The sequence below is a fragment of the Nannobrachium achirus genome (genome assembly GCF_963921795.1).
Source record: "Nannobrachium achirus genome assembly, chromosome: 6".
Taxonomy (NCBI): Eukaryota; Metazoa; Chordata; class Actinopteri; order Myctophiformes; family Myctophidae; genus Nannobrachium; species Nannobrachium achirus.
The window spans coordinates 38,645,326-38,774,339 of NC_137815.1; the positions used below are offsets into that span (position 1 = coordinate 38,645,326).

At 41.4% G+C, this 129,014-nt stretch overlaps 10 protein-coding genes across 10 annotated transcripts; 1 reads left to right on the forward strand and 9 right to left on the reverse strand.

Annotated features, from left to right (window-relative positions):
* Positions 1 to 6,416: 6,416 nt before the first annotated feature.
* On the reverse strand, positions 6,417 to 7,910 carry LOC308287084 (hyaluronidase-1-like; the record flags this gene model as incomplete). Its single annotated transcript, XM_080728205.1, has 3 exons — positions 6,417 to 6,743; positions 6,858 to 6,947; positions 7,053 to 7,910. The coding sequence occupies 3 exons, from the start codon at positions 7,908 to 7,910 to the stop codon at positions 6,417 to 6,419; spliced, it is 1,275 nt and encodes a 424-aa protein (XP_080584331.1).
* A 3,007-nt stretch (positions 7,911 to 10,917) lies between these two features.
* Positions 10,918 to 13,521, reverse strand: LOC308286506 (hyaluronidase-1-like). Its single transcript, XM_080727547.1, has 4 exons — positions 13,383 to 13,521; positions 12,112 to 13,007; positions 11,907 to 11,996; positions 10,918 to 11,794 (listed from the first exon to the last, which is right to left on the reverse strand). Exons 1-4 carry the CDS (start codon positions 13,384 to 13,386, stop codon positions 11,468 to 11,470), a joined length of 1,317 nt encoding a protein of 438 aa, XP_080583673.1. The 5' UTR covers positions 13,387 to 13,521; the 3' UTR covers positions 10,918 to 11,467.
* A 1,882-nt stretch (positions 13,522 to 15,403) lies between these two features.
* hyal2a (hyaluronidase 2a) lies at positions 15,404 to 29,963 on the reverse strand. The gene is made up of 4 exons (XM_080727397.1): positions 29,761 to 29,963; positions 28,180 to 29,151; positions 27,265 to 27,354; positions 15,404 to 17,045 (listed from the first exon to the last, which is right to left on the reverse strand). Exons 2-4 carry the CDS (start codon positions 29,107 to 29,109, stop codon positions 16,647 to 16,649), a joined length of 1,419 nt encoding a protein of 472 aa, XP_080583523.1. The 5' UTR covers positions 29,110 to 29,151; positions 29,761 to 29,963; the 3' UTR covers positions 15,404 to 16,646.
* A 6,991-nt stretch (positions 29,964 to 36,954) lies between these two features.
* Positions 36,955 to 41,554, reverse strand: tusc2a (tumor suppressor 2, mitochondrial calcium regulator a). The gene is made up of 4 exons (XM_080727709.1): positions 41,417 to 41,554; positions 39,414 to 39,649; positions 38,837 to 38,957; positions 36,955 to 38,124 (listed from the first exon to the last, which is right to left on the reverse strand). Exons 2-4 carry the CDS (start codon positions 39,560 to 39,562, stop codon positions 38,059 to 38,061), a joined length of 336 nt encoding a protein of 111 aa, XP_080583835.1. The 5' UTR covers positions 39,563 to 39,649; positions 41,417 to 41,554; the 3' UTR covers positions 36,955 to 38,058.
* Positions 41,555 to 41,846: 292 nt separating this feature from the next.
* On the reverse strand, positions 41,847 to 60,055 carry LOC308286688 (ras association domain-containing protein 1-like). Its single transcript, XM_080727785.1, has 8 exons — positions 59,756 to 60,055; positions 58,990 to 59,144; positions 58,312 to 58,555; positions 54,253 to 54,377; positions 44,103 to 44,207; positions 43,694 to 43,985; positions 43,326 to 43,441; positions 41,847 to 43,168 (listed from the first exon to the last, which is right to left on the reverse strand). Exons 2-8 carry the CDS (start codon positions 59,068 to 59,070, stop codon positions 43,022 to 43,024), a joined length of 1,110 nt encoding a protein of 369 aa, XP_080583911.1. The 5' UTR covers positions 59,071 to 59,144; positions 59,756 to 60,055; the 3' UTR covers positions 41,847 to 43,021.
* A 1,958-nt stretch (positions 60,056 to 62,013) lies between these two features.
* LOC308287439 (zinc finger MYND domain-containing protein 10-like) lies at positions 62,014 to 74,741 on the reverse strand (the record flags this gene model as incomplete). Its single annotated transcript, XM_080728612.1, has 12 exons — positions 62,014 to 62,110; positions 62,697 to 62,822; positions 62,932 to 63,053; positions 63,508 to 63,633; positions 66,097 to 66,269; positions 66,398 to 66,492; positions 66,972 to 67,060; positions 68,073 to 68,225; positions 70,986 to 71,039; positions 71,233 to 71,349; positions 74,130 to 74,238; positions 74,653 to 74,741. 12 exons carry the CDS (start codon positions 74,739 to 74,741, stop codon positions 62,014 to 62,016), a joined length of 1,350 nt encoding a protein of 449 aa, XP_080584738.1.
* A 157-nt stretch (positions 74,742 to 74,898) lies between these two features.
* On the reverse strand, positions 74,899 to 85,801 carry nprl2 (NPR2 like, GATOR1 complex subunit). The gene is made up of 11 exons (XM_080727286.1): positions 85,307 to 85,801; positions 82,770 to 82,861; positions 81,322 to 81,490; positions 80,207 to 80,315; positions 79,909 to 80,045; positions 78,307 to 78,404; positions 78,141 to 78,177; positions 77,914 to 78,007; positions 76,831 to 76,948; positions 76,588 to 76,730; positions 74,899 to 76,185 (listed from the first exon to the last, which is right to left on the reverse strand). Exons 1-11 carry the CDS (start codon positions 85,382 to 85,384, stop codon positions 76,118 to 76,120), a joined length of 1,143 nt encoding a protein of 380 aa, XP_080583412.1. The 5' UTR covers positions 85,385 to 85,801; the 3' UTR covers positions 74,899 to 76,117.
* A 2,305-nt stretch (positions 85,802 to 88,106) lies between these two features.
* hemk1 (HemK methyltransferase family member 1) lies at positions 88,107 to 93,129 on the forward strand (the record flags this gene model as incomplete). The annotated part of the gene is made up of 10 exons (XM_080728206.1): positions 88,107 to 88,271; positions 88,876 to 88,967; positions 89,729 to 89,822; positions 90,861 to 90,998; positions 91,459 to 91,523; positions 91,610 to 91,659; positions 91,903 to 92,008; positions 92,292 to 92,387; positions 92,621 to 92,731; positions 93,096 to 93,129. 10 exons carry the CDS (start codon positions 88,107 to 88,109, stop codon positions 93,127 to 93,129), a joined length of 951 nt encoding a protein of 316 aa, XP_080584332.1.
* An 88-nt stretch (positions 93,130 to 93,217) lies between these two features.
* cisha (cytokine inducible SH2-containing protein a) lies at positions 93,218 to 96,311 on the reverse strand. Its single transcript, XM_080728550.1, has 3 exons — positions 95,991 to 96,311; positions 95,012 to 95,154; positions 93,218 to 94,639 (listed from the first exon to the last, which is right to left on the reverse strand). Exons 1-3 carry the CDS (start codon positions 96,008 to 96,010, stop codon positions 94,146 to 94,148), a joined length of 657 nt encoding a protein of 218 aa, XP_080584676.1. The 5' UTR covers positions 96,011 to 96,311; the 3' UTR covers positions 93,218 to 94,145.
* Positions 96,312 to 111,587: 15,276 nt separating this feature from the next.
* Positions 111,588 to 126,037, reverse strand: twf2 (twinfilin actin binding protein 2; the record flags this gene model as incomplete). The annotated part of the gene is made up of 8 exons (XM_080727861.1): positions 111,588 to 112,187; positions 112,853 to 112,974; positions 115,018 to 115,168; positions 115,356 to 115,481; positions 116,103 to 116,207; positions 117,555 to 117,650; positions 120,344 to 120,522; positions 125,941 to 126,037. 8 exons carry the CDS (start codon positions 126,035 to 126,037, stop codon positions 112,020 to 112,022), a joined length of 1,044 nt encoding a protein of 347 aa, XP_080583987.1. The 3' UTR covers positions 111,588 to 112,019.
* Between the last annotated feature and the right edge of the window lie 2,977 nt (positions 126,038 to 129,014).

The following is a 129,014-nucleotide window of genomic DNA, read 5'->3' on the forward strand; positions in this document are numbered from 1 at the left end:
ACGATTTTTTGCGGTGAACCGTGACATCTCTGTCCAAACAAAACAAAACATCCCGGTTTGGCCTACGCTGTGTCTACTAGGCTACCATTGGTGTGCACCAGAGCCCTAGAATGGAGAGTTAGGCCAACTACGTTCACTTCATGGGGCGAGTCCAATGGCGGCTCGGGAGGAGCTTCTATAGTGACAAATATCTAACCGGAAGTCTGCTAAATGAATGAGAGCAGCAGCTCAAAACATTATTTCCTAACGACTTTGCCCTTTATAAAAATAATCGATTCAGACAAATGAAAGAAAAAATATCACAGGTTATTTCCTGATATCTTATTCGAATTTTATTAACCATGTTATTTTACATCGTTTTTTGGCAATAGTACCAAGTAAATATTACAGAGACTTTAGTTGTCACTGTAAAATACTTTAAAACCGTTCTAATGTTGTATATTTACCTAAAAATGCCGATATTCACGACGCTGCATCACTTTAGAGCTGAAATGGGTGACGTAACGAGTTCATTTTCGGACCCCTCGGTGACACCACTCTCTGATTATACTGCTCTGGTGTGCACGTTGATTGAGTGAGTGACGTCATAGACAAGAAATTCAAAAAGAAAAGTGGCATCGTCTACTAGCCAATACGCAAAAAGGATATAGAAACTCAAAAAGAAAAAGAAAAAAAAATCTAACAATCATTTTAGGCTACACTTTTCAGCCCATACAGTTTCTTTTTAAATAGCAAAAAGGAGTTCAGTAACAAACATAGGCCTATCTCAAGGACCCCCAAATTGAAATTTGGCTGCAAACCCCCATTTGAAAATATTTGGTGCCAAGCACCCCCATATCAGATTTATATTTTATTTTTAATAGAGCGTCGCAGCGGAAGTGGATTCCTGGGGTCACTTAATATTCCCCATTCATTTTCGCCATAGACTTTTACAAATATATTTATAACAATTATGTTAAGCCTCGAACCAAGCCATCCAGGATGGAGGTGAATCATGACCATATAACCTTTGATCCTATGTGAAAACATATTTTAATATTACATTATTTGATATACTACATTTAATAACTACCCTTTGTTTAGCGATTTTCAAAATGTTCTTTTCATAGAAAAAAAGGTTATATGGTCATGATTCACCTCCATCCTGGAATCTGGATGGCTTGGTTCGAGGCTTAACATAATTGTTATAAATATTTTTGTAAAAGTCTATGGCGAAAATGAATGGGGAATATTAAGTGACCCCAGGAATCCACTTCCGCTGCGATGCTCTATTGACGATCTACAAGCTCAAGACACAAGCTTGAGCTTGTAGATCAGCTATTTTCAACAGCCACTGATAGGGTTGAAGTGGTTAAACAGATTTTGATATCTGATTTAGCTATATTAACCAACTAATTTAAAACAGAAAAAATAGGAGTGCAGTGACTAATTTCACTGATGTTTAAACAATGTTTAAATGACTTAGTCAAATAAGAAAGCACACACTGTAGGCTGTAGGCCTAGTCTAAAATGAAGGAAGAAACAATCAAAACGTCCAAAAGAGGGCCAAACCTGCACAAAGCTGGACAAAAGGATTGAGAGCCTACAGTATATTGTCTAATCCTTTTTGGATTTCTGAACAATATCCAATCCCTCACAGAAAATGAAATTTGTTCTTCAGCAATCAGCCTAGCCTACAACGAGTAAACTATGCACAAATGACTTGCAAGATGACTTTGCCAAGGGAATAGTCCATTTAAAATAATTCATTAAAAAGGAGCGAAAACTATTTGTTTTTTTGTTTTGTTTTTTTTACTCTCATTGATCAAAAACTAAATGAGATCCACCATGGAACAAACCAGAGAGAGTCATCTGATTTGCATGTCTTTAGAAAGTGACTTGTTATGGGAAATGGAATAGCAGACCTCTCAGCTCAAAAAGCAATAAAAAAGAGGTCCTGTGAGTATCCCAAGCTATAATAAAGCTGTCACCAACTGAATGTTGGTGAAGGCCTAATGCTGATGCAACATGCAATAAAGTGATACAGCCCTGAGCACACTAGGAGCACATTCCAACAACATAACTTCCAGGCAGTGATGGACTGACCATCAGAAGCATGGTGAAGATCTAGTTGTTTACTGACTGTGTATAGTGTTTGAAAGAGATGAGTCATAGTTATTAAGGCTGATTGCCAGAGAGTGAGTGTCTGTCTGTACTAGATATTATCGCCCGATTTATACCTAGTTGTGCGCTGATCCACAAGCTCATAATGCGTCACTTTGTGGGCTTGTAGGTAAGCTACTTTCGGTGCGAGACACGATTTGAAACCAAGTATAAATCAGGCTACAGGCCTGAGAGGGAGACAGAGGAAAAGTCGATTGAAATATGAAGTACATTGGTGATTGATTGTACTTAACTTGTCCATTTGTTTTTCTGGAAGGCAGTGGAGGCCAGGATCAGCATAGAGATCATCAACCACCAGGAGAAAATCTACAACAAGAAATTAAACTATACGCAAGTAGAATTGTGGACAATTTGATGATCATTCATGTAACGCTCTAGCACACTTGTTGTCAAAGTTGGGCTCCGGTGACCCCCAGGGTTCACTTCATGGAGTTCCACATTCAATTCCATTTCATTCTGATAACATAATAGAAAACATATTTATGTCTTTGTATTTATTTTATTTCATCGCTGTCGGGCAAAACATTGTATCCAAATCTGTTACTTTAAAAATAAATCAGTCACAAGCTCTTGTTAATGCTTTTCTTTGGTTAAATGTTTATAAAACCTGCACAGACACACTTTTGAGCGGTGGTCACACCGTCTCCATAGCGTGGCCGTGTGTGTAGGTATGTATGTTTGTTTGTTTGTTTGTTTGTTTGTATGTATGTATGTATGTGGGTGGGTCTGTATGTAGCCTCAAGCCTGTGTAGTTCCTTTTATGACCACACATGTTAAGGGAGGGGCGCTGTTCTCAGGCCAGGCCAGGCCAGGCACACACACGCGCGCGCGCACACACACACACACACACACACACACACAGGGGGGGGGGGGGTTGGTGGGTAAACCACCGCTCAGTTCACACGGGTGTGATTTTTTCATTTTAAGTGGCTATTTTTGATACTTTTGTGCGTTGCTGTTAGTATGACGGAGTACAGTAGGGCACTAATTGATGACAAAACATGAAAAGTTGAAATAATGGAGATATGAGGTTTCTGCCAGACAGCATTGATGATTTGTTTGTTTGTTTAACAATAGAATATGGAATAGTTTCATGGTTTCTACATGTGATCACTATACTGTATAGGCATTGGACTTTCAAGTGCCAACTGGCAAAATGATAAGAGAAATAATCCCACTAAACCATGTGAAATGCCCTTACTTGGTGGAGAGCAAATGTAAGCTCATGCAAGCACCGTTCAACTAACACTTTTTATTTGTTCTACTTGACAAAACCGCCATACCCTGACCAGGCCCTGTCATTTGTCCCAAAGTGTCACTGCAGTGGTCCCTTTGCTGAAGGACCCGAAGCATTTTATAAATGAACTGAATAAGACAAGTCTGGACAGAGGTCTTCTCCATTGCCAAAAGTCTCTCTAACTATCATCAGCTGGTTAGTGATGCATTTTCTTCTTCTGAATGAAGACTGATGTTCTGACATGAGCTCTAAGTGCACTGTCTTATTCTATCTTTCTCTTTCTCTTCTTTTCTTTTTCTCTCAAGAAGAAGGTGTGCAAATGAAGAAAAATTAAGAAGAGGCAAACCAACGAAGGTCAGAATAAATTAGTGGCCTACATCAATTTCCTTAAGACAGTGAATGAGAAGGACTGTGTAAAAGTAGCTCCCTATCAGAGGCCCTGTATCCATGTTTTTACTTTGTGAGATGAAATGGTGGACAAAACACATGAATGTTCTGTATGTCTGTGCTGGATATTATACGTTGTATGTATCTGTAGCCTATATGTTCTTGCTAGATCTTTGTTCAAGGAATTTAGTTGTTTTATCTATTTATTGTATACTACTACCCTATAAAATGAAGAAAATTGTCTATCCTATAACAGGGAAGAAAATAGGATGAGAGACATGTAAAGATTGTCATTTATTTATTAAAGAAGGCCTACCCTTATTGGGTCTTGCTTACATAGGAAAGACTACGAGAACTCTTAAGACCAGGATAGTGGAACACAGAAGCAACATATACAGTAGGTCTACACACTAAGGATCAAATCATGCAGCAGTGGTCTTACACTTTACCGAAGCATAGTGCCTCTTCTTTGAGGTACATAGGTAGTATATATGGATAAAGAAAATCTAAAAAGAATTCTACAAATTTCTAAACAGTTTCTAAAATTGCTTAATAGGTTGCTGTGGTTTGCAACACTTCCACACTACCACCTAGTGGCCACAGTCACACAAACACTGAGTGAGGTTTACTCAAACTGAAACAAATCGTTATTTGTTTTTATACATAAAACTTGACAACAGTAAGAATGTGTGTGTGTGTGTGTGTGTGTGTGTGTGTGTGTGTGTGTGTGTGTGTGTGTGTGTGTGTGTGTGTGTGTGTGTGTGTGTGTGTGTGTGTGTGTAATAAATATAGTTTATTATTTGCTGATGGACTAATATGCACACAGTCACAAATAATTGAATTTTCACATAGTGAATAATTTCACACGTTTATACAATGACAATGAATTGTACAACGTGAACAATGGAAATTTACAAATATCGATTATTTATTTTGATTATCGTCTTCCCGTTACAATTGTTATTTAGAAATCCTAAACGGCAAACAGAAACAGTAATTTGTATTTAAATGTTCCCATGTTCAATGCAAAAAATATATAATTGTATCACTAATCACAATTATTTGAATCAAAATTGTCATGACAGTAAGTCCATTCATCGTATGCATATTGATTGAGAACTTTAATTATCCTTCAGAAAACAATTGGCAACGGCAGTTTAACACTGAGGAAGGCATCGAGTTGAAATGCATCCTGCGATTGCCTTTTGCCTGTTTACTTTTCTTTTTTTAGAATAATAAAAGAAGTACCTGAGGGACACAACTGGAGTACTGCCATCATTCTCTTATAAACAACAGTACTCTCAAATTAACTCAAATGAATACATGCTCTGGGTCTTCTGCAGTGGTGGAAAAAGTAGTCAACCCCAGTACTTGAGTAAAAGTAGGGATACTCCTTTTCAAATATTACTCAACTAGAGTGAAAGTTACTCATTTTGCTCTAGATTTTTTTTTCTTTTTTTTTTTTTTAAATCAATACATTCATCATGTGTTTATGTCTGGAGACCTCTGTCCAAATACATTTATTGCTGCATTAAATCAATAATAGTGAAAATGGCAGATCTACAAGGTCACACTATTTTCACTATATTTGAAATAGGGCTTAAGATCACGATCACACGATCACTTTTCAATGGGAATGTTTATTTGCAAAGCAAAAGGGCAACAAACCGGTCTGTTCCCATTGGAAAAATGTTGACAGAATCCGCCCTCATAGAATTAAACTTGTGACCGTGCCTCAAGTGGTAAATTCATTCAAATGTGCGTTTTCCCTTCCTAGAAATGTTGTGGATTCAAAATAACAAGGGTTGTCTTTGAAATGTAGTGGAGTGAAAGTCATTATCTTAAAAAAAAGGAAAAAAAAATAGAATGCTCTAGTAAAGTACAGATATACTGTAGTGTACAAAGGCAACAAAGCTTCCTTTCTGAAGTTGTGGGCCCCACTCCGAGATTGTTTTCCCACCAAAATCCCTCTGATGCTTCTAAAAGGTCAGTGCCCTATGAGCTTGAACCTTCCCCTTGGATAATTTGAAGAAGACCTGAAAATGCGAATGTGACTTCTCACGTTGTTGTCATGAGCTACGTGTATATGGAGTGTGGTGGAATGTGTCTTATATATATTTTATTATTGTATTGAACTATACTGGTGGTGTTGATGAAAAATTAAATAATAATAATAATAATAAAACAAAGAATATATATATATATATATATATATATATAATTATTTTATTTATTTTTATCTTGTTTGTTTTGTACAGACATTTCAAAAATGTAAGGTACTCAAATAAATGTACTTTGTTAATGTCCACCACTGTCATTCTGAAAACACCACCATGCAGCATTCTCCCATACAAATAAGTGGAAAGCACTATAACTCAGTACTTTGGGTCCTCTGACAGGTTTCTTGTGGGATGTGGACACAGGAGACTACGGCAAGGATCATAAATCAAGCTAAACTCATTCATGCAGATAAATAGCGCTGGGGGCCAGTTGTCCCTGACGCAGTGTTCTCCACACTGAACAACATTTTAATAATGCATCTTTGACCAACACTGTGTTTGGATTGTTCTAAAAGATCTTTTTTTTTCTTTGAATAAAGCATTCACTAACGTCCCTCGAGAATAGCACGTCATCCCTGCATTGGTCTCGAGCAGCTCTTACCCACCCAGCCAGCGTAGCACTTGCACTGAAACTGGGACTTCATGTCCAGGAGCTGACGTGGGCTCATCTGTCCAAGCACCCTGTAATTATTCCCTCCTTCTGGTTTCTTCTCAGCTACCACTTCAAACGTTGTCGGGTCAAGGTGGAGGTAGGCCTGGGACTTAGGGTCAATCCTCTGGCATCTCCCCCTAGAAGAGCACATCGACTGGCTGCAAAATGTGGCTGCTGTGGTCACGTTTACCAAGTAATGGCCCAGGGTCTCATCGATGTAGTCTTTGACTGCAATGCAGGAAGCCTGCATGCAAGAGCAGACAATACACAATGAACAAACAATAATAAAAACAAACTATGTGTTTTTTATGAACATTACACACAAATGAGTTCAAGGAAACGGCTATCAACCCTTTACCTTAGATGCGGCATAGGTTTTGTCCCCCCAGAGTACTATACCAGCAGATCCTAAAGCAACACTCTCACCGATGGTATAGACCAAGTGCTCCTACAATAGACAGATAAAAGAGGTTGAGAGATAATTAACTCATAATTAACTCACTTTCAGGCAATATTCGTAGTTTGCACCTGAATACAAACAACGGCCACTTGCCTGAGGGAGGAAGTCTAATGAGTAGGTGTAGACGAAGCGAGAATACGGAAACACAGGGGTCACCAGTGAACCCACTCTCATGGCCTCCAGGATGCGGTGCTGAATAAAGAGGAGGACATCTCTGTCAAGACCACGCAGTTTCTGGCTGAGGTAGATGCTGGGGTACAGAGCAGTAGAGACGTTCCAAAGCCAGGACAGCTCATTGTTCCTCTCTATCTCTATAGGAGGACACTCGCCACTGTAGTCGACATTATCTTTTATGTAATTGTAGCAGCTGGGAAAGCCGTAGTAACCCCACAAGCCCTGGGGTCTGTTTGTCAGCCCCAGTCTCAGTGTCTCCACCATCCATTCCCTCGCAGCTTCCTCAAACTCCTTACGGGCAACCCCCTCTATTTGAGCAGGGGTCCAGTCTGGGTGACTGGACCTCACGAGTGCCTCGGATGCCTGTTGGTACACCCGCTTGCTGCCCCAGCTGTTTCTCTCCCATATTGGTCTCCAGCTTTCCCAGTCTATTACGCCCAGACCCTGAAAGTCTGGGTCGGGGATCTTGGTGAGCATTTCTTCATTCGCCACCCAGAGTTGCTCTTCTAGATTGGCATTCTGCGGCACGCCACCGTTAACAGCCGTACCTTGGGGGGAGTAGCTAGGATACATCCCAAAATTTCCAGAGTAAAATAGGGTTATGCTGTCACCCATGAAGCTTTGGTCCTGGTTCTGTACGATGCTGAACATCCCCAGGTCCAGGTCCACACCATAACGAGACTGGCAATGGGCTGAGGGGGCATTCCATATTGTTACGAATGGCTCTTCTGGGAAGGGTGACGATGGAGCATGCTGCAGTTCAACAACAACAGCCATCACGTTTAAACACAGCACTACCGCAAATGGACCTGCGTAAAGTGATAAATTCCATTTGAAATACACTTATGAGCAGACAACAATGGACAATACTTAGTTTGTAGACATGTACTCATGCAGGCTACTTTCTATTGGAATTCTGATCATGGAAATGTTCAATGTATTTATTTTGAAGTAATGATACATGGGAATTGAGTTTTAACTATAGAAAAGGTGCTCCTCAGAGCACTTTTGTGGGCCAGCAATGTTTGAAATTCACCATTCATGATGGAATATGGAAATATATATTTATGATCATGTGTCAGATTTGCATGAAATTTGGACAAAATCTGAAAGAGTAAATTTCTTTTTTTTAAGAAATGTTTTGCATATACTTTTAGTGCTCTGTGTGAATGGCCCTTAGACTGCTTGGACACAATCTGTAGTTGTACTGGGAAAGAATGCGTGTTATTACCAATAAATGTATGTTTTTAAATCGCAGCAGACAAAATTCAAGATTAAAGTTGCTGCATGAACTCAACTTACCCATTTTAACACTGTTGTGAAAGTGTCTCCCTGTGGCCTACAGTGGAGATGTAGGAATTGTGGATGCAATCAGCTGAAGGTACCAGCAGCATAAGCATATGGCGCACCGGAGAACAGCTTGATTAATGACGCAGTGGTCAGTTATCAGAATGTTAGTTCATTCAAGTTGAGCACCCATTTTTATACTCAAAGCCTATAAGCTTACATAATACAGGGGAGGAGAAAACAAGGGTAGTCAAGGTCATGGTGTGCGTACAGTACATGTAGTTCAGCATTTTGTTTTCTCTCAACTCTTTATCAAGAAATGGAAACAGAACAAGGTCACCTTCAGGTTACTCACTTGATTTCCTGTTATTCAGCAGACTTTGCTCATCATGTGTCCGAAATCATTCACTCCCTACTCGCTGTAGGCAGTTCAATGTCTGTACAGTATAGTGAACTCAGCAGCAAATTAAAAATACGGTAAAAAACATTTTGTACTCTACTCAGGAAGTTATTGCTCGCGTGCCAGATAAACATGGTAATTCTACTCTCAGCACAACACATGATGTACAGTAGTTTGCGCTAGTAGTCTGCGGACCCCTGTCTCTTAAAGGTATCATCGTTTGCCACACTTTCATCTTTTCCTTGCTTCTTATTCACTCCCTCCGATAATGAGGAAACGATGTGAGGACAGAGAAAACCAAGGAGTATATTGAGCAAGAATATATTGAGGTCACACAAAACATGGAGGCAAACTGGACTAGAATAATCACCAACTTTGAATTATTGGAATCTCTGTCAAATAATGGGTTCAGAAAATTAAAAGCCGGTATTTTACCGGTATATCTTTTTTTCCGTCTTGTTTCTTCTGCCCATTCTGCCCAGTAGGAAACAATTCCCTCAACTCAATACAATTAGTGTGCACATTGAAAAACAATAGATCAGAAAACAAAGCGTGATGTATCTTCTTTTATTTTCCTTAACCAATTATTTGACAGAGATCACATTCATACGCTTGTCCAGTTTGCCTTTTAGGCCTATAATGTCTACTCCATGCATCCTCAGAGGAATGGTCTAAGGAACAAATAAAAGACACAAGTGAGGGAAACAAGGATACTATAAGAGACAGGGGATCCATCAGTTGTACCCCTACTAATCATGATAGACTGTGGGATAAGATCGGATGAGTTCACTATATAGTGTGTAAATAATTATTATGCATTCACCACTACAAAATGGCATAATTCACCATATAGTGCACCACAGTAGCCTATACTGTATATTGAGTAGGGAGCACTCAAAAGGCACTCACCAGTGCCCAAGCACCTGCCCGACTGCCTTTATAGGAGAAAATGCCCTCTTTGTACATATTTTCTCTCTCTTTCACTTATCTCTTGCTGAACCACAGTTGCTCTCAGCCCTGCTCTCAATCAGCACAGAGGCTATACTAGGTTGTTTTGTATTTCGTTCCTGATAAGTATGCTTTTAGCAAGAAACAAGGGAACAGGTGGCATGCTCAACTCAAAAGTCTGAAGGCTGCTGCTGAGTGCTGACCCAAAAGGCACATACAGTAAATAGCAAATTAAGTCATCAGTACTTGCAGATAAGTATGTAACACCTTTCATAACTCAGAGCAGCAGAAGGAAACGGATGCCTTTCTGAGACATGTGGGTGCGACATCATGCATATCATGCCAATAAAGCTCCTTTGAATTGAATTGAATTTACTAGGTTCCCTTGACTGGCTTTTGAACAGGTTAACTTGTCAAAATTATTTGGGCTTATCTATTAATCATTATCATCCATACTTTTGCTTGATTGGGTTTAGTTTCTCTGATTTCCAAATTTGCAACTGCAACTCCAGTAATGACTAAAGGTTTTTATTCACTTCAGTTGAAATTATTACTTTCAAAGAATCAAAGTATTCTATTTAGCTTATTGTGTATCTCTGTGAGGGTGGGGTTTGTTTGATTACATTAGCACACCTCCCCTACCAACTCATCGCCCAATAGGAAGTGATTTTGGACACAGCCAATGTCTCACCTGACCTTCAGTGGTGTGAAAACCACACGGCTCACACATATCACGGCTCACACATATCAACAACAGGCCCCTCATATCTGGTGATATGCAGATATCAAATGCAAGGGTAAGCAAAGTTACATGCTCTAGCCGGCAAAAAACCTGAAGTGACCCGCTACACTTCACTAGTACACCAAGGTCACAAGATATTAGAATCAGAATTAGCTTTATTGTCACATCACAGGTTTACAGGTGTAAAGAAGTGAGTGAAATGATTTGATTCATGCTCGTGCCGTTGTAGTCTTCATGAGAAGAGAGAGGACATAGAGGATATTAATGTAGCACATTATAATATGATGATTAATACAACTCATCTGTAGATCAATCATAGAAAAATGATCAAATCTGCACACCAGGTCTGAGGAAGAGCCTCCCGGCTCGAAACTTTACCACGAATAAAAGTTCTGTAATGGGTGCATAATATAACTCATCTCTCACATCTACCAGAGATCCCTTTAATACAATCTGTGACAGTGTACTTAGTAAATGGACTTGAGTTGGCAGTTGACACTGTACTTGGTGCACTCTTTTTTCCCTCTACACCAAGTCTCTTGGAAAATAGCCAATCTACAATGTCACAAGATCTGTTATTTCTGGCGAATGTCCCCCCCAGAATAGGGATAAGTGGTTAAAGCAGATGACTGGGTGTGTTTGGGAAATGTCATCTGAACACAAGAGAAATCTCATGAACAGATTCACTTCGAAGGGGGAAGGAAGGCAGCAATGGAAGAGGACGTTCCTCAACCAACAAAAAGAGGACGAGGTCACGCCCTATAGGTCCTCTGAGGTAGTGTCTATGTCTTTAAAGTACATTTTAAAAGAGTACATTTATTTAAAAAAAAATCTTATCCCCCATAACCATAACAGGTTCTCATTGAACCTGATACCACATCACGTTCTAAAAAAACAAACATAATAATGTTTTTTTCTTAGTATAATTGTTCACTAGCCTCACTTGTGAAAAGCACGTCATCCCTGCTTTGGACTCGAGCAGCTCTCACCCATCCAGCCAGGGTAGCACTGGCATTTAAACTGGGAATTCATTCCCAGAACTTGACCTCTGCTCATCTGTCCAAGGACTCTGTAGTTGTTGCCTCCTTCCGGTTTCTTCTCAGCGATCACTTTCCAAGTAGTCGGGTCAAGATGGAGGTAAGCTCCAGACTTAGGGTCTCTCCTTTGACACCTCCCCTTAGACGAGCACATCGTCTGGCTGCAAAGAGTGGCTGCCGATGTCACATTTACCAGGTAATGGCCAAGGGTCTCATCAATGTAGGCCTTGACTGCATCGCAAGAAGCCTATGTAAAGAGTAGATAATACACAGTGGACAAGCCAAACAAAATGAATAATGTCCATTTCAATGCAAGTTATTAATATTTACAAGTGACCTCAAGAATAATCTCCCTTTACCTTAGATTTGGCATAGGTGTTGTCACCCCAGAGTACTATCCCTGCAGATCCTAAAGCAGCACTCTCACCGATGGTATATACCAAGTGCTCCTAAAATAAAAAGATAAAAGAGGTGGAGAGATTAATAATCTCTCTCACTCACTGTCATGGCAATCCAACATGACATAAATATGTTGCAAATGAAGTACAAACAACCACAACTTACCTGAGAGAGGAAGTCTAAAGAGTAGGTGTAGACGATACGAGAATACGGGAACACAGGCGAAGTTACGGGGGTCACCTGTGAAGCCACTCTCATGGCCTCCAGGATGCGGTGGTGCGTAAACAGGAGGACCTCTTTGCTGAACCCACGCAGGTCCAGGCTGAGGTAGATATCGGGGTACAGAGCAGAGGAGACGTTCCAAAGCCAGGACAGCTTGTTGTTCCTCTCTATCTCTATAGGAGGACACTCGCCAGTGTAGTTGACAGTTTTACTGTTGTAATTGTAGCAGCTGGGAAAGCCGTAGTAACCCCACAAGCCCTGGGGTCTGTTTGTCTGCCCCAGTCTCAGTGTCTCCACCATCCATTCCCTCACAGCTGCCTCAAACTCCTTACGGGCAACCGCCTCTATTTGAGCAGGACTCCAGTCTTTGTGCCTGGACCTCACCAGCGCCTTGGACGCATCCCAGTACACCTGCTTGCTGTCCCAATTTCTCTCCCATAATGGTCTCCAGCTTTCCCAGTCCACCACAGCCAGACCCTGAAAGTCCCGATCGGGGATATCGGCACGGATGTCATCAGTGGCCACGCGGAGGTGCCCATCTAGACTGGCGTTCTGTGGCACACCACCATTAACAGGCGTACCTTGGGAGTACCTGGGATACAGCCCCAATTTGTCGGAGTAAAAAATTGTTATGTTGTCACCCATGAAGCTTTGGTCCTGGTTCTGGACGATGCTGAACATCCCCAGGTCCAGATCCACGCCATAAAGAGAGTGGCAATGGGCCGTGGGGGCATTCCATACACTGAGGAAGGGCATCTGGGTGAAGAGTGATGATGGGGCATGCTGCAGCCCCATGACAAGTCCCATCACATTTAAACACACCACAACCTCAAATGGACCTGCACAAATGGACAACCAGCACAAACAGCATTTGAAGTGCAATCTATGAGCTGTGAAGAAAAAGGGAAGTATGCTATTTCCCTTTTTTATGTTATATTATGGGATTGATCACAAACAAACTAGGTAATTTCAAATAGTTTTTTTGTATTCATCCCTTAGTAGTCTATCCCTTAACAACTTTTTGTACCTTTAATTGGAAAATTGTCTGACATTTAAAATATGTATATTGAAGTAAGTAGCCTGATAATATAAGGGCATTCAGTTTTAAATCAGTGTGATGTTTTAGTTACGTGCTACTGCTACTTTCCCCTGAACGTCATTTCCCCCCCAGACTTCTCTAGGATTTACTTATTTCAGGATTGAGTTCAACTCACCCATAGCAGTAAGAGCAGATGACCTAGCTCAGCTCAGCTGTGACCGTGTAACTCTGTAACAACTGTACAGTGAACTGTCATCTGAACGTGAAGTACTTCATTGATAATATGCTGTGCGAGTCGAACCAGTCTCGTGATCACAACATTTTATTCGAAAGGGGAAGGGAGGAAGCAAAGGAAACCAATGCGGAGAGGAGTTCCCAAGACTAACCAAGAGGACGAGGCCGCCCTCTATAGGTACTTCCAGGTACTGCCTATTTTAAAGACGGGTCAGGCAGTTTATAAAAATGTTCAATACAGTGGTTCTCAAACTTTTTAATGTCAATAACCCCTAAATTAATGTGTATTTTGCCGCGGACCACCATCTGAAAAGATTTTGTGCCAAAGACCCCCATAGAAGATTTATGGTGTTAACATATAAAATATAAAGATATATAGGGCCCTGGGGGTCCCTGCACCCAACTCTGAGAAGTGAGAACACCTGTAATAGCCCCTTTTCGGCTGCAGCTTTAGCACCACACCACACCACACCACACTACACTGCACCACACCGCTCCACATACAAATATCTACATTTTCCATTAAACAAATTGACCCTTTTAACTGTGATTATGATACAATATAAAGCATGAATGTATTACTATGATAATTATAATACACTATAATAGATTATAATAGTGGTTATAACACAATATAATCTATTATCATGTATTACAACTATATCCTGGTGGTCTAAATGAAAAGTCAGTGAGTGATCAATCATTATTAAGTGTTTGGCACTGTTTGGCCTAGCTCAGACCTACTCTAGATTGGATATTTTTTACGACCACTTTCACACCACTCTACCCAGGTCCTTGTTGTGGAAAACCTGTCACAAGTGGGCGGTGTGGTGTGGTGTTGGGTCAGTGGAAAAGGGGCTTAGGCCACGGACCACCATAGAGTACAAATGGAACCAAATGGATCCTGTCAGGTCCATTTGTACTCTCTCAGAGTTACAGACCCATAAGGGTCCATTTGTTTCCTGAGTCCTGACTAACTAACATTTAGCTGAGGACCCCCTGGAACTCCCTCAAGGACCCCTGGGGGTCCCCAGACCCCACGTTGAGAACCAATGCAATACTGTATACCCCGTAACCAATATCTCATTGACTCTGAATACCACACCATGTTTTAACAGCAATGGTTTACTATGCATTGCATTATGAATGAACACAAGATAAATACCCATAATTATCAAGGAAAGAAAACTGTCCATAATTATTCCGCAAAGAAGTGTCCCTTAATATAGTATATGAATTGGGTACTCTAAACGTTTGTGAAGCAACCATAATGAGTTGTCCGGCCTGAAATTTGAATGTAAGTCGTGCTGCAAGTCTTAAAAGGAGTTGAAAATAACTCATGGCTTTAAGGCACCCTGCAATTACAAGGGGAGGGGGTTATGGGGCTGCAGCAGCGGGCAACATGTGTTTCTCCCCGAGGAGAAGCGAACTGCCTCCCCTTTGTGACAACATGTGTTTTCTTCTCAAAAGAAACAATCTGATTGTGGAGAAACTATTTCTGACCTACACATGCATGCAGCACAATAGCCTTCACTAAGTGATAAACTCAATTTGACTCATTCTTGGCTAAACCACCAAGAACCAACTGGCAACTTAACTTGTTATATCTTTAAAATAGTTTCAGCTCTGTGCTACAAAGACTTGTCCTGTGTGCACATCTATGCATCACAATAATAATCATGGGATGTGTGGGAGTCATGTGCTCACAATGTCATGGCCTCTTCTCCGGTTCTGGCACATCTTGCATGTCCCCTCTCTGACACACGCACGAGCACACATACACTCAAGCATACTCACACGCATGCATGTGTGCACAAACGCACACACTTTTCCTGTCACTTTCCACCGTGTTGCTGCTCAGTAAAACAAAAGTTGACACTTAGATGAACAAAAAAAATATGTTTATTTCAACAAGACGGCATATGCCATCTTGTCAAACAGTTTGATTAAAAAGGAGGAAAAAAACATAAAAAGAGATCATAGTAAGAGAAAAATCATAAAACACAAAGTGTCACCATTTTGTTCTTTACACAGTCAAGACTGAAACGCTTGAGCATTTCCAGTAAAAGTGCTGCCAAAATAAGGGGCGAGAGAGAGAGCAAGAGAGAGATCTTAGCATAAATGGAGCGGTTTGGTGTTGTGTATTTAAACTGTTCTGAGTGTAGTAGTCATGGTTCAGAAATACAAAAATGACAATCTTGTAGAAAAGAAGAACACTTTAAAAAAAAGTACATTCAAATAAATAGTATTTACCTCGATAATAAAACATCAGATGTCATTTGGAGGTCATGGAAGAAGAGGTAAGGCACTAAAGTTACCTTTGTGCTATTCCCAGAATTAAGTGCATCATTTCCATTTCAGCACAGTTATACTGACCTACATATTCTCGTTTGTCATTAATGTCACATCTCATCACAAGCCATGTCCCCTATGCAAATCATGGGAATATGACACCTTGAGAAACAGTGTCTGATAGCGGAAGAGAGGAGGAGACAGAGAGCAAAATGTAAACAAAGTTATTTCCAGCCAGCCCTCCATCATGTGAAAGAATTAACACACATAAACAACCCTAAGCCTTTCCACAGTGTTTCTCTGAAGAAAAAAAAATTAAAGGGAAACAAAAAAATCACTTCTTGCCATCCGTAGAAATGCCAATCTTTACACTACAGCAATCAAAAGGACAAAATAAAAAAGGGGAAGGAAGGGGCTAGTCTTTGACATACAAAATGATATGACTACTGCTATGTCTATGTATTAGTATGTTAAAACCACTTAAACCTTATCGTCACTGTCGGGCAGAAACCTCATATCTCCATATTTCAAATTTGTATGTTTTTTCGCAAAACAAAGCCCTGCTTCATCATACAAAAAGTAGTGAAAACAGCAGATCTACAAGCACACAATGCGAGGTGTTCTATGCTGTTTTCACTAGTTTAGATCAGTTTTTAAATGATAAATACAAAACAAACAGTTTTGGACATGCAAGGTTGCTACCCGACAACGACGTTACAGTATATTACTTCGTTGACCGGGGTCCCCCAGGGCTCTATCCTTCGGACACTCCTTTTTCCCTCTACACCAAAATCTCTTTGCCGAAAGTAGCTGATCTACAAGCTCACAACATGTCACAACGCGGCCGACTCACTGTGAGCGAGTGGACAGACAACTTTCGCCTCCAGGACAGGGACGGCTAGGCTTCGAGTGGTTAACACAAGAGGAAAGCGATAAGCACCCAGATCACACATTGCACTACGGAGGTGGAGGCCGCCGGTCGGGAAGCGAGCCCTCTCTGCTGCATTGGGTCAGTCAGATCGCAGTGCTCCCCTTGGTAGCCGCTGTAGCACTGACACTGGAACACACCATGGAAGCGCTTCTTGCCGTCCGCGCCCAGCTCCCCACTGACCGTCCACCTCCTGCCCTGGCTGACAATGCTGTGCGTGAGGGTGTCCAGGTGCAGATAGACATCAGTGTCTGGGTGTCTGCGCAGGCATCGGCCGTGGGAGCCGCACAGCGTCTGGCTGCACAGCTCCGCTGCCGTGGAGACGTTGAGTAGGTACTTTCCCAGTGTGCCTTCCAGATACTCGTTGAGGTTGGAGCAGCTGCTCTGGAAGGGGAGAAGAATGCCAAATAGACAGTCATTACCCACTTAGAGAGATAGGCCTTTATTGATCCCACGGGGGAGATACAGTCGTTATTATGGCAGTACACCCCCCCTAGCACTCTCCCTGTGACCCTTCTTGCCACAAGTGAAGTCACTCACTTGTTCTAATCTTTTTGTTTCTTAGGTTTATTGCGACCGTAGGTCGCATTTACTATCAAACCCTGCACAAAGTGTAAGTCCGTCAGTCCGTCAGTCCGTCAGTCTGTCTGTCACACCTCACACGTCACACTCTTGCCCTGCTCATATCTCCGCAACCGTTGCCCCGATCCATGCCAAATTTTGCACACACACTCCTTACCTGCCAAACTACAACCTCCAAGGACCCCCGGAGCTCCAGGGACTCCCAGGTCCCTGGGGGACCCCCAGATGTAAAAAATGACCAAATGTGCTAAACTGACCAAATGACCACCCCAACGGGGCTGCTCACGGGGAATTCCCGGGGACCACCGACTCCTGGTGCTCCAGAACGGATGCAAAAGTGGTGGCGCCCCCAGTGGAGGACCCCCTACACTGCAGCTCACATAAAATGCCGTAACTCCGGCTAGGAGCGACCGGGACAGCCGGGGCCGGTACCTATTCGTCCGCCTTGCCGGCGCGGAGACCCCACCCCTCCTTTCTCACATGGCCCTCTTCTAGCGCCACCATGAGGCCGATTCTTGCAAAACACATTTTTGGACACTGCTCCTACAATTTTTGCCCTAAAATCACGCAAATCGGTACACAGTATGTCTACACTCATCCCATCAACATGAATCTCTCCCATATAGCGCCACCTCCAGGCCGATTTTTAAAAACACATTTTTGGACACTGCTCCTACAGATTTTGCCCTAAAATCACGAAAATCACTACACAGTATGTCTACACTCATGTCATCAACATGGATCAGGAAGATTTTGGCAAAACACATTTTTGCCCTATTTGTGGAGATAAGTGACCTACGGTCGCTTATCTCCCGATTAGGGAGCCTTACTGGTATGCTCTTGATCACAAAGGTTAAGAATGTAATTTAGATAGCATGTTATTTAGACAGATGCCAGGTTCATTGTTTACCTGGTATCATATAGTATCAATGCAGAGATTCTTATTGCGACCGTCAGGTCGCAGTTTAGTATCAAAACCTCCACCGGCCGTCCGTCCGTCCGTCCGTCGGTCACACGTCACACGTCACACCTTTGCCCTGCTCATATCTCCGCATCAGTATGACATCACACTGCTTGGTGTGTGCCGTCAGGGTCATTTGTGTACGGTGTGATGTCATACTGATGTCAGCAGTGTGATGTCATACTGATGTCAGCAGCTATGTCTCTATATATGGAGTTATATGTTGTTCGTGTCCAAATATGGGGCTTGTGAGGTCAGACTTAGTGAGATTCGTCGGTTATCTCCATATATGGAGGGAGAACCAGCTTATGAGCCGATGAGTTGTGTCAGAGTCGAGATCCTGCTTGCATCTAATCTGTCGGTAGATAATGCCGGTCTTATATAAGGGTCATTTGTGTACGGTGTGATGTCATACTGATGTCAGCAGTGTGATGTCATACTGATGTCAGCAGCTATGTCTCTATATATGGAGTTATATGTTGTTCGTGTCCAAATATGGGGCTTGTGAGGTCAGACTTAGTGAGATTCGTCGGTTATCTCCATATATGGAGGGATGTGTTGGTTATCTCCATATCTGGAGATTCAACCTTCAACGATTTTGACATCTTGTTACTAATCTGTCGGTAGATAATGCCGGTCTTATATAAGGGTCATTTGTGTACGGTGTGATGTCATACTGATGTCAGCAGTGTGACAGGAGATAAGCGACCAACAGTCGCTTATCTCCCGATTAGGGAGTCTTACTGGTTTAGATGCATATTGTTTAGATATAATATTGGTTAATGGTCTACCTAGTAACCTAGTTTCTGCAATCTGTATTCTATCTATATACGGTATGTGATTATTTACATTGCTGTCGCCCTGGATAAGAAGAGTTTCTGCTAAAGACCTCTATTGAGAATTGTAATTGTAGTAGGCTACAGCATTTATGAAACAGAACAGATACAGAAAAAGAAGCAAAGCTAGGTTTAAGAAATAATATGAATAATTCTTAATATTATAAAAAGCATAAGGGTGCACAGTAGTGTTGTAGTACTCGAGTCATTGACTCGGTCTCGTCTCAGTCTCGCCCTTGATTTGACTTGGACTCGTCTCGGTCTCGGACCAATTGACTCGGGACTCGCTCCCCACCGAGTCCACTTGAATCAAGTCACTACAATACAATGGAATAAATGTATTATTGCGACCGTAGGTCGCATTTACTATCAAAACCTGCACAAAGTGTGAGTGAGTCCGTCAGTCTGTCTGTCACACCTCACACGTCACACTCTTGCCCTGCTCATATCTCCGCAACCGTTGCCCCCATCCATGCCACATTTTGCACACACGTTCCTTGCCTGCCAAACTACAACCTCCAAGGACCCCCGGAGCTCCAGGGACCCCCAGGTCCCTGGGGGACCCCCAGATGTAAAAAATGACCAAATGTGCTAAACTGACCAAATGACCACCCCAACGGGGCTGCTCACGGGGAATTCCCGGGGACCACCGACTCCTGGTGCTCCAGAACGGATGCAAAAGTGGTGGCGCCCCCAGTGGAGGACCCCCTACACTGCAGCTCACATAAAATGCCGTAACTCCGGCTAGGAGCGACCGGGACAGCCGGGGCCGGTACCTATTCGTCCGCCTTGCCGGCGCGGAGACCCCACCCCTCATTTCTCACATGGCCCTCTTCTAGCGCCACCATGAGGCCGATTCTTGCAAAACACATTTTTGGACACTGCTCCTACAATTTTTGCCCTAAAATCACGCAAATCGGTACACAGTATGTCTACACTCATCCCATCAACATGAATCTCTCCCATATAGCGCCACCTCCAGGCCGATTTTTAAAAACACATTTTTGGACACTGCTCCTACAGATTTTGCCCTAAAATCACGAAAATCACTACACAGTATGTCTACACTCATGTCATCAACATGGATCAGGAAGATTTTGGCAAAACACATTTTTGCCCTATTTGTGGAGATAAGTGACCTACGGTCGCTTATCTCCCGATTAGGGAGCCTTACTGGTATGCTCTTGATCACAAAGGTTAAGAATGTAATTTAGATAGCATGTTATTTAGACAGATGCCAGGTTCATTGTTTACCTGGTATCATATAGTATCAATGCAGAGATTCTTATTGCGACCGTCAGGTCGCAGTTTAGTATCAAAACCTCCACCGGCCGTCCGTCCGTCCGTCCGTCGGTCACACGTCACACGTCACACCTTTGCCCTGCTCATATCTCCGCATCAGTATGACATCACACTGCTTGGTGTGTGCCGTCAGGGTCATTTGTGTACGGTGTGATGTCATACTGATGTCAGCAGTGTGATGTCATACTGATGTCAGCAGCTATGTCTCTATATATGGAGTTATATGTTGTTCGTGTCCAAATATGGGGCTTGTGAGGTCAGACTTAGTGAGATTCGTCGGTTATCTCCATATATGGAGGGAGAACCAGCTTATGAGCCGATGAGTTGTGTCAGAGTCGAGATCCTGCTTGCATCTAATCTGTCGGTAGATAATGCCGGTCTTATATAAGGGTCATTTGTGTACGGTGTGATGTCATACTGATGTCAGCAGTGTGATGTCATACTGATGTCAGCAGCTATGTCTCTATATATGGAGTTATATGTTGTTCGTGTCCAAATATGGGGCTTGTGAGGTCAGACTTAGTGAGATTCGTCGGTTATCTCCATATATGGAGGGATGTGTTGGTTATCTCCATATCTGGAGATTCAACCTTCAACGATTTTGACATCTTGTTACTAATCTGTCGGTAGATAATGCCGGTCTTATATAAGGGTCATTTGTGTACGGTGTGATGTCATACTGATGTCAGCAGTGTGACAGGAGATAAGCGACCAACGGTCGCTTATCTCCCGATTAGGGAGTCTTACTGGTTTAGATGCATATTGTTTAGATATAATATTGGTTAATGGTCTACCTAGTAACCTAGTTTCTGCAATCTGTATTCTATCTATATACGGTATGTGATTATTTACATTGCTGTCGCCCTGGATAAGAAGAGTTTCTGCTAAAGACCTCTATTGAGAATTGTAATTGTAGTAGGCTACAGCATTTATGAAACAGAACAGATACAGAAAAAGAAGCAAAGCTAGGTTTAAGAAATAATATGAATAATTCTTAATATTATAAAAAGCATAAGGGTGCACAGTAGTGTTGTAGTACTCGAGTCATTGACTCGGTCTCGTCTCAGTCTCGCCCTTGATTTGACTTGGACTCGTCTCGGTCTCGGACCAATTGACTCGGGACTCGCTCCCCACCGAGTCCACTTGAATCAAGTCACTACAATACAATGGAATAAATGTATTATTGCGACCGTAGGTCGCATTTACTATCAAAACCTGCACAAAGTGTGAGTGAGTCCGTCAGTCTGTCTGTCACACCTCACACGTCACACTCTTGCCCTGCTCATATCTCCGCAACCGTTGCCCCCATCCATGCCACATTTTGCACACACGTTCCTTGCCTGCCAAACTACAACCTCCAAGGACCCCCGGAGCTCCAGGGACCCCCAGGTCCCTGGGGGACCCCCAGATGTAAAAAATGACCAAATGTGCTAAACTGACCAAATGACCACCCCAACGGGGCTGCTCACGGGGAATTCCCGGGGACCACCGACTCCTGGTGCTCCAGAACGGATGCAAAAGTGGTGGCGCCCCCAGTGGAGGACCCCCTACACTGCAGCTCACATAAAATGCCGTAACTCCGGCTAGGAGCGACCGGGACAGCCGGGGCCGGTACCTATTCGTCCGCCTTGCCGGCGCGGAGACCCCACCCCTCATTTCTCACATGGCCCTCTTCTAGCGCCACCATGAGGCCGATTCTTGCAAAACACATTTTTGGACACTGCTCCTACAATTTTTGCCCTAAAATCACGCAAATCGGTACACAGTATGTCTACACTCATCCCATCAACATGAATCTCTCCCATATAGCGCCACCTCCAGGCCGATTTTTAAAAACACATTTTTGGACACTGCTCCTACAGATTTTGCCCTAAAATCACGAAAATCACTACACAGTATGTCTACACTCATGTCATCAACATGGATCAGGAAGATTTTGGCAAAACACATTTTTGCCCTATTTGTGGAGATAAGTGACCTACGGTCGCTTATCTCCCGATTAGGGAGTCTTACTGGTATCCATATGAGAGCTGTAAGTATGGAGCGTATCTGATGCGCATCTGATACGCACACGCATACACATGATGTCTTGTTGTCTTCCCAGCTGCAGCCTATAACTCGTTAATTAACAAATGCACTGATGAACAGCTAGAGAGAAGGTGACAGTTTAACTCATACCATGCCAAAAAATCGACTTCCATAATAGAATCGACTTTTTAACTGCCTTCCCTGCCAATCGACTTTTATCGACTTTTTTTAAAAAAGAAAAGAAAAAAAGAAAAAATGTTTTGGACCTCCAACAATGTACCAGGCATGATCGCGATCGCGAAATTGCATGTTTAACCCCCATAGACGGGTTTCTGGTCCACGTCACACTGATGGGTCGGTACCAAAATTAGCCAATAAATAGAAACCATGCAGCGCTCCCCAAAACAACAGGTTTGGGGATTGGTGGGAATTTATTACATGATACATTCAGCTGTGCATTTAGTCTCAATGTTTGTAAACAAGAAACCGGTCTATACCAACCCCATCTTTCAGGCCGCGCTCACACATGTGCGTCACGCATCATCATCTTATCGTCTGAGAATGGCCACTGGGGGCGCCGTACTAATGCATTGTCAATGGAAGGTTGTTTGTTTTTTTGTCGTTGCCGTGTCTCTAGCTCAACCGCAGCCTGTACGCTCTTGAAGAGACACGGCAACGACAAAACACCAAACAACCTTGCATTGAGAATGCATTAGTACGGCGCCCCCAGTGGCCATTCTCATACGATAAGATGATGATGCGTGACGCAGATGTCTGTACGGCGCCTCCAACATGGCAGCCATGTTTGTTTACATTTGAAGAAAACATAAGGGCTGCTATCTCCTAAATGCCTGAACGGATTTCCAAGCGGATTTTTTGTTTGAAAGCTGTGAAAAGTGTGTACATGCATAGTGCATCATCTGTGCACGAATTCGTACACCGGCGTGCACACTATTTTTTTTAACCCTTTGGTGGCGAGACGGCAATATAAGAGGTCCCACTTTACATACGGCACCGAAGAAGTTAAGTCCCTATAGAGAGGTTAAAAGAACCAAAACAACTGAAGCCTGAAGCAGCGACATGGGGTATTTTTCTTTTTCGCATTTTGTATATAATTGAAAGGCATGAGACTATAATGACATAAGGTACATTTCTCACCTTGAACATTCAAATGCAGACAGGCATGTACTGCTATGTGTTTGAATGGGGAAACCGTATTTATTTATTTTAGATTTTAGTCAAAATAAAATGTTTCTTCATTAAGATAAGATTTTGTTTGATAAGATACGTTTTGCCATAATCATGCAGCTCTATTACAATGACACAGCTATAACAGCAATGTTTAAAAATGTTATAGACTACAGTAGGCCTAGTATAATATTCTTTTTTAATTAATATTCTTTTTGTAATCACTTGGCCTTTTGTGCATGGGCATCAATATTATATCCATATCATGATATTAGACTGGATAATTATCGTCTGTGATTTGGGATATACAGTATGGCATAAGTCTTATTTGTACTTATTTGTCTTACTTGTGTATATTGGCTCTTAGATAGAAAATCGTACAAAACAGTACCGGGAGTCTTATTTAAAAATATATATTTAAATAAATAATTTTGTAAAGATTATCCAAAGTAACTGAAAGTAACTAGTAGTTAATACTTTTAAGTAAGGAATACTTTTTAAAAGTAACCTTCCCAACCCTGGTGCTAATTTAGAGAGAGATTGAATGAAAAGGAATACATTGTTCACCTTATGTGATTGATGTCATGTAAAAACGAGCAGACATTTACAATTTCATTTTGGTTAACAACATCACATTCAGCAATAGCTACTACTACTACTGATTTATTTAGTGTAAAACTCCCTCAAACCTAAACCATAGCAACCAAAGGTAATTTGGGGAGACCTATTGTTTTAATTTGAAGACGAGCCATTCATTTGGCGTACCTACCAAAAAAAAAAAAAAAAGACTCGGTCTCGAACCCTATAGACGGGTTTCTTGTTTACAAACATTGAGACTAAATGCACAGCTGACTGTATCATGTAATCAATTCCGTCCAATCCCCAAACCTGTTGTTTTGGGGAGCACTGGTTTCATTGGCTAATTTTGGTACGGTCCCTGCGCATGCATCTAGTTTTATCAGTGTAACGTGGACCAGAAACCCGTCTATATGACTTGGACTTGACTTGGACTCGCTTTAGGTGGACTCGACTACAACACTAGTGCACAGTAAAGTCTTAGTGTTCATTTAACTCCTGAGAGTAAACAAACTGACCCTTTACGGGTTCAGAGGAAAGTCTGGAACCCCTGGAAACTTACCACAGTTTTTATTGCATCTTTTACCCACGTTTATTTCCTTGTATACCTTTTCATGTTTATCTTAATTAGTTTAAATTGATGTTAACTGATGTTTATTGTATCCTTTGAGTTTTACTGTGTATTTTATTTTGCTATTTTAAAGCTGTTTGTCACCCTGTTTGGAAATATAAAGCACATTATCATTTGGTTCCATCTGTACGCTCAAAATGAACCACTTAAACCCGATATACTTAAACTCAGCTTCTTTTTTCCCACTTCTGCAAATCTTTTCAACAAATGTTCGCCCCCAGAAAAGGGTTTGATGAAAAAATATGAAGAAAAAAAAAAGCATATGAAAGTGATGTTGTTTTTAAAGTTGTTGTTTTGTTTGTCAAAGCTCTACATTGCAATAGTGACCATATAGTAGTGTAAACATATTCATGGGTTCAATTTGTAGTCCTACAGCGGCCATAATGAGGACCAACACTGGTGTTCTGATTGGTGTAGAACATTAATTCTATGCCAATCAGACAAGTGAAACACCTGTGTTGGTCCTCATGGCCGCTGTAGGACTACAAATTGAACCCATGAATAGTAAACAGGGATCTACCCATCTCTCCGGCTCTTTAGTAAGCAAAAAAATAAATTGTTCAGTTGGGATACTAATTTTATCAAATCAGGAGAGAGAACCCCATAACCCCATACCAAACATGCCCCGTCATGCCACACCACTGCTGCAGATGGCGGGCGGATGTTAATTTACTACAGATTAAGTATTTCCTTATCTAGGCGTGCCTGGTAGTTCAGTCATGCCTGGTTGAGATCATTTATCAGCTTCACTTTTATAGTGTTCCAGTTCCATATTTGTCTGCTTTTTTTCCGCCATCACTTCCAATTTCACTTGTTTATCCTGTAACCGGTAGAAGTTCTCATTCCTCACAGGATAAAAATTGGTATCCTACCAAGGGGGTGCCTTTAACTCAAGAGTGTTCAAACAGAGCCGATTGAAAAATGTCATGTGAGGTGATAATGTTTGTGTTAATCTGCAAATTTGGGGTTTGAGTTTAAGCTAGAGATGGATGATTTAGACACAATAAAATACCTCAATAGAGATAGTGCCAAGGGGGTGGGTGCGTTCAGGAGATATATAGACTGGAAAATTGTGAGAAATTAGTTACGTGGATATGTTGACCAAACAGGTGGTGAGGCATTTGTTGTTTGTTGTGTGTTTTGTGATACAGAGGTGGAATTCTAAGGTGGCCCTTGCTGTAAACAAACAGCACCCAGTGGAAATAATTCTCAGAAACAGTGACACGTCCACTGAAATTATCATATTGGCAAGCAAACTTAAAGTGACAGTGTACTCAAAAATAACAAACTGTCAACTAGTTTCTCATAAGTACTGTATACTATAGGACAAGGCCAGTATAGTTTGAAAAGTTACTTTTCTGCTGCAGCTAATATTTGCTTCATAATTGTCCTACAATGAGGTTTTTTTCTGTATCATTCTACAGTATATGACCAATCAAGCAGAGAGAGTTCAGCCACTGGTACAGTAGCCTACTGTATGTGAACATCAATACCTCATTGGCTGTTTGTAATGGAACCTTTGCATGTATTTAAACTGGATTAAGCTTTGTTTGCCTTGTGTTACCTACAACACAAAGGACACTTTTGTTTGGCACTGTATTGACAGTTGTGCTTAAGTATTGCTATTTGTTTTTTTTAAGTATGGCTGTTTCACTAATTGACTGTTTTTGACACTTTATGCATCTATTCTTCGTTCCCTTTCTTTGGTGTACCTTGCTCTTTACTGTACACTGTTCAATTTTTTCTTTTCATACTTCTCTGTAACTTTGTAAATATCCTTAAACTGCTGTGCTGCAGCTTCCGGGCGACTGATTTTCCCCCTTGGGATAATAAAGGTATCTATCTATCCCTGTGTTTGTGATAATCATCATCGTCATTATACTCCAGGTTCAAACTATTGTATAGATGTGTTATGTTAACAGCCTTGGTTGGTACTGTTCTGAAGCATTGCTTGCATATTATGCGCTTGTTGGAATCCTTTGCCCTTCCGTGTTAATTCACCTCATATGCTACATATTTCCAAACAGGGGGGTGAGGTTTGGCCGTGAATAAATTGAAGCCAAATCACACTACGGAGAGATGGAAAGAGGAAGCTCAATCGGGCGGGGTTGCTACATTTGGGCAACCGTGTGTGTGTGTGACTGTGTCCCCGAGCACGGGTGCACTATGAGTGTAAAGCAAGAAAAATGCAGATTGTTTTCTTTACTTTTCCTCTAGATGAGACGAGAGGAGTCATAGTAGAATGCGTGGCAGATATTGATAGTGCAGCAGATTTCTAAATCAACATGTATATATTGAATTGCATATTTGTGTGACAAGGCTAGACAGATTTCTGTGTGCACTAGAAGTGAATAATACAATGACCACTGAAAAGGAAGTGGGTGTATAGGGCGTATACCTTCTTATACCCTCCACTGCACCGCCATTGACTGCATCAATATATCGCCGTTTGAGTTGTTTGATTATGGGATTTCAGGTATTAAGTGTGTGCCTACTTACTTTGCTGCTAGCAAAAGCTGCTTCTCCCCAAAGGATAATGCCAGCAGCGCCCAAAGACACACTCTCCCCAATGGTGGAGACCAGATCTGTCTGTAAAGAGATGAACAATTCAAATCAATAACAGCACAATGACAAAGAAAGTGCACAGCTGCACACATGCTTAAAGTCACGGTTAACATCAATGTCACAGATGATGGGGTCATAAAGTTAGTGCAACATAAACCTCTGTTAAGTTATCAGCTGTTATCCGTTCATTCCGCCATAAGGAAATACTCTATAGGGCAACCGCAGGGTCTGACTGTTAACTCAACCAACACCCATCCTGCCCCATACATACAAAGAGTATTGGGATGTGTGTCTGCTAAAAAGGACAGGAAAGGACTGTGGTTAAAGATAAGGAAAAGTAAGGAGCCAGCATAATGTTGAACAGAGAGAGAGAGAGAGAGAGAGAGAGAGAGAGAGAGAGAGAGAGAGAGAGAGAGAGAAGGGAGTGTTGAATATTTGAGCCACCTACACTGTGATTGCTCAGCTCAATAGAAGAGTGTTAAAGAAAAAAAAGGTCATATCCTGAGTTACCCCATAGGACTTTGAGCCTAGATTCTTTTTCTTCATATAATGCATACTTGTATATGTATAGTGTAATGCATCACTAGTACAACACATCTAAAAGAAAAGAAAATCTGCAGTAGAAGTCTCATCACCACTATTTGCACAATATCTAAAATAACCAATCTACAACTTAAGCTTACAACACATCGCAAAGTGATTAATTGAGCTTGTACAACAACTTTTTTTTTTTTATGTTTCGACAATAATTACTTGGCCAAACTTCTGACGCCAGTGTTAATGTAGGTTACTGTGTGACAGACATTTACAGTGCCATCATGCCACTGTAGACTCCGGAGGGTCCCTCACCTCCGTCAGCAGTTCCAGGGATTTGTCATAGGTTGGCCGGGTGTACACAAAGACAGGACGTGCCAGCCCATGTCCCGACGACGCCAGGCGCATCCCCTCCTTCACACGGTTCCGGACAAACTGGCGTCCGGAGGGCGAGTCCCGCAGCACGGTGCCCATGTAGATGGAGGGGAAGAGGGCTGTGCTCTCGGTCCAAAGCCATTTCAGCTGGCCATTGCGGACCACCTCCACGTCAGGACAGCGGCCTGTGTAGTTCTCCAGAATACGCAGGTAGTCGTGATTGTAACAGTCTGGGAACAGGTAGAAACCCCACAGTTGGTTGGGCCGGAGGTTCTTGGCGTATTTCAGGGTCTCGAGCATGAATTTCCGAGCCGACATCTCAAACTCCTGCTGGGCCAGTTTTGACACGTACTCTATGGGCAAAGTTCGGTTCTTTTGGCTCACCAGCTCGCGCGACTGGCTGCGGTATATGTCTTTGGTGTCCCAGTTGCGTATCCAGAGTGGGCGCCACTCTTCCCAGTCAATAACGGCCAGGCCTTTGGCCCCCTTTTCACGTATATACTTATTTACACCCTCTGGCATCTTCTCCAGGTGCTCAGTGAGACTGGCCACCTGTGGCAGGCCACCGTTCACCGGGACGCCGCCTTCCGTATAGTAGGGATACTTACCCAATCGGTCCTTGTAGAAGATGGTGAGGTTTTGCTTAACAAAGCCCTCGTTGGGTGAGGCAACAATCTGGAACAACTGGTCCAATTGAAAACGAATGCCATGACGCGGCCAGCAGTCCTCCGTCGGGGCATTCCAGGCCAGGATGAGGGGCTTTTGAGAATAGAGGGGCCATCTCGTTGGCTTCAGTTCCAAAGCACAGAGGCAGTCCCACAGCAGCACGAGCAGCAGCAGGACTGTACAGTCAGGCTGAGACCAGGACATGTCTTCTGGTGTTTACAGAAAGGACCTTCACTCTCTGCTCTCCTGGTACAATTCAAAGAGGGACACATTTTAATGCAGTTGGATGGCTGCCATATAAAAAGTACTCGTCACAATAGATAATTCAGTTAAAAGGGAATATATCTAAATAGAAATTATACAAATAATTAATCTACAGTGTATACGTGCTTATCACAATATAGATAGTGATTAATAATCCATTCACAAACAAATGATGTCTTGTCTTAATAGAAAATGAGAATAGCTATGATTAACCTACAATGAAAGTGTCTCAAAACAAATGGAGACTAAAGGTTTTGGGATTGCAGATACATTCTGTTCATACTATTTGTGGACACTTATGCAATGCATTGTACATTACCAGTCCCAGGCTCGTGTGTATAAATCACTATGGTGACCTCAGTGTGAATTGGAAGCGCCACGCTCTTCTCCACAATAAACTATTTACTTCATGGATCAAAAGTAGTTTCTATTTGAATAACCGTCGTCCATTAAGTAATAAGTGAATATGATCAAAACGAGCATATCCTGTATGTACCTGACATGCTTGATGCATCATTTTTTTTAGAAGGATTTTGTTTTGTTTTGCACAATAAGTAACTCAAGTTGTCTCAACAAGCGAACAAAACTTACCTTTATTGGTAGACTGAGGAAGCATTCCCAAAAGTAGTCTGAAAGTTCAAGCCACGTTTTGTGTTTTCTTCTAAACAATCTGGCAGTGTACAAAAAAATGGATGGAACTTTTTTTGCGTAATAATAACAACGGAGAAGATTGCAGCTAGTGTTGTAACTTGTCCCACTTGGCCGCTGTGTAACGGTACGTTACCCCCTGCGCTGTTGTCAGTTCCCCGACTGCCAAACCACTTCAGGATGTTCCATTCACTATGAGAGGGGGGAGTGGCGACATCTAAACTACTTCACACTGGAGGCGGGTCTAATTTCTTTTGACCGACTTGTGTTTTAAGCCCCACGTTTTCTGTAACTCCGTTTATCAAGTTGATTAATGGTGATTTTGTCACTTTATTTGTTCTCGTCTGACTTAAATGGTTTTCGCATGACCCTTCCAACAAGGAATGAGTCGGCCCGGTCCAAGACGTTTGCCCACTGCCATGAAACAGATACACTGTAGTGTAGGATACTGTAGCATTGCATTGCAATGTCAAGATTCATAGGTCATTGCCAGGCACGCCAGTGCCCTAAAAATAAGGCCACACAACCACCCCTATCATAGCCAGTGGTGGAAAAAGTACTCAAATTCTTTACTTAAAGTAGGGCTAAAAGTATCAATAGGCCTACTCCACTATAGAAATACTCTACGAGTGAAAATCCAGAATTAAAAATTTACTTGAGTAATAAGTAGGCCTACAAAAATATTGGCATCAAAATGTAAGTAAAGTAAAGTTTTTCCACCACTGATCATGGCTAACATTTCAGATTAATTACTAATAATATGTAAAAAAAGAAATAAAATGTGTTGAAGGAACCATTTCTCAGTGAAAACATGATCATTCCTGTGCCAAGCAACTTGGATTCTTCTTGGTTCAGTGTCAGACTGTAAAGAACAACTGTGAACTTGTGTAGCATTGTAACACAAAACCTACATTATGTTAATGAAGTGGATCAGAGGCAACAGCAGACTTAAAACACATCTCGGACAGGGCAAAGAAAGGCATCTGGCATGCAGATGTCACTGTCTGCACGTGATGACGGCCACTGGCTCATTGAAGGAAGGAACCACATGCAGTCATGGTGCCAAGCACAGCAGATAAAACACAGTGAGGAGTGGGCTTTAGACGTGAACGATGACAGTTGATAAGATAAGATAAACTTTCACTGATCCCCGTGGGGAAATTCAGGGGTTGCAGAGGCAACAGCAGGCCAAACCGCAAGATTGCAACTACAGTACTTGCAACTCCTTGCAACAAAACATTTTTAAGGCCATGTCACACCAATGCAACTCCTTGCAACTGCCATTGGGGATAATGGTTGCAAGTAGTTGCCTGCTGCGAGTAGCTGCATTGGTGCGCTTTGGCCTAGTGAAACACAGTATCGGTAAGAGTAGAGAAATAAGTAAGTAAGTAATAAAGAATAACAAGCCGACCTCACAAAAGTTATCATTGACAGGCATCATGGTTCTATAGTGTAGTCCAGTTGTCCTGGGAACCTCAGGGTTCCTTGAAGGGGCCCAAATGGACCCATGCAGGTCTGTAACTATGAGAGCATAGATGTATTTGTATATACTCAATAGATTTATGGAAATTAAATATGTTTGAGAACCAGAACTGCAGTCCATCTGTTCATGCGCAATGTGCCAGAGTCAAGAACAAAGAACAGAAAAGAACATATGGGGGGTCAGACTTGGCTGTGGAGCCTCAATGCTACTGGCACAAAGTCACTTCGTGTTGTTCCAGAGGGGAGATGAGTCTGTGGCTGAATGTCCAAACAGCACATCAAAGAGGTAATGAGAGTCATGACATGAGCGTGACATGAGTCAAGAAGGTAATCAGGTAATCGCCATGCACTAGGGAGTTTCTCACAACGCTGTAAGAAAGGCTCCTCATACATACTTTATAAATACACTCAAGTATGAGGACCAAACAAAAACCCATCTTTTGAATTATATTCCAAAATGATCTACAGATGTGTTGTAATAGTCTATCACAGGGCAAGGAAGCTTGGACTCACATTTTAATCTAGATCATGGATGGAGTGGAGTTTCGTACATTTTAAAAGGTTGACCGGTGTCACCCAATCTACACGTTACAAAATGTTCTCTGAATGTTTGCCCCAGAATAGAGACTCTACACAGGGTTCATATGGTTTAGCAGGTTATTCAAGAGCTTAGATGAACTTTTCCTTAGATGAACTTTTCCTTTTACAGTGAAATGAACAGGATGTCAAGAGTACGCTGGGTGGTCAAGTCGAGGTCTGGAAGTGGAACTGTCTTCCTGTGTCAGTGGCTGTTCCGCTGTTTGTTCAGCAAACTCTGCTGACTCACCTGCCTGTGTCATCGGTTTGCTGCCTCTGTGCGTTGCAGGAAAATATAATGTGTGCATATGCTTGTGTGAATGAGATGGCGGCGTGCAAACAAAGAAATGGACAGTTTCCTGTAGATCTTGCTTCCCTTTGACCTCCGATTCCAGAACATTACATCAGCAGCGGTCGGGCGGTGGACGCCACCAGGAAGCAAAAACAATGGGAAGATTATGGCACATTTTGGCTACCTGTATATCTCCACCCTGGGAGTTTTCTTATATATTCCCTACCCATATGGACATTGCAGTACTTAATTGTGTACTGTATATCCTATAGAAAATAGAGTTATTGGACCCTATACATCTTAAAAGTTAAAGAGAATGTAAGCACAACCCAAGTCTCAACAAGTACCAGGTGCATGGCTCAGAAGAGTTCATATACAGTAGGCAGCATATATGGACAGCCTTCCTCAACATAATCATCACGATTGCGCTGAGGAAGACTTACACCAATGTCTGTGTAGGCTACAGGTGTTGTTTATGGCTATTTAGGTTTTTAGTTTTTACACTTTATTACTTATGCTGTTTTACTTATTACTATAAGCCATGGGAACCATGTGGCCCATAGGTCAGAAGCCTATCTCCTGTTTCCATAGTGTGAGGCAGCTTGATGAACAAGTACACCCCCTGGACATGATGCTGGTATGTCACACGTCACAAGAACTTAACCTCAATCAAACCCTTCATGCTGAGTGCCCGGTAGGGAGACATTGAGTTAAATTTTTATAGTCTTTGGTATGACTTTGCCGGGGTTTGAACCCCAACCTCCCTGTCTCAGGGTGGACACTAATCTCTGATTAAATATTTGGATCTTGAATCATTAGGCTACAGGCTAACCATTGTACAAGGAAGAGAGCACAACACTCTGCTGTTCTGATAGCAATGACGTTAACACACTGCTACTGTACACAGTACAGTACGTAGAGTGATCTCAGTACTGAGTCAGTAGTGACTTCTCGTAATGTGATCACGTGATTATGTTCTCACTTATGATTGGTTGTATCATGCACACTGGACGTGTGAAGATTGTTACCTCAGGTGAAAGCTGGTCAGTTTGATGTTGGTGGTTTCCGTTTCCTCAGAGGCTGAGAGAAGATTTAGTTCCTGTCCCCTGAGGCCACTGAAAACAGGGGTAGACTCAACAATGCTACTGTCTGCCAGGCATACAATGTTGATCAGTTACCGTAATCTGCCAGGAATGTGTGGCCTTTAATGACTGTCGTATTATCTAATCTGATATTTGTGCAGAATGCAAAGATAATAAAATGTTGTTTGTTGTGATGTGTTAAAATGCACTGTGTGATTAGAATCTGATGTTTGCTTAGATATAAGTATAATTACAGTCATTTACTATCAAGTTGGTTCTCTCTTAGGCTGTAGAACAACAGCCTTGTGTTATATTATTAATTTAAAGGGGAAGACCACCCATTTTCAATAGAACTATGTCATTAATATACCTATAGAGGAGTTGTGTGGAAATAGAAAAAAAGTTCCCCCTCTTCTGTGTTGCCTAGAACAGGAGGATTGATTTTGGGGTTTGTATTGTAAAGTACAACTTGATGACATCACACATTGTACTTTGCAATACAAACCCCAAAATCAATCTTCCAGTTCTAGACAACACAGAAGAGGGGGAACTTTTTTTCTATTTCCACACAACTCCTCTAAGGTATATTAATGACGTAGTTCAATATTGAAAATGGGTGGTCTTCCCCTTTACGGTTTCTCAGTTTAATAAACTGTATGTCCCTTTTGTCTGTTTGGTTGTTGAACGTACATTGCCGTATATTATATATACATAATTTACCCCAGAATGTTTTACAACCCAAACAAGCATCCTCCCAAGAAAGATCCTTATGTTTACTATAGTTCACATGATGATAATTCATCAAATGCTCAAGGGACATTTTAATGGGCTTCTACTGTACATTGATAAACACAGATAATGTATCTCTCTCTAGTCTCAGGTATGTATCAGGTTCTATGATTAAGATGATGTATTTAGAGATTGATGCACACTGAATCTGATGAAAATATCACTTGCTGTGAACAGAATCAAGCAGATTTAGAAATCCAATCTGATCCCAGTTTTGAGCTGGCTTTTTCTATATGTATTCGTCTTTTTCCTTTCCATCAATATTGAGCCCTCACCATTATGGCCATGTTATCGATTAGGATCCAAGTGGTTCTGGTCTGGGTCAGACTATATGTTGTGTGAGAATCTAACATAAGTCGGAACCATAGAGTTGGATGGCTCCGACTACAGAGCCCCCTTCATAAGCGTGGTCAGCAATATCCACTGCATTCTGAGTGGATAGCAAAGTTCTAGGGACATGTAGTAGACTCTCATTCAATCCAATGAGTTTTGTAAATCTAACCATCAAAAAACTAAAGTTGGAATAGTTGCACAGGATCTGTTAATCTCCTGAACATGTTTAGGCCTTATAGCAAGACAGAAAAATGATTCTGAAGTGCACTCCTGCCTCCTCCTGGAACCACCTTGACTTCATGCACACATTGTGTAGTTATTTGAGTAAATATTACACACGGCTAAAGGTATGAAGTTCATACATTGTGTAACTGTAATGGCTCCCCATCTTTTTGAAAACAGACATGGTCCTGCACTTAACATCAAAGAGCAATGGGGAGTAAATACATCAAAGTGACTGACCTCTGGACCCCAAACCTAGCCAACCACATTCCACACCATACAGAGACCAGACAACGTCTGCAAAACGAAAACCCAACCCATTCCTTATGCTGACTGATGTCAGCAACACGTTGAAACACACCAATGTGGTCTAAACCAGGGGTCTTCAACAGGGGGTCCGGGACCCCTAGGGGGTCCTCAGAGTTACTACAGGGGTCCTCCAACTCTTTGTCTGATAGAAGCTTTTTTTTCCTCATTTTTTATATTAACCACTTGAACCCTAGCGTCCACATTCTGAGAACTTTAGCCAAACATAGCAGATCCACAAGCAAAAGAATGTTGATGGGACAATGAATTGCAAAAACTATGCCGTGATAGTGAAGAAAGGGAACTTGGAAAGACTCTTTCTGACAAGCCACAAATCATTTGACTACTAGAACAGGGTTTCACAAAGTTGGTGATGCCAGTCCAGGGGTGCCTACTGCCTACATCAATATCACTTCATACGCTTAGTAAAACAGACCTGATTTGCACTGTACTTGATGAATTCTTTTTCCATCTACGGCCAACTCTTTCACCAAAAATAGATGATCTACAAGCTCACAACGCATCACGTTGCGACGTGTTGTGAGCTTGTACATCAGCTATTTTTGGTGAACCTTCCCCCCAGAATAGGGATGCTGGGGTTCAAGTGATTAAATGTCAAGTATAAGGTTATTTTCAGACAATTCTGATGGAAACTGATATTTCACCGTGACATACTGTAAATGTATCTTAGGGAGAAAGATGTGCATATTTACATAGCGTAATATGATATAAGATTATAAAGAAATACGTAATTCAGGGGTGCTGTGGTTGAAAAGGTTATTTCCAGGGGTTATTTCCCCGAGACAAAAGAGTTTGAAAACCCCTGTACTAGAAGGAAGTGAAATCCCAGCCTTATGTATTTGTGTACCATGCATGGAACTGGATGAAGCTCTGTCAAGTATTCGTCTCATCAGCAAGATGGTGAAGAAAGAGAACTTGCGGACAAACCACACATCATTTGACGAGACATTTCCAGCAGTCAGAGTACTGAGAAAAATAAACTAAGGAACTGAAATTTCAACCATTTTGCCAAATATATATGTTCTTTTGTAAAATTATTGGACAGTTATTTTGTATGTCCGTGACAAAAATAAAATATTTATCAAAATGTCCATCACAAGCTGACATGGTGATGACCCCTGTACATTGGCATGTTGTGAGATCAGCTATTTGAAATATTCAAAAATGTTTTTCAAATTAGTAAAAAAAAAAAAAGCAAAAGAAAAAAAGTTTGTGATATTGAACTAAACTAAACTGATATATACATTTTTTTAAGACCCCATCTTTAAACCAATGCAGTAAGTTTAACCCTTAAATTCAATTCATTATTTCAATGAACTAAATCTTTTCATTTGATGGCCTTCCTGCCCTAGCATTTGGCCTTTGTGCCATCAAAAAATGGACAACACCAAAGGCCAAGTGGCCTTGCCCCTAAAAAGACAAAATTCTAGGCCTGATTGACACAACACAACAGGCTCAAAAACATGTATATAAGATGTCCAACCTTTAAGGGCTATTCATACCAAGCACTATAACTATATTGTTCACCATTGTCTTTGTAATATAGCCAAGGCCTAGTTGTGATGTGGACTGTGGACTCTACCATCCACTAAAACTATATTCCTTTGCTCCTGTACATTTATGTATGTATTGAACAGACCACTGCTGCCACCTAGAGGACAGGTGTTCAAACAAAAAAATTCTGAACAGTGGCAGATGTATTTCGGATTCACTCGAAATAAAGCCTGTTATCTATAAAAATATCCAAGAAAAATATGGGGAATTAATAAACCACTGGCTTTTATAAGTCATTTCATATCAATATTTGAGTACATAATGATAAACGATTTTTAAAACAATAGTTTGTCAAAGATCTTTACAATCTTCACATGATGTAAATTTTGTTTAATGTTGCTATCATGTAAACTAAAGAGAAGTCTCTAAGCATCGTTCTTCAACAATTTCTTTAGAATCGAAACAACGGAACAAGAAGCTTATAAATAAAAACAATGTGTGTGCTGGGATGGTGAAGCGGACACCTTTTTACTCAACAAATTTAGCACAGTAAAGCATTTATTCAAGTATTTCCAACTCAGAGATCTGAAATTATGTACAACATATGTTCACTAGTGCAGGTCTGAGCTCCAAGGACAGAGACAGACTTAGACACGATAATATATTACAAGAAGGACTGTATATACAAGGAATTTCACAACCCTTCCATTACTCTACCACTACATTCTCCATCTTTCTTTCACACCTTTCAAACTTACATGCACGCATGTATACACAGACACAATGCAAACACTCTTCTCAACATTTCACAGAAGGCAGAACTGTTAAAGCCTTTTCACATCAAGGATTTTTTCTTTTTATGCGAAAAACTCGCACAATGATGAAAAGAGAATTAGCTTGAAGTATGCTCTATAGACTTCCTGCGGGAAAAGAAATGAAAAGAAATATCTTTCTGAATCTCGGTTAAATTCTAATTGCAGACTTTAGTCATCGTATTTATATTGAAATATGTTCACATTTTAGCAAAATCACATTTCTTTAGCAGATTTTTTTTTAAACTCTTTAATCCAAAGTGTCTATCTGTGTCATTGGCATAAACTCCAGTCTTGAGCAAAATAAAAGGATTTTAACAAGTATTTCCGTTCCCACACATATTTTGATGGTCAATACGAGCCTACACAAGTCCTTCAAAGTCAGATCCAGTAGAACTCTCGCAAGAACATCTGACTGGTTTAAGCATTTTAGTCTTGGCTCCAATAGTGTGCACTACACACAATATAAAGATGGGGTTCAACGACTGAGAACTGCTGAAAGGATAAAAAAAACAAAAACATGTGATTCCTGTGATTCCCCACCCTTGCTAAATAGTATAGTGTCTGCACTACTAGGATCGGGAAAAAAGTTGTTAACTGCTATTTTTGAACATTTAGAAAATCTTGACATTTTGGGGTATTTTCACCTATAATGACATGTCCAGAATAGGGTCACTAGGGGTTAAAGTGAATAAATGTGTGATGCTACTTTGGTGCACGCACTACACTGAAGCATGTCTCCCTCTTCTCAGGTGTTCGGAGTGGAGCCCAGATGACTTGCCGTACAGACCTGTATCTGTATATTCATCGCCGTTGACCCAAGACCAATGTTTCACATCTCACAGAGGACAACAGGGAAATCTACGTTGATTGAAGGGTGGTCGAGCCTCACAATGCCCTGAAAAGCACAATTGTCACATCAATTGTTATTTTTCCTAAATAACCGCCACACTGATAGGTGTCAGAACTGTTAAGCTGAACCAAAACTCCATCAAGCGAGGGTGTCGCTTGCCAAAAAGTACAGTTCTACAAGCCAACAACAAGTTGGCTTGTAGATCTGTTATTTTTGGTAAGAGACACCATCACAATATATAGAGTACCAGTAAGACTCCCTAATCGAGAGATAAGCGACCGGCAGGTGGCATACACAAACTTTAGAAGGCAATCGTAGCCAATCAGGAGGGAATATGGGAAATGGGACAGATCCATGTCGATGACATGACTTTAGAGATACTGTGTAGCGCTTTGTGTGATTGTAGGCCCAAATCTGTAGGAGCAGTGTCCAAAAATGTGTTTTCCAAGAATCGGCCTCATGGTGGCGCTAGAAGAGGGCCATGTGAGAAATCAGGGCTGGAGGTTGTGAGTTGCCATCCAAGGAGTGTGTGTGTGCAAAGTTTGGCATCGATAGGGGCAACGGTTCCGGAGATAAGAGTAGGGCCAAAGGTGTGGTGTGACGTGACGGACAGACAGACAGACAGACAGACAGACAGATTGACGGAGGGACAGACAGCTGGTGGAGGTTTTCATAGTAACTTGCGACCTGACGGTCGCAATACATTTGGAGCCACCCTAATTATCTACCCGATTCATATTTTTCTAAATAAGCTTACCTGAGGAATTAAATTCTTCTGAATCCTCTTAAGCTTGGACTTTTTCTTTCCATTTTTGGTCACCATGGTCTCTTCGTAGAATTCATGGGCAAGATCACCATCCTCGTCATAGTACAAAGAGCTATGGAGAGAAAGAACCCAGGTTAGACATAGTCTTCTAGACTCTAGTATAGTGACTAGTCTCACAAGAGAGTCCGCTTACGTACAGTATATACGTCTGGTGACATCTACATTCAAGTAACAGCTAGAACAGCGGTGAGAGAAAGAAGCCCACTTACAAACCTACAGCCACTGATTTTAAAACAAATAATATTGTCCCAAAATGAAGAACCACTCTAAAGTCTTTGCATTGATTCTGCAATTCAGGTATTTTTTCAAATCTCTGAAATGTGTCCACACCGTTTTATTGAGATCCCCTACATTGAATGTAAGCATCACCAGTCGTATCAGTAGGCAGAGATCTCTGATCGCCTGGCTGTGCGAGACTAGGCATAGGCAGAAATTGTATCAAAATGGAGTTAACGCTAGACTGAAAGTGAAATTGGTCATTGATCATTCCATCATGTCCATTAGTCACCTTCTTCTAGTGAAAATGAAGGGTGTTGTATTTCGGCAGCCTTTGAGTCGAGCCAAAGACTGCTCATTCCCATCATCGGATGATTCGCCAGAAGCTCCAGAGCCTGAGAAAGGCCAGACACCTTTGGCTTTAGACCCACTTCCTCCCATCTTTATAGATGGGTCATAGTCACTGTTTACTCAAAGGTTTGGATGTGAAGTAGCCAGGCGGTCCTGCTGCTTCACAAATGCTTGGATCTGAGGGGGAAAAAATAATAATAATAATCATGAAGTTGTTGGTGGTTAGTCAGTCCACAATTAGATCACCACAAGGAGGTGGCCAATGCAAAGTAACTGATGTTTTAAATGACCACAGCCCAGCAGTCAATGCAAAGTAAGTAATGTTTGGATCTGTGGTTCTCAAAGTGGGGTCCGGGAAAACGTGGAAACCCCAGAGGTCCTTGGGGTTGTTCCAGGGGGTCCCCAGCAAAATGGGTTAATATACTGTTAGGTATTTTGTTGTGGTTTATATCATCTTTTTATCAATTCATATTGATGACCAACTGACCACCTGACCCTAAGGCACAGCTTGTGACTGTGCCATACCCACAAAGTCTCTGAAATGAGGCCTTATCTACTGCCATGGAGCCTGTACCTAAAACAATGAGAATTGTTTTGGTTTATAAGGCTCAGCCTGGTGTCATGCAGACACCAGGGAAGGACATCCCTTCAGGAACCTATGAACTCTTTGCCACGTATATGGAACCTACTTGTGGACAAGAAACATCCTATGAACTGTTGAAACGTCATCCATTGACTGACCAAGTGACCATACTTAAACTCATGTCAAAACGTCATTTGTCAGAGAGAGCACGAACCATTGAACCATTATTTCTGTACCTGTCTTGAATTCTCTCTCTCCATAGTAAACATACCATTCTCACTCTGAATCACTCTCCTGTCTTATTTCTTTGTGATGGATTATTGTATCTCATAGGGGAATAAGATGGCGTTGTTGTTTACAAAGAATATATTTATCATATACCATAAAAGTCAGTTTAACCACTTTAACCAAATAAAGCTCACAATCAATGCAATACATTGTGAGCTTGTAGAATCTACAAAATATAGATGTAGCCTACCTAAATGTACAATTATATAGAAAGAAATTAGACACAATTTGGATATTTTTTTTAACACATTTTAACAACACAAATCTTCTATGGGGGTCCATTTTTAGATGGGTTCTGCTGTCAAATGCATATTTTCAGTCCTACATGGAAAAGTTAGAACCACTGCTTTAGATCACCATAGCACAATGCAAAGTAACAGTAATGTTGCCGTTGCTAATGCAAATGTTTAGATCACCACAGGGAAGTAGCCACATTAGCAAAGCAAAGGCAACGTTGCATTCACCCTGGACCCCACAAAAAAAACAAATATATCATCCTCACACACATCTCTAGAAAGTAACACAGCAGGCATGTATTCTGTATTCAGTTCAGTTGCTGTCAAGTGTCAACAAACAGTGCATTTGACTCGACTGAATTGACTAAAACAATGAGCTAACCCAAAGGGTCACACATTCACAATTATGCGAGCTACTACTAATATTAGACGACTCATCAATACCTCAGAGAGATCAACACCGTTTGCTCACCATTATTGTTGATACGAACGAATGACACACAACACTTCACAATAAAAAGCTAGTTGATATGGTTGATGATAAAGCCTATAGGTACTGGGACATTGATTACATTAGCATAAGTTGCGCTATAGCTAACGGTTAAACAAGGCTGGACAGCAAACGTCTGCCGGGGGCTACAATAACGTAACTTTTGCTTTAATAAAAACATATTACATTTCCCATCTTTAAGTACTGTTTTTGTAATGTCGCACGTCACGACTAACGTCAGAGCACAAAATAGTATTATGGAGGCATGCGCTGACGTTTAGCTAACGTGGCTAAACATGCTAGAATGATCGAGACTGAGTCAAGTTGTCAACAAAACAGAAACATACATGATCATGTCGGTGCTCCATCTATGGAAACATGGCTGTTTAATGAAGACGTATGGCTTCTTATAATCTGTTGTTATAACGGTACAGCGCGTCCTTCATCATTAGCCTGACAGCGCAACATAACGCTACACAAATACGGTGAAGTACGACGGTGTCGCTTGCAAAAGAACAGACCTTCAAGCTCACAAGGCGTTGCATCGATCGAGACGCGTTGTGAGCTTATTTTTTCAGGCAGATAACGTCACCAACGGATATCGTGACTTAAAGACATAGTGACGAGTTATATCTAAATAAAATATATTATGCATAATATCGCATATGCTAAGTATGCTGTCATAACAATATCACACACACACACACACACACACAGTATAGATATACAAAAAAAAACATTCAATATTTCGTTTAGGCACTCTTTATTGCACAGTGCACAACATTGTTTTTCAGAAATAAATCAGAAAATCTTGCATCCACATTTTTAGACATTTATATCAAAGAAGAAAGGAAATGAGTCAGTGATAAATCTCACAAACAACAAAAAAACAAAGGAGACAAAAAAAACAAGACATAGAAAAGGAATGACCAACAGTTGGAACATGGTGTCATTCATAAAATATTCCTGTCAACCAAAGTGATCTTGACAATGCTCTCTCTCTGGCATTCATAACTCCATACAAATGTCCATACATCAGTCGTACTCACAAAGGGACAGTATAAGAAATTACTGGAGAACTTGGGCCTGGGTCAAATGAAAATCCTGGCAGCTAGAAATGGGTTTTAACTTTCTCAAAGGATATCAGTGTGCTGCTGTGTGAAGCATCCATGTAGAAGTTCAGAAGAAAATCGTTATTTTTAAGCTGGTCGTGGCTACCTCCTGCATTTAATGTTCTGCTAACATACAAACTACAACAGGACTGCAAGTGCTATAAAAAAAAAAGTATTTACAAATAATCTTTACACACCGGAATGGTAATTACATTAAAAGGCTGTGCTGTGCATTCAATGCAGTGTGGTCTAACTTTTTATTTGTGTGATAAGGATAAAAGGCATCAGCCTGAAGAGGTCTTATGACCAAAAGCTTGCAATATAAAGTAACTATTTTGCACAGCGTTGAGTGCGGAGCTTCCCCCCCCCCTCCAGCACCTCACATAAGTTTTATTAACGGATGACCGGTGGTTGTCTTCACATAAAGGAATGGTTAAAGCACTAACTGATATACTCTTTAAAGTTAAAGTGACCAAAGCTGGGGTATTCAAGGCAGTCAAATGGGACCCAATAATGAAAGACATTCATGGACAAAGCCAGTGTCTCTTCAGGCTCATAGTCTCACATGATTTCATCTCACATTCTCTCATCAGGCACATCAGGCTCTTCTAGGTGTAAGGCACTTCTCATCTCTCATTCTCTCACACGCACGTTCGCGCTAGCGCTCTCTCTTTCAGTCTTGCGCCTTTTCATTCTCTCGCTCACTCTCTTCCATATTATGGAGGGAGGTATTTGAATTGTGTTCTCTCTGGGATCTTTGAATGCAAGACGACCGGTCCTCTTCAGATGAGTCTCCAGTCAAGTGCTGCATGTCATGGTTCCCCGGGGCGGAAAGTCCTCTCAGCCAGGGGTGGAACCAGCAAGAGCATCCTGCATCCTGGTGCGGGCAAGAGCATAGCGCTGCACGATCTGCTTGACATGCTCCTCCTCTTCACGCTGCAGGATACGCATGAAGTTCTTCAACTCGGGCATGGAGAAGGCGTGCCACTGCATGGGGTAAAGAAGGACATGTTGTGTATTAGTAGTGCAAGTGTAGTGATAGTGAATAAAGGAAACGTATGATCCGAAGATGTGTTTTGGATATTATGCATATAAGTCAAAAAGAGATAGATGAACCACATTGGTGCTCGGAAGTCATACTCACATTGACTTCTCCAGTTTCATTCTCCTTCAGAACCAGGCTGAGGACCTTTTCATTTGGGCCAGCACAAAGACGTCGGTAGAGTGGACGGTCATCAGCAGATAGCTTACGGAGGTAAACTATGGTGTAAAAAAAAGGAAGGAAAAAAAAAGCTTGGTAAACAAATTAGGTATGGCTGGGCAATATATCTATATTGTGATACGACAAAATATCGCCTGGGATTTTGGAGATCATAATATTGTTATATGGCATGAAGTGAAGGAAAAAAATCTCATTGTGTAAATATTTTGTGAAAGCAACAATCATGATCTCCATGATATTGTGCCATTTGATTTTGAACAAGGCTTCATAAGTTAGAAAATGAGGCTTACCTTGGTCATGACGCTCGCTGCGCTCAAACAGAGCGAACTTGCCAGGATTGTCCACCACAGTAAACTTCTTCAGCAGTGCTTCAATGACCTCGCGGGCAGATGTCCGGGAGCTTATGTGTAGGTGTTTGGATGCGTCTTTGGGCAGGTAAAATGATGTGCGGCGTTTCACTAAACCGCCCTTCTTGCCTCCAGCATCATGTCCTGCAGCTCCTTTCTTTGGCGGCGGAACTGAGACAGGTCGTACCAGCTTGAACTGGACTTTTATGAACCCATTGTAGGAGCCATCTTTGTTCTGTTAAACAAAATAGGATCATTGTGGTAAGTGTATATGCATGGCATGCATTCTTATAATGTGATTATGTTCGGTTCAACTTTTCAAGGTAAGCAAGTATGGTTAGAGGGGACTCACCATGTTCATGAACAGATTGCTGTTGACTTGAGCATTGTACTCCTTCACCTTCTGCTGAATCTCTGCAGTTGTCAGCTCCTTCTTTACCAATTCAACATGTTCATCCTACAAAAATGAAAGGACAAAAAAGTCTCAACTTAGTTTAACATTAATTTGCTTTTTACCAGCAGGTGTCAGCATTGAGCCATCTTTGAACCATTTGCAGACCATACAGCCTACTTTATGGCTTCTTGTAGAGAACACTGTCATGCTAACTACATGTGGAACATAATTTACTAGCATATAGAGAGCCTGGTATTGATCCAATCACCAAAAATAGTGATAGAAATGTAGCTGAGATGTCTATTATGGAAAAGTGAGGTCAAGGTTACAGGGACAATTGGTGTGTGGTGGAGTTCACAGGGGACAACTTCCAAGAAATGAAGCTGTTTAATAGCATACTGCTGCTGCCAAATTAAAACCATAACATTTCTACGAGTTCACATAAATTCTGAGAGTAGATGTCGGCACCGTAATTGAAACAGCATGCTTTGAGATAGTCAAAACATACGTCCCAGCATTTGGTAGAAATAGATTATTTTAGAATGTCTGAAATTTAAAAGAAGTAACAAGGAGCTGAGAGGATTGTCCTGAAATTGCAATGGCAGATCAGAGCTTTTTTTGTATTACAGTATACAATCTTAACCTCTTGCTATTCTAACAGTTATATGTAACTTGTTTAGTGAAATAAATAAAAGGCTGCTATAATAGTAGTAGTTGCTTTGTATTTATATTTATATGCTCTATTCTTTCTGTCTCAAAGTTAAGCACCAGTTGCATCAGACTCCTGTCCTGACTTCCTGTCAACGTTGCAAAGAGGAACCGACACCATGATGTCAGCTCTCTGCCCACTGATTGGCTCCAATCCGGTCCCTCAACTAACTCCTCCTATCTCTTCATGGAGGGAGGTGGGGGGATCGGGTGGCCATGAGGAACTTGCAGGCACTGCAGGCAGCTGTTTGCCATGACTGTGTGCAGAGCCTCTGCTCTGCATTCCTAAACACTGTATTCATGTAAAAATAGCACCCCACCCCCAGGCTTGCTCCCACTCCTTGCCGGGTGGGACAAAGCCTTCCTCTGTTTAACACAGCATATCCTGTGGTCAGCTGCCTCATCATCGGCCATACACTCCTAGTCATCTTTTTCTCATCGTGCACATTTGCCCTCGAGCATCTGCATGCCGGTCAGACTTTAAGGCCTTTCGACACACACAAACCGCAGCTATGCTCTTCCTGTGTCTAATGGTGGGACTTCACTTCCTCTATGAAAATAAGGTTCTGTGCACTGCAGTATTGTGAAGAACACATTCTATGTGTTCTCCACAGCAGAGTCAGCCTTTCCTGATGAGTAAAACCCATGGATCAATATCTTGATTGATGCCGCCAACATCAGCACTACCACTCACTGATAGTCTCACTATCTCATTGTGGGAAATGATGCATAATTTGAAATAATTACATACAATTAATGCACTGTCCAGACCCATAACCACTTCAAAATTATGTGGTTTATAGAACATATGAGTCTCATTAGAAGCCCAACTGGCCACAGCTGTTGAGGGTCTTAATGGAGAAGTAACAGCAGGTCATTGATCATTGTCAACTGTCAAGCTATACAGGATCAATAACAGAAATCCTGAGGCAGATTGAAGGGAAGGCTGAGTTTATGTCCAGTAGGCAATCACATCACGGGCCAGCTGTCTCTACTATGGCAGTCAAGAACGCATGCATAATACATGCTGCATGTATGTTACATGATGCTACATGATGTTTGTCATTTAATGTCTCCATGAGGGGCGCCTGCTGGCCTAGTGGCCCAGGCGCATACCACATACTAGGCCATGATGCCTGCTAGCGTCGCCAGTTCGATTCCTGATCCGGACGACCTTTGGCACATATCATTCCCCATCTCTCTCTCCATTTCCTGTCAGTCTACTATCCTATCAAATAAATGCATAAAAAGCCCCAAAAACAAATCTCAAGTCTCCATGAATTGAGTACAAAAGCCTTAAGGACCCCAATGTAAACGAGCCATTGTGCTTTCTTGGGTTTCAATCTGAACTGTCATGTCCTTTTCCTATGCGAACTTCTAATAAAGTATTCAATCTATGTTATCTGCCTGCCTGTCCACAAAATAAGTTTGATGTCAATGTGAGAATGTTAAGGGTGTCTGGATTCTCTGAAAGCAAACGTTTCAGACTTTCAGTATGTGAAGTAACCTGTGTTGTGTGTTCTTTACAAAGTTTACAGGAAGTACCATCCCACATTGTGAAAACTGTACTGTCTGCTGTGGGCGGGGATTAAACAGAGATGAGTGCAAACATGATCCCCTATGGAAAGACCTAACCCAAAACATTCCGTGAGTCATTTTCAAACCTGAAATGTGGAAGAATAATATGCTTTGAAGACTACGTTTAGAGACATACGCAATACAAAATGAACCATGACTAGTGTTAAGAAACTTGAGTAGGTAGAGTACGTCACTAAAACAGTTGTGGGATTCTTCAGCATAGTTGTGTTCTGTGTGTGTGGGGCTGTGTGTGGGTGTGTGTGACAGTGTTACACTGTAATATAACAATAGAATGTGTGTTCAGTTTGTATATATTAATAAAGAATAAATAATGCAAACATGTTTTTCTTACACGTCAGCTTTCATTAAAGTTAAACCAGTACTATCTCCATGGCATGGGCGCTGATTTTACTGTAAGCTTTTCACAAAGCTGGGACAGAATCAGAAAGACATCCGGCGTCCATTAGTCAACCCCGGTAGTACATAAACAATCTGACCAGATTTAACATTGTCTTCATAGTAGGCTACTATAGCATAACTCTAAAGAACTTTTTCATTAAAACGGCCAAGTTACAAAAGTACCGTATGATCACAATCGGGCAAGCTAGACCTAAACAAGTTAACAACCATTAGATCATCGTGTGAGATCGTACATCAGGAAAACACCACAAAACAAAACAAAAAAACGTCTATCTCACCTGTTTTGGGATTGACTCTTTAACGGGTTTACGAATGAACGATGTTCTAGCAGTAAAGTACTGTTCGAACTCTGAATCCGAGTCGGATTCACTGCAGTAGCCGCTGCTAGTGGAGCTTCCCCACGTCATCTCAAAGGACGGGCTCTTATCTGAGCCGCTGTCCGCCTCTTTAATGCTCATGGTCAGGGTTTACTGTAACAAATGTTACACTACGGAGTAGAGTACTGATATATTAGCTTGTTTAGCCTGCAAAAACTCTAATGCTTCAGCCTAGTAGCCTACAAAACACGACCACGTTACGACGAGTGCGTTCTTCAAACTGTGTGACTGTACTGTAGTGTGTGTTAACTGTGTGAACAGGATGCGCTGGTGGTCCCCGCCCTAGACCGTTTCCCTCCACTGCGTGGCCCCCACCCACTGGTGGAAAGTAACTAAGTACAATTACTCAATTACTGTACAATGTTGAGGTCCTTTTACTTTACTGGAGTATTCCAATACCTTTACTTCTACTCCACTACATCTCAGAGGCAAATTTTGTACAATTATTTGAAACTTTTAGTTGCTAGTTACTTTGTAGATTTTGATTATCGTTACAAAACAGTCTTTATTGGAAAATAGCAGATCTACAAGCTCACAATGCATCGCGACGCTTAATAGAGCTGCTATTTTCAGAAGATTTGCATAGGCTACATTTGAAAACTTGAAACGGGACATTCTGCATAACGAGTAGGCCATTTTACTTTGGAACTTTAAGTACATTTTGATACCAATACTTTTGTACTTTTACTCAAGTAGGTCTACATTTTGAATTTCGGACTTTTACTTCTGTTGTAACAATAATTATATTGCAATATTGATACTTTTACTTGAGTATCAAATGTGAGTAATTGCTCCACCATGCACTGCCCCCCCACCCAGCGGGACCCAAACCAAAATGCCGTTGAGTTTGAGTTTAGAAAATACACAAACCGGCGCAACCGGCTTTGATTGGACGCCGATGGGGAAACACGGAAATACCAACCCTGCGATGACATCACCCCTCTTCTCTAACTTCCTGTAGGCCAACAATAAACTGCCAACGTGAGAGCCTTATCATCATGTGAGTCAGACATGTGAGCAGTTTCTTTATCTGCTTCTGTTTTATGTTCTTGTTTTTATGATTTGTTTGTGTATGAAGCCATTTGAGTTCTGTTTTATGTATGTATGAATGCTGTATAAATAAAGATACATTATTAACAGCTTTTTAGTTTGTTGGTTTAAAAAAAATCTTTTTTGTGCAAAATGTAAATCTGAAGTTGAATGGTACATTTTTTATTTTTTATTGTTCCACTTCAGAAAGTAATTTCTCCAATATGACTTCCAAGTTTGAAAGGCTTGGTATCTGCTTGTTAAGTTGGTATTCTGCCAGTATCTGTAGACCATGACCCCCTACTTCCCTTGCTCCTACCACACCCATCTTTGAAGTTTGCCTTTGTTATGATCTGAAATGCACACGATGTAACATTTAGTGGCTGCATCTTGGTTAGACATAAAGACATAACAGACTCTCAAGGTGAAAACGCCATGTTGTGCATGGCAGGCAGCAGTGGTGTGTTCTACCGTGTTACATTATACTGTAAGTAGTATGCCCGCCAAGAAAGCTTGAAACACTTCAAGTAGCCTTTTTCATGTGATAATGTGGCGTCTGAGGTGAAGGGTGGCCATTGTCTTGAGGTGATAATGACTGCTGGCCATTTTCGATGTAATTTACACATTAACTACTTAACAATAGAGTGGTTATTTCAGTCAGTGCGTGTGGGAGGGAATACATACTGTATAGCCTACCCTCAAAAAAAGAACACAAAACTGCAGGTAACAATGAGTAACAATGAGTAATATATCTTTTCCACAGCAGCCATTCAACATCTCAAAATCTGTTGGTGACACAATTCTTAACAGTTTTTAGTTTTTCTTAAAGTTATACCATGTAACTTTTTTTATAAAACAAATCTTAAAATGGTCCTAGCTGTTAAATCGCTAAAGTTTTAGAACCCCCACTCCGTTATTTTCAGCTTCTAAAGCCTTCTCTTTATATGTTTTCTATGATCCCTGCCCGGGACCGGTTTTCGCGGAAAAATTGCGTCATCACACTACCGGCCAATCACAGCGAGGGTTATACACTGCCGGCCAATCACAGCGCAGAACATACACTGCCGGGCTCTCTGGTGGGTTTAGGAAACACGCCTTCAGGAAGTACACTGCAGTGTTTACACTGGAGGAGTCTAGCATGTAACTCCCCAACCGCTGCTCGTAGAAGGACACGGGAGACCTCATTGAAAGCGTCTCGGCGAGGCGTGGCGGACGCAGTGGTCTGACGGCCCGGTCCGCGAGCGAAAAACGGACGAAAAAAGCAAACGCGACCGCGGTTTGCTATACTGCTACAGACCAGTTGAGCAACTTACACAGTATAGCTTTAACTTATTTATTTATATTAGTAATTATTAGTCAGGTAGCCAGCAAGCCAACTGGAGACACAATCATATGCGAAACTGTCCTCAGGCATTGACACCTGCCCCTGGCAGGTAAATGAAACTTTCGGGCAGGTGGAGTTTGCTTTCAGGTTACCCGACCGGGCTAGTGCTCGTTTGAGACCCATATAATTTTATAATGGACGATTTACTTTTCAGGCAAGTGGGCATGACCTTTGGGCAAGTAGAACATGACCTATACTTCCCCGTTGGGCAAGTGCCACCTTAGTGTCAACACCTGTGTCCCGATATGTAAATTGGCTGTTATATGATCAGGGAGAGAATGATGAGGCTGGCTCTGCACTGGGTCAAGCACCCAGAACAGATGGCAACCCAATGCACAGCTAGGAGGGGAAGAGGGCACACCACCCAAGTAGACACACTGCGGCGCGACAGCAGAGCTCCAGTCCCTGATACTGGATAGGAGGGAGTGGAGGGCGGCAATGCAGGCGTCCAGAGTTGGTATCAGCTAGTCCGCAACTCCACACCCTTCCGTTGCATCTCCTGTTATAATGAAGAAACTAGCCTGAACCAATCAAATGAACTACAGCAAAGGGATTTCAAAGTCCAGGGCAGGTGCCCTCCCTTGAGCCTTAAGCATTTTCATATGCATGCCTTACAGATGAATGTGCACCAGAGCACATGAATAAAGAAAGTTTCACTATTTGTAAGCTAGAATTAGGCAAACTAAATGAAAGTAAGAAGTGCTCCTCAGTCCTCATTCCACTGTTTGTATTCTGGACTAACACAGACAATGATAAATAATGTCACAAACTTTGCCGTTGCAGGGATCTTGGGGCACAACCACAGACAGGTCAGCTTAGGCCCTATGCTCCTCAGAGCCAGCACTTTTGTGTCATGGAATGCAAAAGGCTGCCCCCAGCATCTGAACATAGTGATGCTTGGGGCAGCCTTTTGCATACCATGACACCTACGGAATTCTGGATAACTTGAAATGCGGAATGTGGTCAAAGTTCACAGTTCATGTTTATCAGGTGCACGGTTCTGGCAGAAACAGTATCTTTGAAAAGATCCCCAGTACACACATGGTCCTTTTAGGATCTCTTATTTATTGGAAAACCCCAGCAGCAGAGAGAAGAGCAGATCAAAGTCAAACACAACGGACGTTTCGGCCCACATCCTTCCTCAGCGTGAAACATTCTTCACATTCACGCTGTAGAGGGCAGTGGGCCGAAACGTCCGTCTTGTTTGACTTTGATCTGCTTCTGGGCTTTACCAATAAAAACACTCACTTAGTCCTAATAGGACTTGCTGCCCTCCCCACTTGGTCTAGTGAGTGCTGGTGATCTTTTAAAACTAACAGAATTCTGATCAGACATCATCAGAGTCAACTTCATTGTCACCACGCGATTATAGGTGTAAAAGTGTGGTTGAAAGTTCTCAAATTGCACTGACAGTAATAGTTTGAATATTGAAAGGAATACCGAACATAGAACAAGTCAAATAAAAAAGGCACAGTGAAATCAAATATCCAAAGACCCAATACCTTTTTCGTACCATGCGTGATGCCGAAGGAATCCATCCCACGGACCATGTCGACTTAATAAACCGCTGTAGTTGACAACAAGGCAGGCACGGCACGCCAACAGAAGCGGCCTTGAGCACTATGAGGCGTGCCCGAGCAAGGCATTAGCAGAGTGAGTTAAGCTGTCACATCTGTCTGGCCTGAGTCAAACTAAGGGCACAGAGATAGGTGTGACTATAACCTGTTGTGCATGTGCATTGAGTTAATTGATGCACACAGCATAAATCAGTGATCCTCCTCACACACATTCAGGGAAAACCATTGACCATCTGCTCTCCCCTGCAACTCTTTAGGGTTCCATCCAGTACCACGGGCTAGTCCCAGTTGTCCTACGCCCAGTTGTCCTACGTCCCAGTTGTCCTACTGTAGCCTGGCTGTTTGGGCTAGTCCGCGAACAGACTGTAAAGCAAGCGATCTTCATCCCATTCATGCGTTTATCGTGCGCTTGCCCAGGCCTGGGCATAAATATAACGATTGCATTCACCACGGCTTCGTAACTTGCGCTCCGCCGGCCGCGCGGCCCTGACCCGCTCTTCGCGGGCACTCGTTCGCGCCGCTTGCAATGTCGTGGACAATAATTACAGCAGTAGGACGGCGAATTTTCGGCGAGAGCTGTACACTACTTGAGTAGCTGTACGAATGCAGCTACTGGCTACAGTAGGACAACTGGGACACAGTAGGACAACTGGGACGTAGGACAACTGGGCGTAGGACAACTGGGATTTTCCCAGTACCACAGCATGGCAAGCAGCGTATGTGACTCTGTATGGGACAGGTACTTGGAAATAAAGAGAACTTTGTGATCTGTTACATTGGCGCTGAATGTTTGTGAAGAGGACTGATTTATCTAGTATGTGCTGTGCACAATAGGCACCTTTGAGTGCAGTTAGTTTGACTCAGGCCAGGTAGGACTACTTTAACCATCCCCCATCACACAGTGCCTGCGCCGAACAGCGTGATGGTAGCACTGTTGACTCTGATACTATCAACTCTTGGAATCAGTCATCTATTTGGAAATTGCACATGGGTACGCACAGGTTGGCATTGGGATGTTGATGCCAAGGTTTCTGCTCAAGTGATGAAATAACGCCTAAAGCATGAGGTAATATAAGTCTGAGGAACGTTATCTCTATAGAGGGTTGAAGGAACATAGGGCAGATGTAATATAATTGATAAAAACACACACACGCGTGTGTACGCGCGCCTGTGTGTGTGTGTGTGTGTTTTCTCATTGATTTAATACAGGCTCAACTTACCCAAAACCCAGTTGCTCATTTTACCACAATATAGCCACAATCTAAACAAATACATGGCACACAGACAGTCCAAATAACATATCTGATCTATAAACATCAAGTGGTAACTAGCATAAACCCAGGGGTTTTCAAATGATTGTGAACTAAGGACCACAACCCTAATCCGAGTTCCCAGAAGTTCTCGCCAGCTCTCATACAAATGGGAGGGGCGAGAAAACCACCACTCTGACTAAAAGAATCAACCTGGGAACCGCTGTTGGGAGGGGATATGGGCTAGTAATTAGTTTTTATGGTGACGCTTGCTATGCATCCCACTGTAGCTCAACCAATGGTCCACAAGACTACTAGTTGTCCATGGCATGATTAGATGCAGGTGGAGCATGGGAAAATGTTTTAAAAAGTAAATACAAAAATACCTTTGCTAAATATATATGTTTAAATATTATTTTATAAGCCCATCAAATGTAAGAAAATATTTGAATTAATAGGCGTGGTGTGGGAGAAAAAGCTTGAAATTAAATAATGACTATTAAGGGCCTGATTTAATTTGTTGCACGATACTATGTGTAACAAATTATATCGAGGTCAGGTATTATTTAACTGAAATATGCTAGTGGTCCAGAGCATTAAAAAAAAGGTTGTGAACCACTGATCACACGGTTACCCTTATTGCATTCTCTTACTTTATCCAACCTTCCATTAAACTCATGTTAACTGATGTACTGATGTGAGTGAGCAGACACATGAGATAATATGGCCGGGCACATTTCCTAATGATTACTCAATCAGGAAATCCGGTACACTTCCCTTTCTTGAGATTCTAACTACCCTTTCTTTTCTTTTTCTTTTGTTTGGGGGGGGGAGCTTTTTCGGCCTTTATTGATAGTATACAGTATACAGACAGGAAATGGGGACAGAGATGCACAGTAAAGGTTGTCGGGATTGGGACTCGAATCCGCGACACGCTGTCAGGCTGCAATATAGATTGCAAAAGAACAAATAAAAGATTTCGTAGGATATATATATATATATATATATATTGTTTTTTGCTGCTTTGGCTTTTATAGGGACCAAACCAAACTATCAGAAAATGATGGGTGTATAAGGACACCCTAGGGGTCCCTGACCCCCCGTGGAAGACCCCTGGCATTTGCTACTACTCATTTTTGTTTTCAGAGCCCAGCTACAAAAACTTTTATGCTTCAATTATGATCTAATTTGACATTGTTCTGGAGCAGGAGCAGGGGTCTGTCTGGGGGTCCCAGGTGAGGAAAGACCCCAACCAAAAGTCAGAAAGCTTATTCTGTGTAATAAATGAACTCAGAATGTTTAAAACCTACAAAACAACTCTAATATTAAGACAATTGGACATTAACTGGCACACATACTGTTCTGGGAGGTCCCAAATTATATGACCCCCAGAAAGATTATATATAGTTTGAGAATAGTTAAATTTTAGCACAAAAATCCTACGGGAGCTATTTTTTGGACGCATCGTACCACACTATATAATTGGTATTTCTGCATACTGCATATTGTTTTGGATTCCTTGAAACATGGGGTGACTCAGCTTACCCAGTTCATCTATAGAGTGAGAAGAACTTAACTATTACTATGTACAGCTGAGGAAAGCTAACAGAAAGATATGATTTAGATTATGGGAACCTACTACTTCTGTATGCAAAGTGGCAATGTTTAACAAATGTCAACTAAAAGAGGAACAACCCCATCTGATTGTAGCCTATCCAAAGTTTGGAGCCATGGCAAACAGCCAAGTTAATTAAATACTTTCCTACTGAGTGAGGAGGTCCTTACCACATTTGTGTCCGTTTCTATGGTGTGCTCTACAACACATGTTTGGTCAGCTGTAGAGCCTCCATCCCAACAGCAGTCTAACTGGATGAGGGCACGGCATCTGTAGTGGCATGTGAATCTACAATCTGTAAGTTGACGAAAGTAATATTAAAAGAAGACAACATCATCTTTGCCAGTTATTTGTAACAGAACAAAGGTGAAACAGATACATACTTTTAAGTGTATACGTTTATGTGGTATTAAGACTTTTCCAAAACATGTATTAAGATATATAAGATTATATAAAACATCCCAAGCCTGAATTGTTTCAGGACTATTTGGAATTATAATGGATAATGTCGTCCTCCACTGGCCATTTAGTGTCATTACAGTTTGGTCACTTCCTTCACATGCACAAAAATGAAATAAAGAATGACAGTAAAACACAACACAAATTACACAACTAATGCTTCTTTAATGCAGCCATTAAATACATTTGTATTATGATATCTATATTAAATATGTATTAGTATGCTCTATAAGAAGTCTCCATAATATATAAAGATTTATTACAAATCTCCATCCACCATCCATTGCCTGTCATCCAAGCTTGGAATACTGACTTGGCCATACAACAATGTATCAATAAACTGCATCAAAGTTTGGGGAAACATTAATATATGATGGCATTCTGAAATCGAAATCATTAGCGGATCCTTTTTAATTTTCCTCACAGAACTAACGCCCTATAAATGCTATAAAGTATAAAAAGTCTTTATAATTATGATATGTTTTTCTCAGGGACAGTGCATCCTAATAAAGCTCACTGTAAAATAGTTTTCATCTATAGTCCCTGGCCAGGCGTGAAGCTGGCAGCCTAAAATCATTCTAAAATCAAGACACACAGTTTGCTCATCATATAAGGTGTGCCCATTACAGAAACGCTTAGCAAAGGCTAAACAGAACAGACATGGGCAGCAATAAAAGTATAGAGCAAGTTACAATTCAATATTAAAAAAAAGCGATTGGCAAAAAAAAATAACGCAACATCTTCAACATTAATCAAGTCAAGCAACAGGACAGTTTAGTCACATGAATCCCACCAGTGTCTTATTCTGTGGCAAACGTTTGGCAAAGATAGCTGATCAACAACCTCATAATGACTAACAAAGAGATTTTGTGAAGAGGGAGGAGCGGACCAGGTGTAGAGCCCTGGGGGCCCCAGTCAAATAAGTATATAGGATTTAAGTTGTTGACAACAAACACACACATTTACTCAAGTACTGTATTTGAGGTACAATTTTGAGGCATTTTTTACTTTACTGGGGTATTTCTAATTTTCAGTACTTTTACTAAGTTCTACTCCACTACGTCTCAGAGGCAAATATCATACTTTTACTCCACTACAATTATTTGAAAACTTTAGATTACAAAACATACATTAACCACTTCAACCCTACAGTATATACATTTCAGGCCATTTGAAAATAGCCGATCTACAAGCTCACAATGTGATGACTTGCGAGCTTGTAGGTCTGCTATTTTTTTTTTAATACATTTTATACATCTGAAAACTACATAATGAGTACTTTCTACTATTTCATTCTGGTCTTTTGCTTGTAACAGGGTATTTCTACATTGCTGTAAAAAATGTGAATATTTTTTCCACAGCTGCATGAAGACATGGATCTGTTAAATACAAGAACAAGGGTTTTGGGTTACTCATTCCCTGCTCCTCGCAGACCTTGAACCTTGAACTGCAAACCAGTGCAGATATATTTGGTGGCTTATAAACCATGTTTTTAACTGTCTAGTAAGTAGAGTAGTGGGTTCCTTGATGTGAGCTGGCACAGTATCCCATTCATGTGCTCCTTGGATGGGAAAGCAGACTGACGAAAGAAGATTTTCTTAAGGGAATGATATCCTTGTGACTCCTCTTCCTAATCTGATTTACACTTACTTGTGCCTAACAAGTAAGTAGGCCTTGCAGACCCATGACACCCCAAAAATGTTCCTGTCTACCAAAACACACGTACAAAATACAAAATGACAAGGAGAGAGCAATGTATTTTCTATAGGTTAACTAACACCACATTACTCCAGTGGCTGATAAGTGTAAGTGGTATAGAGGGAAATGATTAGTAAAACATTTTTTTATTGTTTTGTTATACTATGTCTTTAACTTTGTTCCTTATGAATCTTTAAAGGTAACTGATATTTTCATTCACATGCTGTGGCAATGTCCCAGGGTCAAATGATTTGGGGAACAGGTTACTAAATATATAGTATTGGCATTTGTTTATTTAAATGTTTCTGTTCATGAAGTTCAGTATAGTGGCAGCCAGCAGTTACATATTAATCTGTTTTGTTTGAAGATGACATTTGGGCTTATGCTCTAGTGAGTCTATAACTTAGAGCATAGCCTATATGCATGTGGAATGAATAAATTATCTTGATGTTCTGCACAGGGGAATATTTTTGGCTGCGGGATCAGTAGTGCAAAGAGACTGCGTTGGTGTCTCTTTTACATGATCAGTTGTGGTGTCTAGTTCAGGGAACTGTTACCAATTATTCCTATTCCTATGCACAAGCCTTATCTTAAAGCTAGCTAGGCTTAGGTACATGACTGTTCATGTGCTCAGAAAGGAACTGGAACTGAAAGCAAGAACAAATTAATATAGATGATTAGATAATCCAGAATTTGGACATGACCACCCAACATCTTAAAAAACACTTAAACCATTGTTGACCGGTGTATCCCCAGGCAGGGTCTATCCATGCTTATCTACAGTAAATTTCTTAGCTGAAAATAGCTTGTTTTTTGTGGGCTTGTAGATTTGTTATTTTCTCTGAACGTTCGCATATGATGACATGCCCAGAATAGTGACGCCAGGGTTCATGTGTTGACTGCATGCAGCTCAGCTGCTGACATGCTGCTGGGAATCATAATGTTCCCCTCATAGAAACTCTTCATTAAAGCCCATTGAACCACAGTGAGTGATGTTGTCTTCAAATACAGTAGAGCCACTCTCACAGACAGCCCTGTTTGCTTCTGATCAAACACAATATGACCTTAAGTTACTTGGCTTGGCCTAGACCGCTGAAACGAAACCATGAATGCAGAAGTCTGTGAGACCATGACCACCTTAATCGTTTCCTGTAGTTATATGATGTCAATCTGCTCTCATTCCAGTATATTCATGCAAGTACACATGCATATACCTAGGGCTGCAACTACTGAATATTTTCCTAACAATTATTCTATTGATTACTATAATCAAATAACAATCGACAAGTGTTTTTTAATAGACAATATTTTTTACGAATCAAGTAACCACATACGCGTTATTATATAACGTTGCTGCAAAATGTTGCCATGCAAAATTGATGCATTTTTGCCCTAAATATTAATAGATTATGAATTGATTATCTTATTAAATGATTGATTATTGATGTTTCTTTTTAAATAATCGATTACATTGATTAGTTTGATTAGCTGTTGAACCCCTGGCCTACACCATACATGGGCAACTGGCGGCCCGGGGGCCACATGCGGACCTCACCTTCACTTAATGCGGCCCGCTGGTTAATACCAGAATACTGATATATTATTGATTTCAGCTGTTACAATTCTAAACATGACCTGCTTTAATTCCATCAGTCTATATTAGTAGCTTAATGACTAGTATAGTAGTATTAAAATGTATTTTTTTAATGTCTAATGTAGGTATTTGTATTTAGGTTCATAGAGTCAACATGAATATATAACTAAATGCGTTAAATTAAATCAAAATGTTACATTCAGGATTCCAATTAAAAAATAACAAAAATAATTTACGATTCCAATTCAAAAGACGCAAAAATAGCCGATCTACAAGCTCAAAGAGCTTTGTAGAGCTTGTAGATCTGCTATTTTTGCTTCTTTTGTATGACATACCAGAATGACAAAGTAGGACGTAGCAATATGCAATGTGGCCCTCTGGAGTGAAGGTGGAAATATAGTGGCACTCACCATCATCAAAGTTGGCCACCCCTGCCCTACACATACGACATAAACACGATGCAAAACAATAAACTTACTGGCACAGCGCAGACTTTGCTTGTAGAGGCCCCATATGAAGTCTCCACACTGGTCACACCAGGTGGGCTGAGAGTGGCTACAGGGCTGGAAGTTGTGGCCCTCTCCTTTCTCCTCTAGGAGCCGTGGGTCCTTAACATCACTGAGCAGTCTGATGATGCCCACTCTGCTCAGCAGCTCTGGCACCTTGGCGGGGCTGATTCTCAGGGCATTGGTCCTCTGCAGGCAAGGAGGTGAGCGAGGTGCCTGCAGTGGTGGAAAGCAATTCACTCAAGTACTGTACTTAAGTACAATGTGTATGTACTTTTACGAGTGTCTGTTTTTTCAATACATTATACTTATGCTCTCACACTATCTCAGAGGCAAATATGGTACTTTTTTAAATCCCACTATAAATCATGTGAGAACTGTTTTTATATAGGGGCTGTGACACTAGTTACGTTGTAGAATATTGTATTTTACAAAACATACATAAAACTCTATTTTATACTTTCGTCTACTAAATAGCCGATATACAAGCTCACGACGAGATTGGCTCGAAAAAGGTTTAACATGTATTTTTTGGGAGGGAAAGTAAAGTACGTTTGTACTTTGGTGCTTCATGTTGTATTTTTAACAAGAAGTGTTAATAAATACACAGCTGTAGGCCCTATATAGGTCTATTCTTCCACCATTGGTACCTGCGGTGGGCTGGCGGTCAGCTCTATCTGGTCTCTGTCCAGTCTCAGGTCATGGAGCTCAATGAACTCCCCCCAAGACATGTTGTCATTCAGACCCTGCAGGGTTGAGCCATCATCGTCAGAGGAGGGTGGACATACTGGGACAGACAGGACACCTGCAACAACAAAGAAAGCCATTCTTTTTGTTTACTTTGGAAAGTCCAAGTTATTAGGCCCTACAGGCACATGTGACATTGCATAATAGTTTTTTTAGGAAAACTGTTTTTAGGACAACTAGGTTGGATCAGCGGATTAGATTGTTAGGCTATATAATCTACTGTTTTACTTGAGCTTATTCTATTAACTATCCTATTATTTTGTAATTGTTTTCTAATGTCCTTATATAATATACCTTGATCAGAAGTGTGTCAATGCTTTGTTTTGTGCAAATCAGTTACCTGTGGAAATATGCTATGAAAAATGTTTTGTGATTTTGCGAATAATTTCCCACTAGCTGTTTTCAAATTATGTATATTAATCAAATGTGTCAATGCTTTTAGACTTTTGTGTAAAGCACTGTTACCTGTGGAAATGTGCAATAAAAAAAATTTGATTTTTCCCACTATAGCGCTAGCAGGCTACTATAAATCTCACGTTCAAGTTCAACTTGGTGAAACTTTATTGTCGTTATGAAATCGTCTTCAGAGTTAAGACTTCGGAGATCTCAAGACATTTCTGCATGGTTTCCAACTTGCTATGTATATGAGAATGCACAATATTTACTTACCAAAAACAATGAAGCACCAACTCGGATCGTCTCAAGAAAGTCTATAGCCGACAAGAAAATCTTCCGGAGGAACCGCTAGGTTACAAAGTAACGGAGATGTAACTGCCTCTCTGATGTCTAGTAAGAAGCCAGTTAGGTTAGACATTATCTCTGGAAATAAAGCAGCATAACGGAACCCCTGCTTTTCTAAGTAGCAGCATGATGATCTTACACAGTAACAAATGCGGTCGTCCTCTTTTGTCACCTTCGTTTGTTACAGCAAGATAAAAAACAAAGGAAAGGAAAATAAAAAGTGAGATGCCCGAGATTGCAAGAAGGCTGAGTTGACATCCGGAATATTTTCACATAGGGGGTGCTTCTGAGCATAGATGCTTCTGAGTACAGACATGAACGTGGGCGTGTAAAGTCCCCCGCCCTCTGTTGAATGATCCGAAATATGAATGTGTTTTTAATTCAGCACACGTCACTCACTCACGAGTGAGTAGGCCTAAACATGAAACTGATAACCCCAATAGAAGTGACTTGCCACTATAGGCCTACAAATTAAAAAGAATGAACTCAATGAATCAGAAATTCAACATGTTCCGTTTTCACGAAATGGATATGGCAAACACTGCCAAGTTTCAGTGCCAACCAGTGACCACATATAGTAGCCTACCACAGATACAGTAGAACTGTTGCTCATTCTTGGACATTTTGATGTAGCCTAATATTGGTCTTCTGCACATCAGCAATATGACCACTGTTTGATCACATTTCAAGGATAGAAGGACTAAAAGGACGTTCCCCATCTCATGCATCTAAGAGGTTCTCAAACATTAATGTCATGGACCCCCATACATGATTTGTTGTTGAAATGTTTAACAACATTAAAGTCAATGTTTGAAACTGCAGATCTACAAGCTCACAATGCGTTGTGGTGTGGTGCACTGTGAGCTGAGCTTGTCTATTTTCATTTTTTATATATAATTTGTAATTTGGGTGAACTATCCCTTTAATTGCAATGATTTAGTAAGGTAAGATAAAACTAATTTAAGAAGATATTTGTGATTACCATAAAATTACACATTCTGTGATGGGTGTGATCAAGTCCATGGCTTTAATAGAATGCACTGTAATTTACATAATTTATAGCATATTAATTAATAGCCTAGTCAATGTAAGCCTATTTATTTTGCTCTTCAATAGAAAGTGCAACTTTACACTAATGTATTGAACTTAGTAAATTGATCAACTGCAATAGGCCTACTGCAATATAATTGTGTAAACTCAGTTGCTAGAGTAAGATGATGTTTCAGTTTTTTTGTCTATATTATTGCTTACCATGATTTTGATTATCCATTTGATAAGAACATGAACAGCAGGAGTTAGTTTGCGCTGGACCTGTTGAAACTGAGAGATGGCTCTGGTTTGCCTACTTCTCTATATTTATGGTAAAATGTCATAGCAGTGGGCGTGGTTTACTCGTGCCACTAAAAAGCTAGATAGAATCAAGCCATCCATGATCCTTGTGAATCATGAGCATAAAACCTTTGATTCTGTGAAAATAAATATATACATTTGAATATTTCATTATATGATATACTATATAAGTCACGATTCACCAGGATTCACTAGGGCGTGATTCTAGGCTTAAAATAAAATAATTGATATATTTTTTGTAAATCTTTATGGGAAAAATGAATGGCAGATTTCTTTGTGGCACCTGTAAACTATGCCCACTGCTATGCCCTATTCACCTGTATACACCAGATAGTTTGCCTACTTTCTAATGTTAGCATTGAAGCAATACTATGCTGCATTTGTGGGGGAAATATAGGCTATTATTTACCATTCATCTACAATAGGCAAACATGAAGTCTATATGATGATGGTGTGTACTTATTTTCAGTATGTGATAATGGGTGAACAATAATGCTCTATCGCTAATAATTCTGGTGGAGCAATTGGGTTGAATGCTATTGCTAAGGTGCCTAGTGCTCACAGTATAAAATGATTGATAAAAAACATGCAACATTTTTAATTGAAAGCAAAGGCATTCACATTAATGGGTTAAATGGTATAAACAAAATGCTTACATTCAGAAATGAAAGCATTTTAGAACTCCATAATATTCCAGATCCAAAATCTTCAGCCTCCAGTTAAAGCATTGTCAACTTGACAGGTTTACAACAAAAAACGTGCAGTCATGCAGCCAGTTCCCATTGTAACTGGTGCATATAGAGACACATGGTTGCTTGGTCTCTCATTTGCCAGTCTTAGGCCTTGATATTCAAATCCTTTATCTTCTCTGTAGCCTCAGTCATCAGCTGGCATGCGGTCTTGTGCTTGGGCCAGTGCTTCACCTGGCATTCTCTGAAAGACACAGTGGGACAAAGACTTTAGTCTCATCAACAGATAAATGATGTGGATTTTCGACCACATACTTTGTCACATGCTGTGACATCAGTCATCGGAGACTTCAGTTATCTATGACTTATCTATGATGACGCATCATCAAAAAGTATTAACCATGTGAAAACAATTAGGCGGTACTTCTGGGGCCTACTTTCAGTAAGCATGCAAGTGTGGCGCTGATGGGTTCAGCGTTTTGTGAGATGTGCTCCGGACAGTCAGACGTACGGACGGACGGACGGACACACACACTAGTGATGGGCAATCCCTTTAATTTCAGTGAATTAATCATTTCGTTCTTGTTCACGGTAATGATCCGTTCAAACGATTCGTTCACGTTCACCGTTCATAGCATGATCGTCTGAATCACTCATGAACGACACATCACTAACACATCACTAATATACACACACACACACACGCACACACACACACGCACACACGCGCACACACACGCAAACATAAACTGAACACAAAATGATGCCCAAACCCTATCTAAGATCTTTCATCTTTGTTTCAACAGGTATTATAAACACCGTACTCCTACCTGTTACAGTACCATTCTCCCTGGCAACGAGAGCATCTCTTTGTAGCCTCCTGACCACAGGATCCGCACTTGGGTTTGTCAGGTATTAAACTTTCCATCACATCCAGGTTATATGTCTGGGCCAACCTTGTTAATGGCAGTTAAAATAATAGTTAGCTCACAAACATATGCTTGAAATGAATATACATTCTGAAGCTCCTCCAGTAACCAGTTAAGAATGCATTTGGAGTATTACCTGTGAGCTTGTTGTCTCAGGTCCTCCTCAGAGGGGTTGAATGTTTCTTTGACTTGATATTTAGCGATGGCCTTCCACTTACCGCCGTTCTCATGCATAATGTGGCTCCACATTTCTGGAATCTACGAGAATAGGTATAGAAGAGGGTGTGTAAAGTGATAGTTTTGTTCAAATATGTGTTAAATGGGTCATTTCTGTTTGTTCAGTAACAGGGTTCTCCAACTCTTTAGTAAACTGAAAATACATTTACAGGTCAGGATACCAATTTTATGCAATCATGAGAGTGAACACATACAGGATACAGGATGAAGTGTAATTGGAAGTGATGAAACAAAGACAAGAGCAGAAAACAAATTGCCTTTGAGGGGATCCTTCTAAGTGGATTGGCATCTGAACTTAAAATGTATTTTCTGTTTTTTTTTTAAGCTGGAAAGATGCGGAGACCCATGTTACTATAACTATGAACAAACACTACGTATATAAAGCAATGATTATTATCAGAATATACATATCGCTTACACTCCATTTAGAGCAGATATAATGTAAGGATAGATTGGGTTCCTGGTGTGTGTTTACCTGTTCCAGAACGAGTTCCTTCTTTGGCGGGGCGGGGTCTGTCATAGCAAGTTCAGCCAGAAAGCGCTGTAGTGTTGCCAGGATCGGCAGCTGGTCGACTAAAACCTCTGTTAAGAACCCCCGGAGCTACAGAACATGGATATAAAGCATAGTTTTAGAGCAACATTATCACCATTGTCTCCTAAAATAGTTTAGTAATATTCTCATTATTAATGTATCTTTTATCTGAAACTCAGAGTGTGTTCAAAAGGAACCAAATGGACCCTCATGGGTCCATTTGGTTTCTTTTGAACACTGTGTCTCTGCCAGGCATTATGTCGAGGTGTCCATGAGTAGCAGGGTTGGATTTGCTTTGGAGGATGAGGGTGAATCCATGCCTCTGCATTTGATATCCCACTGCTGGCCCTTCATTTTCATGCCCTGATCTACAAGCTCGCAGCGTGGCACCGAGCTTGTAGATCTGCTATTTTTTGAAAAATTGTGAACATCTGTGCTGAATATTTCAAATACTTCTAAGGTTTTTTTTTTTTTTTTTTAAATGTCAGTGGTGCTTAAATCCTTTCATGTGAAGGACCCCCAAAATGATATGTATTTGGCCACGGACCCCCATCTCAAAATATTTAGTTCAAGGGACCCCCCAGAAGCAGAATTTGAGTTACAAATGTTCGCTTAAAAAGTACATATATTCAAAGATTTGCACACATTTTCACGACTTTTCAAAAATAGCAGATCTATATCAGCTATTTTTCAATATAATTAAGGCCCCTCCACCTTGGGCCCTAGTAACTCAGTCCCCCTCCCCCCTTGTGACACCCCTGATCATGACAGTACTACAGGGCTTAAGTAGTTCAGCTCAGCCTCTGTTGTTTTTACAAACAGAACCCTGTTTAGCAGGACACTTAACCCCTAACTACTCCTGACAAGCAGGCTGGACTGGAGTCTTGCATTTGTTTGCCATCGGCGTGTGTTAATGTTTGTGCGTGCGTGCGGTGGATGAATACGAGGGACACATTGTCAAGCATCTTGAGAGGTTGTTAGACCATCAAAGTGCTACAGTATTTGAACACAAGAAAGATCATTCATCATTTACGATGTAGCCTACATTACTGGGGCTTGTTAGGTAATTAATGTGCCAGGAAGTCTGAGACAAAAACTAATAATAGGAGGAAACACTCTCAGCCAAAACAGACCATGGAAACCTGACCTGTCCTCTAAGGAGTGAGGAGATCTTCATATGTTGTGTTTTTGGAAGACAATGGTTGTGCACGGACATACTTCCTGAACTACTGTGTTATTACAGTTAATCTACAGCCAGTGTATTAGATGATACTGACTGTGGTTCAGCAGCTGCTGGGATAGAGGAAGATCTGTTTGATTTAATATAACACGTACACTATAGTCATTGTCATCGTTGTCCGGCAGAAACCTGTGTCCCAAAGCGCGACTTTCCAGGAAAGGAGAAAAAAAAGAACCAGTGTTCCAATGGATCCAATGTAGTTATAAGCTCTTGTTAATACCTTTCATTGGTTCAATATTTATAAAAACCCATAGACAGAATTAAAACACTTTCACTTTACATAAAAATAGGGGATCTACAACCTCACAACGCACTGTGCGCTTGCTCAAGGCAAGACAACATTTGATAACGTTTCCTTGCAGATCATGCATATCGGTGTGGGACAGGACAGGTGGCAGCAATACTCCAGCTAAAAACCATACTGGCACAATCAATATAAAGCCTCACGTTTGGCTATTTTGCTGCTCCTGACTCATCAGACAAGACTGCCAATGTCAGTTGCTGAATGGGTGTATTTTTATTTGTTCTCTTATGAAAGCTCCATATTTCCCTTTCATCTAGCCTCCAATATCTGCTGACAGGTAATGTTAGGAAGAAATATGTGGCAAGCCCTGTCACCTGGGGTGACAGAGCTTTCTCAGTTGCAGCCCCCTCCCTTTGGAACTCACTCCCACCTCACATCAAAGCCGCCCCCACCCTTACCGTGTTCAAAGCTTCCCTCAAAACCCACCTTTTCTTTCTCCCCTCAGGGTGGGTGGGCAGATGTTAGGGTTTGTTTAGTTTTATTGTAACTTTCTGTATTGTATTGTTTTGTCTGTGCCTATATGTATGTCCTGTATTTTAAAATGGATAAAACCCAATAAAAAAAATATATGTACAACAAAACAAAAAACTTTTCAGACTCGCTTTCCCACCCTAAATAAAATCTGCCTTTCTGCCTTTTAGTCTTAGCTTAATACTTTTCTTTTCACTCAATTTTAACCTTTAAAATCTCTCCTTATAAAGTGGTTTATTTTGCGTTGTCTTTGTAAAGCGACTTTGGGTACTGAGAGAAGCACTATACAGTATAAATCTGATGTATTATTATTACATGTATTATTAGGAGAATTTGAGAATATCAATTTTGGTTAGAATTGATTGAAAATAACTTGTACTTGACGTTTAGACTCATATGATATTGGTAAATTCCAAATATTATCAAAGTATACGGTGGCACCCCTGGACTGGTCTCACTAGGCTAGTCTCACGGCACCCACTTTGAGAAACCCTGACCCGTGTTATTCCCTACATACCTTCAGAATCTGGTTCTTGTTGAAATTGTTGAAGTCGTATTTCCTTTGACATTCTTCCCTTAGCAGCAAGTTGAACAGGGCGATCCAGACCTGACCGTCCAGCGTTGTCATCCTCAGGTGGTCCTCTGATGGAATCTTCTGCCATCTGTTGTTCATGTACTTTTCTACCTCACCTATAGAGGACGGCAAACGGGGACAAATGTGGGAGACAAAAATATATACATTACAGTTTCAATTATTAACAGATGTGAAAATATTGACATATTTAATTTAGAAAAAGTCATGTCATGTGATACAGTACCTGCACTGTAACGACTCCAAGGGCAACAGTCCATCAGCTGAACCAATACACACGGTAAATTATGGGTGCACAGCATGCGATTGATCACACTGATACTGTTAAAAAAGGGGGGAAAAAAGAAACCGTTTTCATCAGCAGCATTTTTTTTATCCCTATACACATATACTTCTTTCTGATCTGATTCTGGAGGATAAATTCCATGTTCATTTTATCATATAAAATTGATCTTCAGGGGCGTCCGGTGGCCTACTGGTCAAGGCGCATACCACATAGGCACCGCCACATAGGCATGGTGGCCGCGGCGTCGCCGGTTCGATTCACAATCCGGACGACCTTTGTCGCATGTCACTCCCCATCATGAGCATGTAGATCATGTAGATATTGTGTATCATTATTTTATGTTTTAACTATTGAAAAATAGCAGATATACAAGCTCACAGCGCGGCACCGAGTGCCGCGCTGCAAGCTTGTAGATCTGCTATTTTTGAAAAATTGTGAAAATTAGAATTTTGACCCGATTCTATAAGTGTCTTTTGAATCCTTCTAAGACTTTTTGAAATCCCCATTGACAAACCTGTCAGCATGATCGGTGATATATCGCAGCACAGACAGGGCCTTGAGGGTGATATCAAACTCCAGTGCAGCACTCTGGACCTTCAACTCCTACACCGGGTTAGAAGAAAATATGAGTTCTTGGGGCTGTCACGATTATGACATTTTACTTGACGGAGTAATTGTCGTTCAAACAACTGCGATTAACGATTCAGTTGTGTTTCTAACGTTGAACATCGTGAATCAAAATTGCATTTCTGTTTGGCTTTTAGGCTTCGTAATCTACAAACTCAAAAACGTGTTGCGATGCGACACACTTTGAGCTTGTAGATCTGCTATTGCCACTATTTCTTTTAAATGTTTGAAAATATATGAAAACTGTAACTTTATCAGACAATAAAATAAAACAATGCTGTTTAAAGAGACTTTCCCACCTCCCCCAACAGGGAAATTATTATGACGAAAAAGAATTGCGATTATCTCAAATAATTTCCGATAATGTAATAATTGTGACAGGCCTAACTGTTCTACTGCAGTGTTTGTAAACCCTACTACATTGTTTGTGAATGTAATTCACAGTGCATTACATCTGATAAGTCAGTGGTTCTCAACCTGTGGGTCGGGACCCTCAGGGGGGTCCCCAAATTAGTTTTGGGGGGTCCCCAGATGATTAACTTAATGTGCAATGTTGTTTTCTCACTCAACAGTAAACAAACCAGCATAAAGTTGAAGTGTATAGATAGAGGGTATCTGCACATTTATAAAGTGACAATTTAAGGACTTTTTAATATCTCTAAAATGACAAATTAAACATTGGCCAAATTGTCAAATATTAGAGGCAGAGATTGTGAAAATAGCCGATCTGCATGCTCACAATGCCTCGCGTTGATCGGCTATTTCACTATATAACTGTAATATACAAAATGTAATGCCTCAACGCGAGGCGTTGTGAGCATGTAGATCGGCTATTTTCACAATAGAACTGTAATATACAAAATGTAATGCCTCAACTCTTAGTGCTCATCAGGGTGGGGGGGTCCCCAGTTAAAATATGATTAGTTTGGGGGTCGCGGCTTGAAAAGGTTGAGAACCACTGTGATATGTAACCATACTGTATAAACACCTGTAGTGTGGATGCATCAGCTTGCAGTGCTAGGTGATCTCTGTCCTGGGAAGGCGCTCCCTCCCTGGAGGTCTTGCTGGCCAGCAGGGTGAGCTTGCGGTGGCAGTAATCCACCAAGTCTAGCACGGCATCGTCAGCTGCTTCACATGAATCCTGCGCCACACCAATTGGTTTTTAAAACATTTTTCAAAACTAAAATAGCTGCTGATCTACAAGCTCACAAACCAACCCAGTGGCTTTGTGTTTATTTAGTTTCCGCCCTGAGTTTTGGGAGTGTTAAATACCTGATGGGTCATACCAAAAGACTATCAAATGCCTCCCTGCTTGGCAGTCAGCATCAAGGGTTGGCTTGGGAGATATGTCCCTTTGTCCTACTAGTGCAGAGGTGGTTCAGCATTTATTTACAGAGGGCCATACTGACTTCGATAAAGTGAGTGAAGGACCACACCAGGGCCGGTTCTAGATTTCTTTTGGTGGTCCCCCAAAACCAGGGGTGAAAGTGGCTTGAAATTCTTGCTGGAACTTCCTGAGATGAAAATCAGGGACACCTCTTGGCCGCGGCTGAATGAAAATCATGAAATATGAAAATTAATGATAGTGATCCACAGATAAGCCCTAATCATTTTGATAATCTGTTACAGGCTATCAAAAGAACCTACAGTAGCATGTTCACACTTCTGAGTGTTACTTGCATAAGCATATCTTATGTAAACCACACTTCACAACCAAATATGTCTGAGAAACTTTAACATTTCCTTCTTCTGCTGTGTGTTTTTAAAAGTGTTGCATAGTGAGTAGCCTACTGAAATCTTTATTTGATATTTTCGTGCCCTCTCGTTTTAACAAGAAACATGGAGGCTGCCATGATCAACTAAAACGTTGTCAGACAAACCTAACCTACAGACATTTTATTGAATGAGAGCAGGGTGGAGAGCAACTGTGGTTCAACAAGACCGTGATTGACTTTTTTTATTATGCATTGTAATTATGTATTTACATGTTTTTATAGGATATTTGTATGTATCTTATATGGACCCCATAGGATTATCTGTTGCTCCGACACCAGCTAATGGGGATCCATTAAATCCCCTACAATATGTGCACCTGATGGAGGCAATGCATGCTACACAGGTCACAGGTTAAACTGCATTCTACTAGGGAGTCAGTCGCTGCCAATGAAATTAGTGCTGAATTGTCAGATGTCATGAAAGCTGTGAAGAAGCTGTGAAGAACACACTAATCTACTTCACCATTCTGAGGCTTGATGGATTTTACATTGTCACGCGTTATGTATCTAGTCTACTCTAAGTCTTGTTTTTAAACTTGAAAATGTATAAATAAAATGAACTGCACAGAGCTGGCTGACAATTTCAATGACGATGTCTGGGTTGTGAGCTGCACAGAATGTTAAGGTTCTATGCAAGGCTACAATGCAAGCACCATTCACGTTTCTGTATGACAGAATGGAGAGAAATACGAATATACAGTATGGGGTCCCTGCTTCATCTCTGTATCAGCTAAGGGGTCCTTACGTTGAAGACCCCTGATCTTTCACAACAAGAATTTTCAGTAGCAAAATTAGCTTTTCTTTTTTTTTTGCTTTTTTTTTTACAGCTGTACTGTACTTTATCACTCTGTTGTACTCTGAGGTTGAATGAAAAGATGACTTGCATAAAACAATCCACGTCAATGCCGTATCAACTTTTAAATGACCATATACATTTATACAGTATCTTATCTTATCTGTTATGCACCACTCCAAAGGTCACTGATAAAAAACACGTTGCATTATGTTACAATGTGTTTTATTAATAAAAATGGACTAAAGGCAGATTCATCTGCAAGGAAACATTTGAGTACATAAAGATGGAGGAATGCAGGTAGTATGTACTCAAATGGTTAATATTAATTGCTATTAATTGGAGTCGAGTTACCGGTAAATTAATTTGTCTCAAAACCATTAACATATGGCAGCCTTTTAGAATGTAGTTGTTGTTGTTGTTGTTGTTGTTGTTGTTGTTGCCCATGAGTGTACTAGTGATATCATGTCCAGAAGGTGTACTTGTACACCATGGCTGGGGAATCTACTTTTACATAAAGCCACCACACGTTATAGAAACAGGAGATCCTCCTCCTGACCTGTAAGCCTACATGGGCTTGGGAACATTGGTTCCCAAGGCTACTTAATACAAGCTCACAATATGTCGCATTGTGATGCTTTGTGAGCTTGTAGATTGGCTAGTTTCACTATTTGCTATCTTTATAGAAGATATAAACATCCATGCAGGCACAATGTAGCCCACATTCCGGCTCTTACAAGTTATGCAAGAAGAACCAGCTGACCTCCCATAAGAAGGGGTCTGAGCTCCCATGGAGGCATGTCTGGGGGTCACTTAAACATTACCAACAACCATTATTTGCAGCATTTTTCAATATACATGTATTATGCATGTTAACAAGATAAATATGCTGAAAGAAACATGTTTTCCAAAACAACTAAACACACTAACGCTCTGTTTGTTGTGTGTTGTCAATTCAATGGGTTTGATTGATTGATTGAAGACTTTATTAGAAGTTTGCATAGGAAAAGGTACAGTTTCATGACGGGTTGGTTTACTTCAGGCTATTGACATTGCAGGCTTTCGGCTTGTTGTTGCAGTCTACTTGGGGAAGTGGGCTGGTGTGTGTGTGTGTGTGTGTGTGTGTGTGTGTGTGTGTGTGTGTGTGTGTGTGTGTGTGTGTGTGCGCGCGCAAGAGAGAAAATGCACCCTTAGGCACTTATTTATTTATCTCCATTCTCCGCCCCCTAAACCTATTTATTTTAGATCCCCCACAAAGCTCAATCCCTGTCTATATATGTACATAGCCCAGTACTGTGTAGCCATGTACAGTATTTATTGCATAAACACTCACCTTATGAAACATTATTGTTTCCAGCAGATTTATGATTGTGGCCTCATGATGAATCTAAGACAGAAAACCAGATGAGAAACTGCAACCCAGGAGTAATCTCACATCTGCATGCATACAGTCAGTAGTCCTATAGTCTCTCGATTACAGACCGCATTGCTGCAAAAGGGAAAAGAGCGACCGAACTTTTCCTTGACGATGGCTACCCAGATTATATATATTATATATAGTCCTCCTGACCTGTACTCACCACCATGTAAAGAGGAAACGTGGTCTTGGGATTGAAGTCTTGCAGTTGACAGAGAATAGGGAACACTCTCTGCTTCCACACTTCCACCAGAATCATGTTGTGGACTAGTGTAGGAATCTAGAGAGGAAAAGGAAAAATAAATAGACTGACCCATTACATTTCTTAAAATGACTTTTCTATGGATTACTCACCCATGGATATTTTCTGTCGTATTTCTAAGCCAATAATTTGAGGAGACTCTTTGTGTCTCCATAGGGAGCCACAGCTGGTCATCAAATTATTGGCTTAGGAATGCGACAAAAACAAAATAAATATCCATGAATTTAAGTCTCCATGGAGTCCATAGAAAAAAAGTCATTTTGGGGGTGAACTATCCATTTAAGTCAGTGGTAGTGTTGTAGTACTCGAGTCAATGACTCGTCTCGAGTCAGGACTCGAGTCCAATTTTTCATTGACTCGGTCTCGTCTCGGTCTCGCCCTCAATTTGACTTGGACTCGTCTCGGTCTCGGACCATTTGACTCGGGACTCGCCCCCCGCCGAGTCCACTCGAGTCAAGTCAAGTCAGTACAATGCAAAGGAAGAAATGTATATCCATATGTTGAGGAGCCCATTAACGTTAACATTAAGAGCGTTAAGTAATGCAGCATAGGCTATCTGACGCGCATCTGATAAGCACACGCACTACTGTAGCACGCACGCACACACACACACACACGCACACACACACACTGAGCCCCTGCAGCGGCAGCCAGCAGACAACACTGAACACAGTCCACTTTACTTTTCTTTTCTCCTACCTGCAGTATATCCTCGTGTTGTGTTCCAAATAAATAATTCCATAGTGTAGTAAACAGCTTCCAAACACGACGTTGTGTGTAGTTTAAATCATCCAAATCAAAACAACAGTGACATGGGGTATTTTTTTGCATTGTTTGACAGGCATCAGACTAAAATGACATAAGGTATTTATCACCTTAAATAATGAAATGCAAACAGGCATGTAATGTGTTTGAATGGGGAAACTAATAATTAATTTTTGGTCAAAATAAAATAGTTTTTCATTAAGATAACATTTTGTTTAATAAGTTTTGCCATAATCATGCAGATCTATTACAACGACAGAGCTAAAACAGCAATGTTTAAAATGTTATAGCCTAGACTACATTAGTATAATTATTTTGTAATTAATATTATTTTTTTAATATCATGACATTAGACTGGATAATCATCGCCTGTGATTTGGGATATTGTACTACAGTATAAGTCTTATTTGTACTATTATATTGGCACTCAAAAGTAGGCCTACTTGTTCTCTGCCTGGGGGAAACATTTTCATTGGAGCAACTCTAATGTCTGTTTGGGAAAAATGGTAGCGGCAGTAACTAGTTAATACCTTTAAGTAAGGAATACTTTTTAAAAGTAACCTTCCCAACCCTGGTACTAATTTAGAGAGAGACTGAACATAAATTAATCCATCATTCACCATATGTGATTGATGTCATTATGTAAAAACGAGCAGACATTTACAATTGCATTTGGCTCACAACATCACATTCAGCAATGGAGTAGCCTACTGTAAAATGCCCTCAAACCTAAGGTGCCGGCTACATGGAGCTGGATATTTTGGCTGTGAACCGGCATCAAACGCTTAGCCGGAATCGGGTCGCGGGGGTAACAGTTCCAACTGAGACCTCCAGATTTCCTTATCCCGAGCAACTTCCTCCACTCCCTCAGGGAGTATACCGAGGCGTTCCCAAGCCAGTTTGGAGATATAATCCCTCCATCTGGTCTTGCACAGCAACCAAAGGTAATTTGAGGAGACCTATTATTGTTTTAATAAAGAACAAAGAACCCTCATTCCCCCAAAACAACTAAACAAAAACAACAACAAAAAAAGGTTGTAGCCTACCTAAAAAAAAAAAAAAAAAAAAAACGGGTTTTGGGGACTCGATTCAGTCTCGCCTCCCGTCAGACTCGGACTCGACTCGGACTCGACTCCCGTCGGTCTCGGACTCGACTCGGACTCGGCCCCCTCCCAGGGGGTCATGACTCGGACTCGACTCGGACTCGAACCTCATATGACTTGGACTTGACTTGGACTCGCTTTAGGTGGACTCGACTACAACACTAGTCAGTGGTTCTCAAAGTGGGATACAGGGACCCCCAAGGGTCCTTGAAGGAGTTCCACCTCTTAAGCCCTATTTTATACTTTAAAAGATTATCAGAAATTGTGAAATATTGTACTGTAGATCTGCTACTTTTGCTAAATTGTTTGAAAATGATTCTCCTATAATGATGACCAAAATATGGACACAAGGTTGCTTAATTTCAGAATAATTTCACTGGCTAGAGATTTGCTCAACTGAGAATGACTATTCAGATCATATATGGTTTCACTCACCTCTGATCTCCCAGTCACCACCTTTAGTGCTGTATAATAGTATACTGTACTGCTGTTATACTACATTTAGGACATCATTCTAATTCTGTCTACTCATTGACAGATGTAGAATTCTGTACTAAGAAAACCCTTTTCAAATGGGGGTCAGTGGCCTAATGCATATCCATTTGGGGGTCCTTGAGAGAAACATGTTTGAAAACCATTGGTTTAAGTGATAAAACAAGTATGCTCCATTGCTCATCAACCCAGCAATAAGCCATAAGCATCACTGGTTTGCTTTAGCTGATCTAAAGGCCGTCGTCATCTACAGCAGTGGTTCTCAAAGTGGGGAATCATTTTTAGACATTTCTTAACACAAAGCTTCTCTTGCAGGGGCCCCTGACAGAGAAGGAGGTCCATTGCCAAACATATCAATTTGGGGTTGATAAGAAAATGTTTGAGAACTACTAGTCTACAGTATCCCAGGGCTGTATAAGGCAGGAATATAGCATTTACCTTTTTGTGTAACACAAGTATGTCCTTGACGAAGTCATCATGTGTGGCAGACACGTTCAGTATTGCCTGCATGTTTAGTTTCTCTACATATTCATGCTGCATGAACCACCTGGAAACACAGAGTGAACAAAATTACAAAAAGTTCTGACCTGGATTCAATACTGACAAAATAACACAATATAATAAAATAAATTATACACAAATAAGAGAAGTAGGTCTACACTTATCTGTATTGGCCATAGCAAAACCAGCCACTAATAATAATACTACCAAATAACTCATAAACCATGCAGCCACTTCCATATTTAACCACATTCAACAGATATAACACAGCACAGATGCTTGTTTTGTAGCATTGAATTTACATCTAACTTATTCCTGTATTTGGCTATTTTTCATTCACAGTGTTCTTGTATGGCTTGCATAATAGTAGGCTATAACATAGTATTTGAAGACTGTTACTGAAATCACAAACTTGTTTACTGCTAATATTTTGCTACCGGTTAGCTTCTTTATTCATCACCTTGCTGAGCCTATTTCCCTGAGGGAGAAAGTTTCCAGACCTCGCACATATCCCTCTGCTTCATCAGGATAAATGACTGACGTATCCATTCAGGAGATTCAGTAAGTTAGCTTATGTATTTAAAAACAAAACAAAAAAAGCGAAGGACACGAAAGAAGCACACAAGTCTAGTTGTTTTGACAATGCTTTAGCTGGTGTTGTGCTTTATTTATTTCACCGTGGTTGTCATGGTTACTGCAAACCAATATGAGCCACATTCGTACATGCTCTTTGCCGCCAGTGGGGGGCGGTAGAACCCCGCATGACGATCACTCACTGAAACACACAGGCCACTTGTCTTTAAGAACACTATCATAGTATTTCAGTCAATATTGTAATGTAAATATCACTTTAATCATTACTACTGTAAGAGCAAAAGCATTATTAAAAGATAAACCATAACTTTACACAAACAATCATACGCTTTCATAAGGGGTCATCACCGTGTTGGCTTGTGGTTAGCTCTGGTCCATAGCGTTAGAAGGACTATGGACCAGAGCTAGCTTGTGGTGGACATTTTTGTCAAAATATATATAGGCATATATATTTTTGCCATGGACATACAAAATGAGCAGACAATAATATTATCAGAAAAACAAAGAGATAGCCCCGAATGACCATAACAGGTCTGTAACTCTGAGAGTGTACAACATGGAACCAAATGAACCCTAGTTAGTGGTCCTTGCAAATAAAATGTTTGAGAACCACTCGTACTTGTGGACTCATAATGTGCCATAGTGTCAAAGTAAATCAGTGTCATACATATTCTGGAAGAAAAGAAAAACCCTTGATGTTCAGTAATTGGCTATTATGGTCAAAATACAAACATTATAATGGAAAACAGAAAATCTATAATTTGCCACAGACAAGGCCAAATCTTTGCCACGGACACATGTGTACGGACATACTGACGAGTCACGACCCCTGGCTTTCATTCACCTTTACACTAAGCAAACTTTATTCTAATTGAAGGCTTCAGGGTCAGGGGGATAGGCGTCTTTGGTTGAGGCAGCTTGATGTCTTATAAATAACAGGCAACTGTGGATGATCGACCATAAGGCTCAAAATCTGGTCACTTTCTTATGGCTCGTTTCAACTAGGAAGGCCATATGGTAACAGGTCAGGTGGGCATGAGGGAGTAGGGACATCCGGGCACCTCGTTGTATCCACAGAGAACCTCCCAAAACCTGAAATGTTCCAGAGCGTTCCTGAAGTTCTGAGTTCCCAGAACCCACAGGTTCCCAGAAGTTACGGTTAATACATACTAAAATTAGGCTCTGAGAACGTTACCTGAAACCAAGCTGTAGCATATGGAAAAAAAATCCTGAACCAGTTAAGTACATTACACTGCATTGCATGGCATGGTACATTTAGTTCTTGCAGTCGAAAAGAGCCATTAGTTGACATTGGTGTCGTATGCCTCACGTCACTTCCAGCAGACAATGATGTTTGGGTCATTCTCCAGACGTTCATCCAGTTCTTTGTAGCTCATTCCTGTTAAAAAAGAAAACAAGGCAATGCCAGTCAGATAGAATGCCGTTACAATCATACATATTTACTAAAATCATTGTGTTACTATGGGTCCATGAAATGCCCAGAGGTCCATCAAAGAAAGAACCCAATAGTGATGCCAGATGTTTTTAGTTTAATGCATCTTGATTGAACGTTTCTATTTGAGAGAATTTAACTCGCAACTTTTAGATAGCGTTTTAATTATATTAAAAGAACATTTAACTCAACAATTAACAAAAATAAATACAATACACAAACTGATCTTATTTTAAGCTGTATTACAACAATAATCCACAAGCTCACAACGTGTCACATCAGCAGCATACTTGCATATACAAATGTTCATTTACATTTTCAACCACCAGAGCGACATTATAATCTTGCCTGTTTTGCAGCAGATTTCGTCATAACTATGACAGCCAGTGTACAGGCGAGGGGGGCGGCTCCTCTCGTCACGGATCATCTTAACCGGATACTTCTGCAGTCGCCGAATCAGGCACTTCATCAAACCAAACTGTATGAGTCTCCTGAAAGAGTTGACAACCGTAAAATTAGACACCACAAGAGACCTCCTGACCTTATCCTTCAAATGCCATAAACACTTTTCAGGAACTGGTAATGACTGACCTCTCATCAACCCGTTGGAGTTGCTGCGAATAACGAGAGCAAAGGTCCCGTACCGTGGTTCCTGGAGTCAGACCACAGTAGAGCTGGAACACGTCTCTCAGACCGGCCCTCTTCTGACCTGACAGACGATCAGAAACACAATGGACCTGATTCACTAAGCTGGCCGTAAATAACGTGTAAATAAAGTGACTAAAGGACGGTGTATTTTCTCTAAGTAAAAACCGACGTGTAAATTCACAAAGGGATGTGTAAATCCCTCGAACGTGCAGATCACAGAGTTGTTCACCATTTTTGCCTAAAGGTCAGAGGTGCGTTCATGTTGGAGAGCATTGCTCCACGCCACATTTAAGAGTTAAGACCATGAAACGCAACCGGAAACAGACGAAAAACACCACTCTTCAAAAGGGACATCTCACACTCTCAAGATTTTTCAAAACATGTTCAATAATAGCTGATGTACAAGCTGCGAGCTTGTATGTCTGCTATTTTTCAATTGCCAGTGCTAAAATTCGAAAACGACACAGAAGCTTTCCAGATAAAAGCTTTTTTTTCGTTTTCAAATGTATTATATAGAAATAAATTGACACAAAGAAATTCAATTACTCAGATATAACGCCAAAGCTCTACATTACATTGTCCTACAACGGTATCGCAAAAATACACACATCGCCCCACCTTTTTGGGTTAGGATCCATTTTAGATTTTTATTTTTTCAGGGAGAGATGGGCAGAGACATGCAGCAAAGATCGTCGGGACTGGGACTCAAACCGGCGTTGCACCGACAGGCTACATTGGAGCCTAGGTGCCCGGACCGCTGATGTTGCCCCACCTTTAAGCTTATAATTTGTGAGCTCTTAGAGCTGCTTTTCTTGGTATTTCTGAATGTTTTTGACCATTTTAGCCTATAACGACATGCCCAAACCAAGGATGCCAGGTTGAAAGTAAACTGTTGCAGTGAGCCCACTGTCCATTTACGCTAATATATTAACTTTTATTAAATAAATGAATAAAATAGAAGAATACAAAAAGAAAAGAATATGTTTCAATTTCAAAAGGCAATTAACTCAAACCCAGTGTATTTACCGTGCTTAGTTACATAGTTAAGACATTCCTCTTGAATGGACTTGTCATCCATGAGGCTTTGGACTTTAGGCGTGGTGCAGTACACATTGGAATACTGTGGAAGGGTTAAAAGGGCACAAAACAATCAATCAGAATTCAACAAAATATAATCTTGAATGACCAAGATCAAGAAAGTCCAGATTTTCAAACATAGTAGCAAAAATATGCTGTAGGGTCTAAATTCATACCTGAAATATTGACACAAGAGTTACAATGCCATAATACCTATCATGGGGGCAGACAAAAAGAAGAAAAAGATGGGAAAAAAGGAACATTTGAAATGTATTCCTTGGCTTTATTAGGCAATTAATCATTGGTATTTATATTTGAATAGTATAAGTATAATCAACTCACAGGAGGTTCTGCACAGCTATGCGGACAAGATTCAGCTCTACATCAGCCTCAGCAGAGATTTTCTGTATATGTCTAAACCCGTCGATATAGGCCAGGATCTGCAATTGAATAAATAACATTATGTTTATATCAGATGTATTTAATCAGTTACACTAATATGCTGATAATAAGAGTGTCATAGAGATGAAGCCTTTTTGTTTTTGGATAAATTAAGACATTTTGTATTGTACCAAAGGCTTACTACTGTATATGAAGCGGTATGTTTTATAACATTATGCTCTACACATAATCAAAGAAAAAGCACATATCAGCTTCAAAACTAACGTTTGCGATATTAACCGGTGTAATTTATGCTGTGATATTAACCAGTGTAATTTATGCCGTAGAACAAAATATTAAACCTCTCTTTGGCCACAGAACTTATATTTATGCATAAATCAAAACCCTGAAGATAAAAATGTGGGGTAATTGAGAACTAATTTCTGTGTTTTAAGTGTTAAACCTTTAAAACTCTATCAACTTTCTACCTTGTAACACCATAACCAAAGATTCTGGTTCTTAAATCAGTTTTAACGGTCCTTACATACTAGTGCAACTTGGTGCGATTCATTTAAATTAATTTAAAACAGCTGTTTGTGTCATTAGAACATCCACACAGAACACAAATAATGGTAAATAGTGATTATCTTTTAGAAATCAGGTTGATTTTCACTGAAAATAAAAGCATCAACCTGTATGACTGTGGCATCATTCAAATTTAAATCCATAGTTCGATGTGCAATATTCGCAAAGCATTTTCAGATTGTTAATTATTTGTGAATCGTGACGCTCCCGGTGTATGAGGACCTTAAGCTGCAAGAAGTTGCAGGAGAAGAAAAAAAATCACACCCGTGTGAAGTGGAGCTGTGTGTGTGTGTGTGTGTGTGTGTGTGTGTGTGTGTGTGTGTGTGTGTGTGTGTGTGTGTGTGGATCATGTGTACCGATTTTTGTGACATTTGAAGAAAATATGTAGGAAAAGGAGCAAAAAGTGTGTTTTGGAGAAAATTCAAGATGGCGGAAAATCTATCATGGCTCAAATGGGCGTGGCCTATATGGGGAGATGCGTCATGACCCAAGGAATCCAGGGAAAAAATATTTTTAATTTTCCGACCTACGGTTCAAGAGTTACAGGCCAAAACGTAAAGTGGGGTGTTATGGCGCCACCATGCGGCCAAATGACACAATTATTTTTTATTTAATCCTTGAAATGATTATGAACCTCCTCTCCAAGTCTTGAAACTGTAGCCCCTATGGTTTGCGAGAGACAAATAATTGAATGTGAGTTTTTGCGATTCCCATTATAAGTCAATGGGGAAAATTAATTCACTAATAAATTAATATCAATTAAACTATAGAACCTTTCTCTTAGAAAAGTAATAGCCCACGATTCCCGAGTAAGCCGGTCGATTTGACATATGGCGCGAGTGTGTGGTGGCAAAACTGTGGGACTAGTGGCGTGCCGAAGTTTAGGAAGTTCAGGCTACATACACACACACAGACAGACACACAGACAGACAGACAGACAGGGAGCCTGTGCTTCACACAGCTCCAAAAAAGCAACACCTGCTGAGTGGTGAGATCCCATTGGGATTTGATGAAGTGGTCTTTGCATTGAGTGAAGACAGGCACATCATACTCCTGCACAATCAGGGGGTCTTTGCGCTGCTCGATGAGTTTTAGGTGGATAGTGTTAGATTCGTCTGAGAGAGACAAAGATGTGAGGACTGGTAAAAGACTTTATAACACTGTAATATCACAAATACCCAATATACAAATAAATACCTAATAATAATGAATAGCATTTTTATAGAGCTTTTCTAAGTACTCAAAGCTTTAAAATATACATTGGGAGGTGAAATACCTATGGGTAAGGTGCAAGCTCCCGTTGCATTTAATTCCTCTAACAAGGTTGACATTATGGGTAGAAGTTTCTGCTTGCTCTCCTCGTTGGATATAAAACCAGTCTCCAGCTGCATGTAGAGAAAACAGGAAGACTTGGGTCTCTAGCAAAATGTGCATCAAAATCAGTTTAATTTCAGAAATAGCAAATCTACAAGCTCGCTGTGAGCTTGTAGATCTGCTATTTTTTAATAGTTAAAGCATAAAATAATGGTTAAAGTGGTTCAAATCTAAAATTACACAGATTTGCGTTCAGACTATTTCAGACTAGACTATTAGAAACTTTGCCGATCTACAAGCTCACATCGCAATGCAAGCTCATAGATGGGATATTCATTTTATTTATCTTTTGACAAAATCTTGACAAACAGAGCCACTGCTCAAAACAACATAAATATTGCAATGACAACAAACATTGTGACGATGGTGTGATCATGACCACATGTCTACACTAAGTGGTGCTCTCCAGCCTCTAGTTCAGGGGTTTTCAAAGTGGGTGATGGGGCACCCTGGGGTGCCGTGATGGCAGTCCTGAGGTGCTGCGAGATAATTTGATAATATTTGGAATTTATCTGGACACTTGAAAAAATATTTAGTATCATTTTAAACGTGAAGTACAAAGTTATTTTCAGTCAGTTTGAACCAAAATGGCAATTATCTGAACGTTTTCCTCGCAAAATAATCACAAAAATATCGTCACTGTCGGGCAGAAATCTCGTATTTCCAAGTATCAAATGTGTACTTCTTTTGGTAAAGCAAAGCCCTGCTTCATCATACAAGACTGTCGCACAAAACTAGTGAAAACTGCCGATCTACAACCACACAACGCCTTGCGATGCGAGGCGTTGTGTGCTTGTACTGTAGATCTGCTGTTTACACTAGTTTAGTACATTTTACAGATGATAAAAACAAAATGAACGGTTTTGGACATACACCCGTTTCCACCCGACAACGACAATATGCTATAAATATAAGGTGCTGGGAGTGAAAATTATAATGTAGGGGTATTTGGATTAAAATAATATTCATGGGGTGCCCTGAGACAAAAGAGTTTGGGAACCCCTGGTCTAGTTGTACCTCCAGTGTTGTGAGGTACCCTGACAGCTTCTTGACGATGGGTTCCAGGGCACAGGTCTTGGTTTGTGCGTCGCACACAAGGCCCAGGTTGAAGAGAAGAGCATTACGACTGTACTTCTTGTGCTCGATGCACACCGGACAGCCGATGAGCTTCTTACCCATGGCAGTTCTACAACAGTCAGAGATATGTGATGTAAACACACAGTGGTGGAAGAGGTACTCACATTTTGTACCAATAGCACAATGCAGAAATACTAAAACAAATAAAACTCAAAATGACTAGAAGTACAAAAGTATTTGCATTAAAATATACTTAAAGGGGTACTGTCACCTAAAGGGGTTGAGGGGCAGATTACACTGTGACATGACATGAGCTTCTCTGAAAACGGTCTGAAACAGTCTGAAGCTCATGTCACAGAGTGTAATCTGCCCCTCAACCCCCAACAACGGCTGACCAGTACAGTAAGTAGTCATACAGTCAGGCTATACAGACAATTCATTTGATTGGCTTATAATTGCACATCCCCACAATGACATCATAAAAATATTAACTTGTTTTTTAAGATGATTCTTAAAGTGACAGTAACCCTTTAGGTGACAGGTGACAGGACGACTTCACCACTTTTCAACCTATCTTCATAATCCTCACTAATGTTCATGATAAAATAGCATATTTTTGGGCAGGTCAGAAACCCATAGTCTTGTGACATCATCGATGGAGAATACAAGCTAACAGAAAATGCAGGCTTTCTATTCCTGAAAAAGTTGCAATGTTAAAGTGGAAGCCATAATAAAAATAAAAATATTTTTTCAAAAATATTGTTAAAAAAAAAGAGATCTGTCAAACGATGATGTCAAAAGACTATGGATTTCTGAACTTCCCACAGCTCTCCTAAGAGACTTGGACAGAGTAGATTTTCTTTTTGCTATTTTATTATGAACATTAGTGAGGACCTATTATATGAAGACAGGTTGAAAAGTGGCAAAGTCGTCCTTTAAGTACTGAAAGTAAAAGTACTCATTTTGCAGAAAGTTGCCAAAAGTATCAAAATGCTTTGAAAATAGCAGATCTAACAACATGTCGTGACCTTGTACATCGGCAATTTTCAAATAGCCTAAGTATGGATAGGGCTGAAGTGGTAAATGCATTAACCGTTAATGCATGCTTGTAATAATAATACAAATCTACAAAGTAACTAAAGTTTTCAAATAATTGTAGTGGAGTAAAATAATAATATTGGCCTCTGCAATGTAGTGGAGTAGATGTAAAAGTACAGAAAATTGGAATTACTCCATCCATCCAGGTGTACAGTACAGTACTTGAGTAAATGTACTTAGCTACTGTAACACTGTACCATCAGCTGGAAAGAAAAAAAAAAGAAAAAAAAAATTTTTCATTTAATGCAGTGTATCAAAAGGAAAACACCCTCCCAGTGCCCCGTACATACACAGTGATGAGTTTGTTCTGCAGTTCTGGCTTGGTGATGATGTAAACTTGCACCGTGTCAAACAGCTCCCGTGAAATGTACTCTTCTGGGACCTGTTGAGCATGGACACGTCAGACAGGGTGACAGCTTTCAACCCTTTTTCATATCAAGGTCCCAGATCCCTTGGTTTGGCATTTGAGCCATGGACGACCATTTGATGAGATTTAGCCTCTCAGACCCAAGACTTAGAAATAATTGTCTCCACCAGCCGAAGGCTGAGGGAGAGTATGTTTTCCCCTCCGTCCGTCCGTGCGTCCGTGCGTCCGTCCGTGTGTCCGTGTGTCCTCGCAGTTTGTGTGCAGCTAATCTCAGTCGCCGTTGGCCCGATCGCTGCCAAACTGAGCACACACACTCCCTGGATGCCAATCTAGAACCTCTGCCCCACATTTTTCAAATCAGCCTCATGGTGGCGCTATAACAGGCCGATTTGTGTGGCCTGGTTGTTACCAGCTAATCTCCGGCGCCGTTGGCCCGATCGCTGCCAAACTGAGCACACACACTCCCTGGATGCTAATTCAGAACCTCTGCCCCACATTTTTAAAATCAGCCTCATGGTGGCGCTATAACAGGCCGATTTGTGTGGCCTGGTGGAGACCTGTGCTCGGAAGAGCACTGCTTCTAGTTATTGTTGTTGTCGTTGGATAAGATTTTGCCCACAATTTCATGGTGTAACTAGAAGCAGTGCTCTTCCGAGCACAGGTCTCCACCAGGCCGCTGCATGCATGATTTGAAACATTGTGTTCCAAAAATGTGTTTTGCTAAAGTCTACCTGCTGGTGGCGCTATAACAGGCCAATGTGAAAAAATCACACCCGTGTGAACTGAGCGGTGGTTTACCCACCAACCCCCCCCCCCCCCCCCCCCCCCCAGGCTAGTCTCAACAGCACCCTCTTACCCACCAACCCCTCCCCCCTTCCCCCCTGTGTGTGTGTGTGCGTGTGCCTGGCCTGGCCTGGCCTGAAAACAGCGCCCCTCCCTTAACATGTGTGGTCATAAAAGGTACTACACCACAGGCTTGAGGCTACATACAGACCCACCCACCCACATACAAACATACCTACACACACGGCCACGCTATGGAGACGGTGTGACCACCGCTCAAAAAGGTAGCATTTGTTCCTTGACCTAGTGGGAATATGTGTGGCAAATTTCACGGTAATCAAGCTGCGTTGATGATTTGAAGCATTTTGTTCAAAAACGGAGCAATCCTGCAAACTTTAGAAGCTAATATTAGCCAATCAGGATGGAATATGAAATATCAGACAGATCGGACTTGACCACATGACTATAGAGATACTGTGTACCGATATGCGTGATTTATGGATAAAATCTCAAGGAGTAATATCCAAAAATGTGTTTTACATAAGTCGGCCCAAAGGTGGCACTATAAAAGGCTGATGTGAAAAATGCAGGGCAAAGGTTTATCCTTAGCCTCTAAGGAGTGCGCTTACAAAGTTTGAAACTGATCGGTGGAGTTATAGGTAAAACCACAAATCGGCCTGTTATAGCGCCACCATGAGGCTGATTAAAAAAAATTAAGTGGCATTTCTTCCTCGGCCTAGTGGGAACGTGTGTGCGCGATTTCGTGATAATTGCATTTTGCGTTTGGGATTTGAGGCATTTTGTTCAAAACGGCTCAATCCTACAAACTTTGGAAGCCAATCTTAGCCAATCAGGATGGAATATGCAAAATCGGACAGATCTGTGTCGATCACATGACTGTCGAGATACTGCCTACCGATTTGTAGGATTTTTGAACAAAATCTGTAAGAGTAGTGCACAGAAATGTGTTTTGCGAACATCGGCCACTAGGTGGCGCTAGAAAAGGCCCATTTGAAAAATGTAGGGCAGAGGTTCTAGATTGGCATCCAGGGAATGTGTGTGCTCACTTTGGCAGCGACCGGAACAACGGCGACTGAGATTAGCTGCACACAAACTGCGAGGACACACGGACACACGGACGGACGGACGCACGGACGGACGAAGGGGAAAACATACTCTCCCCCAAGCCTTCGGCTGGTGGAGACAATGATGTGGTACCATAGGAGAGATAACAGGCAAACGTCAAAATAACAATTCTTCTACCATATTATTATTGTTATTATGATATCCTATGGATAGTACTGTGTTCTATCTGTCTGTCTTTCAATGTTATATGAGATACATAAAGCTTGTACCAGTGAACTGTACTCTCATGAAACTGTACCTTTTCCTATGCAACCTTCTAATAAAGTCTTTAATCAATCAATCAATCAAATTGTGTTGACTTCTTTAAATTAAGTAATAGATGTTTAACAATAATTTACTCTTGAGAGTGTCCATTTGGTTTCATTTTACACTTAGTTTCAAGAGTTACAGATCCATTTAGCTGGGGACCACCTGGAACCCCCTCTATAAAATGACCACTGGTAGAGAACCAACCACTGCATTCAGTGCATTATACAATCTATCAAAACGGTCTGTATCCCTACAAGCTCAGATGAATGGACGTGGACTTACCTGATAGGTAATTTTGGGACCTAAAGTAGGGTGGAACTCACTGAAGAATATGCATTCAATTCTGCTGCTCATTGCCATTGCACCTCTTTGGACAAGACAGCTATGGACAGTCACAAGACAACTTCCCTAATAACATGATGTTTTCCAGCACAGCTATTTTGAGAACAATGCCAAGTGATTTTAGTGAGATCCCTAGCTAACTATAGCTCAGTCTTAGCGCTCTTAAAAACAACAGCCTGTGCATTACATTAAATCACTGATGGATGTCACATCAATCATCCACACGACTCGAGCTAACAGCGGCTAGCTTGAATTGAATGAACTCTAGGCAAGGAAAAACGTTAGCGGCTAACAGCTATTAGGACTTGGACATGTGAGTGTGACCTATCGCCTTGAGGAACCTCTCTGCTGTGGAGTTCAAGAACTGAGTCTCATTTCCATTTCATCTCATCCATCCATGAACCAAAACAACAACAACAACAGCCCATCATTTACTGGAATACTACCGCGCATGGGTGAAGTGTGTTGTTGTGACGAGGCTGCTTGCTGCGCCGCTGTGGGAACGTTTCCATTCACATGAACTGAATGACCTGACTTGTTTTGTCAATTGGGATCAATTCGCTCTGCAGGTTGCGGATCCGATCTGGAACGGATACGGAAACGCACTGAGTGCTAGCGTGGAAACCTGTGTGCAGATTACCGGATACAGTAGGGCTGGCTCTAGAGCGGATCTGAGTAGTAGGGGAAAATAGAAACCACCAGGCGTTAGTTTTTACAGTTTCAGTGAAACGCCTGACGATGACGCCAAGGTTAGACTGTTTTGAGTCGTGGTGGCTATTATTCACCACACGTTGTACTTGTAACAAACACCAGAGTCAGTCAATGTATTTAGATTAGTGATTAGTGAAATAAAATACTCGGTCAGAACGTGCTTTATTATGGACTTGGTTGTGGTGTTTTGTGACACACTGTGACCGTCGTTCACATAGCATCCTCTGCTGCAGAACAACACGTGTGATCATGTGGAGAAGAGTTCTTCTGACTGAGTTGTGTAAACACCATGGCTTTCTAAAAGCCAGCTATGATGGAGTAAAGGTATGCTCTATATCTGATGGGATACTTTGCTTTTTAGCCTACTCCTGTGGTGGTTGTGTCTGTCAGATATAGTGGTAACACTTTCTCTTAACCTAACCTTAACTATTACTATTACATTACTTGAGCATTTATTAAGCTTCAATCATATGAAGTACAAGGAATTCATCATTACTTACTGCTTTAATAACACTATTAGTTAAGGGTGTTACTTAATATATTAATTCATATGAGCCTACATGGGGTTGGGGGGGGGGGGGGGGGGGGGGGGTTGTAGATCTACTTTTTTCGGTAAATTTTATGCCCAGCACGAGTGCTCATATTAGGGGAAGGATACCATGGATCCAGGTCTAGAGGGGGAAATTGGGAACCAGGCGCAAGGGGCCTTCACCGCTCCACTCGCATCCGACTCTGTGGCCTCGGCCTCGGACCACAGAGTGGGGGGCCACCTCCAGGGACCCCTGGCGATATGACTGTGGACTATTGCTCTGGAGAACCAGGCGGCCGCCGCCCTGCTCCTATCCGACTTCAGGGCCTCGGCCTGGGACTGCAGAGTGCACACGCTCAAGGAACCCCTCCAGTCCAGGGTCCCCGGAGCGGTGGTCCCTGGGAATCGATTCACATGGACCACCGCTCCGGGGACCCCCAGGACGGACGCAAAAGTGGTTGGAGGGGTTATTTTTCCGGCAGGAGGCGGGCAGCGCCGCCAGGGGGTCCCCAGAGCTCTGCGGCGGCCGCCTGGTTCTCCAGAGCCATAGTCCACAGTCATATCGCCAGGGGTCCCTGGAGGTGGTCCCCGGGGGTGGTCCCCCACTCTGCGGTCCGAGGCAGAGGCCCCAGAGTCGGATGCGAGTGGAGCAGTGAAGGCCCCTTGCGCCTGGTTCCCAAGTCCCAATTCCCCCTCTAGCCCTGGATCCTTGTATCCTAAGTTCCCCTAATATGAGCACTCGTGCTGGGCATAAAGTTTACCGAAAAAAGTAGATTTACAACAAAAATGTGCCGTATATAAATATAATATTACTGTAAAAATTGTATTCAGTTCTATAGCTCTGGTCTAGCCGCAAATTGCAACACTAGATTTTTTTATAATCGGGTGAATCTAGGATTGCAATACCTCCCTTAGGCAGCCAATGCTTCAAAACGTTTTTTTTTTTTTTGCTACATGTTATGATTTATTTTCTGTCAAGAAATCCGAGCAGACATGGTTTATTTTCAGAGTGTTGAACTTTGGAAGCACTCGTCTTCTATAACGCAACGTCTCGCTGCCTCCTGCATTATGTGACATTTAGAACCAGGTGGTCACAGGACCGTTGAGCGATTTTTCACAAGCGCTTCCAAACTCCAGGACTTAGAAAAAATTATCACCTGAACCAAATTTCTTGATAGAAACTGGCTCATAACATGTCTATGGTGGATCTTTATGAAACAAACACTTTGCAGATAGAAAGAGTAAATTCCAAGCTTTCCATAGAGCCGCAATATTGGTGAGTTTGACGTTGTTTAATACAATCAGATAGCAAAAAAAAGCATTGAAGCAGTGGCTGCCTATGGGAGGTATTGCAACCCTAGATTCATCCGATTATTAAAAAAAAAATCTAGTGTTGCAATTTGTGGCTAGCTCTGGTCCATAGCGTTAGAATAACTCCTTCTAATGCTATGGATGGACCAGAGCTATCAGTTCTACTGCTTATATCATTCTCCTTAGGGAATGTGTGGTTCCCGGCTAGCATACAGTGTCCCAGCCTTACCCACAACCAGCATCACAGCCCTGCAAGCCATGGCCTTATGGGAGACGTGCTTTAAGGACAGAGGCATTTCTGAGCCCAAATGCTCCAGCCAGTACATTATTGCACACCTGCTTGGGGCTAAAACTGTAAGTAAACAAAGCTGTCAACAAGGGCACCATATAGGGCATGGTCATACTGTATTCATATGATATATGATTTTTTTATATCACTTTTCTAAGTACTCAAAGCGCTTTACAATGGTTCATTCATTCATACGTTAATTGGGAGGTGAAGTGGCGAACAGTTGACGCCAGAGTCCTCACTTCCCACACCAATGGTGGCAAGCTGACACGGACCGGCTCATTGGAGGCAATGTGGGGTTAAGAGTCTTGCCCAAGGACACTTCGACATGTTGACAGGAGTCAGGATGCAAACCGCTGACCCACGGATCATTGGACGACCTGCTCTACCTCCTGAGCCACAGCCACCCCAAACATCGCAGTTGTTTTCCATTCCATATTACTTATGCATATTACATATGTATTACTGATGAGCATTCGTCCAAAATGTCATTGTGCAAATGTTTTTTGAAGCATTGATTGTCATCGCCACAATATTGGTGTCAAGGAATTTGGTCAAACATAGCGAGATAATGAATTTTGTCCATATCACCCAGCCCTACACCATATTATTTAAAAAATGTCTCAACAATACTTTCTTTTCAAAGTATCCCTTCATTTGTTTTCTCAGATAGAGAGTCTTGAAAGGGAAAAACTGAACATGTGTCTTAGCCGTGACAAAACAGAGAAGATGTGGGAGCTGTGTACTCAACGTCTTTCCAGGTATGGAACACCACCACTCCTGTGAAGTTAACATAATTATACCAGTGGTTCTCAAACGTTTTGGGCTTCAGTACCCCCTTTTCCTGATTGCTGAATCCAAGTATCCCCTTTAATCGACAACAACATTTTGATTAGAAAATACTGACGACAAAAGTACAGTTTTTATGTCAATATGTTGAAAATAAAAGTAAGTAGCCTGTTTTCTATTCAGTAACAGTTGTGCTAGTCAAAGTTAGTACCGTATTTTCTGGACTATAAGGCGCACTTAAAAGCCTTTAATTTTCTCAAAAAACTACAGTGCGCCTTATAGTCCAGTGCGCCTTATATATGGATCATTCATTGACATTGACATTCCCTTTAGCACAGCTCCATCTGTTGGATGCATAACGCAACGGTAGCGTCTATTATGTGCGCCTTATAGTCAGGTGCGCCTTATATATGAAAACAGTTTGAAAATAGACCATTCATTGACAGTGCGCCTTATAGTCAGGTGCGCCTTATAGTCCAGAAAATACTGTACTTAATTTGGTTTAAAAACATTATGGAGCAGTACATTCACATACATTTGTCAAAGTCTTATCATTAAACATAACAGTAAAATAAATGTTTCCATTTTGTCTCAAGTACCCCCTGTAGTACTGTCTGCGTACCCCTAGGGGTACACGTACCCCCCATTTGAGAAACACTGACATATACTGTATTTTTAACCGCTGGTAATCAGTCCTGATCACAGTCAGGATGTCATGTGTTTACCTTTTTAGAATGCCAGTGCAATACGTCATTGAAGAGTGGGACTTCAGAGATCTAACGTTGAAGATGAGAGCTCCAGTTTTCATACCAAGACCTGAAACCGAGGTTAGAGGGGAGAATAGACACATAATGGTAATCTGTAACTGGGAGTATGTTTTATTGTTTGTTAAAAACCCATTTAGGCCTGAACACATTATGACGCAATATTTTATGCTTTAAATATAAAATAAATAGCAGATATACAAGCTCACAGCGCGGCACTGAGTGCCGCGCTGCGAGCTTGTAGATCTGCTATTTTTGAGAAATCGTGAAAATCTGAATTTTGACCCGATTCTATAAGTGTCTTTTGAATCCTTCTAAGATTTTTGGAAAAAACCTATGTTTCTATGTCAGCAATCTGGCCAGCCACCACTGACACCACCTATGTCAGTGGTGCTCAAACCTTTTCATGTGAAGGAACCCCAAAATGATATTTATTTGGCCACGGACCCCGATCTCAAAATATCTAGTTCCAGGGACCACCCAGAAGCAAAATTTGAGTTACAAACGTTCGCTTTGAAAATACACATATTCAAAGATTTGAACACATTTTCACGACTTTTTCAAAAATAGCAGATCTACAAGCTTGCAGCGCGGCACTCGGTGCCGCGCTGTGAGCTTGTATATCTGCTATTTTTCACCGGTTAAGGCATTCAATAATTCTAGGCCTAAATGGGTTAAATAGCTCTAGATTCTGATAGTAATCATTGCTCTAGACGAGTGTTTGTTTAGTAACGGGTCTCTCTCTGTCTCTCCAGTAAAGAGAAAATACATTTTCAGGCCAGGATACCAACATTATCCAATAAGGAGAGAGAACTCAAACAGGATACCGGAATAAACAAGTGGAAGTGATGAAACAAAGAGTCGATAACTATAAAATTGAAGCTAATAAATTTTAGTTTCTCTCTTCTGATTGGATCGAATTGGGATCCCAAACTGAAATTGTATTTTCAGTTTCCTCTGTAGCTGGTCATGGAGACTGGGAATCCCCTGTTACTGAACGCACACTCCTTTACAGATACATATGACTTACACCACCTTATAATAACCTAATCTAGTTGAATTACAATCAGCACATGTTTGTTTTTTGGGTGATTCTTGCAGGATTTGGTAGGTATAATGCTAGCAGACATGCAAATGAAGCAGAGGGCTGGAGTTTACATGGAGGGTCAGCATACATGTTTGGAAGTGGGCTGTGGATCTGGTGCCATCTCCCTGAGTCTGCTGAACAACCTTCCACAGGTCAGCTTGTGCTGTAAATCTAAAAGTGTTAGGTATTTAAGTGTAGAAGCAGGTACTTGTTCACTTTTCTCCAGTAGTACACTGGAAGAGAACTGTGCACTTTTTCAAAGTGGGCCCAAGGTGAGAACTGGGCACTCTCCTTTTATCTTTGAATAAGGGTGACTGACCAACAAATGCTAACAATAATAATACATTTTATTTTTTACATTTGAAACAAACCAAACAAAAGGGAAATGGACCTCATTGTTGATGAGTGATTAAGAATGGGTTTTAGAATGTGAAACGAAGAATGGGCCCATTTATCCCACAAAACACGGACCTGTTCTTTCCAGTGCCCAATTCTCCCCAATACAGGCCCAGTTGGCCAGTTATCTCAAGTGCCCAGTTAAAGTTTACACGTACACTGTATCGATTACAGATGCTTGCCAAACAGCAACACAGCTGTGTTTGTCTGTTTTAGCTCAAAATAATTGCCTTGGACCAGAGCCAGGATGCAGTGGAATTAACCAGGGAGAATGCACTGAGGTAATCATAACGTGAGAAATGGTTGATGGTTGAATGTATTATTCATTTACTATTATTATTAAGTCATTATTTATGGTGTTCTGCAGGTTAGGGCTTCAAGACAGACTACAAGTCCATCACGTGGACATAATAAAAGGTAAGGTGAACACAGTGTTAATGTATTGGGACTGGGAGACATTTATTCTTTAACCACTTTCAACCTGGCGTCACTATTCTTTAGTCATGTCATGGTGAAACCGTTTGAAAATATAGAAATAGATAATCTATTAGCTGGCTATTTTCGCTGTGCGACACCATCGTATACAATGAGGTATAAAATAGGGCCTAACTGTTTAATTCATAGTTTCACAAACCTTACTACCAAGACTGTGATTCATAGATGCCGATGTGGTTGTGGACCTCTGTGGCCCAGTCTCAATGCTGGTCAGCAACCCTCCGTACCTGTTTTCAGAAGATATGACATCATTGGAACCCGAGATCCTCAGGTGAAAGTCTGTCCAATAAATAAGTCGATCTACTACTCTAGAGATGTAATTTAACTTGTTGACAGTGTGCTGCATTACTATGGCAATAGCTGAACCAAAAGAATATTGTCAGCAACCAAAACAAACCCAGAAAAAAACACTTTAATTGCTCAGTGGTAGTTTTCCTCCACATGGGGAATAGTTTATTCCTTGGGACTCAGTCAAACCTCTAAAAATGAAAACATTTCCTCTTTTGAGATTGCCCTTCTGTGAGATTGAACGTGCAAATCCTGCCGTTCTGCAGGTTTGAGGACCATGCTGCACTCGACGGAGGCCACGATGGCCTGAAAGTGATCACACAGATTCTCACTCTGGCTCCGAAGATTTTAATAAACCACGGGTAATGGACTGCACCACCTCCCTCCCCCCGTTTAATTCCTAAAAGCTGCCGCTTGTCACAAGAAAGGCATTTGCTGAAAAACACAAGTATCATGTTTCCTCCTTAAATGAGTAAAGCTTTTAAAAGCACTTCCAGTTATAATAATTCTGGGCATGTGCTACTAATTCCATCTAAAGTGACTCTTGTTCAAGTGTTGATTGAGTTAAATGTGAATGTTTTTCATTTGCTGACAGCCCTGTGTACCTGGAGGTTGATCCACGCCACCCGCCACTCATCCAACGCTGGGTGGAGGACCATGTAGAAGGTCTACAATATGTAGACACACGACACGACATCACTGACAGGTTGTTATGGAGAAAATGTCACGTTTGTCTTTACTGCCCAATAAGTTAAAACCACTTAAACCCAATATACTTTTATTTGCCTATTTATGAAAACTTGTTGACCTAGTGTCATTTCACGTTTATTTATATACTCTTATGCCTAATTTATGTTGCTCACTGAAAATAGCCGGAAAACAAGCTCACAACACGTTGCATTGCGAGTCATTGTGAGCTTGTAGATCAGCTTATTAGTGTCTGTTAGATAACACTGTCGTTATCTAACAGTGTGATGACATGTTATTCAATTCAATGGCTTTTTGCTTTATTTCAAGCTGGAGTGTGATCGCTGATGAATCTGAATGTGCTCTTCTCTCGCTGTCCTTAGGCCACGATTCTGCATCCTTCAGAAAGCAAAGTGAAAGACATGATCTGGATTGAGAAACATCGAGATATGGATTGGGTTTCACAGGCTACAGGCCAGGTGGTCACAACCTAAGTTCCCCCTACCCCCTCCCATCAAGCTGCCGAACACACGCTCGCCCCCGCAAAAACACTATTCAAAACGTCCTGTTCACAAAAGCTTACATCGTATTCATGTTGGGATTTTAAAGAGGATGGCTGGCACTGTGTGTGACAATGTCAATTGTATAACGGGGAGAAACTGCAAAAAAGAGTCTGCATAGGGCTGAAGGTAATTACTGAAGCCTTTTCTTAGAAGCCGCCCTCTCAGAATCTCACCCTCCCGGAAAGCATGCAGTAGTTCTACGAATCCACTGATGAATGACCCTCCCCTTCGCTGAGTCAGACGTAAGCCGCACACATTGTTAAGCTAGAAAGCGAACTGAATGAACTTTGCTTACTCAGAAAAAAGAAAACTACCCCTCACATACTGTACTTCCATCTCAGAGGACACAAAGCCTTTGTGTCCTATGGTCATTTGAATGATTCAAAACAAGTGTCACAAGAAATGTGGTTATAGTTTTAATCCAGTGGGTAATAATGGGATTTCAACCACTACAACGCAAAACGATGTGAAGACGTCTACAGTCAATTATTTTCATAGAAAAATACATACATACTTGCATACAGTATTTCGGTAGAAAAAAATGTAAAATGTTTACTTGTGATAAAAAACAAAATGTCTCACTGAAAACAAGTAATTGCTCAGGAACATTACAATTTCCACTTGTTGTAGAATAATACATTACAGTACCGAGCATTGTTTGACCAAGCCTTTGACAAATCAAGTCTTTGACACCTTTGAAACACAGGCACCCCATGACGCATTTAACCAAAAAACACAGTCATGAGTACAGTCAGTGTGGCTTCGTCCGACTGGCCTCTCACCGCCGTTACAGCGATTGTGTGGGCAGTTTAACAGGTTTTTTTTCTCTCTCTCCTTGGAAGTCATTTGAAATGTCCCATGAAGGATCAGTCATACTTTGAAGGGGTAGGCCTGTATGTAGCGCAGCAGAGGCCTAGGGAGTGGCAGTTGGTCGGGCCGATCAGAATGCTTGTTTATGGTGAGACGTGTGAGGTGCTGTAGAGACGGAAAGGCGTGCGCCTTGTATACGCCCTTCTTGATTTTTAACACCACCGACGTGTCCTGGATTGTCTGCTGGGAGGGCTTGGAAGGCTTCTCCTCCGCCTTCCGCTCCTCCACCCTCCTCCCTGGACCCATGTAGTGCTGCACCAGGCTGGGCACGTCCGGGAAAGACATAAGGCTTGGTCGGGCCGGGGAACTGGAGTCCAGTAAAAACTGGGCCCCGCTGTATTGGATCCGTATACTGGTGGGACCCCGTGCAGTCCTCACAGAGAGGGTCAGCATGTACTGAGGGTGGCTACTGTCCCGTACCAAGAAAGACCCTTCTGAGGCCTCCTGCAGAGCAGCGTGGGCCTGGGCTGCGGTCACTGCTCCCCAGTACCATCCTGTGCACACAAGACATACTGTATTTTAATACTTTACTCTGATCAACACAATCATGCTCTTTACACTGTGTGGTAGACGACTAGACATAATGTGTGTGTATTCAATCTATGTGCTATTAACAGTTATTTATATTTAAACAGTTGGGTCAAATCTGAAGTGTTAATTATAGTAACTCACAAGTAATACTTTTTACACTTTGAGTTAAATTAACACTGCAGATTTACTAAAATATACTAAAATCAAATAAAACTATGAAACAATTCCTGATTATTTTAATTAACTTTATTATTATTGTAACAATAGGCCTATACGATTTGTCAACTATCCGGCTAAACTGTCTGGCAGGGGGGAAAAACAATTCAGTACTGTACCTGAATTTTCTAGATAGCAGAAATTGCTGGCAATCGCTCGCAGGTCCTTTGTGGGGTCCCAGACTGGAGCCTGGCTGCTTTGCAGACAGTGTTGTGCAGGTCGCTGATCAGCAGATGGACCGGTGGGCAGAAGAGATCTGGGACTGGAAAAGACAATATAGTTTGATGAGGATCAGTGGAAGAGATAGACAACCACCTTTGTCATACGGTCATTAGGTCATACCAGTGGTTCTAACTATTACATTTCAAGGGCCAACTCTGAGTATTCAAATTAAACCAAAGGGACCTGTTTGGAACGGCCTGCCCCATTTTAAGAACCACTCTGGTTTAGTTTAGTTTATTTCAGTCAATTTTATTTCAGTTTAAAATTCATTAGGTAGGCCTAATACAAAAATAAAATAACTAATTTAGAAAACCACATTTCTGACCAAGAAGGTAGGCTGAAGCCATAGCTTATTTCGCCTACCATTTTACATAATGGATTAATTTGATGAATGTCTTTTTTCAAGTGATACAATTTATTTGTTCATTGGTTTATTTTAAATTGTCATCATCGGGTCAGGTGTCAAAAACACCGACAGAGCATCTCAATAAAAGTGATATCAAAGTGATATCAAAAGTGATTTCCTATGCAAACTTCTCATATAAGTCTTCAATCATGATCAGAGGATTTATAACCGGGTTCACCAAATAGTACGGATTTTGTTCCACCACTTGAAATGTTTTTTAGACATTCGTATTCCATGTAATTCATGGCTCTTTGTTTTATTGTTCAGCAAAGTCTAAGCATATTTAAATGTAGCCTATCTGGGTCGAGGCTATTCACCCCGGCAAACATTTAGGCTTCTATTAGGCATGCCGTAGCGAATGACACGTCAATGAATACTTATTTTATAATAGATAATGTTTTTTTAAACGATGTTATCCTTAAGAGACAAGATATGGGACTGGGACACGACACAACACAATGTCAACTTACCCTTGAACACAAAGAATCATAATGTCTTGAATCCGGAATCCAGCTATTATCCGATTACTTCTTCCACAAAATAAATCGCTACCAAAAGGAAAGACAGAGGAAAAATATTCCCCACACAATTATATTTTAGCCTAAAACGACACAAAGACAAAGAGAGTCGTGCGGTGCGTATCCAGAATCCAGATATAGTAGGCTGAGACGCTGAGTGATATAGTCTCTTACTGAATGATTTCCCAAAGATTTAGCAACATAAACGTATAAAACAAATACAGTATAAATACAAAAAAGAAGAAGAGTAGCGGTGTGGAGTGTGTTGTCTCTTCTAAGATTAAATCAAATGTGTGAAGGACAGCAGCGTGTAAACTCGGCTTTTAAAAAAAATCACCAATTCCTAGAATTCTATTCTGAGAACTCTTCAGTTACACCAGCGGCTCTGACGTCACAGGAGCCGCACTGACTGACTCCTGTTCAACCGCGCGCTGTGGTTGTGGTTCTGTTCTGGTCAACCGACCCAAAACACTGGAGTTTGGGGGGAATGTTTAAAGCCTCAATTTATTATGAAACGCTAACGAGTCGATACAGTCTAGTGGGGTTTTTCAGACTGTATGACACACGGTGTGTCGTTGTCTTTTGGTTAGCTCTGTGCGCTAGATAGAACGAGTTCTCCTTTAACGCTATGTCACCGAGGTGCCCTTGCGCTCACAGCCGCAGTAGCCCAGGGCTGCTCAGCCGATCTTCTGTAGTAAAAATATAGTCGCTCACCAAAACAAATACGGTTTTAAGATGTTGAATGCCTACTTTCCTTAGTGGGAACACTCGGAGCCCCCCACTTCACGTCTAAGATACACTTTTTGTCCAGAAAAGAACACATTTGACCGGAGGTTTTAGCTACTCCACACCGCCCTCTACAGGTCTTGTCAATAGATAATTCCATTGACCCGACTTTGCCTTCCGGTGAAATATTTTCCTTTCTGGCTAAAAAGTGTATTTTAGACGTGAGGTGAGGTGAGGCGAGTGTTCCCACTTAGGAAAGTAGGCTTTCAACTCCCTAAAGCCCTGTTTATTTTGGTGAAAACTGTATTTTGTTTTACTACAGACGAGGGTGCGCAGCTTTTCCTGCCGGCGAAAGGGATCATTATCGTTACCTAACCATAGGAGAACTCCTTCTAAGTTCTAACGCCATGGACCAGAAACAGTTATGGTCAACCAACCCAATGCTTAAAGCTTTAATTTGTTATGATAATGAGTTGATAGATACTGTCTAGTGGTTTTCCAGACTGTATGACAAACGGTGTGTCGTTGTGTTTCGTTCCAGTCAGTCATTCTAGAGCTGCTGTGTCTCACTGTCTTGCTCCCATGCTTCCAGTGAACCGGCGCTCCCAGGAATCGCGCTCTACCTTCCTCTTATCCACTTTCCAAGAATCACTGCTGTGCTGGTTGATGATCTATCTCCGCCCACTGTGGCTTTGGCCCAGCCTACATTCTGAGAATTCGCCCACCGCCTCGCCATTAAGATAATAGGAATGCACACGGGCTATTTCCAGTAATATAGGTTTCTCCTAGAATCCTTGGATGGAAAAATACAAGATTTCTTGGATATTAATTTTTCCTTGTAGGCTACTAATTACATTGGACAAATAGGCAGCTGTTATTAAACAAAGGGGGGAATAAAGTTACATTTCCTGAGCAGTAAAATGATTTAAATATATATTTGATATTATCCTAGATAAAGTACTATGTTCTATCCGTCTGTCTTTCAATGTTATATGAGATACTTAAAGTGTGGTTCCTGTGGAAATAAGCCTTGGCTTTCTAGGATCTCCTTTTAGTTGACCTTGCACCAGTGATTTGTACTGTCATGAAACTGTACTTGTTTCTATTGCAATCTTCTAATGAATTCTTCAATCAATCAATCAATGTCATTGTATGCATTTGATTGTTTCCAGTCTTTATCCGTGAAATACTAAAATATCAGCATGCTGAAATACTAAAATATCTAAAAACACAGATTGCACACAAAAAATAACTCAGGATTGTGTTGATCGTGTCCCAAACAACAATAAAATAAGATCTGGTTGTCCCAGAGGTGAAGTGGTCCTTTAACATATTTAGTGTAAAGACATTTTGTGCCCGGTGATGGATTAAGAATGTCAGTTTGATGATCGTGAAATCTGTGGAGAGGGGGAAAACATAACATCTTGTTCTGTTTAACTATCATTCCAGGAAGTGGTTAACCTGGTATTTTCTTAGGAGTCAATAAATGAATAGGAATGCACACAGGCCATATAGTCAATCAATTTGCCTCATTATTTTGTGCCAGGCAAGCAGAGGCCCCAACAGAGTCCATGTATGTCAATTCATAGTATAGACAGCTTAAGGCTTTAAAAACTGTAACATCATGTTTGCAGGGCCGTGTTAAACTCAGATTGTGACATACGTAAGTTTGTAGCCTTAAGCATAAGCATGGCATGTGGCCCATATGTTTCTGTAGCTTGTGGCCTGCCGCGGGTTGATGTTCAAGTACATTCCCCAGCCACCATGTACAAGTACCGTACACCCTCTGGACATGACATGACATGACATGACATGACATGACACTAGTATGTCACAAGGACTTGTCTTGTACCAATCAAACCCTTAAGCTGAGTGCCAAGCAGAGAGGCATCGGGTTAGCCTGGAATCAGACAAATCTGCCAGTGCAAAAAAAAGGCCCTTGGCGGATTTGGATTCAATTGTGAATCCATTTCCTCACACAGATGAGTTGGGTGACCAATCAGGGATCAGTATTGGTCTGGTCTAACCAATTGTGTAGAAGTACCAGACTCGTATCCACACAGTGATATAGTCTAGCTACACGAGGCTAGCATCGGGTCCCAATTTTATGATAATTTGGTATCTTTGGCAAGGATTATTTCTGGGTCTGCCTCCCCAAAAGAACATGCGTGTATGGCACACACACACACACACACACACACACACACACACACACACACACACAGTTAACATTGCGTGCGTAATGCTGGGCTCACTACAGGAGATGTGGTTGCATCATACACTACAGGATAATATTATAAGATCCGCTTATAAGATTCTCTTACACTTGGACACACTATAAGATTTTTAAATAAAATAGTGGCACATCACAATAAGATTATCGAGCTTGCGCGGGGCAACGCAGCACCTTGACGTGCTGTGAACACATGCAGCGCAGATGTAAGCAATGGAGCCTATTAAACTTGTGGTGGCAACAGATGAACGGTTCTGTGTCTGGGAAGACAAGTTAGATAGTCATGGTTTTGACTGGCCGCTGTGTCAATCATCCTCTCCATCCACTGAACAGCTGCCTCCTTGTTTATCTCGTTCTCACGCCGTCCCACTAGAACAGCAGAGATCTAGTCATCCAGATAAATATCAAACATGTTTGAAAATGATCAGGTTTACAGTATAATCAAGATTATTGCTCCTGATATGATTATTCTGTAGTGTGAGCCTACAGTACCTTAAACAACTTGGAATGGCATATCAGGATTTCTTTTACTAGGTATCGACTGATAGCTGTAGTCAAAACCATGCCAATCTGAGGCGAAACACCTTGTAAAGAGGGACACCTTGTAAAGAGGGACACCCTGTAAAGTGGGACTGTCCTGTCATGACAGCACATTTACGTGCGCTCTGGCTTGTACCATCAACTCTTCCAACAATAAACAAACGTGTTTGTACCATCCACCTGAATGTGTGTCTGAGGAACCCCTAGCACTTTACAGTACATATGTGCAGAGGAACTGTGGGGGTGGCATGTGGTAATGTCGTACACGTAGACAGTCTTGTGTCCTATACTCCCTTCAATGCCACCCACGTGGGCCAATAACAGGTGTATGGGCACTAGTCAATTTAGACCACCCCACACAGAAATTACAACCCCTTAGGGCACTGCAACTTAACGCTGCACTGCTACACACTACAGAATTACGTCCCCTCTAGGCACAACCAGAGATGGGAAGTAACGAAGTACAAATACTTCGTTACTGTAACGAAGTACATTTTTCAGTACTTTGTACTTTACTGAGTATTTATTTTTCTGGGTACTTTTTACTTTTATCCGTTACATTTTCACACAAGTATCTGTACTTTTACTCCGTTACATTTTCAAAACAGGCTCGCTACTTTGGTTTTAAATGAATGTTGTGCCGCTGCACGGCAGATGAAACGAAACAATAAAATACTCAAGTAGAAATACCAGTAGCATTGTCGTAAGCGGATCCATGCTGGAGTTCAGGGAACTCCAGCATGTTATGCTATGTTCAGTCGTAAGACGGTGGTGCGCATCGAAAATAGCAGATCTATAAGCTCACAGCGCTGCTAACCGCGACGCATTGTGAATTTGTAAGTCTGCTGCAGGTCTGCTGACACCATTTCCGCATACAACGTCTCACAGCCAATCAATGACTCCTATTTCACGCATCCCTCTCTGTGATTGGATGGGATACTGTCCGGCTGTTGTTGTTGTTATTCAACGTGAAGAAAGTTGGGTGAAAACAGTGGCTATTTATTACGTTTCTGTTGGGAAATAAAAGCCAATAATCTGATTTAGGAACGCTGTATCTGCCTTTGATTACAATGGCAGCACTGATAAGTTTAACACCAACAAATAGGTTCAGTGGCGATTATGGAATATTTACAACATCTGAAAGGAAAACTGCACACAACACAAGGCAGAAGGAGATATGCATGATGAAGGCTTACACACGCTATTTCTACAAAACGGTAAGCAAAAGGCAGTCCTTATAAAGTGGCTTGTTTAAGCCATTGGTTCTCAAAGTGGGGTCCGGGGACCTACAGGCGTCCTTGAGGGAGTTCCAACCCAGGGGGTCCCCAGCTAAATGATAGTTAAGAAACCAAATGGACCCTTATGGATCTGTAGAGTGTACACAATTGAAATGCACCCCCTTGCAGCTAAATGCTAGTTTGGAAACAAATGTACAATGGGTCTGTAACTCTCTCACAGTGTACACTCCCAGAGTTAAATTAACATTGATTTTACCCAATAAATGGGGGTCCGTAGCCTAATGCATGTCAAACTGGGGGTCCTTGGAATTAAAATGGTTGAGCAGTGATGCTTGGTGGTCCATGGGCTAAGTAATAAGTGTCATTTTGGGTGTCCTTGACATGAAAAAGGGGTGTAACTTGGTGGGCGCTGGTGCTTCTCACTTGTTTAGCCTCGGATCAAGACAGTCTTGTATCGAGGCTGGTTATGGATTGTTATGAGTAAAACGTGATTTTATTTATTTTTTGATGGGAGAACGGAAGCTGGTCGTTCTCAGCAATACATCTATTTCTTATATATGCCTACAGTACAGTATATGTACATTATACATTTGGCCATTGCTTAAAAAGTACCAGTCATTTGGATATAAAGCTATTAGTTTTTCTTTATTTTGTTAGTAGGAATACTTTTGCCTTCTGTGTACTGTGCCTGTCTATGAATAGGATGGGGAAGGTGTACGCTATACTGTATTTTAACATGGTGGTACTTGGAGAGACAAATATTTTCTGAGTGGTACTGGTAAAAAAAATAAGGTTGAGAAACTGATCTAACCTATTATATTTTCTGAACATGCAGTAGTTTGTGTGAATTACAGTATGTGTACAAGTGGACTATTGTGTTATACAGTATGTGATTCTTTAAAATTAGATATTTTATGATAAAACTGTTAACAGTCATCATAAATTGACTAACTGAAAGTAAATAGTAGTTACTTTTAAAATTGCAGTAATCGAATTGCGTTACTGACTACAATTTTTTGGGGTCGTGGGATATGTATAGGCCTATATATTTTTTATATAAGTGGTACTCAGTCTAAAAAGGTAGAAAACCTTTGCTGTATTTAGATTTCACATCATAGTTTGGAAACCAATCCTGGGCCAGTTTTTGGTGGGGATCTTTTAAGTTTATTATCCTTCAAATTCTATTGGCTTTGCACAGAAACATACGGTAAAAATACTTTTACTTTTACTTTAAAAGTACTTTTCAAAGCCTGTACTTTTTACTTTTTACTTGAGTAATTATCTGAATGGAGTACTTTTACTTTTACCAAAGTCGTTTTTTTCACAAGTACTTTTACTTCTACTTAAGTACGGAATGCGAGTACTTTTCCCATCTCTGGGCACAACACACAATATTGCACCACAAGCAAAACCACTCTCCACCACTGATGTAAACACAATCAGCAGCACCAGCAAATGAAGATCTATTTAACTCTCTCAGGTGCTTATTAATTGCTTTTAAAAGGTAGGCATAACTTCTAAGTCTGCAGGGGTGGGTGTAACTTAAATGTCTTCAGTCTGCAAACAGATATTTGCTGGTCTGGCTTCAGTCACAGTTTGCTCCAGGGGGACAGCCAGTCCATTAATTAAGGAGTCTCTACAGTATGTGCAACACAAGACTCTTATCATCATGAACCTCGCCTTACGACCTGCTACAGATCTTCACTGTTGGCAGCTTAGCACCATGTGAATGATACCCACCCCAGATGATGAGCGAAAAAGACAAATAGTTTGGCAGAGCCTTTGCCCAATAACATTCAGCAAGCTCTGCTCCCCTCCCCTGACAAACACTGCTGCTCAAGTACCAGCAATCAAGTGCAGTTGAGACTGATCAGCTCTGACAGTGGCCACAGCCTAGGTCAGATCAGGTAAAACCTATTAGTCTTTGATTAGAGTCATCGCCTTCGTAGGCAACTGTAAGTTCCCCACAATAAGATTACACACACACACACACACCACTGAAGCAAGCCGTAAGTTTGTAATCATTTACTTAGACTGAGAGACAGACAGACAGACAGACGGACTGACAGAGATAGACAAAAAGGTCGCTGGCGATGAGGTGCTGAAATGTTTGCGACCTTGTGCTTGACCTTATAAACAACTCATGAGCAGAGGGAACTTCCAGAACAATGGAGCACCCTCCCAGTTCCAAATCATTGCACTACAGAGAATCATAGAGGGGGTCAAAAACAAGAACCTTCCCGCAGTAATAACATTATGCAAAGAGTTTGCCTTTGTCCACAGGGGAGGACTGCAAAAGCTTGTGAAAACAAATCTTCTTGTTGGGTTCTTAACGTCTTTGTATCCTTTGTGAGAACAGGATGGTAAAACAAAAAAGTTAATAAGACCAGCAAGAGTCACTAGGGAAATGCCAAATGTACTGTAAATGCCCTGCTATGGAGACAGTCACCTTGGTTATAAGGTTGATCTTGTTTCTCATCAGAGTCGGACTCTTTCTCAACTTTAGCACCACCATCAGGACTGCTAGCCCACAATGCAAATTGAGGAAGTTTGGTATGGAACCTTACATCAGGCTTTCCACTGCGGAGGAAAGCCTGTGTGATCTTTTCTGTGAGAAAAAAAGAAAAAAAAAGGGTTCCGGTGGTGTGTTCTGGTTGGCATCGCATTGTTTTTGTTCCCCACATAATGCAAATCAATTTGATTAGTCTTGCTAGTCGCACCACATCCGATAAAAGATGGACATACCACAAGATTATTATACCAAAAGAAACTAAACGATTATACTAAACTAAGCACATTTTAAATTAGGGGTTATCATTTTGGAGGTGCACAGCAGCGGAGGTTCCGGTCATGTGTTTTTCGGCCACCTGATGACGTAAAGGATGACGCAGAGGATGAAGGGAGCCTTAAAGGCTCCCTTCATTCAGATGGGAAAGGAAATACTGGTAGGGTTGCCAACTATCTGAGATTCAAATAAGGCCAAGCCCATATTTCCAAGAAGTTACAGTACCATGGGAAGAGGGGTGTGAACAGACGTTTGAAAGAAAAGATAGCCAAATAGCAGGTCTCTTGCATGATTGGAAAGGATGGCAGGCAAGGTCAGCTGTAGAGTATTCCCTGCCCAGCCAGTGTGAAGAATGCTCACAGCCATTGGGATGACAGGGAGGGAGAGAAAGACAGCAGCTCTTGCATAAAGAGCCTCTTGCTGGTTATGGAGCATGCAGGAGAGAGGAGCTACTGTAAGCTGGAAGGAGGTTGTTGCTGTTCAGGGTCGAAACACCCGATGATCGATGGATACCCATACTGATGGAAAGATTATTATATTCCATATAGACAGTTTTCCCCAAAATATTAAAGTACTCGCACACAAGAAATGAGTCCACACCAGTGTAATTCCGTTTTTTGTTAGTTGTATTGAAAGTATAGTTCAGAGTTCAAATTGTACAGTACAGCAAGTACGTTCACCCATCGTAGCTTCTCTGCCTATACAAAACATAACTTCACAGATATATGGATTTACAGAATACATTAGTCGCATTCTGATTGGACAATTATAACATAACAAGGGATATCAGATGTTTTCGTGTCGTTGGGCCCAGTAGTAAGAAGGACAAATGCCAGATATGTCTTGGCGTTATCCAATGTCCTGGGCAGTCTGACATTATTGAGATATCATTTCCCTGGTCAACATCTTTGTACAGACCTGGAGTGGAGACATCTCGTCACGTGTAATTAGTAGAGATGTATTAGTTATTAGATCAAAACAAAATAACCTTGACACTTTTAAAACTCAAAGTGTTGTCTAACACTAAAATGTAATTTTATATTGATATCAATCAATCCTTATCCAACACATACCGTCTTGACAACATCAACTCATCTCACTGATGTGAATTCAAATTCTTTCACTCAGTCTGAAGATGATGTGAATGAAACTTGAAAGGAGTGGCGAACAGAACCATGCTGATAGCAGCAAGGACAATGATGCATCGTGGAACAAACTGAAGTCTGACAAAGATGCTCAAGTTCAATCTATTCTGATTTATTGAAGGAAGTCACAGAGTATTTATAAGTTACAGGTTTACATGTTCACACAAGAGTTGCACCATATAACAGTCCCATGTCACGTAGGCTGACAATAGGTACATGAAATATAGCAGAAGTAGGCAAAAAGGCCACCAGATGTTTTCTTTGCAATGGAATCTGGTCTTAAGTGCACAGCACTTCTTCCTGTCACTTGAGTGATGAGAGATGGAACACAATGATTGATGGTACACAGGATACTTAGCAGGGATCTATGGGCATTAAAGGGATTCTGTTAGGGATCTCCATATATGGGCATAAAAGGGATTGTATCCCAGATGATGCCCTGTTAGGAGAACCACACTAACAGAATCCATATATGGCCAAGACAGATGGCCAAGACTTGCTGGGCTTTTCACCCTTAGGCGTCTTACTGGTTTGTCTGTCATTCAATGTTATAGCCTACAGTATGAGTAAAAAAAAAAGGATTGAAACAAGCCAGGGGCCTGTTTCACGAAGGAAGGATTAAGGTTTAAACCTGGATTAACCAGATAGCCAGATTAAAGTTAGCCGTGGTCAGGGCTCAATCGGTTTCACGAAAACTGAATTATCTTGGCAGATTAACCTTGCCAGTAAACCTGATTACTTTAAGCCAGTGGTCGGTTTCATGAAAGTTATCCCTCATTAGTTACCATGGAGATGAACCTGTGAAGCTAGCCTGCTGGATGCTTTGTTTATCCTTTTTAGTTGACTACATCATTCACAGCACTTCGCTAATCTTTTTCGGAATACGAGCTAGAGCCAGTCAGGAGTCATCCAGCAACATGTAAGTGTCGGTGTTTGGATGAAGGTTGATTCACATGTGCACACGAACAACACTTGACGCACTTTTAGTGCATTTCTGCAGAGCGACAAGGCAGCATGGAAGCTCTAGACTTGCAGTTCGTGGAGCAGGTTTGCAATGTCCGCCCTGACTACACCATCTGGGAGAAGGTCGACAGGATCCAGCAACTGCTCCGCCAGTCCATACGCTGTAACAGCATTTTGTTTCCTTGAGGATTCCTAACACACAGACACACACGCACGCACGCACGCACGCACGCACACACACACACACACACACACACACACACACACACACACACACACACACACACACACACACACACACACACACACACATTATATTGAGAAATGATATTGAAAACACAAAATCTTATTCATCAAATAAAAGGATGTTATTAGATCTTAACTTGTATTGTGTGACAGATTGTGTGATGTCATTGATATTGTGGTGTTTGATCATTTACAATTTCTGTAGTTTTTTAAACACTTGTAGATCAGCTATTATTGGGAAAGATTTGATGTAAACGGAAAAAAGAGGTCTGAATACAGTTTTAACTAAACTTAAGTACATTTCACTAAGACTAGAGGGTTCAAGTGATTGACGGTTATGATTTAGAAATGTCGTTTGCATAAAAGCAGTGTTAAAAGTCACATTGGGCCTCATTCACCAATCTGGTCGTAATGCATTACCTCTTATGTGTATTGGTATAAGTCAATTCTGACATACGGGGGGGGGGGGGGGGGGCTAAGCCTTCATCAGGGGGGGCTAAAGTCCCCTCTAGCCCCACCCCCCCCCGGAGCCGCCCCTGTATAGAAGCCTTTTCTATAAAGCTCACATTTGACTGAGGTAACTGATGATACTGGAATCCAGGAACGCTGAGGTCCACTAGATTATGTACCAGAGATTTGGTGAATGTGCTTGACTGAGGAAAGAGTCGACGCTACCATCTACAGGCTTATGACTGAACTCTGAATTCCACCTAGATGGAATGATATATGGGTGCCAGGGAGACAGTCTGTGGGGGGTGTGTGTGTGTGTGTGTGTGTGTGTGTGTGTGTGTGTGTGTGTGTGTGTGTGTGTGTGTGTGTGTGTGTGCGCGCGCGCGCGCGCGTGTGCGAGAAGCATTGAGAGCATTTGCACTGGTCCAAAAAGCAATTTACACAGACCACTGTCCAACTCACATAGCAGTACTAGTGCAGTTATTTGAAAGCACCACTAGGTTGCACCAAAAAGCACACTAAAATTGTTATGGTGTTGTGCACTTGGCTCCCAATAAAGTAGTTTCTGTTAAGTGTTAATGTAATCACCATCAATAAGAATGCAGTGGAGATGTAATCGCCTTCAAAAATATGTATTAGTCTATAGTCTGCAGTGTAGCCTGTGGTTCTATAATTGTAGAAATAGGAATACAAATGAAATACAGTAGGCCTATTAGACCGACCCATGTGAAATACCACTGAAGATAATCCTACTGAGCACAACAGTAACATATACCCAATTTACACCAACATAAAGGGCAGACAAAATATCAGGGTCTTCAGGGTCAACAAACGATAACCAACCGTTTTCCTCTGTGGTGGAAAGGCTGGTGACGCTAGGTTAAACCAACAGAGTTGGTTGAATGTACTGTATATTACCAGTAAGACTCCCTAATCGGGAGATAAGTTGGTCGCTTATCTCCACAATCTGTCGGTAGATAATGCCGGTCTTATATAAGGGTCATTTGTGTACGGTGTGATGTCATACTGATGTCAGCAGTGTGATGTCATACTGATGTCAGCAGCTATGTCTCTATATATGGAGTTATATGTTGTTCGTGTCCAAATATGGGGCTTGTGAGGTCAGACTTAGTGAGATTCGTCGGTTATCTCCATATATGGAGGGATGTAGGGTAAAAAACATGGTTGCTATGGTAAACAGTTGGTTGCTAAGGTAAAAAAAACATGGTTGCTATGGTAAACAGTTGGTTGCTAGGGTAAAAAAATGGTTGCTATGGTAAACAGTTGGTTGCTAGGGTAAAAAAACATGGTTGCTATGGTAAACAGTTGGTTGCTAGGGTAAACAGTTGGTTGCTAGGGTAAAACCATGGTTGCTAAGGTGGTTGCTAACGTACACTAACAGACCAGCAACAACAGACTGTTGCCACAGCAACGTACACAAAGGTTTGTGTACACATGTGGTGTGATGTCATACTGATGCGGAGATATGAGCAGGGCAGAGGTGTGACGTGTGACCGACCGACCGACGGACGGCCGGTGGAGGTTTTGATACTAAACTGCGACCTATGGTCGCAATAAGATATAAAAACATCTCCTCCTGGGCATTCAGTCAGTCAGTCAATCAGTCAGTCACTCACTCACTCACTCACTCACTCACTCACTCACTCACTCACTCACTCACTCACTCTACACCCAGAAAAGAAGAGCTCTGATAATTCAGTGTGGCAACCAAACACACTGAAACAAACACATAAGAAAGACAAAAGAAAAACAAACACTTCTCAACACACACAGGCCCTCACTGTCTCACTGAACTCTTGGTGTTTCTAAACTGCATGCAACTCTTAAATGTAGTATTATTTAGAACAGCTTCTAAAACATAGCTCCTCTGTGACTTTACTCCCATATATAGCCTGTTTCTGGTGGTGGACAATGATTAGTGTTGCCAGATTTTGCAAGAGAAACAAGCTAAAATGAGCCCACACACATCCCATGTGACAAGGCTGTTTGAATATGTGTGACATTTCTGACATAGACACTCAGATAGCTGTAACTATCCTTTTTTTCCTTCTTTTTTCTCTTCTTCTTTTAAACTTATATCGATGTATACAAATGATCTCCTAGCAACTACATCTACAATACCTACAAGGCAAGGCAAGTTTATTTATCGCACATTTCAACAAGGCAATTCAATGTACACAAAACATTAATAGAAGGAAACACATAAAAACAAAAGAAGCAAAAACTATTATTAAAAGTACTAAGAGTGGCATCAGACCTGCAGTTTTCTGGGAGTTTGTTCCAGATGTGTGGTGAATAAAAACTAAATGCTGCTTCTTCATGTTTAATTATTTAGATTCTAGAGACAGAAAGCATACCTTTCCCTGCATGTTGACCTGAAAGATCAGGATGGTTCATGATATCGCACAGCAGATCAGATATTTATTTAGGCCTAAACCATTCATTCAAAGCTTTATAGACCAACAGCATTTTGAAATACTAAACCTCTCTGTTTTTAGTTCTGTATGGATGAAGTGCACGGGTGGAGTGCACGGGCCTGGACCTGGACGCTGTCTGCTTGGCTTGCTTCCACTGACGCTAATGGAACATTAGACGTGTGAACCTGGCACTGGTCATGGCTCTCTGCTGCCTGTACATCAGCTTCCTAGTGTAATTGGTAGGAAATAGAGAAGGTACAAGGAACTTAAACCCTTACAGGTTGCTGAGCCTAATTGGATATATCAGTCCTAAAGCCCACCCACATATCAATCACAGAAATCCAAATTCTTTTGTAATCGTTTCACGTTTCCTAGTTTTCATTGTGTGTGAGGCCCTGCCACACCCCTGTCATGATGACACAAAGATTTCAGCTGTGCGCTCTCCCTCTCCCCACACTCTGCTAGGCGGCTAGGCTAGCAGTTTTCATGTGAAGTTCAGGGACATAGTCGCTAAATGAGGCATTAAAAAATTACAAATTCCTATTGAATATCTTAATTACAATGAAATGAAGTTGACGTGTTTTTTTTAAGGGCAACAGTTGTATAATCGCAATATTACACTCGAGGGTCTGCCTTAACGCGGTTATTTGTCCCTTCAGCCCTGCCTACGGAACTCGCCTTCGGCTCATTCCTGCAGTAAGGCTGTCGGGCCAAATAACCGCGATAATGCACACCCTCTCGTGTAATATTGCTTAAGTAAGTAGGTCGGAGAGGCTTATTGTCGGTATCAGCCAATCCATGGTCTGCGCTAGACCATGGATTGCTGAGGTGGAGCGCCACAGCTACCATCAGCTCCCAGTACTGCAGTACGACTTGCTGCACCCATACATAGACTGAGGTGCCTGGGATCGAATTCATGACTTTGTGGTAGCCTACAATCTATACAACTGAGCTACTCGGACACAAATAAGATTCATCTATTCAATAGATGGATCTATTAGTGTCAGATCCTTTTCCATTTATGTATCTATTTTATGCAAGCTGGACGCACTCTGCTTGCAGGTGTCGCCTCGGCTTATGCCCTGACTCTGAGAAGCCTGTCCCAGATACTGACTATTCCCTATATGGCAGTGTTTCTCAAACTGTTTTGTGCCAAGGACCCCCAAATTGATATATATTTGGCCGTGGATCCCATCTGAAAATGTTTTGTGCCAGAGTCCCCCAGAAGAAAAGATTTGTGTTAGGAAATTAAAACGTATTTAACATTTTTCATACACTTTAAAGACTTAAAAAAAAGAAAGCTTGTATATCTGCTATTTTTTAATGGCCAACTTATACAATATGGATAAAGAGGTTAAAATGATTGGGATGCTGTATTAACAATTTTGATGGAACCCGCCAAGGACCCCTGGCCACTTTGAGAACCACTGCTATCTGACATGTGTCAAGGTGGCGGGTACCATCATTTGGCTGTTAAGTGCCACCAAGATTGTGTGACTACCGAACCGAACAAAATACGTCTCTAAAAGTGGAGTATGCATCAGCCCTTCAGCTCACTTTAAAGAAGTAGGTGTTGTTTATAGCACGTGTAACGTTGCTGTTCATGATGGAGCAGGGGACTATTTAACTTCACTGCACAGTCTGCAGTTGCACGTCCCAAATAAGCAGAGTTGGACTTATATTTCCATCCTATTCAAACCACCATGCCATTAAGAGTCTTTCATTGTAGCGAGTGATCCTGGTTAACATTGTGGCCTGATTTTGTGTTCTCTCTCTTCACATGTGCCCAAGAAGAACAACACTTCACACACTTTATAAATGTATATTTCCATATGCAATGGTCCTCCTGTGTCATGTGAGTGACTCCTCACACTTGTCTCTCGCTTGCATGAGCAGCTGCATGATGACATGATGGCAGATTTTGATGAAGGTCTACGGAGGACGTCGTTGCAAGTGGAAGGACTGTACAGGTGCGTTCTCACCACACCTTCATCCAGGTCATGATGAGAGGACAGCTCCACCAGCCCCGGAGCTGTACTGTAGGTCAGTGGTTCTCAGCCTGTGGGTCGGGGGGCCCCCAATCATTTTGGGGGGCCCCCAGATGATTAATTTAACGTGCAACATTGTTTTCTCTCTCAACAGTGAATAAAAGCAACATAAAGTTTAAGTGTATAGAGGGTAGTGACAATTTAAGTACTTTTTAATACCTCTAAAATGACAAATTAAACATTGACCAAAATTGACAAATATTAGAGGCAGAAATTTTGAAAATAGCCGATTGTTGTGAGCGTGTAGATGTGCTATTTTCACAATAGAACTGTGTTATACAAAATGTAATGCCTCAACTCCTAGTGCTCGTCGGGGTGGGGGGTCCCCAGTTAAAATATGATTATTTTGGGGGTCACGCCCTGAAAAGGTTGAGAACCCCTGTGGGATGAAGTCTCGGTGGGCTGTATTGAAGCCCCCAAAGGTGTGGGGCACCCTCAGAGGAATATTTCTGGTTATTTAAAAACAAACCGCTATACTATTATTTTATTTGCACAGAATATTTTTCTAATTTGTGCTAAAAATGTTATACAAATTACAGGACATCCTAATGAACAGGCCAATACCATTTCCTTTGCTGTATCTAGTAATAAGGTAGTAGCAATAATACTGTAGTTATATGAACTAATAAGGAACTCTCAGAGTATAAATTAGGATTTTATTTGGAATTACTTTGGAATTTTTGATTTGTTCTTATAAACAAAGTTTGATAGAAAGCTTTGCTGGAGGAAGGATATGAACAACACACGAGAATGAAACAATTGTATTATTATTATTCATGTTTAAGTAGATGTCTATATTGTAAACAGCGAATATAGTAACTCAAAATAGAATAAAAGTGTAGAAGAGCCAAGAACATTAATTTCACATTGATGGGGCATTCTGACTAATTTCTACCAGTCACCAACCCTGAATATCTGTGTTTCTACATTTGCTACATTTGTTTGAATTGCCTTATTGCTTGATTAAATATTTGAAATGAAAATCCTAAAACACATTTGCTAAACCATCAGTGAAGGGATAGTCAACGTAAAAATGACAAAAGAAATCCATCTACTGTATGTGCCTTTCACTTAATAAAAGGCAACAGTTTGTACGGTAACATGGGATTATAGAACACGGCTGGTCTGAATCTGTGGACATGAAGACAAGAAGAAGGCTTTGGCCAGCTCTAGCTGTCTTGTTTGGACTCCCCTGTCGCCTTGATAAGCCGCTTGTGTCCCCTTTTTCCTGCTGGGCCGCGAGGCTTAGCGAAGGCCTGTTTGTGGGCATGTTGCTTGGGATGGACCTCGTCATACAGGAATTCTTCTGTTAGCTCATCTCCATTGTCAATCTCCAACTGTAAACGGACATAAGGGTTGAGAGTAAAAATGCAGATTCCCCATTGGCATCCAGACGTGTGAGGAATTGCACCCCAATCCCCCTTGACAAATCCAACAGGCTCCGAATACATATATGTTTATTGAATATTCACAAATGAAATGGATCATCATTCATCATGAATCATAAGCTGTAATAAATTACAGTCATACATTTAGATTGTGTATCAGTCAATCAAAAATAGAAGATGGGAATACCAAAAAAAATCAAACCTCGGTTCGAAGTGAAGCGGTGAATTTTTATTCTATGTGTTCTAGAGCTATGAAATCTGTGTTCTAGATCTATACATTCTGTGTTCTAGATCTATACTTTCTATGTGCTTTAGTTCTATATTTTTATGAATTCTGAATTCTGAATGATTTTGTCTGGAGGGCCAAATTGTCCTGTGAAGCTTGACCAATCCTCAATCCTGAACGCACGGGACACACAAAGCCACTCCTTGGAAGTTGCTTTCACCGCTTCAAAATTGGGATGTTGTGCTAACAAGACTGCTAGCACGACTACAGCAAATAGAGAATATTTATTTTTCATGTTGTTGTTTTCCACCTTCTATTTTACATTCTCAGAACCTTTTTTCTGCTGTTAATTGACGTATCCATCCATCTATCTATGTATCTATTTTACCTTTTTAACAACCTCCAAATTGTAATCTTTCTCCACTTCCTCCAGCAGTCGACTCTTGCACGTGGAGTAGAGCATCCTCTCTTTTATGCTACAGCTGTATCCTGGCATTGAGTATATGAACACTAAACAGACAGAAAGAAAGACATCATTGCAAAGTCATGTGAGTTATGCATACCTGTTAATAGCATGCCGTCTGATAGGTTATGTCCTCAAATGACTCTCGGTATAATTTGAAGTAATGTTGAAGGCAGTTGGCCGTAACCAACTACATTCTTAGCAGTATAGCAGTGGCTCTCAAGCTATTTTGAGCTCTGGACCACTAGCATGTATCGAACAATCGGGATTAGCTCGGCTAACAAGGACCACCCCAACCCACCTCCCCACAACAATAAATACAGCAGGTATATACTGTATTTATTATCTAAGAAGCCACAATGTTTTTTTTTTGATTAATAATATTTATCATTAATAATCTTAAGGTCCTTATGCACCGGAAGGGTTATTATGTGCTATTAATTCACATTAATTTAAATAATTGTCTCCACCAGCCGAAGGCAGGGGGAGAGTATGTTTTTGCCCCTGTCCGTGCGTGCGTGCGTGCGTGCGTGCGTGCGTGCGTCCGTCTGTCCATCCGTCTGTCCGTCCTCCGAGTTTGTGTACAGCTAATCTCCGGCGCCGTTGGCCCGGTCGCTGCCAAAATGAGCACACACACTCCCTGGATGCCAATTCAGAACCTCTGCCCCACATTTTTCAAATGGCCCTGTTCTAGCGCCACCTTGAGGCCGATGTTTGCAAAACACATTTCTGTACACTACTCCTACAGATTTTGACCAAAAATCATGCAAATCGGTAGACAGTGTCTCTACAGTCATGTGATCGACACGGATCTGTCTGATTGTCCATATTCCATCCTGATTGGCTGATATTGGCTTTCAAAGTTTGTAAGATTGGTCCATTTTGGACAAAATGCCTCAAATCACAAATGCAGAGTGCAATTAACATGAAATCGCACACACACGTTCCCACTAGGCCGAGGAAGAAATGCCACAATTTCAAGCTTCTTATTACATTAAATTCGAGGGACTTAATATTAGTTGTTATGTCAATTAATTGAGGAGCCCCCACTGGGAACCAACAGTCTACCACAGTATCACATTTCACCCTCCCCGCCTGGCTTCCCTCCCTCGAACAGGCCAAATCTGTTCGTATAGAAGCTTGACAAAGCCGCTGTGGATTCGAACCCTCAGACTCCAAGGGAACAACCAGTAAGACTCCCTAATCAGGAGATAAGCGACCGCCACGTCGCATACACAAAGTTTAGAAGGCAGTTGTAGCCAATCAGGAGGGAATATGGGAAATGGGACAGATCCATGTTGATGACATGACTTTAGAGATACTGTGTACCGCGTTGCGTGATTTTAGGCCAAAAGCTGTAGAAGCAGTGCCCAAATATGTGTTTTGCAAGGATCGGCCTCATGGTGGCGCTAGAAGAGGGCCATGTGAGAAGTGAGAGGTGGAGGTTGTGGTTTGGCAGCCAATGAGTGTGTGTGCAAAGTTTGGCATAGATAGGGGCAATGGTGGCGGAGATATGAGTAGGGCAAAAGTGTGACGTGACGTGACTGACAGACTGACAGCCGGTGGAAGTTTTGATAGTAACTGCGACCTGACAGTCGCAATTCACCCTTTGTTAGCCTCCTGGTTGGTCCCTGACTGACCAACCAGCAGGCTCTATCTGCCTTGTCCCGCCCTGGTTCCGCCTTTTTTATGTTGAATTAGCTAAAACATAATTTTTGGAGAAATAAAAACATTTAAAAACATGCTGATTCACTATGCTGCCACTGAGCAGCTCCAATTGACTGAAACAAAGTTTGAAATTAGAATTGAGCACACAGAATAACATTATGAAGCAACTGAATTAACATGGCAGTGGATGGAATGTCCCACAGAATGTCCCACCAAGACACGGCAACCAATGGGTGTGGAGAGGGGCAGGACAATGGGCGGGACTTGACAAAGGGTGAATTACTGTATATCATGGACTACTAGTTGTCTGTGGACCAATGATTGAGAAACAGACAAACAGAGCAGTATAGTAGGCTATTAGAAGTGAGAGGTGTTTTGTGAGGAGAATGACAGTAATACTCAGACAGGGACTGAGGGCGTACCAACAGACTCCAGGTAATCCCCCTCGTGGGAGTGTTTATAGAGGAAGAAGTGGTATCTGGGTGTGTCTGTAGGAACTCTGCGGGGCAAGTCACGGGTTTCTGTAGGGTTGGAGTGGACCAGCTCGATCGTCTCTTTTTCAGTGTCCAGCCTCTGAGACAAAAAGTAATTCAAAAAAGAATGCCATATTTGCAAAATATACATCATAGAAATCAGTGGTTCTCAAACTTTTTAATTTCAAGGAACCCAGTTTGGTATGTATTAGTCCACGGACCCCCATAACTCCAGTTATGGGGGTCCGGGGCAAGGTATGAAAGGTGTGTTGGTTCAGGACACTCACCAACTGAATGTAGTTGATGCGCTTCTGAGCAAGTTGCTGCAAGGCTCTTCTGGCTGTTTCCTGAAGCGGAAACGCAAGGCCCTGAAGAGTCTGATGCTTACTTTCCACACTGATCTCTGTCTTAACCTGTAGAGGGCAGCGTGCACATAGAGATACATATACTCTCAGTTCAAGTCAATTCAGGCCACTGAGGACAAACATGTCTAACACAGTATGTGTTTCTTTGTACACAATAATACCAATATGCAAGACACTCACATTGGAAGTGATGAAACAAATAAACGAGCGGACTAAATTAGAACTGAAGCTGATAAAGGATCTCTGTTGAGTTCTCTCTCCTGATTGGATAAACTTGGTATCCTGAAAGTGTGTTTTCTGTTGACTAACAATTTACAATTTAAGCATTTGGCAGACGCTCAGTGACTTACAATAAGCAACATCAACATCAATACAAGGTAATACATCAATACATCAACACGTATTCTAAAGAGCTGGAGTGACAGTTTCCGAACTAAGACTGTCACTAAAAGATTTATCACAACAATCTCCTTTAAATATTTACATTTACTGACTCACCTGCTTCACTCTGCCCTGGAAACGCAGCAATAGAAAATGTGTTTAGTTGCCTAAACATCTGACACGGGCGGTTCAAATACTCAAGCACACATAACATTTACTGAAGGGCAAAAACGACAATGACAACAAGACTCATGTACTGTACATGTGGCAGGTTGACCTCACTCTCACCTCTGTGATCTTGATGCGCTGGAGCTCCTGCTCTGCTAACGTGAGCGGGGCGGGAGCAGAGCAGGACGACACATGACGCTTGTAGCCCACCAGACAGACGTCCTCCTGGTGGGACAGTCAAAACAAGAGGCCGTCAGGGGCATATGCTTGGACACAAAGCGCCTCTCAGTCTCTACACCAGTGGTTCTCAAACTTTGAATTTCAAGGACTATCAAATGAATGGCCGCAGACCCCCATCTGAAAATAATTTGTGCCAGGGAACCCATAAACAATTTGTTTTCTTTTTAATAGCAGCTCTACAAGCTTTTTCTTTATTTATTTTTCCTTTATTTATAAAGGGAAGCCCATTGAGAGCAACCTCTCTTTTTTCAAGGACGCCCTGATCACAGCATATAAACACATACATATAATGAAAAACACAATAACAAACATTTGAATCACATTACGTCACAGATGCAAATAAATATACATGAAACAGGTACAGTCACTATGTAGTGTGTCCTCAAGAAGCACTCTAAAAGTCTTGAACGTAATGTTTGACGTTGTGAAACAATGATCGTTTTGTGCTGAGCGTATGTAATGTACAGTTTAGGCACAAAATCTTATCTTTAAAGGAGAACATCATCCATTTTCAATCTTATTACGTGCGCCAGCATAGCGCGCAAATAGGGTGATGAGTGCTGTCTGTCTGTGGGTGGGTATGTGGCTGACAGTACAAAGGCAGGGCCTTTAGCCAATGAGGGAGCAGCGTTCTCGGTGACGTCACCACCAACCTACAAGTGTCGTCACATACCAACATAACCACATACCCCCACATATCCACAGACAGCTGAGCCACATTCATTGGAACCCTCTGAGTAGCCATCAGCGGGGTGAAGTTTCTCTCACTATAAGATGGTATAATTTTTGCCTACTTGCTCTGTGTCTCAGAGGTTGGCTGTGGACAGTTGAGAAACCTGTCTACCAGGTTTGGTATTTTCAAACAAGATTCCAAAACATATTTTTTATTAATTAATGAACAATGGCTTCTATTTCAGGATTCTAACTTTCCCGGAAGAGAAAGGCTGTAGTTTCAATTACCTTGAAAATCCCCATCATGAATGAACGTTTCTGAAATGTCCACAGCTCACCTCTGAGACACGAGTAGAAAGAAATTGTGCCATCTTATGAGCATAAGTGATTACCAATTATATGAAGATAAGGTTGAAAGCCCTATATACTTCAACGTTCGACAAAGAGGAAAAATAGCCAATATACACGCTTGTAGATTGGCTATCGTCACTAGTTTTGAATATTTTAGTGTTGAAAGTAAAGATGTGGTGATGAAGTTGAAAGAGAAGATGAGAAACTGCCAAAAGACATGCACATCCCAAACCTACTAGGCTGGGTAGTCTTCTTATTCTTATAAACTGTGATGTGTGCAACTGTGCATCAAACATGTTGATGTCTGACCTCAACTGTTCCGAACACCTCGTCCTTCACGTAGCCACCACCAAATTCTTTCTTCACTGTGGCCCGGGTGGCCGCATACAGCATCTTTTGTCTCACCTGCAACCGACAGAAGGGGCTTATGTTTATAATAGTATCATCATCATCGCCTTTGGGCAGAAACCTTGCATTTCGAAAATAGCTGGTCCACAAGATGGCAAAGCGTTGTGCTTATAAGGGTAAAGCGCAAAGTAGGAACATTCCCAGGGCCCTGGAGCCAATGGGGGCCCTTTTTATTTAAATAATTTTGGGGACAATAATGATTCCATCATAACTACTGGAGTAGCTAAATGTAATTTTGAAAATATAGTATGATTATTAAATTGTTTTCAGCTTTTGTTGCGACCGTCAGGGAGCAGTTTACTATGAAAACCTCCACCGTCCGTCCGTCCGTCCGTCCGTCCGTCCGTCCGTCACACACGTCACACGTCACACCTTTGCCCTGCTCATATCTCCGCATCAGTATGACATCACACCACATGTGTACACAAACCTTTGTGTACGTTGCTGTGGCAACAGTCTGTTGTTGCTGGTTTGTTAGTGTACGTTAGCAACCACCTTAGCAACCATGGTTTTACCCTAGCAACCAACTGTTTACCCTAGCAACCAACTGTTTACCATAGCAACCATGTTTTTTTACCCTAGCAACCAACTGTTTACCATAGCAACCAGATACGCAGAGCAGGGATCTCCATATATGGGCATAAACAGGTGACATCACACTGATGTCAGATACTCAGAGCAGGGATTTCTCCATAATATATGGGCATAAAAGGGATTCTGTTAGGGATCTCCATATATGGGCATAAAAGGGATTCTGTTAGGGATCTCCATATATGGGCATACAAGGGATTCTGTTAGGGATCTCCATATATGGGCATAAAAGGGATTCTGTTAGGGATCTCCATATATGGGCATAAAAGGGATTCTGTTAGGGATCTCCATATATGGGCATAAAAGGGATTCTGTTAGGGATCTCCATATATGGGCATAAAAGGGATTCTGTTAGGGATCTCCATATATGGGCATAAAAGGGATTCTGTTAGCTGTTAGTGATCTCCATATATGGGCATAAAAGGGATGCTGTTAGGGATCTCCATATATGGGCATAAAAGGGATTCTGTTAGGGATCTCCATATATGGGCATGAAAGGGATTCTGTTAGGGATCTCCATATATGGGCATAAAAGGGATGGTATCCCAGATGATGCCCTGTTAGGAGATCCACACTAACAGAATCCATATATGGTCCTAACGACAGCTGCTATAAGCCAACCCTGGCGATAAGGTCTGAGTCGAAGAAATGCTTCTTTCCTGGCAAGAATTGCCCCTTTATACTGTAGGGCTCGTTTGTGTATTGTATGACATCACGCCACATCATCGGCTGAGGACTGTGTGATGTCATTATATCTCCATATATGGAGACATAAGTTGCTCATGCCCAAATATGGGCTGGTGAGGTCAGACTTAGTGTGATGCGTAGGTTATCTCCATATATGGAGATTCAACTTCAATGAGTAACCATGGCAAACTGTCAACTGCCCGTATGTCTTGATAATTGGTAAAACAAACTTTTGGCCTATTTGTGGAGATAAGCGACCAACGGTCGCTTATCTCCCGATTAGGGAGTCTTACTGGTAAATAATACCATTAAATCAAACAATGGCGTACAGTATGATAGGGACATAGGCAGAAAATGTCAATTTCACCACTGTCAACATGGAGAAGCTTTCACTTAGTGGGTCGGCAAAACAAAAACTGATGAACTGATTCACTGTTGGACTGAACATGCCTCCATCAAAAGTTCTCAAAACAACGATTGATTGTCGATGATTGTCAACCTTTCTCGACATATAGGCCAACTGCATATATAATGTAATATTGCATTAACAAAGTATCTACAGACAAGAACAACAGAGGATGAACATGCTGTCAATCATGGCCATTGAATCAGAAATTTGGACTTTGATGAACTGATACTCTTACTTCTTTTGGGGATGGGGGGGGGGGATTGTGGCGAGTTTGTGGCCATGTGACCATGTTAATCTGTAAAAGTGGTTAAGTCTGTCAGTGGATTTTATAAATATGTAACCAATGAAAAGTATCTTGTGGCTAAACGATAACCACATTGGATCCATTGGTTTTCAAGGTTCCAAGGTTTATACCTGACATCCACAACATAATCCATATCCATATCTACAAGTAGGGGTGTCGTACCAATATACAAGCTCACAGCGTGGCACTGAGTGCCACGCTGCGAGCTTGTAGATCCGCTATTTTTTTTTAAATCGTGAAAAGTCTTTGAATGTTTCAAAGACTTCAAGGTTTTTTGAAAAACCTATGTTTCTATGTCAGTGGTGCTCAAACGTTTTCATGGGAAGGACCCCCAAAATGATATGTATCTGGCCACGGACCCCCATCCGGGCCATCTAAAAATATTTAGTTCCAGGAACCCCCCAGAAGCGAAATTTTAGTTACAAATGTTCGCTTAAAAAATACATATATTCAAAGATTTGCACACATTTTCACAACTTTTCAAAAAATAGCAGATCTACAAGCTTGCAGCGTGGCAAGCTTGTAGCTAAAGTATAAAATAATTAAGGTCCCCTCCACCTTGGGCCCTAGTAACTCAGTCCCCCCCCCCCCCCCCCTCTTGTGATGCCCCTGATCTACAAGGCAATTTTGTTTGAATCCGTCCGCTGTGAATGAAGCCTGTGACCACGCGGCAGCCATCGATCTGTACAGTATACGTACCGGAGACTGGTCAGGGGACCAAGACATGAAGATCCACTCGTAGCCCAGTGCATTCTGGGAGTCGAGGCGGTAGAAGACGTAGCAGGGCTCCTGGTCGTCCAGGAGAGGAAGCAGGAAGCGGTCGTAGTCCTGCTCCCAGCTCTTCTCTGGCTCTCTGGACGCACCCAGCACCAGCTGCTCTGAAATGCAGAGCAGCACGCATCACATACCTGACCCTTTTTACAGTAACCACTTGGACCCCAGCATCCTTATTCTGGGTGGAACATTCGCAGAACATATTAGTCAACAGGGGGTCCTGGAACACTAGGGGGTCCCCAGAGTTACTACAGGGGGTCCTCCAAATCTTTGAGTGATAGAAACCTTTTTTTTTCTCTCTTTTTTGATATTAACCACTTGAACCCAAAAATAGCAGATCTACAAGCTCACAGCTTGTAGATCGGCTATTTTTGGCAAAGAGCTTTGGTGTAAAGAGGAAAAAGAGCAGACCAAGTACAGAGTGAAAGGTCAAGTATTGACAGTTCAAGTGGTTAAATATCTGAAAACACAAATTGACATGAATCCAAAATATACTCATGATTGTGCTGTCAAACAATTAAACTATATGGAATCTATGAACAGTTTGTGGGGGTCCCTGCTTCATCTCCCTCTCAACTAAGGGGTCCTTGGCCTGAAAACTTTGAAGACCCCTAGACTAGAGCATTGAGAAGTGGTATTGTAAGTAAGTAATATATTTTCAATACAACCAATTGCCAATATACGTCAGCCACCCATCAATAAAAATAAAAAATAAAAAACGTTACGAGCTAGCTTGCTGTATAATCTTTTGTCCGTGCCTGAGTTAGTTTTATATATCAAAGCCAAACCTGTAAGAAAAATACAAAATGAAATAGATACGTGGGCCAAAAAGAAAGAAAGACAAAGCTAAGAGACTCGAGAAACGTGTGGTGGTGAAGGGGATGCTCAGCTGAAAACCTACTGTAACAGATTACACTTATAAAGAACATTTGAGAGCCATTGCTCTACAGTTTAAAATATCCTCACTGCAGCTTTTTGAAAGACACTCATAACACATCAAGTGACAACAGCAAATGAGGTCAGGGATGGGGACTATATTACACTGCTCAAAAAAATAAAGGGAACGCATAATCATTGCAATGTAACTCCAAGTCAATCACACTTTTGGGATATCAACCTGGCCAGTTAGGAAGCAACACTGATTATGAATCAGTTTCATCTGCTGTTGTGCAAATGGAAAAGACAACAGGTGAAAATGAGGCAATTTGCAAGACAACCCCTAAAAAAGGAATGGTTTTGCAGGTGGTGGCCACAGACCATTTGCCTGTCCTCATCCTTTCTGGCAGATTTTTGGTTAGTTTTGGATTTTGCCAGTGCCCTGACCACTAGAGGTAGCATGAGGCGGTATCTGCAACCCACAGAAGTTGCTCAGGTAGTGCTGCTCATCCAGGATGGCACATCAATGCGCACTGTGGCAAGAAGGTTTGCTGTGTCTCCCAGCAGTGTCCAGAGCATGGAGGCGATACCAGGAGACAGGCCAGTACACCAGGAGAGGTGGAGGGGGCTGTAGGAGGACAACAACCCAGCCGCAGGACTGCTATCTGGTCCTTTGTGCAAGGAGGAACAGGAGGAGCACTGCCAGAGCCCTACAAAACGACCTTCAGCAGGCCACTAATGTGAATGTTTTTGCTCAAACTGTGAGAAACAGACTCCATGATGGTGGTATGAGGGCCCGACGTCCACAAGTGGGGCCTGTGCTCACAGCCCAACACTGTGCAGCCCGATTGACATTTGCCAGAGAACACATAGACTGGCAGGTCTATGTTGGGTTTTTTGGGTGTTCCCTTTATTTTTTTGAGCAGTGGGTGTAGTTGAGTAGTTTAAGTAAATTAAAGAGGAAAAGAAACCCAGCAAGTAAACAAAATGATATTACAGAGTCTGAATTCACCAGAAGAGGCTATCACTAATGTAAACAGGAAATGTTTCATCTCTAACACTGAGAACACAGTATTTTAAATCTAGAATGCTGTCATCGCATATCACTGAAATACATACATATACAGTACATGGTGTAGACTTGTCTACACATACATGGACACCAATCCAAGAACAGTTTTGTCCACCTGTTAAAAAATAAAATCCCAATGACATCATCCCTCATTCCTTGTTCTTCACCTCATTCACCCTGTCGGCTGTCTCATCTTTCACTTCCTCTCGTATTTAGTGGCGGCACTTAGCTTGGATCAGTCTCGACACTTCAATTAAGAATTCATCAGGTCAGATCTGTGGCTCTTTGGAAGGCAAAGGTCAACTCTGGGCTAAAGTTATTCACGGGTTAAGCTAAGACTGACAGATTAAAGTGCTGTCACTGGAAGCGCTTGATTTTCCCTCAGCACTGGTGGCCCTCTTCACTGACTGGATTTCATTATCATCGCTATTAGCCTCCATACAAACATCCCATCAACATTTCTCTGACCCATATGAGTGAGTGACTTTTAACTGAGTGACAAATAAACCCACTCAAGAATCAAGAGAAACAAGAGGGTTTAAACCCCCTCTTGATTCTCTTGATTCTTGACACGCAGAAACCCAACATTTAAGATTTCTTTATTGTTACATCTTGGGTACCTACTGTGAGAGTGAAATTATCTTTCTTATCTTTTCCAATAATAAGAATAAGAACAATAAAAATAAGAATAAGAAACATACTGCGTATAAAACAACAAGGAAATAAAAAAAGACAAAAGAATAATGAAAGTTACCGGTAGCAACAGTATTAAACAGTTTGATCATTGGCCCTAACGCATAAGATGATGTCTGTTAACCTCCATCCATACAAACATTCACAGGAACCTGCGTCTGATGCCCTTGTGGGGTGCAGGGGGGGATTTCCTGACCCTCTCGGGGGCAGTTGCTATTCTGAGCCCTGACACATTCCATCTCTCTGCACGGACACATACTTTCCACCGGGCATTCTCTGTCTCTCCCGCTCTACACTTACATATATTGGACACATAAATCATAGGGTTCTAGATACACATACAGATTGCTATCTATTATCCCTGATATTTAAAACTTCAGTCATGAAAACTCCCAGTCATCCCCAGTCAATCAGGTAATAGTGACGAACGTTTGTGCCAGCCAACTGGCTGGGGGAAAAAAAGAAAACAAGTGGCGAACCAACGCCAGCAAGTCACGGGCAGTGATGAAATAGGACAGAATGATCGTGTTTCCTTTTCTAAGGCTGGCATGATGAACATGTGTGTCACTGGCAGGCACATGCAGAGGGGGGGTGGGCTTTGGGTGCTTGGGCACCTGCCCTTTTTCCTCAAAGTGCCCTTTTGCCCCCCAAAAAAGTGTTTTTATTTTTTTATTTTTTTCATGGCCTGCCCAACATCTGTGGCCCATATGAAGAAGAACATCTGACTAAATAATTATAATTTCACTATAATAATTATTATTTATAATTATAACTTAAATGATCTGGCTGCTATCAGTCATTTTTAACTTTATTTGAGACTGCCAGAAAGCATGCTAAGTTCTATGTACTACCTACATTTCTGGTGTGAAATGGCACGAGGGACCCCACAAAAAGACCACCCCCAAAAAAAAAAAAAAGATTTGTTTTTGGGCTTTTTTATGCCTTTATTCGATAGGACAGTAGACTGACAGGAAATGGGGAGAGAGATGGGGAATGACATGTGGCAAAGGTCGTCCGGACCGGGAATCGAACCGGCGACGCCAGCAGGCATCATAGCCTAGTATGTGGTATGCGCCTTGACCACCAGGCCAGCGGGCGCCCCGGAAAATGCCCTTTTGTGAGGTTTGAGCACCTGCCTACTCAGTGCTCTCTGCACGGCCCTGGTCACTGGACAGCGACGCACCATGTTCAAGTCACAACTCACAAGCCACTCCAAATAGCCTCCTAGACAGTCTCCGAGTAGCCTACTTCAGTAAGGGACCAGACCAGATACCATCTCCTTTGAGAGTCTGACGCTATAATCCAATGCAGGTCTGTCTGTGTACTGTAGGCCTAACCATAAATAACCACAACACAGCTCTGGATATCAAAGGCAAGAGACATATTTTTGAAATTGCACAGAGACACCCAAAAATACTGTTAAATATATTAAAAATAAATAATTTACCCAAATTACATTAATCCCTATTCAATGATTCTTCAAAAATAAATGTTGTGAGCTTGTATATCTGCTATTTTGGAAACCTTTTAAAACATTCTGCCTGTAACGACATGTCCAAAATAGGGACGCCAGTTTGAAATGTGTGATGCCCAGCTATGACATCAGCAGACAAATGTCTAGAAACCTCCCTCATACCTCAGTAGCCATTTGCTGGCACAGCTGATGTGTACATGATGTGAGACTGTTGTCACCCCGCCCAACAACAGCTGCCACATGGACACTTATTGTTGTTATTCCCCAACACTGTGCATGTACATCTAATAGTCTTGAGAGTTAAACATATTGATAGTTTATCAAACTAACCAATTTAATCAAATATATATATAAATATATTTTAATTGAATAATACATTTTTAGAAATACTAAAAGTGTCAGATCTAAAAGATCAGCTTGTAGATTGATAGCTATTTTCCCACTATTTTTGTGCAAAGCGTTTGTATGATAAAGACTAAAATAGGGCTAAAGTGTTTAATCATACACATCAATTTAGAGTATAACATTTTACAAGTAATCAATGTAATAAATAGAATCATCGCTACGATAATTGATAGTTGCAGCCCTAGATCATCCACATCATTCATGCTTATTTTGAGTTGTGTGTCTTGAGTTGTTGCATCCTAGAGCTGTTTATTGTGTGTCTTGAGTTGTTGCATCCTAGAGCTGTTTATTAATCTTATGTCAGCCCATAAATCTCTGTGATCGGGATATGGAAAGTTAAGACTCAACAACTTGGTCAAGTGACCACAATGTTACGCAAACAAACAACAACTGGCAACTGAATGAATGTTGGGCATGCAGTCATAACAAGTTACGAGACAGCAGCTGACTAGCAGATTGTGAAACCTGTGTTTTTGATGTATACATGATGACCTTACTTGTGTTTAATACACAGTAAACATTTATCTATGAGTTCAAATGGACCTGAAATTCAAGCTGATCTTTGTTAATGAAATTGGTATTACAAACTAAATACACTCAACAACTTTTAACAAAAAAGTTTTTTTAATCAATTGTACACCCCTTAACACTCAGGGTGCTCTGTAGCTCTGGTCCAGCTATGGACCAGAGCTAGGTGCCCTGGAGATGAACACCAAAATAAAATTGACCAGAAAGCATAAGACCTACAAATAGTGCCCATTCCAGTACAGGGCCCAACACAGTATGTCTTTGTTATGTCTCGATGAATTGAATACATAGGACCACAATGGAAACAAGCCCTCTGGGCTTTTTTGTGTTATCCTTTTAGCATTATTGTATAACTGTACCTCTGTAGAGCACTGTGCAAACTGGTAATAAAGTATTCAAACAAGCAATCAAAACCGCCACCAGCACCCTGGGCAAGAATAGGCCTGAGTCATAAATTAGGCCCGAGTCACTCACCGTCTTGGATCAGGACCTGAATGAGGCGCACGGCTCCACCTCTTGCTCTGGCCAGGAACTCCCTCAGTTCCGGCGTCACCACCAGTACCAGAAACATGGCGGGTCAGCAAGAAGGCCTGTTCCTCCCGCCGCCGAGTGAGTTTTCCAGGGGAGGTCAAGAAACAAAGAGGAGGGAAGAGGGATTCTAGAGGGTACAGAGGATCCAAAGAACCAGAACCACAGGTCGAGTCCAGACAAAAGAGAGAAGGTCCAAAGATTCTTGTTTTGGGGGAAGATAAGATCTGTCCGACCCTAATCCTAAATCCTAACCCTAACCTATGTAATAAGAGAAATAATAAATAAAAGTTGAGAAAATCAGAAGGTCTGCATAGGACTTGTGGCTAAGCACTGATCTGAATGTGAGAGTGAGTGTGGGCTCTTTGAGAGTGACAGTGTGACTGAGAAGGGACACACAGCTCTAGTAACTAGGGCAGTGTCATGTGCACAGAGGGGGAACCTGATCGCCGCTTTCCCAAATTTAGCTGCCACTGCCTATCCAGCCTTGGGTATTGGCCTTCTAAACCCCCCACCCCACCGGCAACATGCTGGCAAGACGGAAGTAACTGTTGCTGACCTGCAAACCTAGCTTTTGAGCCCCTGACCCAGTGACAGGTACAACGGGCTCAGAGCACTGTGATGTGATACTTATGTCTAGACTTACGCAGCCAGATACTGTATGGTCATTACCTTACTGAGCATCTTTATAGTAGGGGTGCAACAATTAATCTACCTAATTGACCAAATAACTTTCAAGTGGTTAATAACTTATTCTCAAGTGGTTCATAAATGAACCACTTTCAATCTGGCATGCCTATTTTGGTCGGTGTCAAGATACATTGTGAGCGTGATACATATCTGCTATTTCCACAATGTTGTTGTACTACTAGTATATAAAATAGGGCATAAGTGGTTATTCTTTTTCATACTAATCGATGTAGTCGATTTTAAAGAATCCCATCAATGAATTAATATAGAAAATAATTCTATATTAAAATTGTCTAGGGGGTGGGTTGACGGTGGATAGCACAAACGTTAACATGTAAACTTGTGAGAAGCACCGTTGCTCCGATCTGTATTAAACTGGGCACCAACACTGGTCAGGAGGGATCTGCCATCAGAATAGCCACATCAGGGGCCACATGTTGCCCCCCAGGGGTCTGTGGCACAGATATAAAAAGCTAGATACCTCATCCGCCGCTGCAGTTCATTTGCGCGACTGGTCAAACAGGACTGGCGGAAGTGCGTAACTGTGGAACTGCGGAAGGCACTCTGCCTCCTCCAATGGGAAAGAGGGAGTCCCACCAGTCCTGCATCTGACTGGCCTACTGAGCATTCCATTCTGTGACGCACAAGGAAGCGTCCTTCAGAATTCCCAAGAGCCCCACCTCAGAATCCCGGAGGCTTGCATAGAGTAATAGGGAGGTTTGCCAGTCCTCTTTTACCAACGCCCCACACCGGAGGAGGCGTCTACCTTTATATGTCTATGGTCTGTGCACCCAGTCTGCACATACCTGGCACAAACACTCTTCTGCCATACAAGTGTCACACCTAGCCTCGTAAACCACCCACTTCCGGATAAAACATTCTCAGTTGGTCTTTTACTAGACTATGTCACACCAAGGGCTACTGGGTGCACCGCTGCTTCAATCCACAACAAACTTGGCACAAACACTGTTCAGGGGTCTGCAATGACATAATTAGTCAAACAAAAAGTAGCCAATAGAATAATAACTAAGAAGTGTCAGCACTAATAGTTATACCAATGCTGCCATAACCACTTTTGCCCTATTTGTTATAGACCCAACTGTAGCCACCTGTCTGAGCTTCTTTATCAAGAGCCAAATAAATACATTAAATTATTGCAATTTGGAATCAGTCTGACAAAATATCTCCATCATCAATGCAAAAAACTGCTCAACTCGTCTTGAACTGCACAAAGTAAATGTGTCTAAAGGTCGGGAGTGGCTTATTGTCGGCATCAGCCGGTAACACGCGGGAGTCTGTCCCCGTTACAATGCGCTAGACCCCTGGGAGATGGACTGCTGATCAACGTGACGGTGATGTTAGATTTAGACAGATATTGCATTCTATTCTCTATACCCTTACAATTCTGAATTCACTATTAAAATAATTAAATGAAAAAAGAAGTTTCAAGAAATACTTGGCAGTTATAAAATAGTCCATAACCAGGGATGTGCACACCCAACTATGTCCAGACTAGACTAGTACTACAAGTGCCACAAATGCCAGTAAGAGCGAGATCATATGAGAAAAATGAATGTGAATATCCAAAAAGTCCCTGTCCACCCTTTGGCTGTTATATCACTATAGGATGCAGAGTGCTACTGTGGGACTGTCAAACACAACAGAAAATGTTTTGAAATTAAAACCTGCTAAGTCTTATTGACCACACACATAAATATTGGTGCAAGTCTATATACAGGGTTCCCACAATGTTTTGCCAATGGATTTCCAACTTTTCCAGAATTCTAGGCCTTTATAACAATCTTTCAGCAGCAGTACAATAATTAGTATCTTACTCCTATGTGCAATTCCCAAAGACAGGCAGTGTAGCAACAATAAAGCATAGACAGACTATAGAATGGTTTAATTCCATTCCAAATGTTGTGCTCCACCATCTATCCTTGGGTATAGGATCAGGCTGAAGCACGTTGTGAGCTTGTAGATCTGTTCTTTTAGTCACATCCGGTACACATTAGGCTGCAATCATGCAGCCTGTTCAGCGGAAAATTACATACCGGTATGTTACATATTTTAGTGTTATAGGAAAATGTATAACAAAATCAACAGCCAAAAACAAAGCATAGCCAAATATTTTTCCAGTATCCTTGATAAATTCCAGGAATTTCATGACCACGGGGACCCTGTAGGCTAGGTGTAGCCCAACCTTGCTTGCTATGCATTTAAATCTACTGTTAAGTCCTTCAGAAGTTGCCACTGTTGCAATCTCTGCTGGTATTCAACTAGTGTGTAGCTCTGTGTCCAAGGACATTGACTGGTCAACCCACTGAGGA

Excerpts from the sequence above, each read along its gene's own strand:
- LOC308286506 (XM_080727547.1), bottom strand. Across the intron at positions 11,997-12,111 it reads CTTTAGACTTCCTCTCTCAG|GAGCACTTGGTATATACCAT; the intron begins GTAAGTTGTGGT and ends TTTTTATTTTAG. Across the intron at positions 11,795-11,906 it reads ACACCTATGCCAAATCTAAG|GCTTCTTGCGATGCAGTCAA; the intron begins GTAAAGGGAGAT and ends CTCTTTACATAG.
- hyal2a (XM_080727397.1), bottom strand. The coding sequence starts at position 29,109 with ATGTCCTGGTCTCAGCCTGACTGTACAGTCCTGCTGCTGCTCGTGCTG. Across the intron at positions 27,355-28,179 it reads CCCTGGAACTGCTGACGGAG|ACAGATCTGGTCTCCACCAT; the intron begins GTGAGGGACCCT and ends ATCTCTTTACAG. Across the intron at positions 17,046-27,264 it reads CAGCTTTTGCTAGCAGCAAA|AGCAGCTGCTCCAACCTCAA; the intron begins GTAAGTAGGCAC and ends CTCCCCTTCCAG.
- tusc2a (XM_080727709.1), bottom strand. The coding sequence starts at position 39,562 with ATGGGAGGAAGTGGGTCTAAAGCCAAAGGTGTCTGGCCTTTCTCAGGC. Across the intron at positions 38,958-39,413 it reads TTCATTTTCACTAGAAGAAG|CTCTTTGTACTATGACGAGG; the intron begins GTGACTAATGGA and ends TTCTCTCCATAG. Across the intron at positions 38,125-38,836 it reads AGAAGAATTTAATTCCTCAG|GGCATTGTGAGGCTCGACCA; the intron begins GTAAGCTTATTT and ends TGTGCTTTTCAG.
- LOC308286688 (XM_080727785.1), bottom strand. The coding sequence starts at position 59,070 with ATGTCTTGGGGGGAGTTCATTGAGCTCCATGACCTGAGACTGGACAGA. Across the intron at positions 58,556-58,989 it reads TGACCGCCAGCCCACCGCAG|GCACCTCGCTCACCTCCTTG; the intron begins GTACCAATGGTG and ends CCACCACTGCAG. Across the intron at positions 43,442-43,693 it reads CAGCGAGCGTCATGACCAAG|TTTACCTCCGTAAGCTATCT; the intron begins GTAAGCCTCATT and ends TTTACACCATAG.
- nprl2 (XM_080727286.1), bottom strand. The coding sequence starts at position 85,384 with ATGGCAATGAGCAGCAGAATTGAATGCATATTCTTCAGTGAGTTCCAC. Across the intron at positions 82,862-85,306 it reads GTCCCAAAATTACCTATCAG|GTCCCAGAAGAGTACATTTC; the intron begins GTAAGTCCACGT and ends CATGCTCAACAG. Across the intron at positions 76,186-76,587 it reads CGAAATCTGCTGCAAAACAG|GAATGAGCTACAAAGAACTG; the intron begins GCAAGATTATAA and ends CTTTTTTAACAG.
- cisha (XM_080728550.1), bottom strand. The coding sequence starts at position 96,010 with ATGATTCTTTGTGTTCAAGG. Across the intron at positions 95,155-95,990 it reads ATGATTCTTTGTGTTCAAGG|TCCCAGATCTCTTCTGCCCA; the intron begins GTAAGTTGACAT and ends TGTCTTTTCCAG. Across the intron at positions 94,640-95,011 it reads CTGCTATCTAGAAAATTCAG|GATGGTACTGGGGAGCAGTG; the intron begins GTACAGTACTGA and ends TTGTGTGCACAG.